This window comes from Ciconia boyciana, chromosome 7 (assembly GCF_034638445.1).
Source record: "Ciconia boyciana chromosome 7, ASM3463844v1, whole genome shotgun sequence".
Taxonomy (NCBI): domain Eukaryota; kingdom Metazoa; phylum Chordata; class Aves; order Ciconiiformes; family Ciconiidae; genus Ciconia; species Ciconia boyciana.
The window spans coordinates 51,203,910-51,348,088 of NC_132940.1; the positions used below are offsets into that span (position 1 = coordinate 51,203,910).

A 144,179-nucleotide genomic window follows, 5' to 3' on the forward strand; every position below is an offset into this window, starting at 1 on the left:
GAATTATTTTTAATATTTTTGTTCACCAAAAAACACCTGTGTTGCTAATTTATACTATTAGTTTAATCAAGGTTCATTAGAATCTGTCCTGCCTTAAGTTTAGACTCGAAAAACTTTTACGCATGCCTCCCTATAAGATTTCTTCTAAGACTGGCAAAATTAGACTCTTACCCATCTTGAGTCGTATGCATCTCAAGATCAGCTACACCCTGATAGCTGAAGGTGTATAAATACTGAGTTGATGAACCACCATTGATACAAGTTAATAAACCTGTAGGGTAAACCACACAGCAGTACTCACAGGACTGAATGCAGGGAACTGTGAGAGATTTTGCAGATTTCTTCTCGCCATGAGATCCTGAACCCCCCAGGGAGCTTCCCAGCTGCCTGGCTGTAAGTTGAGGGGAAAAAACTTCCATGGGTTTTCCTGAAGTAAAATTACACTGTTTTACTTCTGACAGGCTCTGTGGAAAACAAGACAGTAACAGTAATTTAAATAATTGCTTCAAAATAAGCATGCATGAGAAATATCTTTTTAGATTAGTTCTCCCAATAGGACAGCGGCTTCAGACTGAACTGTTAAATAGATCGATTCTAGATGGCACTTAGCACTACCAGTGCAAACTGTTTACACTTCAGTTACAGTCACTAGGTCCCAGTGGAAATGTTTACTCCTAACTACATCCCTCAAGCAGGGAAAAAAAAGGCAAAAATTTGGGTTTTTACTATTCAACTGCTTGATTATTTACCTTCCATTTTCTATTTCCATCATGAATTAAGCTGTGCAATAGATCCTAAGAATCATTGATCTGTTTAAATAAACAGTATGACGCACACCAGCCTGCAAGAGCCATCTGACACTAATTTCTTTCGTTTCCATTTGTGGAGCAGGCAAATTATACACTGTACAGTTTGAACAAACCTATGCATGTGATTTCATCAAAGATCTTAATTTGTGGTGGTAATTCCACCACACCACTTGACGGTCTGTTTTTCATAAATGGAAACATTTCTGGCTCTTGGAGGGTGAAGGAGATGACATTTCCGTAAGAGGATTCGCTACATGTACATTTGTGGTTCTCTCGTTGGCATAAAGCTAGTAAATGCCAAACTCACAGGCTTCAGGATTGTATGTATGTTAACCACAAACTTGTTTCTCCTCTGCAGGAATTGAAAAGGAGCTTGCTGGAAACATTTTTCCACCCATTTGTGATACGTTTTACAGATTAGGAAGGCTAACTTCATAGGTACCATTTACTGTCATTCAGCAAGATTGTTTCCATAAGAAAAGTGGCACTATTCTCTGGTCTAAATATACATTAAGTAAAAAGACTTCTTGCAGCCAGAGTTTAAAATTGCACAAGCATTGATTGAGCAATTGAACCAACGTTCAGCCTCGAGACTGGAGCACGCTGAGTTCTGGGAGGCACCACAGGAGAACAGATGTAGCCTCCTTTTCGGGAGCAGGTATCTCCCTCACAGGGTGAAGGATGCCTTGTAGCACAGGGCTCCTGTCTCTGCCTCAAGGAAGTGTCTCCTTAAGATGCCCCCTACAACCACACAGGGGACATAGAGGCCACCCAGGTCCAATAGGCTCAATGGAGTAAAGGCTGCACCGGCAACATTTGCTTCTTGGTCCTCAAGTTCAGATACTTGAGTCTCTGGATTTGACCTGTGTTGTCAAGCCCCCAGAAGCAGTGAAGCCAAGCCTCTACAAGCAAAGCCTCTGAGGAGCCCTGAGCGAGAACAGGTTAGAGGAAAATTAATTGCCCAGAAGAAAACATGTGAGGGAGCTCCAATGGCTCCCTAACACAGAGAGCAAAGAAACCTAATGCCAGGTGCCAGCTGGTTACACCATCTTCAGCAGCTCACCCAGTCCTCTTGCCATGCAATAGTGACACTGATTATGGGGAAAAAGTATTTGAAGCAGCAATGGCTTTTAAAAATTTTTCTTAGATGGTGCTCTTTATATGCCAGAGAACATTTTATCTTTATGTACAAGGCCTTACTGCCAGAAGTGTTGATATTCAACACAAGTATTTTGTCATTTATTATTATGAAATAAAGGATAACAGTTTTTCTACAGGTAGTTTATTTTGTTCCCTGAGTATTACTTTAGACTATTGGCAGTCTAACTGCCTACTATTTCTCAGAAAGCTAATTTGATCAATCCCGAAGCAGGCAGATCCATGGCCCTCCTCCAGATGATATTGGAAATGCTGGTTTAGCATCAAGGAGGTTATAAATCCACACTATGTGATCAAGCTGAAGGTTCAAGGAACAGCTATACTGAAAAATAAGTAGTTATGTTCTTGCTACAGCCTTGGGATAATTTCTAAGCTAGCTGGTCCCTCTAGAGTCTGACTTATGTGGCAGAACAGCATATAAACTCAAGCAGTATTGTAAAGCAATCCCATAGATTTCTAAATTTTCTAATGTTAATAGATAACCACATAGATTGACAGAGCACATAAAATAATATGTGAGATAAAATTAAATCTTCTGGGTCCTGGAGATGTAAAAAATATAACTTCCCCGTATTTAGACATCCCAGGAGAGTTTTCCATCCATGTGCTTCCTGCAGTTGGGAAGACCTCTGAGAAGACCAGTAAATGAGACATGTTAAAGATCACATGTTCTGGCAATATAACTTATTTTCCCATTAATGTCCTCAGGAATATTCCTTTGTCCCGGAGATTGATGTATGCATTTACTTCTGCTTGGCCTGGCAGAAGCTGTAGGAAGGAACTGCCCACATTTGGACAGAGTTGTTGGTAACTTGCTTGCCTGCATTGCATCTCGAGTAGCAGACTCTCTGCATGCCTATGACAGAGATGCTACCTTCTATGTGGAAGTGTTAATTAATAACAATACATAAGGTCACCTCTCTACAATTGAAATTCCTTCCCTGTGGAGAAGAACAGAGAGCAGCAGATATGCAAAAGAGCATGCTAAAGACACTGTAAATATAACCAACAGGCATGTCTATTCCCTGAGCTTCTCTTCTTACAAGAAAGGATGAAATATTTGGATGCTAGAATACAGCTTCTCACAGATTGCAAGCACACACAGATCTTCTGCTGCAGAACAGGCATCTCAGTTTACCTAATAAAGATTTACTGATTGGTAGGAAAAGGTTGTAGGCTGGTAACAAAGTGGAAAAGGAATGCAATAGAGCCATGTCATCTCTTTCTGTGAAAAAATATGTGAGACAACCTACAAGTCCTACAATTCCTGCCTAAGCACCTTCTCTGAGAAAAGTGCTTGCAGGACAGCAGAGCGAGGAAGATGGTAATTCTGTGGAATATGACAATCAAGATTTTCCTTAAGGACTCCCTAGGCTCTGGGGTCAGTTTTCACTTGTAGGAATTTGTCTTTGGATCTGTCTCCTCCAATGGCTTATCTCAGTCAAAAATTAAACCCAGGGAGGATGCTAAGAGGCTAGTTCAGAATGTAATAAAAACTATGCAAGAAAGGTACCTTCCCTGGTCTCTTCTGGGCAAGAGGGTACTAAATCAGGTAAAAGAGCAAGAAGAGACTTGGCTTTGTTGAAATATATGACAGAGAAAGAGAAAACCCTTTGTGTAAGCCATTTTCCTACATGGTGAGTCAGGGAATTTACATCCCATTACGTGCTCAGCAAGAAGTGTAAAAATACAACTCCTTCAAGCATGTGTGAATAGACACGCAGGATCAATCTACAGGATGAAGGCTTTGTTTTCAGTATCCTATGTGCTAGACCTTCACATAGACGATGAGCAAGGAACGTCATGGAATCACAGAATGATTAAGGTTGGAAAAGATCTCTAAGATCATCTAGTCCAACCTTCGACCCAACACCTCCATGCCTCTACACCATGTGCCTAAGTGCCACATCTACACATTTTTTGAACTCCTCCAGGGATGGTAACTCCACCACCTCTCTGGGCAGCCTGTTCTAATGCTTGATCACCTTTTCAGTAAATAAATTTTTCCTAATATCCAATCTAAAACTCTCCTGACACAACTTGAGGCCATTTCTTCTCGTCCTATCACTAGTTACTTGGGAGAAGAGACTGACACCCACCTCTCTACAACCTCCTTTTAGGTAGTTGTAGAGAGCGATAAGGTCTCCGCTCAGCTTCCGCTTCTCCAGACCAAACAATCCCAGTTCTCTCAGCTGCTCCTCATAAGACTTGTTCTCCGGACCCTTCACCAGTTGCCCTTCGTTGCCCTTCTCTGGACATGCTCCAGCAACTCAATGTCTCTCTTGTAGTGAGGGGCCCAAAACTGAACACAGTATTCGAGGTGCGGCCTCACCAATGCCAAGTACAGGGGCATGATCACTTCCCTAGTCCTACTGGCCACACTATTCCTGATACCAGCCAGGATGCTGTTGGCTTTCTTGGCCACCTGGGCACACTGCTGGCTCATGTTCAGGCGGCTGTCAACCAGCACCCCCAGGTCTTTTTCTTCCAGGCAGCTTTCCAGCCACTCTTCCCCAAGCCTGTAGCGTTGCATGGGGTTGTTGTGACCCAAGTGCAGGACTCGGCACTTGGCCTTGTTAAGCCTCATACAATTGGCCCCAGCCCATCGATCCAGCCTGTCCAGGTCCCTCTGTAGAGCCTTCCTACCCTTGAGCAGATCAACACTCCCACCCAATTTGGTCTCATCTGCAGACTTACTGAGGGCACATTCAATCCCCTCATCCAGATCATTGATAAAGATATTAAATGAGACTGGCCCCAAAACTGAGCCCTGGGGAACACTGCTTGTGACCAGCCGCCAACTGGATTTAACTCCGTTTTACAACTCTCTGGGCTCGGCCATCCAGCCATTTTTTTTACCCAGCGAAGAGTACATCCGCCTAAGCCATGAGCCGCCAGCTTCTCTAGGAGAATGCTGTGGGAGACAGTGTCAAAGGCTTTACTAAAGTCCAGGTAGATAACATCTACAGCCTTTCCCTCATCCACTAGGCAGGTCACCTGGTCATAGAAGGAGATCAGGCTGGTCAAGCAGCACCTGCCTTTCATGAACCCATGCTGGCTGGGCCTGATGCCCTGGTTGGCCTGCACATGCCTGTTGAGCGCACTCAAGATGAACCACTCCATAATTTTCCCCAGTACCGAGGTCAGGCTGACAGGCCCGTAGTTCCCGGATCCTCCTTCCAGCCCTTCTGGTAGATGGGCGTCACATTGGCAAGCCTCCAGTCGTCTGGGACCTCCCCTGTTAACCAGGACTGCTGGTAAATGATGGAGAGTGGCTTGGCAAGCTCCTCTGCCAGCTCCCTCAGTACTCTCGGGTGGGTCCCATCTGGCCCCATAGACTTGTGAGTGTCCAGGTGGTGTAGCAGGTGTTAACTGCTTCCTCCTGGATTATGGGGGGTTTATTCTGCTCTCCATCCCTGTCTTCCAGCTCAGGGGGCTGAATGCCCTGGGGATAACTGGTCTGACTGTTAAAGACTGAGGCAAAGAAGGCATTAAATACCTCAGCCTTTTCCTCATCCTTGGTGGCAATGTTCCCTCCCGCATCCAATAAAGGAGGGAGATTCTCCTTGGCTCTCTTTTTGTTGTTAATGTATTTGTAAAAACATTTTTTATTATCTCTTACAACAGTGGCCAGATTGAGTTCTAGCTGGGCTTTTGCCTTTCTAATTTTCTCTCTGCACGACTTGATGAGATCCCTGTACTCTTCTTGTGTTGCCTGCCCCTTCTTCCAAAAGTGGTAAACTCTCCTTTTTATCCTGAGTCCCAGCTAAAGCTCCCTGTTCAGCCAGGCAGGTCGTCTTCCCTGCCAGTTCCTCTTATGGCACATGGGGACAGCCTCCTCCTGCACCTTTAAGACTTCCTTCTTGAAGAATGCCCAGCCTTCCTGGACCCCTTTGCCCTTCAGGACTGTCTCCTAAGGGACTCCCTCAACCAGTGTCAACTACAAAAAAAAAAAAAAATCTATATTGTATGAATGGACATTTCATTACATCAGATCTATGAAGGCTGCATGAACTCAGACATGCAAATAATATGATGGGATTATCCTGTTACATATCTGCCACTCATTTTTGTTGCATGATTGAGACAAATATGGCCAGAAAAGCAGTGATGTTGCCAGCCAACATGGAGGTGATAGGTGAGGAAGCTCTGTGGTGTGGAGTTAGGCTATAGTCAAGTTATACAGTCATTTGGAGAGAGACATTAGCTATACTCTTTTGTGACAGCTGAGGTCCCTACGTCCAGAAATCTGCTTCTTTGAATTTTGCCTGGGAGAAAGGGACCAGGCATCCTTTCCCATGCGGGAGCAGCTGGGACAGTGCTTGGATGAGCCCTGCAGCCCGTACAGGACTGTGCCTGGTATGTCTCTGTTTACCAGAAACTCACAGGTTTTGCACTCAGGTTTGACTTATGCAACTCCTTCTGAGCAATGGAGTTGCAGCTTATTTATCCATCTGCCATGGTGTGTACTAGCTGTGCTGCTATAGATCTTTGTATTGAATTTAGCCCTAAAGCTATTAGAGTTTCACAGGTACTAAATTCTCCAACATAATTTTTGGAAATATAAAATAAGGCAGTAAAGTTGTTAACTCAGAACTCACTTGATATATTGGCAGCTCGAGGCCTTTCTAAGAAAACACGTGGCAGAAAAGCAAAACAAAACTAAACAGCAACATAAATTCTCAGTTCAGTGCAATTTGCAGCATTGATAGTTGTTACAGTCCTGCCTTATACTGCCAGGAAATATTTAAGCATACTTAAATATATATGCATGATCCACCCTGCCAGACAAAACTATGTGCTACATACAGATGGGAATGAGTTGTGTGTTCTGTACTTGACCGCTGGATTGTATTGTACTAAGACTGGTTGTAGTCATAAAGTTGGTTTATGCAACTATTCAAATTTACCTAGAAGTTCTCAAGCTAGTCATTGAAATGATAGTTCTTTTCTTACCCAAGAAAACAAATGCAGAGACATTGAAAGTATCCAAGCTCTTCTGGAAGATGCTATTAAGCAAAGCTTGCTTAATGTCGCCTTCTTTTCAATCGCACAAGGAGATGGGTGGAGTGTAGCAGTCACCAGACAGAAAATAAAACAAAGTACTTGGAGCTGGCAACCAGACCAATATAATGCAGCAAAGATTGGAGACAAAGCCTGTGAATCATTCCAGAAATAAAGTGGTAGGCATTTAAGCTTTCGACAAATATTACTCTGCAGTAAAAATACGTGAATCTTCATCAAGAAATAAATCTAAAACAGGATTATTTTTTTAAAGGACCTCAAAATTAAATACCTCTGTTGTCCAGTAACTCTGAAGTTTACAAGGGAAGTATAGACCATCTTTTCAAGAGACCAGTAACACAATCTGTGCAGCTAATCAGCACGATAGCAGTAGGAAATTATTTCATAGGGGCCTATCACGTCTGTTTTTAAAACTAGTAGTCTTTTAGACTTTTTTATTTTTAATACATTCTCTGCATCTCTCACAAAACCTCTTTTCTGTTAGGATTTATGCTTTAGGAGACAGCTTTTAAAATTTTTTATCAGTCTCTGAACAGGAATACATGTGAGTACATAAATACATATACAGTATGGTGCATGAGTGTTCCTGCTACTACCTGTGTGAATAGCAGTTAGGGTTATGTCAGCAATGGAGAACTTCACTATCATCATAAAAGACTAATATAAAACCCTATTACATGGACTCTCTTGATTAATTATGCAACAAAAAATCAGCAGTCCATTAACTGAACTCCCCGGTTATTTTTCATTTTCACTAGCTTATATAATTATTATCTCGGTATAATTTTTACTATTTTTAAACATTTTGTTAAATTCTGAATATGGAAATCAGGAACACTTTACTGAGTGCCTTTTGGATCAATTTATTTTTGCCAAGAATTGAGAAAATGTATAATTAAAAGTGCTACGGTGTTCAGAAATCTACTTACTATTTCTCCTAACAGTAGGAATACCTGATACAAAACAACTAAATGAACATAGCCTAAAGCTTAGGGGAAAACTTAGCTTAAAACTTAGGGGAAAAAAGTATTATCAGGTATTTCTGAGGATGGTGGGAGATGCAGTGGGTTTTTTTACAGCAACGTTACACAGGTCTGATACAAATATACTGCATATTGTACCAAAACATCTTTAATACTTCAGTGAACCTCACTAACATTTCCTTTTGCATTTACCTCTAGAAAGTCTGCCTGACTTTTTCCTTGGAAGGATGCCTGTGTGCATCGTGCTTTCTTTGCAGGGCACAAACAGAAGACTGTGACCTAAGAACTTTGAGAAACAAATGGAAATGGATGAAAAACCTGACCTTGAGACTCCGTTCCTGTTTGTCATTCACCAGTACAGGAGAAATTACATAGAAGGAGCCAAAATTTCGAACTCTGTAGGAGGAACAACAATACTACAACAGCAAAAGGAAAAGCCTCCTTGCGTGTACACCTCAGCAGCTCAGCTGCGATTCTCCTGCACTACGAGCGAGCAGGAAGTGACAGCAAGTCTCAGGTAGCACTAAAGCCCCAGAAAGCTCCAACCACCTCTGGCCAAGTAAGCATGGACCAAGTGGATCCATACCTTACCTTGCTAATGGTACAAAAGGGATTTTTTAGCTTGTGTCAAGAAAGGGCGTGGGTGGCATTGTGCATTGGAAGCTCTGAGTACTTGGTACCACCTTACTGTGAAGGAGTCAACTTATAAGTAGAGCAAATACAGTCTTTAGAGCTAGCTGGAAGTCAGGAAGGATGTGTATTTCTCTTTTTTATTTTTAAATCTGAAAACTACTTTGACATTTACCATGTCTGCATTTTCAAGTGCCATAAACACTGAAATAAAAATTGCCTCTTATTATAAACTGCTTCTATGTGCTTCTCTAAGACCTCTGGATCATAAGCACAAATAAGTTCAAACTGCCTGATAACCGTAATGACCCTAGATCTGGACATTCCACATTTGGAGACTGAATATTGTTTGCTTCATGACAATAATGCATTAAAAACAACTTTGGAGTCTACAAAACTGATGTAATTACTTCTTGGATGTAAGAATTTGGAAAAAAAAATCTGAGAAATAAATTGACAGAAAATAGACCTTTTGATTTCACACAAAAAGCAGTAGGAATGCTGTTGTTCATACCACTGTCTGTCAGCAACTTGGAAAGTCAGTATGACCAAACAAAAATATAGAAATGTGCTCTGCAGCTTTATTCCAGCAGAAATAATGGCTCTGAACACTATGTGCCTCTAGATGTGTAACTCTGGTGGTTTATGGGATTTTTCACCTAATTTCTCTAAGTCATTATCTCTCCAAATGGTTAAATCAAGTGGGAAAGTTAAAGAATACAAAATATCTAATCTTCTGTATGCAGCAACAATGGCAAAGTAGGAACAGTTACCTAGAATAAATAAATAAGAAAGAACTGGAAATATTTGAATGACCTCATTATTGAAAATATTGTTTATATATCTTGGTCATGCATTATTATTATATGCAGGATTTTTCCCTTTCACGCTCCTCATGAACTACTCCTTGTATTTTTTCTGGCAGCGTGAAGGAGTTAATAGTACTCAAACTGCTTGGAGCCATACTGTGGTCTAATAGAAGAAAGGAAATCTGTGCTAGGGAAAAAACTCATGGCCTTCCCTCCTGCACCCCTGTTGCTCAAGCCAGCAATTCCCCAGCAGCCTGGAATTTCCTTTTCTTGTGGCAGCTAGCCCAGAGGTCACTCCTCCAGCATTGGGACCCCAGGACATTCCTGTGTCATCTGCTGAAGTCTGGCTCTTACACAAAGGGTCAGTGTTGCAACCGTCTTCCCAAGAAGTCCTGTTTCTCTGGTAGCCTTATGAGCTTACGCCCTCCCTCTTTCTTCCACCAGAGGAAACGCCCTCCACCTCTTTCTTAAGACCAGAGGAGACTTCTGTTTAATCAGGTCTGCTCCTTTGCTGTTGCATCTTAGCGAGCTCCACCATGACAATTAGCCTCAATTCAGAGGTGATCAATCTAAGCAGTTAGTGTTTCTAATGGGGGTATTCAGAGTAGATGTTGAACTGGTTCAGGAAAATTAAAGATCCATTCCTATGGGATAGGGCTTACTCTAGGGTCTTACACTCCTGCCCAGAGAAGACTAAACACCGTCACTGATGGATTTGGAAGCAGGACTGCATTTACATATTCTGCTTATCTCAGTGTTAAAATTCTGGTCAGTTCTGCTGATAACAGGGATGCAGCTGAACCTGTGAGAAAATGAACTGGGCCCTGCTAACTTAGGAGCACAGTAACGGTGACGTATCAATCAGGATAGTTTGTGTTTTTCCTGAAAACAAATTTGACTTGTTTGTTATCCTCATCTGTTTGCAAATGGCATGTGCTGTCAATATATTGACTGCAGTTGTTCCAACATATGGCTTTAAGGGAAAGAAGTTTTCTGCACGTGAACTCCACTCAAAAGCAAGAGTGGGCAGAAAGAATCAATGTACATTTGCAATTTATGAGCAGTTTTCAATCAGCTTAATTTAGGTGGTCCTGGAAAATGTAGGTGAATATTTAAAGCTATCCTATTAAGAATAGGTTAATTAAATTAATTTTGAGCTGCAGATACTGGCTTTTAATAATAGACTATTGATGTGCAAGAAAGTAAAATAGACTATTTGGATTTAATTTTTATTCCAGATCTGATCTTTGCAAGATGGTGACTAAGCAGGGAACTCCCCAGATTCCCATCTATCTTCTGCTCCATCCCTACTCTTATCCTTATCATAACAAAAAATTCCAGCTGTGAACAGTTAGAGGACTGAGTTGCTTATCACCTCTGGTCTGTAACCAAGGCTTTAAAAAATGCTAATACAAACAACACAAAGCTCGCACAGAAAAATAGATCACTTAAAAATATAAAGTGGAACAGCAGGAAAATATAAGTGCAAGGCTCCTAAGTTATCTGCTAAGTGACAAGGAATTAAGTGTATTTGGCAAGCTATTATTGTTAGTCCCTTAAGTTCACTGGAGGTATGTAGTTATGCTTGCGGGCCAATGAACATAAACAGAGGACTTAATTCTCCTCCCAGTTTCCCTCCACCTGATTTACTGAAGTGATCTACCAGCTTCTGCAACACTAGCATGAGCTCCAACAATAATGATGGGGTTTAGTATGTATAATGACAAAATCTGTAATATATTCAGGCCCAAAACTCAGGTTTTCTTGCAGATTTCTAAAGGTCATCTTTCTTAAAAAAAGTACTTCATGAAACATTTTTTTGAGTTGAATGGTTAAAGGATGACTTGCAGTCAGGCACTTCCTGCTACGTTTGCAACTAAGAATTGCATTATCATGTAGGGGGCATAGAGTGTCTATAAAACTATGGGAAAATAAAAGGAAGGAGGCTGGTGGAGTCATCAGCAATGACCGCCTTGCTCTGTGCTTCCAGTCCCTTGCCTCAGACACCTCAGGAGGGCATAGATGAGAACAAGCTACAGTCGTCATCCCCGAATTCAAACTGCCACACTCACCTATTGCATCTGGAATGTTAAACATTTTAGATCTGCACCTAACTTCTTCAAGGCACAGAGAGAGCAGGGACATTTGGGCACCTGTAGCAGAATGCAACGCTCCTGCCTTCAGGGAGGAAGGACCACCCTCCGAAACAGGGAAGTGCTGATCGACAAGTTTTGCATTTGTTCATTTTTTTAGTCTCAGAGTCTTTTCCAATCTGTATTTTTCCATGCGGAAAACCAGGCAGCTCCTCAGGAAGAAAGGAGTAATGTTTCTATTTGAGAAAGAAATTGCTTCAGAGAATGATGTAGTTTGCTAGATGTTGTACACAAACCAGAGGGTCTTCTGTCAGGATTTTCAAAGCACCAGATTCCTCCTCGCCCCTGTGGATGCTTTACAGTGCCCAAGTGGCAGCATCTAAAAGAAAATGTGAGTTACTAGAGGACATTTTTCCATTGCTGTGCAAATATTACGCTGCAGTGACAGAGCTTTCTATAATCAGTGTAATAGTCTGTAATATCACCTAACGCAGAGTATATAGCCTGTCTGTGTAACTCACTGCTGCAGCAACAGAAAGTTTGGTTTCCACCAGTTCATTTAGAATATTGATTCCAAAATAAAAGGCTCGCGTTTTAGAGCCTCCTTACTGTAACCCATTCAAAACATTTCAATGAAGTTTTTATACCACTACATTTGATGTAATATGTCCCACATATTTAGCATGTTAATCAGGTAATGAAATTGCTAAATTAGGCAGTTTGAGGGCACTGTGCTGTGTATTTGGTACCTAAATGCTAATTTTTCACCTTGATAAAGAATCTGTGCCTTCACTCTACTTTGGCTTGCATTATTAAGCTATCAGTAATTCTGTCTGCCACAGAAGCCACCAAAACATTATGGGCTTTATGGCTGTACATGCTGCTAAATGAAAACCAGCAGACATCCACAAACAGACATTTTACTGATCCTTTTTACTGTCATGGAAACAGTGATGGTGCAATTTGCATAGCCACAGCATCACTGAACTTGTGTGTCAACACAAGCAATAAAAAGAATGGATTGGGCAGGGAGTGATGGGAATAAATGTATCTTTAATACTGCCACAACAGTTTCTATCCAGTCCAAAGCTTCCTGGAAAGCTTTGTGCAAGAGCGAGGATATCATTTTCAGTGCACAAGAGGTTATGTTACAGAAAAGTGTTTTCTGTTCAACGACAATAGAGATGCTTTTTGGGTAGCAAGAATTTTCTTCCACATTTAGGAAGGCAGTTCTGATACTGCAGTAATAAGAAGGTGGGAGATTGAGAAAACTAGATTATCATGGGATGGTAGCCAGGTTATGTTATGATAGCGGGGGATGCTGCCCACTGCAAGGTTGGTTACAAACACTTTGCACTAGCTAGCACTACCATTACAGCCACATCAGCAAAGCAGTGTTTTGCACTAGATGGACTTACTGCTCTTAAGCTAGCCTGAAAACAAAACAACCGTTGAAGATAAACAGAGCAACATGAGATATGATGCACACCTCTTGACACTTGAACCCTTCAAGACCTAGATATCTTTGTTTTGCCACTGAAGATCCCTCCAATGAGGCGCTAAACAGCAAACCATATGTGGAAGTCAGACACAAATCTCAGCAAAGTAATAATGTAAAATTGTCAAAGATCGTGGAGCAATTTCTAAAGATGAAACTACCTGAAATTTGCCTTTTCTTGCAGCCTCACCAGCTTCACTGGTACCCAGCAAGTGAAATTCAACTTTACAGCTCTAAGTAGATTTCTGCATGTTAACAGTGAAAGGGTTTTGCAGGCATCATCCCCTGCAGTTCTCTAGTCTACTCTTTCTGTATAGAACCTGAAGGTTAATAAGGTAAAAATTTTAATTACAAGGAATTTGTTTCCATCAAGAGATAAATTATAGACAACTTCTTTGTAACAAACAAGGAAAAAAATGATATGTGAGAGTAGTATGAAATATTAGCAGGTTAAATGATCTTTACATACATTTTTGAAAGTTATACTTGCAGATAGTTGCTCTAAAATAAGCATGGAGATATATATATATACACACACATAGATATAGATCTAGCTGACAACATTATAGTTATAAATAACAATGTCAGAAAATCTTGTGGTTCAAATGAGGAAAATTTGGAAAAGCAGCACTCAGGTTTTATTTTCATCTATAAAAGAGATGTTGAAAATCTGTTCCATTTTTTATTCTTCTTTTTCCAAAGCCAAGGTTATCCTGACTTTTCTGTTTTTTCATGTGTTTGTCCTTAGATAACCTTGAGGACAGTGAAGGAAGTCAGAATACCTGATGGTTTTTTTTGGACAACAGCTATTTTTTCACAGCTGTATCAAGAATGGTAATCTTTTAAGACTTCTAAATTTCCTTTGCCTGTAATACTAAAGACTTCATTCAGGAGAAAAACTAATTGGTAAAATTACCACAAGTTGCCCATCAAATACATATACGAAAGTCAAATAATACAAATAGTTTCTAGAAACTTTGTTCAAGAGAATGACTACTTAACAGCTTAGCAAAAAAAAAAACTTTATCAAATATGAGATACAAAACATGTCATCTAGGTAGCAAAGCAATGGATGGCAAAAAACATTGCAAAATGTTTGAAAACAAGTCTCAGCGGTGGCTTGTCAAAGGATGTACTTCACTTTTCATTCTGAAACAGAAATTAGGACCCTTTTACCCATCTACTCAGATTACATGTGACTGTAAGCAACATAATCAATCAGAGGAGTAGAGGAAATTTTCTTATTCCCTTGGCTAAGCTAAGAGTCCTAAACATGTAAAAGCAAGCTAGCCACTTAAAAATTTTGCTTTATAGCCTTAATGACTGTAAAGGACGACTGAAAAAAGATTATGTGGTTTCTTGCAGGATTTTTTGCTCTTTAAAGAGTTATAAAGAGAAGTATCAGTAATACCTACTTTTTAATTTTCAGCATCAAGGAATCAAGGATGACTACTACAACTCCAAATCCTGTACTCTGAATGCACAGACACATAAGAAATTATTCTATTCTTGATTTCTGATAGAAAAAGGTATTTAAAAAACAAGCCACCCTGAAATGTTTTTAATAATTTGATTAAAATTCTCATCTGTTTTTAATGACTAAAAGTTTGTTTCCTGGTATCTCTGATGTCAGTAATGCATTAGTTCTCTAATTAAAGCAAGCAGCAGAAAAAGAGGGGGCAGGGAAGAATCTCTAAGAAAAAGAACTAACAAAAACATCTTTCTTAAGCTTTAGAAACCATTAATATAGGAAGATTTATAGACCACCTTTAAATGAAGCCAATCTAGCTCTTACTGAAAATATAAACTGCATGTCTTCCTTTTCCAATGTAGACCTATCCTTCCTATTTTGTACCAAAATCCTTCTTAGGCTTCAGTATACATTAAAGTTAAACCAAGGCATCAAAAGCAAACAAGTCTGATAACCTCAAATTCTGTGCAGGTGTTTTTCCAGTAATGAATAATTAAGTATTTTGATTAATCCCTACTCTTGAAGCCAATGGGGTTTTATAATCAGTTTTAATTGTAATAAGCACACATCTGAAATTTGTAAACACATTAAATAAAGATGGTTTAATAAAAAGACTGGATATTTAAGAGCATTTTATATAGATTACTAAAATGGAATTTTTACACTTAGAATAAATGTTGGAAAAAGGCTGGTTACTCTCCCAGCTTTGCATACCTACCGATTCAAATTGCTTTCTAAGTATTTCAGCATTAAAATATCACAGACTCTGAATATAATGGCTTACATCTGTTTCTTTTGGGCTCTTACATCTCCAGCTCGGAGCTAGAGCACGAGGACACAAAGCGCAGGAGGAAGGGAAAGCCTCTGCCCATGGATCTCGCAGGACTGTGAGCAGTTCTCCTTACATACCACTCCTCCGTATAGTGCCAGACAATCCCCAAAGAGTGGGATAGGCTTATACGTGGGCTCAGCAGGTCCATGAGCACCACAAGGACAAGCTTGGTTTCTGGCGGTTTGGGTCTTGCCCTTGGGAAGAGAAGATGGCGCCTGGCAGCTGTGGCACAGCCTGGGGCTGGACTTGGCCTCCGTGCTGCAGTGCACGGCTTGGAGCCCCGGAAACATCCCTCTCCCTCTCACATCAGACAACGCACAAATAACGAGAAAGAATGGAGGCATCAGGTTAGAGGAGTGTTAAAAGAAGCATAAACCTTGTGTGCTTAGGAAGCCAGGCTAAAAGAAAAAAAATACATAAAATCTCTGGTGGATTAAATTCCCTGTCTATCCTCATGACATTTAGCTGAGATGTGTCAGCAGATATAAGTGATATCAGATTTTACCTTGGAGGACAACATTATCTGGCTATCACTTTCAGAAACATCTTTCTAAAAGATGAGCCTAGACTCAAAGACATTTTAACCTGGGAATTAAAGAAGTGAAAGGAATTATTTCTCAAAGGAAACCACCCATGTAGTTAATTAGCAATGAGCCCTACCATGACAGGGTGCTTTTTCATAATTTCACTTTCACTGAACTCAAATGAATTGTATATTAGCTTTTAAAAATGCTTTGAAATGAGGATTTTTGGACTTAATATAAGCAGGCATAAGAGAATGTAAAGGGGGTTAAAAGTTCAGAAAGATACTTGAGACAAATAATTGCATAAATGTGTCAGTACATTCTTGAGGAGGAGAAAAAGCAATGGTCGTTTATGAATGTTTAATGATTTTACTCTGAGATCAGTGAAGTCTTAATCAAAGTGGGATGCATGCTTAGCCTGATCAAATAACGCGTGAAGATTCAAATATTCTTTCTGAATACTAATGTAGCATTATACTTGGGACTTTTAAGCAATCAAGATTTGAAAAATGTCAGAAGACCTCCAGAGCACATGGAAGAAATACATGATTCAGTTAAACATTTTGAATTTAATGTCTTAAACATGGATATTGTCCTAATTACTGAAATTAAAGTGTCTACTAAACTTTTTTTCAAGCAGACTCAGGAATGCTGAATGTCATTTGGCAGAAAGGTCTCTGAATATTCTCTTTAGCATCTGAATCTCTTTATCTTCTCTTCACCAAAGAGTACAGCAGACAATAGTAACACATGCACAGAAATGTTGAAAGTTAGGAAACTCCACCCTCCGTGTTATGGCGATTGTTATATTTACCCTACATCCAGCTCTCATCCCCTCCAACTGTTCCTTCAGTGGGAGAGGTTTGTATTTTATTTTTATATGGAATCTGCAATACACATATGTACATACATATCTATAGAGCAAGTCACAAAACAGGCCCACCAAATCAAATATGTGCCTTTAGGTGTCCATAATATCACAAAACATATTCTTTTTTCTGTTGAAAAATCTTTCTATCATCTGAAATTTTGTAGGTTACATTCAGAATAATTGAAATCTGAATTGACATTCCAGGTTTGTCTCCTGATGCATTCTGTTCAACCAAAATAATATTTTCAGGAGGGTTTTTTTTGGAGGGGGGAGAAATTTTAATATTGAATTGAAAGTTTTTAAAGTTTTGGCTTAATCACTTCCTCCAAACGTACATGTGCACAGTATGCAAATCTGTGTGTCTGTTTTCCCTATTCATGCCACGAGGAATTTCACTGAGGGACACTGAGGCTCCCGTGAGTCTTACCTCTCTCCAACGCTATAAGCCTGTATGTAGACACAGACTAAATGCTAGTAGCTTGTGCTAGCACAAGGATCTTGTTTGCTCCAAAAAGATGTGAAATGGTTAAGTATTTCTGGGGAACAAAAGGAACTGGCAGGAGAAGTATGCTGCTGTTTTGGTTTTGTAAGACTTCTTTTTTTTTTTAAATACTTAGTTTACTTTGCTTTCTAATCAATGTAATTGCATCTAACTCCAAATATGACCTAACAGTTTATTAGGTTTTGTAGTGAATGAAGGCTCAGTTACAACAAACAATTTTTTGATTTATCTCTGCTAAACTGGCCATTCTCCAAAGAAACCCTGGTATGAATGCTTCTGCACTCCTGAGCTTTGCTTTTATTACTTTCATTGTTATTACATATGTATACGCACATTGTCTAAACCTGAAATAGTAATGATCATGAAATCACAGCTAGTAGTAACATCACTCACCCATGATTTGCAAAGCTCCCTGTAACAGCTCTTCATATCAGAAGGAGACTGCTTAATCAGTTGTATGGAAGTTCAGTGGTGGTCAATGATCACATCAAACTCTCTTACTGTCAAGACACAAGGTCTATACAGAGAAAGCCAAGGATATTTAATAGCAGGCAGCACAGACTAGCCAACATATGCATTTATTTTAATGAGAGAGAAGGGATTGATCTTAGGATGCCCAATGCAGAAATACTTTTACATAATGTGCATTTCCTACAAAAGCACGTTTAATATTTTAATATTTATTTAAATTATAAATACAGGAAAAAGCCTAGCATCCCATTGTAAAAGAAATAACAGATTGAGCTATGTAATTATTTTTAATAAGTCAGGTTTGTATAGTTAATTTTTAGGGGCTGAAGAGCTGGGTGGATAAATTACTTATGAAAGAGGGTAGTGCTCATATGATTTTACTATAGTGAGACTATCCAAAACCTATTCCTTGCTAAATATATGCCATATAAATCCATGGAAAAGATAGCAAGCAGGAAGAAAACTCAGTGAATGTATGAAGACCAACAAAATGCACAGGACAAAGAACCGTTACTTCTTAAACTTTGGGAAATGGATGTTTGTCCCTTGTTTACTAAAGTAAAGAGCCAGGATTAATAGTTCCTTCTTGTATATACACTGAAATAACTTGTCCTTTTAGGAAGAAGATTACTAGGTTCCTGCCACTAACTAAAACTAATATGCAGTACTTTTTGCTGTCTAGTACTACTGCAAATTAGGTTTTTTGCCTACATCCAAATATGTCATTAGAATCTTAAAATAAATTATTCTAATGTGCATTTAGAACTGCTAGTAATCCACTCACTTTTCTTGTCCTTTTCTAGGGTCTCTTAAAGTGTTTGCTGGAAATAATTCCACTGTTATGATAGTCAGAATACCTTGCTTTAACCATTATAGCTGTGGTGTAAAAAATGCAAACCAGCCATACCCAAGAAGAGCTGGATCCAAACAGAATATTCTGACATTTATGTAGGTGGTATTTCCTTCTATGGCTTGATGGAATAAGTCTTGAAAGTATGAAAACCATCAGCACTCACAGTAAACTCTGGAAAATATTGAGAGCTGTGTTGTTGAAATTGTTTTTTGCTCCTGGAGGTGGCCCTTTCAAAACACAGCTGAGCATCTTTGCCAATGCTCAGCGCCAGTGTTGGTATTGCTCATTTTGTGCATACACTGAGTTCATAGTTTCCACCACTGATGACATTTGGCAGAATTTCTTTTTAGAAAGAAATGAAAGAGAAATCCTTATTTCAATGGGCTGAAAGAGCAGCTTTTCAAACAACAAAAAATCTAGCACAGCTTTCTAAAGTCAGGTGCTTCTGTTTATAGAGTTCCGAAGGGAAAATGGTCCAGTCAGTTCAAATCAACAGCATCTTGCCCTTATCAGGTTTTCACAGATGCTGGGTTTGTGGGTTAGTGGTATTAGTTGTGTCTAGCCAAAAAGGATACTACGGCTTACGGTCTTATGGATCCCTTATTTGATAAAGGAGCTTGGCACCAAATATTTGATCCTGCAGTCAAGAACTGATTTCTGGTCACTGCTCCCAGTGATTAGAGGAATACCCAGGGAGACAGAAACACCAGCTCTGGGGCTCTGCTCTTCAAGATAGCATTGGAGTATTGCTGCATCTAATGGTTCCTGACTCCAGTTTGACAACTGAGAGCACAGATTTATCTAATACTTGCTGGGCAGAGAATTGCTTCTGGCGATTAACCAATCCTAAAAAAACTTAGATAATCTGAAACTATTAAAATAGTAGTTGCTTTACTTCCTTTCCTTTATGGTATTTATTATTGAAAAATCATTGTTTTCTCCCCTAGCGATGCAGATATTTTGAACTAATAAAGTAAAGCAAACATATAGGGCCATCTATACTGCTGTTCCCCAAAATGCGAACATCACATGCTCCTTTGTAGTCACAGTTTCCGGATAAATTGGCTTCTTGACTGTTCACTCTAAAATGTTTTCGTAAATATTTTCTCCAGAAGTGACATTTCTGCTCAAAATATCACTAGAAACAGCATAAGAAAAGGTTGTTTTATTATCTATGGCTCTCTATTGGAGGTTTTATTTTCTGTCACCGCACAAATGCTAAGTGTTTAGATCTTAGAATAGGTATCAATTATTAACAAAAATGGTGGAGAAAGAAAGCACAGTTTCTCATGACAAATGGCACTATAAGCAGAGTTCCATAATCCGGCATGCTGCATTTTCATTCTTCAGAGGACAAAGAGAAGAATGACTAATACATCAACTTCAGTGCTGTTCCCTTGCTTTTTTCAAAAAGCACCTTGCTATCTAAGACCACCCTTAATTTACCATCTTTTGAAGACAGAAAATGTAATGAAAACATCAGTCTCTGGTTTCTGCTAGCCTGTAATACTAAACATCAGAGTAATAGTTATTCTCCACCCACTCATTAATCATGTCCCTACTCCATGCATACTCCTCTGCTCTTCTGACACATTATATAAACTACCTAAAGCAGACAGCTCTTCCTCTGCTTAAAGAAATTTCCACTATTGCAGAAGGGAATGAAAACTCTGAACTCTATGAAGTTAGGATGTACAATACTTTCTTTACACTGATAATCCAGAGCTTTGGACTTTTAATTCCTTATTGCTGTTAAGGATTTTAGAATTCCTGGACTTCAACTCATCATGACTCTCCTGGTTTCAGCTGGGATAGAGTTAATTTTCTTCCTAGTAGCTGGTATAGTGCTGTGCTTTGGATTTTAGTATGAGAATAATATTGATAACACGCTGATGTTTTGGCTGTCGCTAAGCGGTATTTACATTGGTCAAGGACTTTTTTTTTTCCTTCAGCTCCCCATGCTCTGCCAGGTGCCCAAGAAATGGGAAGGGGCACAGCCAGGATAGTTGATCCAAACTGACCAAAGGGCTATTCCATACCATATGATGTCATGCCCAGTATATAAACTGGGGGAGTTGGCCGGGGGGTAGCGATCGCTGCTTGGGGACTGGCTGGGCGTCGGTCGGTGGGTGGTGAGCGGTTGTATAATTTTTTTTTTCCTTTTTTTCCCTCCCTTGGGTTTTGTTCCTCTCTCTCTCTCTCTCTCATTGTTTTCCTTCTCATTATAATTCATTATTATTATTATTATTTTGTTCCAATTATTAAACTGTTCTTATCTCAACCCACGAGTTTTCTTACTTTTGCTCTTCCGATTCTCTCCCCCATCCCACCAGGGGGGAAGTGAGCGAGCGGCTGCGTGGTGCTTCGCTGCCAGCTGGGGCTAAACCACGACAATGACATGCCAAGTGCCAAAATCCCACAGCAAGAGGTTTGTAGGAGCTTCGTAGACAGCCACTTCAGGAGAATTAGGGTATTTATACCCGCCTGAGAGCTTCCCATCCTTTTCTCAGTTAGATAAACAAATTGTCTTTTACCTACGTATGATACTTGGAGCCAACTCAGGTTCACTGTGCCTGTGCCCCAGAGTGGCAGGACACAAGCCAGCCCTGATCTAAAAGCCATCTGACAGCATGAGCGTGGCACAGAGCCCACACTAGTATACTTGTTTCTCTGCAGGATTTACTAACTCAGAAGTAGTGCCATGCTAATAGGGTGATGTAGCTCTCAGCTGGCTCAGAGGACCACCGGGGTGGGCTCATTTCTGCCACATACCATTGTTGCCATACCCATCCCAGGAGCAGGCTCACTGGTCGGTGAAGCACAGCTGGGTCATGGAAAGATTTACGAGACATAGCTGAACAACACCAGTCTCTATGTTGTCAAAAACTAATGGCAATTTCCTTTTCCTTTCAGTAGTAGGGTGCTTTTTAGCGGCACAAACTGCTGGTTAACCTCACTGCTGCCACAAGGTTCTCTGTGGTCACGATGTGCAGCCTCCTACTAACTTATCTGTCATCCCAGGACTCCTGCAGCCCTGCTTTACAAAGCTCTCTTCATTTTCCCAGCCCTTCAAAGGTACATCTGAGGGTTTTGCCTGCAGTCACTCTGTACTGGTCCCAGAACATTTTGTAGAGTCCCTGACTCCTCCTCCACAGTAAGAAGTCACTGCTGGGGAATAAATTTCAGATCATTTATGAATGTTCAAGGGCTAGGAATTTGGGTGTCTAAGGGATTACATATGAAGGGTGCAGTGCATGCTGCTGAGCCCTTCATTTTTATAGAGGACAATTTGTGTGTGTGTGAGTGCCAGTGTGTCTTTAACAAATTTTTCAGTGAAAGAATTTGGAAACATCAGTGAATTTTTCTCATCCTTTCATCTACTTCATTGTCCTAGGCATAGACTCTGCATATCCTGAATAAGACAATCACTACAGCTGTATGGATTTCTGCCACATCCTTAGTTACTCCTGAAGGTCTCAACAGCAGTGAATCATAGCTTAGTCCTGGCATACATACCAAGGGCCCAGAGGCCAAGGGACTAATTGAAATCAGTGAGTTTATACACAAACACACATACATGCATACAAAAACACATGCTTCACTTAGAAATGCATTATTTTTCAACTGAAAAAAATCAAACCAAGCCAGAAAGTACTCACGAGTACTTGCTAGCTGCAAACTACTGGACTGGATACCATCCTAACTGGTAAGTTTGATGTGTGCAGCTTTATCCAAGAGGTTGTCATCATTGTTTAATGTTTAAAAAGATGTTATCTGAAGCTTTTGATTTATCAAGGCTATGGAGTAAGGAACAGAAGTCCTTCATATTTATGTTGAAACAATACTAACCCCTGTAATAACGCTCTAGCCAGTCTCCTCCCAGTTTCATATTTTCTTCTAGGTTTTGCCATTTGACACTTGTTTCATGTAGAAACTTGGGCTATAGCTGGATCTAGTCCAAATGCTTCATGGTCTTTGGAGGCAGAGGGGGAGAAAAGGGGTTTTGTTTTGATGGACCGTGTTTTCATGAATATCTGATTTCCATAGTACATCATCCCACTTGCTATAAATCAACTGTCAATGAGAACTTAACACTCCAGCTTCACAGGCATTTCTCACAGCAGCAGTGATGCCTTTGAGATGTTCCTCATCCCATCCCACACATAGTTTGTGCAACTCTTCAGCAGCAAAGGCTCATCTGGTGCTGACACAGCAATGCAGCAGTGCAGGGGGATGGGGGGGATGTGCTGACACCAGAAATAGCTTGTGAAAATACACATTGTCAGAAGGAGTTTGTAGAGTGTTCCAGGAGGAGAAAAAGAGGGTTGGAGAACAGGGATTAGAGGTAGCAAGAGAAGGGAATTTCTAGATGGAGAGAGAAATTCGTTGAACCTCAGTTTGAGTCAAGTCAGGGCAGATTGTGCTCATCTGAAATAATGTCTTACCTACTCTTGTTATGCTAACCTAGGGTTTCTAGCTGTAAACCAAGGAGTGAAAGGGAGGACTTTGGCAGGCCTGGGATTGCTTCACCCGTTGTGTGAGCACTTCGCTGCGATAGCAGACGTGGCTAGCTGAGCACTAGTGGCTTCCTCTGCTGCAGGGACTCCTATGGCCAGAGAAGTTGCTGTGTTGGGAACAAACCTGAGCAGTTACTTTTAACAAACTTTCTCTGCTAACTAGCTGGGTTTGTTCAGTTTTTTCTTTTGTTATTTTATTAGTATAATTGAACTTTACATAAAAGCACTAAGTGTTTTTATTACTCACCTTGAAACAGACCATTCTGATTAATCTCTTGGTATCTGTACTTACCCTTTGTTGATAATGAGTTGAGTAAATGCATCTGAAGACCTACACTCCTTACTGGCAAGGCCAGGACAGCACAGAAACAAAACTGTTATTATAGAGTCCAACAACACAAGGCCACCAAGTAGGTTTGAAGGCCAGATCATTTCCAGACTGTTTTTTTTTTTTTTCCCCCCTTCATGAAAGCATAATGCTTTGGAACCGTTTTCAAATGCAAGTCTGGCTCCCAAGGACCTGAAAAGGGCATTTGCTGATAAAGAGCGAAATGGACATGGGCCTGTTCTTCTACTTGAGCTTTTTTGAGTCTTTGCAAGATTGCTAGTTTCCCAAAACATCAATCCACAGAGAGTTAATCTTACTGGCTATATGAAACTATATATCTGCCTCTGGCTAAACTAGAAGTGATACACATCCAAACAATTACTTTTCTAATAAAATACTAGAAGGTATCCTTTACGCAACAATCCATCATCTATAATGTCCTGTCAAAGCTGTTTTAGTATATGCCAATACACTTCAGGAGCCATGGAAAAAAAAAGGAAAAAGGGGGGGGCGGGGGGGGGGAGGAGGCCTAGCTCATTCTGCCCTGCTTTGAACATTAAAAAGGGACTTCAAGTATTCTCCACTTGCAGAACTTGGCACAAAATCCATGCCTTGTTACAGACTCCTGGTTTTCACTTTCAAAAATGCTTTTAGCTTATATGGCTGGTGGGGACAAAAGCTTCCACACTGTAACTTTTGTTTGAATTGGCAATATGTTGTCTCTATGAGACCACAAATTCTGAATGAAGATCTGTTAACCATACCATTAACATCCATGGAGGATGGGCATAAACCCTGAAAGCTCCCTCAACCTGGCTGTGGATCAGTTAGTCTAATAAAAGACATTTATATAACTTTGCCTTGTTTATCCCTCCAGATCATTTTGGTTAGTAACACCAGTGTTATTTGTGCCTGGTACATCACAACCTCCACCTGGGTCTCCACCCCCTTTGCAGAAAAGGGCCTGAAAGTTCAGGCACCCTGATAATTCCCCTGGCAAAAACAGCTTTGCCAGCCAAAGGGATACAGCAAAGGTGAGGTTTGAAGAAAGGTTTGTGATGTCCTTGTTGCAGTCACTGGCCCTCTCTCCCTTCCTTATCTCTCACCACCAGCTCAGCCATCACCCGGGGCTCAGCATCCTCCAGTGGAAATGGGTACCAGACCGTAGAGTAAGCCCCTACATATTGCACCACCTTAGGCATCTCCTTACTAAGTATTTAGCTGTTTATTCTTTACTACTTTTCCCCATTTCATCTACACAAAGGGCTTGTGGCAATAACGATAAAGAGGTCTCTATATGCCCATAATAAAAAAAGCAAAAGAAGCTCAGTCCTGCCCTTGTCGTCCAGCCTGAGGCCACAGCTCACAGGTTCTGTGCTTAGAGCAGCCTCTTCATCTTGGCCCTCCTGAAGGTCTCCACAGCCTTTCATGTATCAGCATGACACTCAGTGCTCTCATCCCATTTGGTTGCCCAGAGCTTCGAGGTAGGTAGGGTTCTGCACGTACTTCTTGGACTGCTCTGCCATGCTCCAGCTCTGAGCCTGCTCACCCCTGCGCAGTAACAAAGGCAAAGGTACCAAACACCCGCTCCCATTCCTGCCCTGACGTGCCTTTGCACCTGCTTACTATTTCTAGCATGTTCCACTACCTGTACAGAGGAAGAAATGCTTTATTTTAGTAACTGACTGCAACCTGGAAACATCATATGTCCAGAGCCTCAGAAAGCATGAGTGCCAAACTCCCTCTGATCTGGCTTCTCAGCCTCGTAGGGTCTGGCATATCTACTTCATTTCTCAGCTCCTCCAGAGCCAGGCTTCTCAGCCTTCCAACGCCTCTAGCTCCAGACTGTGATCAGAACTTATGGAGACTACACATTATTGCAAAACAGGAACCCTTTGTGCTGCTACATTTGCTATACTACTATGACTACTGAAAACTGCCTGTGTTAAACACTATAGCTGATATGTTGCCCAAATAACTGAACTTCAAATCATCAGTATCATGCAATTCTCAGCCTGCAATCCTTGTAACACAGTCCTTAACATACATGTACTCTTCAATAACTCCACAATTCAAAATCATAATCCTAACAGCCCCTTTTCCTCAACACAACACTTAACTATGCAATGTAGTTTGGGAAAAGAAGCATGACCAAAAAAAAATAGAGCTACCATCTAACAAACAACTTTGCCTTATTTTTCACAACACATTCTTGTTGGCCACAGATGACAAAAGCAATTTAAGACAATTACAGATTAACCACAAATACAACCAAACACAAAGTCAGAGTGGATGCAGACCGACACACCACTAAATAGCCATAGTCTATAATATCTCTAAATTAGCTATTTTATTTCAATTCATTAATTCTTAAATTAGTAAACTGTACACCTGCTTTGGCAAAGCCTGTTAGTTTCAGCTGCAGCTCGATGTTGCCCTCCTGTGGGCCAAAAAAAGGGAGAGCTGTTGTGTTTCTTCACACCTTTGCCATATCAAGAGAAATCTGGGCATGGCCTGCTCCTTTCCAGCTGAGACAGAGTAAGCACAGATGAGCTGAGTCCCTGTGAATCATGTAAATGTAACATTGTTCTCCAGATTTAATCACTTCTGGACTACTTTTTGTACAAGTCTGCTCCAGATCAGCCATAGGAATAAACATCTGCATCTTGCCAAATTAGCCACAGCTTACAATATGATATTTATGCTGACTTTCTTCCAGCTGAGGGAAAAGAGGTGATACATCAAGTTTGCTGGAACAAAACACTACTCTTCAATTTTTTCAGCAGGTTTGAATGGCAGAGTGAATTTTTTCTCATCCTTTACCTCCTGACAGTACAGCTGCCCGACAATGGGGTCTTCAGTCTTGAGAACTCCCAGGCATAAAGGCATTTTTGCTTCCAATCTGATGAAGGCCTCTCCCTTGCCTAGGCTGGGGTGGATTTGTCTGCAACAGCCTCCTTATAGCAGAGTTAAGTGTGTGTCACTCATGTGACACTTCCCATGTTTTTGTCACCTGGGGACTGTAGATCCCCATTTCTGTAACAGACTGAATTTAGGACCCATCTGAATTCTGAACTATGGCCAAATTGATTTGGGGATGGCACATAGTTAGGTTGGTCTCCAGTTGGTCTTCCACTTCCTAAGGATGGGATAAAGGGGCAAATCCCCCACCAGTAAGATGTAGGAAATGCTCCAAAACCAGTGACTTTTGAAACACAAACAGCACTTAAGGACTGGGAAGCTAATAATTGATCTCTTCATGCCTGAAGCAACAGCCAGGAGACAGGATGGGAGTACCTGGGCTATGTGAGAAAAGAACATACTCCTTTTCTTGTGCATGATGCATGAGTAAGCGGGAGCCATGAGGAACACTACCAGTGAGGATAGTAGGGCTTGTTTTGTTATTTAAATTGGTAATTAATAATTCTTCCTGCATCAAAGCCCCTAGGGAATTATTTATAATGCTGTCATGGCTGTCACTCCAGCGAGGTTGACTCCCCCGAGACTCCTCCAGGACCTGCAGAGTGCTAAGGGAAGGAAAAGGTGTTTGAGGCAGCTGCAGGCAGAAACTGAACTTCAATTCCTCTTATCAGAGCAGCACAGCTCAGGTCTGTGCCAGGGTCACTGCAAACCTCAGGGAAAGATAATTTCACTTCCAGCCTACGAACTGAGACTGTCCTCCTTCCTGAGATGATATTTATGGCACTCTGGAGCAAAATCACATTGAGCTCAGATTTCTGGGTTGTTTATTTTCACTGATGATGCAAGTTGCCCATAGCATTGTTCCAAACAAAAAAGGGGGTTAAATCTTTAGCAATAGAGTTTGACTCTACACGTAATCAACATGAAGCAATAAGTTGTGTAGTCTTGGATCATCAGTAAAATCCACCTCCAAATTCAGAAATTAACTTTGTAGCTGGGTTTGACTGTTGCTATAGGCCAAACCAACATCTCAAATCCAAACATAACCTCAAACTGTGGAAGCTGAGGTCAGACAATTGTGGCTTGGGTTCATGTCTAGTTGCTACCAAGTCAAAGGCTTCCCTCTCGAAAACAGAGTGCTAATGATCAAGTGACAATCCAAATGCAAATAAGAAAGAAGCACCAAGAAAACATCTGGAAGCAATACTGGTAGGAAGAGAACATGGAGACGTGGCCAAATGCTTCACTGCCAAAGAGGGGAGGAAAAAAAAAAAATTAATGACAAGGGGCTTTTCCCTGCCTGCGTTCAAAGATCATCAACAGAGCATCTGTGTAGAATAATAGACTAGGAGAAAAAGTACATACGTGGCTAGGGAATAAGGAAAGAAGAAACTGCTAGAAAAGCAACTCCAGAGTAGCTAAGGAAAAGGCAGCTGATTAGCATGTAGTCAGTTGAGATCTACACAATAATAGCATAATCAACGTTCATATACGTCTGTCCAATAAAGCCTGTAAGAGCTGCCATTTTTCTTTAACAATCACCAAGTTTGTATCAGAAATTCAGAAATAAAATCAGAACATCAGAAATATCAGGCAAAGTCAAATTTCTGAAATCTTTCTTGCCACGATTGATCTGTTGATTAAACATCAGGATGATGCAAGGAGTCAAATTAATGAAAGCCACTGGAAACTTTTACATTAATGCTAAGGCTACAGTGGCTGCTGACACAATGAATTTAAATTAATTCCAGAGACTGGCTGGCAAAGAAAATACGTTGAAGCAGAGGGAAATTTTTAAAGCAAATCTGTGCTTTTCCTGAAAAGGTAATTTTGCTGGGGCTTGTTTTGGGGGGGTGGGGTGGGCAAAGCTACTTTTCACTCTCCTGCAGCAGCTTTAACTTCAACAGAAATATTGCTCCTTATCCCCCAGCCAGTTCTTACACACGCACCCCTTCAGGGCAGACTTCCAAATATTAGGAGATGGACAGAGATGCAGCACAAATATTTACTGTGTTCTGTGAGGTAGAAAGTGAGGGGTAGTAAAACACAGGTTTTATAAAAAGAGAGAGAGATGCACATTGCCAAGAGCACCCATCGCTTGGTTTCCATTTCTCAGCTCCCAATGCCTCTCTGCAGGAGGCTGAGGCTCCCATCGGGGTGGGAAGAGCCCACTGCCTGGCTGCAGGCAGGGCTCGTGGTCTGTGTCCTCAAGGATAAGCTTTGGCACATGCCTTCGAGCCGAGCTTCTTCCTCATGGGCTGCAAACACAGGAGCCAACACCCCTCCAAAAAGCCAGGACACAGGAAAATCTGTTGTCAGTACGAACAGCTTTTAGAAGAGCTGGTTCTGCAGCCGAAAGCACTTGTAACCTACTGTTCAAATTAGATAATGGAGCAAAGGACAAATTACTGCCTCTTTCCAGCCCTGCTCAAAGCAAGTTTCACAGGCTTTATTCTTCCTCTGAATCACTTCAGCTCTAGCAGAGTCTTCCAGTTAAAAAGCCACTTCTGAAAGTGCCTTCATCCAAATGACAATTCAAATAAAATATAATACATGCAGACATTTATTTGTCCTTAATAGCTCCTTCCTTGATGGATATATACTTTCTATACATCTAGGAAGTGAAACCTGAGCAGAGATGTGAAGAATTTGCAAGGAGGAAAGATCCCATGAGTAAGCAGCTGCTTTATTAGCAGCCATACAGCTCTTGATTTAGAGGCTTCATTCACTCAGAGCTGAGGAACATCTTCTGTGCCTGATGCTATAAATGTCGGTGGGGACTAAAAATGGCAACAGGACAATTTTTGTTGTTGCTTCCCAGCCGTGTCACCCGAGTCCAACGAAGCTGAATGGGTGATATAGGAAGCGGATCCTCTGGCAGCAGCATAGCAGCCCCGTCCCTTGCATCCACGCCTCCTTTCACTCCCGCAGTGGGGACGGCTGTCGAGGGAAAGCAGAGCCATGAAAACAAACAGGTCTCCCAGAGACTGCCTGGCAGCCCCACGCGTGCACCGAGCCCGCTCTGCATCTCTCAACTTTCCACCGATGTGATGAAACCCTGGTCTCTCCAGAACTGTTTCATACTTTCAAAACTATCTGGATTGTCAGACCTGTATTCATTCCTGGCCAAGAATGACCTCTTAAGATAAACGCAGCATTATTTACCCGGCTGACAGCCCAGCTGTGGTCAAAGAGTGCTGTAGCATAACCAGAGTGTCCAGGCGCTGGAGAAGACCAGCACTGTGATATTTGTGAAATACTGCTGACACGTGGCACAAGAACAACCCAATGTACTTTAATATTTCCAGCAACCTGATTTCTTTTTAAAGAAATCTGTTTTTTCCCCCTTTCGCCCCAAGTCTGCTTTAACCTGACTCAGTACAAGCAACCACAGAAGTCCCTGAGTAATTAAATAGATACTTGCTACATTTTCCATTCTTATAGGAAAGAAGGTTCTTAACCCTTCATGGTCCTTTGGTTTTTAGTGCATTTAGAAGGAGCAGAACCTTAAGTAACCACCAAAGCAAGATAAAGACTAATCCAGCAAAAAATCCTTAAGGCTAGTTTAGGAATTTCTTTATTTTCAAGTTAGAATTTTAAAGATGCTATTCCCACTCACCACATCTAAAAAAGGAAATCCTGAAGCATAAAACAGCTCCACATGGTTCAAAACTGTAACTTCTCAGCTCACATAGATGAGGGAGTTAATCTCCAATAAGAAAGCAATTCTGCAGTTGTATTCTCTGATCTGTTGCACCCATAAATTCAAACGCCAATCCAAAAAACTCAAACTTGGCTTTACTCACTAAGAAACTGCCTCTTCTCCTGATAATGACTTCCTTTGACAACAAAATTACATCGAAACCATTGAACTTTGCCAACAGAGAATTTATGAGATAGAAAGTGAAACCTTTGTGCTATCAGAGTCAGTGGCTCAATATCTAGTCCAGAGCAGTTAAGGGAAATAGAATTATTATTAACAGTGAATATTTATAAAACATAATAGACCAAGCATTTTACAGTTTTAAGGTGTAAAATGTCAATCATTTTTGCATTTTGGTTTTTTCCTCTTTAACCTACAAACCACATAACCAGTTAATATACTCACAGAAGTACAGAGAGTTTCCATTTAACTTTTTCCTACTTGAGTAAAATGAGTATGCAAAACCATCAAATTAGAGCTGATAAAATGGCTCTATCCATCTAAAACTCTTGTTGTTAAAAGACTTCAAGAAATGGCTCTGTGCAAATATTTTTTAATGTACTTTTAAGTTCTATATTCTTTTTTTGACCTGGCTTTGATGAGGTACAAGCAACCATATATCAGTGGTCACTTAAAATATTTGATGGTGTTTTGATAAGGACTGGAGATATCAAAACAAACAAACAAAATAAAATAAAATCAGAGTTTCAGCCTTTGGAACAGTAAGTGATTTCAAAGAAACAAGATGCAATTTTACTTTTAATTCTGGGAGGTAACAGTTATTTTCTCATGTCCAAATAATTAGCAGAAAGGCTTGGAAAAGGGGACCCCAACTCTCCAGGTACTTCATACTTAACACATGCACCATATTGAAAAAGCAAATCCAACCAACATCTAGGAAAACAACAAACAAGTTACTTGCTCCATCATGTATTAACAAGGCCCCAATACATTAATATTCAAACAACAGCATAAGAGTCAGAAATAACATTTCCTTAGAATGTCAAACAAGTGCATAAGTGCCAGGTGCAGGAGAGATTGTGTGTAACGTAGGGAGGTGGAGGGCTCCCCGCAGACAAGATGAGGGAAGGGAAGAGAAGAGAAGAGATGCTCCCACAGCATTGCATTGGCTGGCAGTTGCTCTTGGCTCCTACAGTCCAGGAGATTTTGGTTTCATACCAGGAGACATTTTTAGAAAAGCACAGAATAGGACCAGGGAAGGGATCCCACACTAGACATCAGCTTGTTGGGAAAGTTTTGTCTTACTTTTTGCTCTGCAGATCGAGCTGGCAGGGTGCTCTGTCTGGTATTTGAAGCACGTCCCTCCTCGCAGCCCCCTCCCATCCCACCACCCCCAGATTTGAGTGGGGCTGCCAGGAAGGTGGTCGGATCAATCGTGGATGCTTGCCTGGCTACTGAGTCACTCAGCTGGAGGTCAAAGCCAAGACTGCAAACTGAGACTCTGCAGTCTCTTCCCAGATCTGCTGCCAAACAGTATGAACAAATCATTTTTTCTGATCTTCAATTTTCCCATCTACTTAGAAAATACTTTGACGCATTTAGATGAAAGGCTATACAAGTACTGCTCTATTACCAGACACTATTTCATCCTCTGTCAGGTTATAAATTGCAACTATTACCTAAAAATGTGGGTATGCAAGTATTTTTCATGGGTTTTTTAGGTATATATGTACAAATGCACACTGCCCAAATGTTCATTATTACTAGACTTGAATTCTAAAACTGTATCTTAAGTATTATGTTTAAGTATTTTTGCAGCTATTATATCTATCCTAATTTCTATTATCCAGACTCCATCCTGTCTTTAATAAGCATATGTAAAATTTTATTTTTGCCACAGGATGGCAGAGAGAGTATAAAGGCACTATTTTACCTTGAACTCACCAGGGAAAAAGTATATACATAAGGCAAAGCATTTTTTCTTTCCACTCTCTCTGTTTGCTCATACTTTTATTAACTAGGTTAAATACTTTGACCTCCCCAGCAAATTACAGAAGATAGTTTATAGAACAGACATATCATGAAATTAAATTGAGAAAGGTCATTTCCAAGAAGAAGCTTAAGTCAGATGTGCAGAAATTCAGCAATCTGCAGGCAAATTGGCCCCAAAACAGATCTCGCTATTCTATTGTTCATACATAGTGTTATTTTAATTGTGTTAAAGTTAAAATTACTGTCATTTCCTTTTTACTTAACAGAGCTTTTAAGATTATTCTTGCAAGCAGCCTTGAGTTACCACCAAAAGAATTAAATTATGTTGTTGTGGTATATTTACTCAATACACACCCAAGATAGCAGAATAAATGACCAGCTTAGCACACAGAATGTTATTGTGGGACTACCCAAAACTCACCTCTAAATTATAAGCATTTCTTCTTGCTGTTATTCTTGGTTCAAGTTTAGTGAATTTGAGATTTTTTAATAGCCTTCTGCCCCAACTTCTAAAGAAAACGAGCACACAAAGCACCATTAAATATTGCAGAGGGCTTTCTTTGAGCTGCATGTGTTATGATTTAACCAAAGCATAATGCACTCCAACTTGCAAAGGGCAGCAGTTCAGTTCAGAGTTATAATGCTTTTTCAAATAACTTCCTGAGCGATAAATAAGTACAAGGTTGACACTGTGCAAAGCTGTTAGTCCAATATCTATGCAAGTCTTTACACAGTCCTGAATCTATTGCTGTTCTAAAAAGGAATGGAATTTTTTTCTTTGGCATTTGGTTTGAATACATTTATTTCTGAACCAAAGAAGGGATGGAGACAGAGAGAGGAACTGGAGCCTGGAGAAGCATACCATGAAGAAACCATGCTTCACATTTAAGTAGCATTTATATTGCCAATGGTATTGGCTGTGTCCTTGGAGTGTTTTCTCCTTTCCCACAACACTCTACTACAAAGAAAAACATTCATAATTCAAAACTTAGGAGGTTGGAAAGCTAGCTGAAAAGGATGAATATTCTCTTTATCAAGGTTCATTTTATATAGAGGGCTACCAACATGCTGAACTAAAGCCAGGTGGGAATGCAGAAAGAAGCTCTGTATCTACAACCAATTTCCAGGAATCTGAGAGAAGTGAAATGTTTAATAAAGTGGTAAGGAAGGACTGCAGGCATCTCTGTAATCACTTTACCAGTGGACCACAGGCATTTAGGAAAATACTGGATTCAAGAAAGAAGTTGGCATGAAGTATGGAGAAATGCCGTGTCTTAGTACTCCACTTGTACCATGAGTCATTCCACCAAGCAACACACACTGAGGGCAGCCCAGCAAAGTTAAAAAATAATGAACCAAAGTCACCTAAAAGCTGATGAAAAGGAAACATAAACAGTAAACTTGGGGGGAGGGGGGCGGAGGGGGAACCTAGGCGTTCCTATTAGTTGCCTTATGAATAATCCTCAGCGTTTCAGCTGACCAAATGTGACAAATGACAGCTGAGATATTTGTTGGGGATTCAGCCCCTTAGAGCAGAAAATAAAAGACAGCAGAGGATCTATTAACTTCTGACATTATCAATATATTTCACTGTCCATTATAGCATGGCAACTGGATTGAAGAAAGACATTACACTTAATGCAATTTTTCTCATGAATGGTAGAGCATGATAGGCAATGTTGTTGCTAGCCTACTCAATCCCACTGCCTTGCACTTGTTCTAAACTCATTTCCTATGCATGAAGATCTATAACTTTACTTCGTATACAATCACTTGGCTCCATTAGGAAAAAAAGAAGGTTTATTTCTTTCCTCATGAAAAGCAAAACTGAATCCCAAACCAGTTTTCTTCAGTAGTTTTTTTGGATCGGCAAGCTTCGTTAGTGGAAGGAAAACATTCTTATGATTAGCAATAAACACTCTTATCTCTTCTAAGATATTTAAAAGAGAAAAGGTAAAAATCCAGTAAACTTCACTGTAAGTTTTTATCAGGAGCAAATATTCTGTGGAAGACATTCAGTCCAAACGAGCTTCCTTGGCTTGTCTGTGAAGTAAAGAAGTAGCACTACAATACAGCATACTGCACATAAAATCTTCAGCTTGAAGATAAACACACCAAAAACGAAAGAGGAGAAGCAGTATTTTTACATATGGGAAAGATAAAAACAAACCTACATTTATAAAATAAAAGTAACTATACAGTAGCAGTATTTAGGTATGAACTACTTACAATAAATGCAAGGGTATCCTTCTTTAAAGTTTCTTTGTGAAGTAAGGAAATATTTGTCAGCCATATGAGACCAATTCCTTTTGCATTAGCAAAGAGCTGCAGTTTTACTTTGCACATATTTAACTCCATTATCTAAAAAAATCAAATAATTCTGTAAGGGCATTTCCAGCAAAAAGAATAAGCTTTGCTTACTACAGACCTCCTATACTTTGTCAACAGGAATTTCTTTATATTTGAACACTCAGATTATGTATTTTATCTATTTCCCTGAAAGAAAGCATTCACTTCTCATATGTTAACACATTTCTTTAGTTCTAGTGATTTACATTGCTCAAGAACTGTATTAGCTTCCTTCATTCCCCAAGTTAAAAAAAACCAAAACAACAACCACAAAACACAACAACAAAAAAACCCAGCGTAGTAAAACACCCCAGATCAATGCCATGAAAAGCCACACAGAGTACACTACCAGCCTCCTATCTTCCAGGGGCTTTGCTCTATCTCAATGCCTCTTCTTGAATGTCTATCAAACCTTGGTGCTACTCTACCATTGCCAGCCTGCAATTTCTTGTGAACCTCCTACAGGTTCACAAGAAATGAAACAGAAACAGAGAGCTCTAGCTGGATTTCTAAAATACCAAGACAAGAAAAGCTTTAGTCACCCTTGTACGCAAGGAAGGTGTCTTGAATTCCAAACTGTAAGAGCCAGGTGAGATTTCACCATCCTTTGAAGTAAGTCTTCCATTCAACAACTATCTTATTTATCCTAAAGGTGGCGCTTGCCCAGGAAAACCAAGAGAACAGAATGGTGGCCATATGTCCTCTCAACCCTTTGCCCCAGTGGTCTCTATAAAATAGCACCACCTGCTTTGCAGGAAGTAAATAAATTAGCACTTCAGGTGTAAGTATTTTGCAAACTTGTTATCAGCTCTTAGGTACTTGCAAGCAAAGGACACTTTGAAGCTGTACGCACACACTCCTTCTAGCAAAAATTAGTACTTATATCAGTGACCTGCGTTCACAAATGCAGTTAGTTTCAATTCCTGCATGAAATCTGTCAAAAAAACACCTGTTTCTACACTTGTCGATTTTTTTCCTGTTAACTTTGAATAACTTATTTGCCATAGAGTTTTAATGCCAGGCATGAGACCTGGTAGGCATTAGTGCTACATGCAGTATTGCATGCTGGGGGCTTCTCAGCTAAGGAATGATGACTAGGTTAGAAGTTTGGCCTTATTTTTGAATATATATGCTTTAATGATAGATCTCATTTTTGGTTGTTTCAGGAAGAAAGTCTGCAGCTAGGAGCTCTTCCTATTAATTTTCTTGGAATTATTTTTAAAGAATGTTAAATTTGTATAAAAATAAAAATAGGTCTTCAGGCTGCAGTATTTTGACGACATTCCTCAAGTGTCTCCTCAGGGTTCTGGTCATAAAATACTCCATGCAGGGAGTAGTTTTGTTGTCTTAATGGCTGCAAAGTTTTCCTCTCCTCTGCAATATAATCTCAATTTATTTTTATTTTTTTATAAGCTTCTGATTCCCAGCATTTGAATGGTGCTATAGCTTTATAATGTGCTTTTGTTCCCTTCAGACTAAAAGTAAATAAGAATGGGAACAGCTTGCCAAGAACAGATCCATTTATTTGCTCAAACAACATTTCAAGAACACCTGCACAGCTGTTTTGGAAACATACTGGTATCTCCATTTAGCCTTTCACATCTGTGTTATCCAACTTCAGGGAGATTATGTCTACCTAATGATGAAAAACGCACAGCATTTCCCATACCTCTGTGTTCAGCTAAATAACATCTCATTTTTCTACTTTTGCCATTTGAACAACTAATATGGATCAATTAATTCATGGAAAGTTCACATTCCCTTTATGTCAGTGATATTTAGAGAAAAAAAATCAAGCCTTGCCTGTGTACTCTTCTGAACAACATTATTTTCAGAATAAGGGAAACACTTTTTTCCAGTCTGAGCAGCACAATGAAAAAAATCCTCTTTGTAGAACCAGGCCAAGATACAGCCAGGCTATGAAACAGATCAAGCACAGGTTTGTGTTCATACACACACATGCTGATGGATAATGAGATGAAGACTAAAAAGCCCTCACCAGACACACATCATAACAGTGACACACCGCAGCAGTCACCTGCCCCAACAGCCACCAGCGATGCTGCAGGTTGGGATGAAAGGCTCGCCTGTGGGATCCGAGAAACTGCACTTGCCACTGGCCCTCTGGATCCATCTCATCCCACCGGCTGTATAAACTACAAGAAAAAAGTTTAATCGGGAAATATCTTCTATGCTTTTCTACAGAGCATATCTCAGTTATACCCTTGATATATAACAGCTCACTCATTCTGACCCTAAGACATCTTTCATTACCACAGAAAGAACAGTTTAAAATTTACACTTCAAGAATACTTTAAAATAAAGATCCCTTGTCTCTACCTTCCTTGCTCCTGTCTGCGTTTATGCAAAAGCCATCGGCCACCCATGCTTTTTTGTTTTTGTCCCTGTTAGAAAGCTGACATCTGGCAAACACATGAGATACAAAGGGGGCACAGTTTGGATGGAAAGTGACATATGCACGTATGCCTGAGTGATGGGGGCATGGGCAAGGAGTCTAAGAGAACAAAAAGTTCATGCCTCATATGGCCAAAAAGCTCTCATACAGATTAATGCATGTGATTGCAGTACACGAACTGAGAACTTCCTCTTTTTGCAAGTAACACTATCAAGATCTTCACTCTACAATTCATGATGGCACGGTGAAGACAAGTCTGAGACAGTCAGATCTGGAAATTTTAAGGCCAAACACTATTTTATATACCATGACTTGTCCTGCTTTACATGGTACATGTTTTAAAGAATGATCAAATGCTTGAAATAGCTGGCTGGTCAATCACAGTTTGCAGAAGTGATTCAGAGATTACAAGTCTCTAAATTTGGCTGTGCCAGAAGTTCATTGTTGCATTGTGCACCCGCCCACCTCTTACATTCACCCAGTACTTCCAAAGATAAAAACTAGCTTTTAGTAACCTATACTTAATACTTTCTGCCTCAACTTCTCAATTTAAAAATGAAAATTACTACTCTAAAAACAAAGTGGAAGACAATAAGGTTGCAAACCTCCTTTTCACGCACCACCAGTGGATGAGTGTACATTGTGAGAGATTAGCAACTCAAGTCTGAGAAAGCTTAAAGCCTGAAGTATTAGTCAAGCCCACTTTGAAGAGTAGGTCCTGATGTCTTAAGGTATTAAATATTGTAAACCATCTCATGCGCTTAAAGTATTGCTCGCATTAACTGCCATTCCAACTGAAGCTGTGAAAATGCAGTGTTTTCATGCCCCATCTGTACTACAGACATTGTAGTAAGGAAGTAGCTTATACTAAATTTGCTCTGCTACCTTCCTCCTCTCTCTGCTCCCCAGTCCCAGAAGATGGAGGCAACAAAATGGTGCTAAGTCATTAGTAGCTGAGCAACTCCTTTCACAACTAAGCAAAATTCTTGGAAAGAGAAGAATGCCAGTTTCAAGACAAAAGACTAGTTCCGGAATAAATTTGTTACTATGAGACTATGTATCTCCCTTGCCAACTTCAGGCACTCTGAGACATTCAACAACCATAAACCAGTAGCAAGTTGAGAAGGCAGGTGCAGAGGGAACAATATTCGGCACCCTAAACACAAGCGAGCTTTTTCAAGAAAATACAGTTTTCTCAGCTACCTAGGTGGCATGGCATCGCCCCAAAGCACTGCCTGCGATATGGCCAATATCCTCCACGCTGGCCAGGCTCTCAGCTTTGCTACTTCTGAAATGGCACTGATGCCAATAAAGGCTGTAACCATGCTGACTGAAATCCTACTTTTGAACTGTTGCCTTACTCTATTAAATACCTTAAGATGAATATGCTTTTATCAGATAGCTGATCTCGCATTTGATTTCTGTGCAAAATAATCCTGAGGGGCACTGCCTTACATGCATCCAAAAAAGCTTTTCTGAAGTGAAGCTCAATCCAGAAAACTAACTTTCCAAAAGCAATAAATTACCAAGAGAAAAAGAAAATTGTGATCATCTCTCTACATTTAGCAGCCTTAGCAACATGTCAGGATATTAACTGCTTCTCAGATCTCCTCCTGTTAGTTTAGGATCGAGGCTGCACAGCTCTGTGCCAATAGCTGCAGAAGGAAGCAATTCCATGGGGTGAATTTTGAACTTTCTTGAGCTTTGACCCATCCCCTCCACATTTTGCCCTCCCCCCAGCCCCGAAATGCACTAAAAGACAGCTGCCATCCTGTAAGTGGCATGCTTTAAAAGCTATGTCAAATGGGAAGATAATTACAGAAAGGAAAAAAAAAAAAGTAATGTAACTAGCAAATAAAATGTTTCACTGAAGATAAAAGCATCTCTTTCCAATTGTGTTTAATGTTTGATTTGTACACAAGAACAAGGTTCTTCAGTACTTTTGAGCAAGACTATCTGCTTCATTAGATCCAGAATAACTTTTTATATAAGATCCAGAAAGTATTTGGGAAACCATGTTGGAAAACCATTTGAAGTGACACTTCCACCTTTTGGGTACAACAAAATCCCGCACCATCAATTCTCATTTCAGCTTTACTGTTGGCTGGAAACTAACTTTCTGTCAGAGACCATCCTTCTTGGCAGCAGCTAGAGGGAAGAAGCAAAACAACTGGGACTTCCTGGCAGTCATAAATTAATTACTTATTCCTGTGACTCTACAGTTAACTCTACTAGTGCAAATCTCAGCTCTAAGAACTGCCAGTATCAATTCTACAAATGCATTTTATAAAGGCTCTGCCCTCTAATTCATGTTCTGCTATGGAATCAAAAAATCCCATAATTAAAAAAAACAACAGTCAAGTAATTTATCTGACACCTCAGTCACAGGGGGCTGCTGAGACAGGTATTGTGTTCCCTTTCACTCACAAAAATAGCAAAGCAGTCTACTCTGCCATGCAAGAAAGTGAGGATTCAGGGAAATGAAGATCCAAAAAATACTTACTTCTTTCAGAACTGAATCCACTGAAGACCATATCAGAATTAAATCAAAGGAAACTGAAACAGATATTCTTTAAAAAGCTCATTGCAGTAGCTGAAGAGAAAAATCTGAACAAATTCTTTCAAGCAGAAAAACAAAAGCAAAACCAGTACTAGCACATGGGAGGAAGGAATGATAAGGGTCCTTTCTAGACTTTTCCATCTCCTTAAATGTCTTTGCCTCCTTACTTCTTACATGCTGCAGAAGGGAAGCTGCTGTGGAAGCCCCGCACTGAATTAACATTTATTCCATGAATACTGTAGATGTGGGGGAAAAGCCATTACAAAAGAAAAAGGCACAATCAAATTGATTTCATTATTATTCCCTCACTGAAAATCTATCTTCTTTTTGGGCTTGCCATAGTCTTATTCCTATCAGCTCACAGTAAGACTGAAACAGTAATCCTTTGGGGAAAAAAAATGATGTGAGAAATACATATTGGAATTACTTGTTGCACAGTGATGTTAAAGAAGACTAAATGTGCAAAATACTACTGAATGCCCTGAATATTTTTTAGGAGTATCAGAGTCAGAATAGTTCATGAATATGAAATAAAACCAAGTTATACTCAGTCTCCTTTTGGTTGAAAATATTAAGAAATTCTCTTGCCCATATACTGCTCTCCCACCTCTTACCCACACCAGTCTCTTCAAGTACTTAACAGTGAAAAATAGAGCTAGATGACAGCAGAACAAATCAAATACTTTACAAATGTCTCATCTGTTGCAGAGCACCTTTATGTCCCTGTACTCCCAAGGTTTCTCATACACTGCTGGAATTAAGGTTGCTGCTTTCCTCCTGACACATGTATCTTCTATGCCCCAAAACAAACTTCGTTATGAGACACAAGAGTCTTTTAAGTGCTTTTAAAAGTAATGAAACTTAAAAATAATTTCCTAATAATGGCAATTCTGGTTAGCCTGTGTGAGTTCCGAGTACTCACATGCTAACAGTACAGCAAAGCTTTCAGAACCAATTCAGGTGAACTGTTAAGAACAAACTCTATTCTGGTATCTGTCAGTTCCTAAGAAATTAATGAGGACACTTCCATACATGTTGCCATCCGCCTGAAAGGTAGTTGTTAGCCTTTGCAAATACTTCATCAAAATAAAAAATGAGAGAATTTTAGCAATGTGAGCATGGTAAACACATTTCTCCCTTCCAACAAATGTGCAGCGCAGTAAACATAGCATTACGTGTCACTATGTGACAGAGTAAATTAATTGTTGCAAACATAGAAATTTAACAGTAAGCAAAGCCCTCATGTATTTGTTGAGGGAAAAATACACATTTAAAAAAATCAAATGCGACTGAGAACTAAAAAAATACATAATTAAAATACAAGTCATGCAAAAAAAATTCTGCAAAAGAACTTCCCCTGTGTGTTACAGGATTGTATTTTTGTGGTTTTTTCCAAGAAAGCTCCTCATAACAGTAAACTGTCTGTAGCTGATCCAGTGGTAAAAATATTATTCTGTTCTTAGTTATCCTAAGAGAACACAGGCAAATGCTAAGAAAAAAGTGATTAACAAAGCCTGCTTTCATTCTGAAGGCCTGAAGATCTTCTGATCTGTAAAGTTTGCCTAAGCACAGGCACATATATAGACGCTCGCTAAGGCAGAGGTGTTCCATGTCTGGAAACAAAGTCAGGGGATATCAACCTCCAAATATTAGCCTGAAATGGAGAAAAGTTCACAGTGTAAAGAGAAATGAAAAGAAAGCAAAGAACTTCCTGTGGAAAGCCATTCCTTGTCAAGCCAGCCCACTTTAGTACAGTATTGAATTGACCACATTTTGACGTATTTGCTTCAGCGTAACTTTAAGTACGGTTACAACCCACTCCTCAAAACAGCAGAACAGGGAAATAAGCAGACACACTTATTTTCAGTAACAGAATAATCTTTTGAACTCCTCTCCCAATCCTTTCAGCTCCAAATAAAGCTTCTGTTTAGGAAATATGATAGCAAGTTTCCTCAAATATGAGCAGGTAAAAAGTGAACTACTGTTTAGATCATCAAAAAGCCTCTATATAAAAAAGGAAGGTTGGTATAGAAAACAAGAAACATCCATCCTGATGGGGTCATTCTGAAAGTATAATGCACTTTCTGTAACGTACACAGGCACCAACTCACATGAGAAATGATTTCAATAGTAACAGAGTAAATAAGCCAAAACACAACACTTAGAGAAAACTCCAATCTAAATATATCTACAATTCATTTCAAAAATATTCATCAATAAATAGAATTTCTGTAAGAACAATGGCAACATGCAAAGAAACTACCTAATACAGTCAAGTAAAAGCTGCTACATTAATTTAAAATTACCCTTTATTTTTCACAAGTTTTTCCAACACGTTGTGCATTTTGGCACGGTAGACTTTGAGATAGTTTGCTTCAAGTTTCTTTAAATTACAAACAGTAGATACAGTAGGAATATTTTGAACCAATTTCTTTAAAATAAACGGCAAGTTAAGACCCTTAGCTTTAAAAGGGAGACTGCCACAATTTCATTTTCCTGATACAAAATTCAAGTAATTTTAAGAGTAGAAAATGGTTTTTATAAAACACCCTATTATTAAAATTTACCAGCTTTCTGAAAATAAACATCAAATTTCCAGTATCAATTGGGTGCGACTACACATTTAGAAAAATAACTCATTTTAAATGAAGGTCACTTGGTGAAGAAAAGTAAATTTTCAACAGGATGAGTTTTTAAAACAAATTATAAACCATTTTTTCTTAGCTAAATTATTTAATCCTTGCTCCATCTCTGCAATTAATTTATTTTTTCTTCTAAAGGCGTACATTTCAGTATTGAAAATGAATTACAAAAACAGGCTACTTCTCCCTTCAGTACTGAGATGTTTTCCCTTCAGTATATATCAGCATATGGAATTATTGCTTATCCCCAACAACTCTATACAAGATTCGCTTGATTTTGGTTTTATGCTGTGGTTTTTAATTGGTTGGTACCAAATATACATACTACAAAAACTTTAGCTATGTCACTTTACTGAATGAAAACCACAATAAATTTTTCAGATAATTTTCTATCTAGGGTTGTTTGGGGTTTTTTTCAACAAAGAAGTGGATTCATTATAAAATGCTTTTCCATTTTCCCTCCTTACCTACTCTTTAAGACAGCAGAATGGAAAAACAAGCAGGACATCTTTACTTTGTGACTCAAGGCTCAGAGCAGATATTGAGAAATCTTCAACAATTTTAGAACATTTTCTTTTTTTCATTCTTTTAGCTCAAAGTAACTTTGCTGTCTAGGAACAGTAACTTAAAGTTTCTTTTATCACCATCTTCCAGAAGAATTCTATAAATAAATGTTTATGTAAAGAACCAAACGCTGCTGAAGAGGGCAAAAAATAAAAAAAAAATTAAGGATCAATAAATGATACTGCAATGTATCTTGTGCCATTCAAGATAGGAAGTCCTTCATGTAAATGAGTAAGTCTTCCTGGGTGCATGAAACTCCATCCTTTCCTGGGAGACTCAATGGAGCAGTTGTACCTAAGAAATTTACATCCACCTCCCTGCAGCAAAAACAGAAACAAAACAAAACCTCAAATGTTTACCTTGTGTTTTAATTGAGTAAGTTCCTTTTTATTTATCCACAACTTAAAATATTTTGCTATTATTAATAGTCTGTTAAGAATATATATTTTTTTTTTTACTACCCCTACTAACAAGGTTGTTTAAATGACACCATCTTCAAAGCAATCCATAACAGACATGCATTTGCAATCAAAGATTTCCCCTTGCTTTGCTTTAGCATTCCCTGGATAACAACTCATTCAAGCAGCAACTCTGACAAACAGATCTTCAATAACTTTACTGTAGATGATACCAGGGAGAAGCAAATCACGTTCACAGGCCCTGTTCCAGGACTGCATCCCTATCCAGGACAGCATTTAAACAAATTTTAAATTAATTAATCTAGCTGTTGCTTTCAAACTGAAGGTGTGTTTTCTAAAGTAATAAGTTTGAGAAACACACTTATGGGTGTTAAGTAGGACTGTGAATAATACAGGTTTACAAACAAAACAGGTTAAGTTTCTCTACTAGTCAAAGCTGGATATTACTGCCACTGCCCTGCCTATCTCCATACTCTGGGGACTGTTTAGTTAATTTATTTTCTCCTCTGATATTGATTCATCTCAAAAAAAAACCCAAAAAACCAACAGTTGAAAATTTTCATTCTGTGGCTGATTGAAAGAAGAATCATTAGAAAAGCTGTAAAGAAAAGAAGCCATTCGAGTCAACTTGAGACTATTTAAAGTATTTTGAAAAATTGGTTTTCACTGTACAGGAAATAAACATTTCAGAAATGTTAAAAATGAAATGGCTAACATCCCCAAAGAGTTTTTCTTTAAACCCCTTCTCCCCCACCATCTGAAACCATTTTGACCAATTCAACCTGACTGCATCAACAGTTCTGCAATCAAGCAAATTTAGTACTTGTCAAAAAACACCAAGGAATAATATATCTCAATATGTGACATGCACCTTTTCCTTTTCAACATGGTCTTTAAGTATATCCATTTGGGCTCTAGTTTGAGAACAATATTAGACACTCAAAGGAGATTTTTTAAGTCAGTAAGCTGTCAACTTACTTGAAAGTCCTCTCCTACTTTGTTGAGAGCAATGTTGATCGTGAATGTAGAGGAGTCATGATGAGGTCTGAGTGACCGTTGTCTGTCAGGGCTATATTTTACAACAAAATTCAATAAAGCATACCCCTGAAACAAAATATACAGTCAGACTTCAACTTGTGAACTTCCAAGTCACAAACAGGATTCTTGGGGTTTTTTTTGTTTAAAGTTGAGTTAACAACAACATTCACCTATAACTACTGCTACATCATGTATAAACTTCCCAACCAAACCAAATAGGGTATATTCAATAAAATACTTAGAATTACTCATGCCATGCAGTAATCGTCTGCAAAAATTTTAAACACATACCTTGGTATAATAGCCAGCAAACACTTTTAGTGTTACTGGTGCAATGAACTCTCTTATGAAATGCAGCCATTCATTATCCAGTCCGATTTGCTTCATATGAATATCATCAGTTGGGACATTTTCATAACCTCCAGAAATACGACTGTCCTAATGAAAACACCATAAATAGCCTTGAAATAGGGACATGGAACCCTTCTGGCACTTCTACAAATATTTATTTGAAATCTGCAGAATCACAGAACTGCAACAAAGCAATGCTTTAGTGGGCCTACGTGAGCTTGCTGTACAGTAATTTCACAGCTAACTGCTGTGGAAAAAAAATGCTGAGCTACCAATGAGCAAAGATGGACATTTTTTTAAACAGTAAGTCAATATTTGGGTGTGTCGCCTGTAAATAAGGGCTTCCTGGGGTAATGGTTTTATTGAGATGTAGATGCAACTGAAGTTAGATCAAGAGAGTACAGACCACAACTTCACATGGTAATAAATGTTGAAATAATTTGAAGATAAAAATATGTTAAAATCCTTTCTGGAGGCTTCTCCCTGCAGTAAAATAATGATTGTAATTTATCTCATTTCCAAGGTACCACATTTGTGAGTATGACAAACATTCCTTCGATTTTAGCAGTAGTTAATGAATATCTTGAACTTTCTGCAAACAAAAACACAACAGCTCATAACATTTGTGAGTAATTGCTTAGGGGGACACGTCTGACAAATTAGTACTGAAGAGGTAAACAAGTAAAACTTCTCTGAAGACTTATCAACATATCAACAGCTAACCAAGATCAGTCTTGGATAACTGTCAGGTAACTACTACAGCAACTGCACCACTGTTAGTGTCTGAACTTGCTCGTTCAAGGTTAACTGAGGAATGTGTCTAACTCTACTGAACAACAAGCTACATGGTAGAATAAACTAAGCATTTTATACCACAAAGTGGATGTCTCGGGTCATTGGCAGTTGTTGGAATGTTTATTTGTTGCAGTACCCTGTAACTTATTATCATAAAAGTACTCACTCATTAAGGTCATGTTTATATAGGCTGACACTTACTTGGTGTTTTCCACCAGACCATTGTCCAAAATGTTCCATTTCTTCTACCAATTCATCACAGGCAGTGTCAGAAAATATGGGAAACCAAAACACATCTGGACATGGCTACAAAAGAAAAAAAAAAAAATTTTTAACTACATTCTTCTCTTTCAGTGGAGTTAAGCTTTAACAGCGATCTTTTATTTCCAACTGCTAAAAAAGGACATCTTCCCTTTTCTTGGTTACTAAAGAATATCAGCTGTTCTCATTGGAGCCAAAATTCAGATACATTTCAATAATTAAGTTTTGTATTGATCCACAAGTACATTCTCACAGAACGAAGCAAAAAACTATGAGCTACCTTATAAGCCATGACCCAGCAATAACAGCTGCATCAGTGTAACCACATATTCTGTGCCTTGGTTGCTCCAAACAACAACCCTGATCTTCTACATTACAAGCTATTAAGAAAAACAGTTTAAAACTTAACATCATTTTCAACACAAAAACAATTTATCCCAGCTTCTTGAGGAAGCAAAGTTCATTAAATCACTGTCCCTAATTGTCACAGAACTGATCATCCAACACTAATACAACAATTATCATCTTAGAAGTGCTCTGTCCAGGTCAGGTGCATGAAAGCAAGCAGCCAGGCAGACAAAAAAAAAAAAAAACACAAAAACCAAAAAACCTCTTCATATCCAGCAAAAGGCCTTACCTTGGATTCATGGTTGTCAGACCTTAGGAATCCATAGGGCAAGGCACACCCCAGGGAAAGTGTCTAGATGAGCTTGCCTTTACTAGATACCAGAAAACACAGCAATCTGCTACAGGAATTTTATTAGGCCTTCTGCTAGCGGTACTAGCTAGTTCAAATAAATAAGCTAAATACATCTGTATTTTGGAGAAGGCAATTACTTGGACAACTACATTATTCTGAGCAATCTAGCAATTATTTTTTGGACTCCTCTCATCTAGTTTTCAAAATGGCAAAGATTCAGTTCTGATCCAAAACATCAAAAAGCTGTTCAGCCACAGACCAAAACAGCATTTGCGTGGAAATAGTTACTGTATGCTGATTTATTATCAGTCAGTCCCACAAATTTTTACTTATACCCACCTGTTCTACTATATTATCGGTGAAGATCTTTGAGTAGTTGGGATTTATGTAGGTTTCCTTCCAGTCCTAAAAAACATGATTTTAAAACATTAAAACAGAACAAATGAATTTATAAGTGACAAAAAATAATATATATTCTATTCATTTGCTCTACGGAATGCATTGGAAACAATTAAACAATTTCTTATACCCATAAAAGAACTGGTTCTCATCATATCAAAAATCATGAAATCTGTTACATCAGGGTCATATCTCCAACTCCTTACTCTGGTCATCAGTTGGCTTATTGATATGATATATTGTAATTCTCTTAAATGGGTGGTAGAGAACACCTTTTAGTACACAACCAATATTTAGTGCATAATAAACAAATGTTCTCCATGTTATAATACATAAACTTTACAATTTTTTCAAATAAAATAACTGTTTCATCAATAATTAGATGCATACCACAGGATTTTCAAATATCTGCCAGAGGTCATTGTTGTAGTGGGAGGTATTGTAATTGGCTGTAGAAATAAGTCTTCCAAATTCATGTCTGTTGGTAATGTACATGAAAACACCCTATACCAAGTAGAGAAAATGTCATTAGCAAAACTGACCATCTTAGCAAAAATAATTTTTTTTAAAAAGGCTGTTTATGCCTGCACTTTCATAAAATATATCACACGCTTGTACATACCTATTATACACGTGCTGTTCATTTAGCATCTTTAATTTTCAAATGGTTGATTCTAATCACCAACTAGCATTCATAATTTTTTTGTTTACAAGCATTTGAATTTATTTTCTAATCACATTAAACCAAAACATATATTGTTCATAATGTAAACCCATATACAGTTATAGAAAGGAAAAAACAGAGAAGTGGTTGGTTGATTTGTTTTCCAGAAAACCTAAGCAGATACACTGGACGCACCTCTTCTCAAACTGAAAATACTCACACAAGAAAACCAACATCTAGGGTTTAGTTTCTGATTAAAAACTGAAAGAATAAGCTAACAATAAAAGGTCTAATGGAAGTCAGAACAAGAAACTTATTTCAGAGTATTCACTACATGATCCTTCTGGTGAATTGGCCTGAAATAAAAAGATATTGGCAAATACAGTGTATAAGAATATTCAGATCAGGGTACAAAACAGCTGAGCACGGTGAAGTATGTTCACCTAAGCAAACATTGCAAAATATGTACAAGATATCAGGTGTGGTAAGATACAGCTTTATTATCAAGCTATTAACAGAAGATGTTAACAAAACTCTCTTGATTAGAAACAGTAGCAGAAAATAGTCTTTCTTAAAAGAAATTTAGGTTCCATGGGGTTTTTTTAGTTTAATGTTTTTCAGACTAAAACTTCACTTCCAAAGTGTTTGTGACTTTTGGATTTGCAGCAGATGAAGACATTATCATTTGGATACTTTGGTATTTCTATGTTTTTGTCTGAAAAAGAGTTAAACTGTTAGAAAGATAATCATTATGTTAAACACGTGCCCAGTTTTGGGCACTTACCAAATCATAAAATAGCTGCAGCAGGGAGAATAAGGAGGGTCTGGGTCAAGAAAAACAGCTTAAAGTGACACGGATTTCACAACTGCCCTGTGTGGTCACCGAGGGGACCTGGCTGACCTACTAGTGATTTGAGCTTTAGTCCTTCCTAGACTGCTGAATCAGTTTTAGCTACAGAAGCACAGCTTCAGCTCACTTTGACCTCAGAAGCACTGAGAAACCTCCCTGAGGAAACAACAAGCCTCTCTAAGACACTCTGAGCTGGTCATGAAGAACCTGTCCCTGGCAAAAACTTGAACCTTTAGACGACTGAAGAGAAAGCTAGAGCAGTATTTCATTAGAGTAAGTGGACAGAGGAGAAGTATCTTCCTGTGGTAGAATAATACTGCACATAATAATAACTAATTAATAAAAAAAATAAAGCAACACCTTTGGGGGTCTGAGCATATGGAATGTTTCCGAAGAAGGGGAGTCTTTTTCCCTTTGTAAAGTCTAAAATGAAGGAGAATCATCACATCAGTTTTCTGATACATAATCTCTTTCTCTTTTTCCGACTACTATTAGGTTTCCACAGTTACATTAGGGAAATAGCAGCCTTTGATCAAAAGCTGATATGCCTTTACAGACAACATGCATCTCCAAGCAAAGCTCATAATACATGTCAAAGCTGTTTCCACCAGCCCCTTCTTATCTGCTGCAATACAAAAACAAGCACGTACCAGACCATCTTACAGCACAGACTGAGAAAGAGGAAAAGAGAAAGCAATTTTCTGATGAGCCAGTCAGATTAGTTTAATGAGCGCATGGGAAGCACAGGTTTGCAATAACTGATGCTGAGAAGGTTGAATACAACAGAATTGGATGGGGATGTTCTGAAGAATCAGTACAAACAAAGGAGATCATGCCTTGTTATGAGGGAATAAAAAAATTAATACTTGCCAACTTTTCTTGTTCAATTCAGCAAAATTATTTTTCAATGCTATAGTGTCTGGAAATAGGTCTGGTTTAGGTCTTATTTGTTTCTGTGCTGAAACTAGTGTAAATATCAGTAGAAATGTGGATTTACATATTCATAATTTTACAGTACAAATACGTTTTCTCTCATTACTTACAGCTTAATGCAAGTAACAAATTTCTGATACAGTTTTAATCTATCTGGAAAAATTAATGAGTAATTCATGCTCTCTAAGAAGATTCATACAATTTCGTAAATCACTTAAGCTTTTTATATCAACACTGCCCATCATTAGTTCAAATATGTATCTACTTAAACATAAAATTGCAAAATATTCCAACTTAGTCTGCTAGAAGTTTCACACTGTACAAAAACGTGCATAATAGAGATGCTCTAAATGCATTGATAAGTTTAAAGTCGTACACAGCGGAGAAGTTGAGCCCTCTTTCATCCTGTTGAGGTTGCGTCAATGAGGAAGGTATTTTAACCTCAACAGGAATTTTCAGCGCATTTAAACAAAAGCCATCATGCAGTCAGTGCACTAGTGCACTAGCTTGGCAAAAACCTCTGTTCTCAACAATTTAAAGAAATACACCTAAAATGTTCTATGTCACAAAAATTGGCCAGTACTTTGAATTAGAAGTAAAAATATAATATCCAAGATCAATCAAGTGAAGCAGTCAAGTGTAGCAGGACACGAAGAAGTCTGTGTGTATTTAAAAGTAAGCTGTTATAGATACACCTTACCATTTCCCTGGCATTCCTGCAGAGCGCCATATCGGGATCCAACTTATCACGCATAAAGTAGTTCTTTTCTTTCATCTCCGATCTGAGAGTTTGTCCCTTAATTAAGTATATATTAGCCATATAAGGAATATTCCATACTCCTCTGTAAAAAAAAACAAACAAACAAACAAACAAACAAAACAAATGCAAATAGTTTAAAGCCATGAAAACTAATTTGTTGCCTATTCTATCAAATCAGCATCTCTGTATTTGCTGACAAGACTAAGCAAGTTTCAAGGAAATGAAGCTGAAAGGTTCTCAAGACATTTGAAAAACTACAGCTGGACATCATGGACATCTCAAACGTAGGCGTAGGCAGTAATTCAACTTTTATGAAGTATTGTAATAAAAAATAGAAAGGTCAAATTCTCTAAAGAGTTTTAACTACAAATGTACTTCATGTTTCCATAGTTAAGGCAATCAGTCAAACTCTTTTATAATATTATTCTACACTACCAGATGGAGAAAGTAATTCTAAGACAGATTTTTAAGCGAGTTTAAAGACTTCACTGAAGCTTCACACAGCTGGTCTGACCTCCTCACACAAATAACCATGGAACACAGCAGGCCACGTATTTATGTCAGCTGGGCCAATATCAACAAAAAAGCATTGCTGTCACAAAGCTCACTCTGCAGATTTCCTCCCTCCCAGTGCCACGAGCACATCTTTCAGTGCGATTGGAAATGAGCCAGTCCTATTCAAGCAGTCAATCTATTTCAGACCTTTTTGTTCTTCCAGGGCAATGAAAAGGCATCACCGCATGGGAAAGTCAAGCTTAGAACAACTTACATCACATTGCTTTAGGGGAAGGACAGACCCAAAAGGCTATGTGACAAAAGTATTTCTCAAGAGCTCCTTAGGATATATCTGACCTAATATACAGGAAGAAACACATGAAGAAATTATAGTTGTTCAGCTGATTAAGCATTTACCCCAAATAGATGAAGAAGTCATTTGATGAATGCAACAATCATTTCTCTTGAAAGAGGTTCCTGGGATACAGAGTTTTGGGTTTGCTATTTGTTTGTCTTGACATTTTCCGTATTATGCACTGCTAGAGCAACCAGACACAATCAGACAGGTACTAGTAATGACTATGTCCATTACTAATACCAGCTCATTGTATTAAACACTTTGCTTTTTTATTCTAGCTGTGAACAGGAAAAAATAAATGGGAAGAAAAACTTCATTCCTATGAAATAGAAAAAGCTAAACAATAAAATTAACCTAAGCTTTTCAGGAATACCAGATTGCATGAAAATGTAAGAATATGTTGCTGATAACCGTAATGGGTGCCTTGACTTTAAAAATTAGCTTACAATTACTTACACTCTGTTCCCTTGGACAATTGCAACATAATCTTCTGAGCGAGCATAATAGCCATCTGGGCTCAAAGCACCCCAAAAATTGGACCAAAGCTTCCCATGACGAGTTACAAGCGGAGCAATTATCTTTCTGTGAAGTGACATATTAAATAAGAAAATATGAACTGTTATATGTAGACCGTATGTCAAAATATACCAGCTTTCCTCAGTTTTGAGTATAGTGTAGTTAAAACACCAATGACTGTCAAATCTCAGAACAGCTATTCTGAACTTAAGCTGGAAGAAACAGCATCCAAGTACCCACTGCCCAGAAACAACATCAGTGTAGCAGAAGCAAAGATTCCCATAAATCAGAGGTGGCTTCATTTTCAGTCAAGCAAAAAAAAATACTGCCCATAGCATAATGGCAAAAAGCATCACAAAGTCAAAGACATGGAAAAAAACAAAACAAAACTTAAAACACAGTGACACTTAGCTTACCCAAAATTTAATAGACTCAAAAGGGGAAATCTAAGTTGACCAGAATAAAAATAATAAAACAGTACTTTGTTTCAGAGGGCGCCTACTGCTAGATGTATTTTGCAAAGCTTCTGTTTCTTCCACCTAGTGTACCTGGCTTTTAGCCTCTTTATACAACAGTAAATATTGCAAGGAATATACTGCAAAGGACCGACAGACACATCTTTACTTAAGCTCCATCCCTTCTCACTAGTAGGTCAAAACAGACATTAGTAATTTGTCTTTCTGTGATACACCTGAGATTCCCAGATTTGTAACTGAAGAGGCAAACACCACCTACCTACCTAACATGGGAAGTTATAAATTGGCAGGACTGAAGTGCACAGCATTCACGGCGGGCCCAGTCTGCTGAAAGCTGCTGCTGATAAAGTCACACCTTTGTATAACTTAAGAGATCATACTAATACAAGGAGAAACTGGTCATTACAGCTGCTTCATCTCCAATACCTTTCCACTATTTTACTGTGTCTATGATTTTAAAAGAAAGTAATAATACTGCAATACTAGAGTAATAAACTCTAGGGAGTTTTTGTTTGGTTTTGTTGGGGGTCTTTTTTGTTGTTGTTTGGGGTTGGTTGTTTTTTTGGTTTTTTTTAACATTTTGTGTGTGACCAACTTTGAAATCATTAGTCAGTGAAATCTTAATTCATTTCATAAAACCTGCTTACACCACACCATTCCCTTCAGAGGAACTTTGAAGCATTTGAAATTCACACCAGGAATTGTTGCTTGACAGGAACAAAATGCTGTGTGAATTGTTGTCCTCCGAGCCCTTTATGAACTATGGCAATCAAATACCACAGGTAGACAAGGAAGATCTAACTCTGCAAGAACAGACAGGATCTTATTTTCTCTGGATGGGCCCCAGAGAATCCCTTCAAGTTGGAGGAAATTCTGAAAGATCAAGAGATATACTACACCTGTTCTGTTCTATCAGTATTCTTAAAGTTTTCGGGTTTGTCAGCACGACATCTGCATCTATGCTGAAGTAATATTCACATGCTTTATCCTGGCGACAAAGGTCCCTAAAAAGACAAAAAGGAATGGTTAACTCGCACACGTCCAGAAAAGATTCACAAACAACAAAACAAAACAAAACGCAAAAAAACCCAAACCACAACCAAGTGCTCTACTCATACATTGCATTAAAAGCCCTCTGCAGTATAGTAAAAGAAAGCTGTCTTTAGATTACAGTAGTGTGATAAACTAAAAGAAGATTTTAAAACATGGATCAGATACCTTATATTTTTCTTTTAATAAACTAAGTGATCTCTAACCTTTACCAAGTTCAGTAAGAGCTACTACGTGGTGTCCTCATGGAAAACTGGGGGGCGGGGGTGGAAAAGCAAGCCACTAATTTATATAGATGGATATCAGTACAGTCACTTACTAGTGAAGTATAAGCTTATTAAGTAAGCTTCTCTAGTCAGTAACTGCACTGGCGGTAACACTGTCTTTGGGAAAAGATGCTACACATGTCATCTGCTGATCTGAATAGTAATTGAAACTTTATGGAGAGTGCAATACAAAAAGTATAAAGAAATATATATTTAAAGACCTTTTGTTAGTCTTTTTGTGACCTACAAGAATAACACAGTTGATAAAAAGAAACATAAAAAAATTGCACAGCCAATGAATGGAAATTAGAAGAAGGAACTGATTTTGTCCCTCTATCAGAATAAATTATTTGCATAGATTCCCACACCTTCAAGAGAAAGCTTCAACCAAGCAGAAGACACATTCTACTATAAATATAAAAGTAAGACACACAGACTACATTTGTATGTTTCTGACAGGGTACACTTGCTAGGCTACGATCCGGTATAGTGAATTCAGCTTTCCCCTGCCAAGAGAATAGTAGGAGATTATAGTAAATCAAATATACTTTTAGAGGAAGTGGAACAAGGAGTAGCTTTCTATCATGCAGGTGGTATTATTGATTTTGTCCATTTTCCCCACTGTTATCGACAGAACTTGCATTAATTCCATCGTAACAGTTTGAAACATTAAAATTATTTTACTTTCTTGCTTTAAAATGTCTATAAACACTGTTTTAGTTTAAGTTCCATATGATTTCATTGTTTGTGACTGTTTTCTGCAAAGGAAAATATCTCTGTCACTTCAGAAGATCTGATAAACAGTGGATGTGACAGGCTACATACAAGTCAAGGCAACCGCTGGCATGGCTTCCTGCCTGCTCCTCCTCCGTTCCCCTCCACTACCTAACACAGCACTTCACTCAGTGTTTAGTCTGTCTCCAGTAAGGACTACTACTTATCAACACCTTTTGGGTCTTTTTCTTCAAACTGTCTTCTGCTCAGAGGACTTCAGAGGTATGACTTTGTTGGAATCACAGTAGAAGGCAGAGCTTTTTTATTCCATAAATTTAAGCAATCATTCCTCTTCAAACTTGACCACTAAAGATGTAGTAATGATTTGAGACAAATTTTTAAAATACCAAAATAACAGAAATGGTCTCCCCACTACTGCTGAAGTCACCGTGTTTGGACACACACCCAGAGTTTAAACCTTTGGTCAGTCTCTGGCTTTGCTTTAACTGACATCTCTTTCACTGACAGTTTTCTATGTTATGTATACATGTTTTTATGACAGCAATTCCTTAATCAGCACTTGCTCGCATAATTGCCCCAGTTGAAATCAGCAGGTTTTATTTTGGCCATAACACAGCCCAGCAATTAAGTCTCGATGGCATTTTCCATTACTAGCCTATTCTGTTCAAAGCTTTACAACTACTGAACACAATTCACATATAGCTTTATCATTAGCATAATTACAATTATTAATAGTAGTCTGACTTTTATATTGCACTTGACATTAGATGTTAAATTTCTTCCAAAAATATTCAGCTCCTTTATCCTCATTCTACTAATGAGGAAACTAAACCTGAGAGACCAACAGACTCGATGCCAGTCCAGGGTTCCAGCCACAACACTGGCCAGCACCTCCCCAAAAGCAGCTAAACCTTTTGCTGCTAACAAAAATATGAATGGAATTAATGTTTTTAATTATGAAAATGTGAAAAAACAAATGGAACAGATTTAGATTTAGTTGTAGGCAAACATGACTGGAAAATTGATTACATAATTTCAAAATGTATGGTCTTTCAACTTTTGCCTTCACCCACCCCCCTTAAATCCAGAGCCAGAGAATTCTATTAAAACTGGTCCAGTGTGTTTAGTCTTGAAAATCCTTCTGTTCTTCATTCACATAGTAATCCAAAACACAAAATAATAAATTACAAGTTTTGGTCTAAAGTCACATTCACTCATTCAATAATCTATTGAGAACTCTTTGAAAGCGTTACTGCCTTAAATAGTCTGGAAATTCAGCTGCAGCACAAATCACCTACAATGTGAAACCTTTAACTTCAACCTCTGTAACCAAGAATATTAAATATATGTATTTATATTTTTATATATATATATATATGTGTGTGTACATACATATAAAAAGGCCAAAAATCAAGGCTACTATTCTGACTGTACTCTGACTTATTTTTTCCCCCCTATTTCCTTCTATATAGCACTGAAAACAGGATCACCAAATGGCAAAACGTCATGTTTAAAGCATAATTCTCCTTGCATTTCCAGATACAAGTCACCATGTCAAATGTGAAGTATAAGTTTTGCCTTTGCACTTTTAAGGTCGCTAACAAAAATCTCCACAAAACAATTCCCGTTTCGGATATACAAAAAAAGAGTTGTAAAAGTTTCTGTCAAAATCAAGAAAGCAAGCCTACTCTTAAGAAATTCATGCATCTTCTCTTCAGGCTTTCAATGTTGCCAAGTAGCTTTCCCAAGGAAATAAAAGTAAACCTGGATATTCTTCTGTTTTAAAGTATTACCTTCTTACAGTACATGCTAACCTCTCCAGATGTAGAAATCCCAGATTATATGAGGAACTACTTATTATGTATATCCAGGTCGCAGCAAGGAACAAGTGGAAAGTGCTTTCTAGCAATACTCACATGTATAGTAATATACTTCCTAATCTAAATTCAATGGCTAAAACCTTTAATGTACTTGCTTTACACTCCACATGCTTATAAACTAAGACCAAATATTGAAAAGAAAGACATATTTTTGTACCTAACTTAAAGCCATTTCAGTGTAACAATTAACAAAAAATTAGTAGAAAGCCAAGATTTTTTTCTTGGAAGTGTGAAGTGAAGCTCAGCAGATCACTTTACAGTATTTTGCAATCAGAGCGATGTTTAACTTTGCTTACAAACCGCAAACCCATCTGCAACAGTGACCTCATCTGAAAAGGCAAAGTGTCACTGCTCTTCTCTTCATCAAACTTTCCACTGAGATATTCCAAGGGGCTAGTTGTTCACAGCGGTAAGACATACAGTCTACTCAATTTCTTTACCATTGAGTAACGTACACTTTTTTGTAGACATAGTTCGAATTTGTAATTAACCAATGTATCATTTTTATACCCCTCACAGTTTGGAAATATAATTCCAAATGTCGACTGTGAGCCCAAAGAGAGAGCACTTACACCATTTGACAGACCTCTGAAAGAAAAGGTGCCCCAGACACAAGTCTGCAACACTCATGGAAAGACTGGGTGACATTGCCTGCCATTTAGGATTACATTTTGCATTTCTCCAGATAGCCACAACAGTATAAAGCAACTCTTACCCCCATCACTAAAAAAAAGAAAGGTAGCCACAAAACAGATAAAGCACTAATGTTTAGTTTTGCACCTCAGGCTTAAGTATTGTTGCCACAGTTACCACACCTGGAAGCTACTTAAATCAGATATGGGTGGGAAAGTTGTTTTTCTTCTGCAACACTCAAAGTTCAAAATGTTCCTCCTCCATCTGAGGCTGAAACCCAAAACTGCTGAAGTGTTCAGGAGAAGCAGTTCCAGAAAATCCAAGTCTCCAACAGAAATCATTTGACATCTGGGAGACACAGATTTAACCCCTGCTCTTCCTTTAACCACAGCCAAGATACTTGCCCTACTCACAGGACTAAAAGGGAGTCCTCCTGCATCCATGCCACCATTTATCAATACCAATGGGAGCTCAGAGACATTGACTTAGTATCTTCTGACTTTCAAGAAGCACATAGGAGACCCCAAATTCAGCTCAAAATTCAACAGTGAGGTCAATGAACTCTCTAACTAATACTGATCTCTCTACTGTTCTTCCTGAAACTTTTGCAAGCCTTCAATGTGGACTTTCATTAAAATGTGCACATTCCCACTAAAAGTTTAGGTAAATCACATTTTTTAAAAAGTTCAGGAAAAATGCTACCTATTTCTATTAGCAATATTTTTGAGGGAGGAAAAAAACAACCCCCCAAAAAAGAAACCCTGAAGTCTGTAAGTACTGGGAGAAAAAAAGATTATGGAAAATAAGCTTTTTATAAATAAAACCTCAGAGAAGCAAATGAGATAAATTCCTGTATTTCCCCACTTTCTCTTACTGCTTGAACATATTTCATAGTTATTTTACATTTTCTGTCATAACAAATTCTGTAACAGCTGGATGAAATCTCATCTCCAAACAAGGCAAAACCACAAACGAGTTTTTTCTTAAAGAAAAAGGGAACCAACTGTAAGAACGCTAATATGTTTCTTGTAGACAAAGGCTAAAAAAAAGGAGACATGGAAATGCTATTTTGGGCTTTCAAGGGATGTACATGCAGAGAAAATACTCAGACAACATGCAGCTAAACTTTCCTTCTCTTTATTCTACTTTATTTTCCTCCCTTTTTATTCTGCTTCAGCCCATGGTAAAGCAAGCTCTGCACTCCTGTTTGCCAATATGGTTGAACTGTAACAAGTCTTTGCTGACTGCACAATTTTGAGTCCTTTCCAACACCTATGCAACTTTCACAAGTGCAAGAGAGGGTTTTCCATGTCAAGAAGAAGCAAGAAAGTAAATGCTTCAATTATTTTTTATTATGTGAATGAGAAAAGTAGACATAGGTTGGCTGCATGGCTATGGGTGAAATTTTAAAAAATGTTATTTTCTCACATTTATATTGACATAAGAGAGTCTCATTTACTGAGAACCTTACTGTGATTTATTGCCACCTTCTACTGAGCCAAAAAGGGAAAAAAGAGGTAAGGAGAAAACTGACTGAACCGCATTATATACTCAAAACTATTCTGCTGAAAACAAACCAGACCTTCAATGCTTAAGTTCACTCTTTTTTTCTTTTAATTCTGTCACTAGGGACTGAACTGTATTAATTGAAGCCTGTTCTGCTGCTTCAGATAAATAGACGTTTTGTGTGAAATGTGCAAGTGAGGAGACCAAATTAATTCTAAATCTACTGGAAATTAACAGAGAGATACTAAAATCAGCTAATTTGGAAAAAAGAGAGAAAGCAAGTGTTTGAGGCAGATGAAATAAAAACTATCAGTCAATAATGCACATAGAGGCAGGAGAAAATTAATCAGAAGACTGAGTATATCAATCTCTGTAAATCAAGCCATTAAACAGGTTTGAAGAATCACTCTTTTCAAGTTATTCCCATTACAGTATTAGTGAGAAACAAATGAGGTTATTATGTTGTAAGCCAGCTGAAGGGTTGAAAGCAAATAATTTTTTCTAGTATCTGCCTTTGCCATGAACATCCTGTACTTCCGAGATAGATTTTTTGAGGAAAAGTAAAATGCAGTTGTTCCAGAGAAGCTGGTCATGTTCACAAGGGCAGCCAAGCAGACCAGGAGTGCAGAGAAAGCAGCAGATGAACTGAACGTGCTTCAGTCAAATTGAAAGGGGCCATCAAATTATATCTACATTTTTCACATGAAATATCCTACTATTAACACTCATACTTTCTGGATGATTCAATATTTTGGCATAGTCTCATTCCGCATGCATTATACTTCATGTTTTTTCTACATGCTATGTATCTCTTTAGAACAGAATCTTTAATAAAGAGGCCTTTCAAAGCAGGAGCAACATGGGTCAAATTATATCCAGACAATGGATAACACATCACAGCGTAGTGTATCCAGTGGTACGCATCACAAGTATGATTATCTCCCTGCCTTACGTAACAGAATTTGAAATAATCTTGTGCAAATATACATTTAAATTATTATTTTTAATCCACAGATCAAGCAAAGACCATATATCATATTAAAACCTCTGTCACATTATAAGTCAGTAGGTTCTATAGAAAGATGACAGGTTTGAAGATCTTCAGGTGAGATTTAGTAACAGTAAAGAAATTGTTTACACTAAAGATTCTGCCTTATGGTGTCTACATAACACCAAAGAGGAAAAGGCAACTCCAGAAATTCCACCTCAGTTACACATAACATATACTACTTCAAAAAGTTTGCAAACAGTACATTTGCTTTAGAGACTATTGGAAATAAAGGAAGAATGATTTATAAGCATGTGAATGCCTGCTTACACTACCACTGCACATCTGTAGTGTATCCTAGAAAGGCTATGGGAGAGGCTTAGACCTCAGCCAAATATCAGTTTCCCAGTGGCTTCAGCACAACAAAACCCCATTCAAACAAATTTCGAAGAACACCACAGAGACTCAGGACTAGTCCTTCACTCTTTCAGTTGATGCCATGAACAGCCTATGCTATGCTCTTAACCTCTGAATATAAAAGAAAAGGGCCTTTTGAAAATAATTTCTCTGCTCTGACACTCATGGAAGATTTGGGAGAAAAGAGTGTGGAAGAATTATGCGAGAATGAAGCCTGCTCAAGGGCCACAGCAAGGTCTTGGTGGGATCCTGGTCTGTAAAACTCCATAATCTGACTGATGGACGTACTAGGAGAGCCACGAGCAACTACTACTGTGGTAGTAGCCAGTGCTGCAGCCACTAAAGAGACCCCTTGACAGGCAGGTCTCACATGGGATACAAGGTTTGGATTTAGGCCTGGCAAGTGCCAAGTTTAAAAGCTAAAGAGTTGGATTCCCTAGTAAGAATGAAAGGAAAAAAACAAAAACATCAAAAAAACCTAAGAAAAAGCCAAACAAAAAAAAAAAAGCAAGACCAAGGATAAGACAAAGTCAGTTGCCTTTGCAAGTTCTTTTCTTTTTTTTCCCCTGAAAGCAGAAACTTCTGCTAGAGCACTTCTAAAGGATATTGCTGTCTCTCTGAACCATAGGAAGAAATATAATTCTGTCACCTGTATGCCTGCCCAGGTCGAGCTTTACTTAAATATAATGTCATAAAAAAAAAAAAAAAAAAAGAGGAGGGACTAGGACAACAAAAGTGCAATTGTTAAATGCATATCCAATGCAAGAGGTACTTCCATTCTGTGAAATCACTCTGTGATAAGTTAGCTTGAAAAGGTTTTGGATAAAAAATAACACCAAATCCATTTTTAGAAGATACACTGCAATTAGAATTTCTATTTACATTTGCACCTGCTTCCACCATCTCTTTTTATTTAAATTACTGCTACATATTTTCTGCACAAACTTTTTATTAAAGTTTGTTGTATTGTACCATCTATTTTATTTCAATAGCATTCTTTTTTAAAAAAGTTAAACTTTACAGTTTATGCTCATGACAGTTTATGCTCAAGTTTATACCCATGTTTGAGATAACTATAACGTAAAAATATGACACCTCTTATTTCTTCATAGTCTACTATTGTCTATGCCTTCATTAGAAGATGACAGACTATCGAAGTAGTCCAAACCAGAGAGATGTTTTCACAATGACCAACAGCTTTTTATATTAGACAGAAACCATAAAATACTCAACAGTTCATATCTTATCTAGATCTTGTTCTACCACAAAAGCTGCCGCTTTTGTATCTTAAGATGTAAAGTTGTTAGTGTTTAAGATGCAAAATAATACACATAAAAGATGAAAAAATGTTAGCATATGCATCACTATAACAGATTTATAAATTAGAATTTACATTCCCATGTTCCGGGCTTCTGCTTGACTCAGATTTTCTTCAGGTCCAACAATTTTTATATTTCTGATAATGTTCTTGGCTTTTTCCCAGAATTTCTTGATGTGCTTTTCATGGTAAACCTCCTGTAATCATGTTAACATTGTTTATAGTAAATGAAAAGTACAAGTTGCTGTGAAATCATAAACATAGTGTCCAAGAACACATTGTATTCTATCCTAAACAAACAGATGGCAAACAGTACTTGAAGATATTCCAGTATAGCTGTCATTAAAATGAAGCTCTTCTGTCCCAAATTTTAGCAAAAGAATCCAACACATCAGCAATATAAATCAAAGCCGTACTTCCAGACCAATGATGCAAGATTGACAGACTGTTTATGCAGTATTTTTTCAGGATATTTATTTTACGATCTTCAAAATCCATCCTACAACCTCAGTGGCACACAGGAGTTTTTTACACTACTCCAGAATGGCCTTAGAGAGGGAGCTGCCACCTGTACCCAGGTGGACAGTCACAGTCATTGTTTCTTTAAAATGTAGTCACAGTGATTGTTTCTATAATTTCTAATTACCCTAATGCTAATTTAAGAGATCTCAGCTGCATGCAATGCTTCCAATCCAGTGCCCTCATTTGTAGCTTTTGCATATTATGGCTGACATTAGAATAATTAAAATATCAGGTAGGGTTTTCCCCCCCTCTATGATAAGAAAGATATTCAGTCTTTTATATTCATTTCAAATACCATATGACTTCTGGCTGAAGCAACAAAACCTAGCATAGCCTACGATTCCTATGTGCATATCACATTTATACCTTTAACATCCCCTTAGAAAAGCACACTGAAGACTTTCAAGATCAGCTCTACTTCTATTACTCAGGCCTTTTGTGCTATGATATCTACAGTAATGCACACCAAGTGAAAAAGGGCAGAATTATATTTTCCTCCCATTTCTCTTCCAGCCCAGTTTTTTCCAAAAGACTTAAATACATCTGTCACCTCACTCATGAAAATAGCAATACTGAAGTCACTGGTGAAGTATCAGCAACACCAGATATTTAGGTAATTAGCAAAAACCATTAAAAAAATATTCCAAAGAGCAACTTATCTGTACTGCCATTCAAAATATACCTGGACACACCAGTCTTTCCCATGGCACCCAGCAGGAGCACCAAGAGAAACATAAATGCACTGGGGCATCAACAAGATGAAAAGCAAATCCAATGTCAACTATGGGATAATAGTTATTAATAACATGCTATAACTTTTGGTGAGTCCTGAAGTGGTCAGGCAGTTGGCCTAGATAATCGTCCTAGGTCCCTTCCAACTGGAACTATTCTATTCTTACTCTATTGTTTTACGCCAATCAGTACTTCCCCCAAAAGCATACACTTTAAAATACAATCTTTTTCATTACTAAAAGAGAAATAATCTAAGCAGTTTCTATAAATAGCCTTCAGTAAGGACTGACAAAATTTCATTTAATTTGTGTATTTTTTCCACTTCTGCATACTAAATTCTGAAAGATATCTCTTCCTATGCAGTTTAACTATGTACTTATATAGAATCCATATACTCCCTCACACACTTTCATTCATACCATAATTTCCAAAATTGAAGCTTTGCACAATAGTAACATCATACTTACATTATTATGAATGAAGATACCGAGTGCCTCCTTTGGGTAGTCCAGAGTCAACAGTCTGTCTAAAAATTTAGGTAGGAAAGGAGTGGGTTGTTCAATGAAAACACCAATTTTTACTCTTGGATATTCCTAAAAAAAATGATATTTTGACACAACCAATAAGACTTGCCTCCTTTCTAAGATTAGTTACATTAAAAAGCAGCTAATGTCATGTTGTAGTAACTTAGGCCACCCAGCTTTCAAACAATCAAAACCAACCAGCTCAAAAGTGCTATGCCCCCTGTTTATTTTCACTGACTTCACTAAATAAGCAAAGATAATGGATTTAATATTGCTAGAAAACTCTTTGAATTCCAATAACAGAAACTGGAAGTAGAAAATAATGTATTATATTTTTAAAAACTCTTACTTAAAAAAAAATTAAAACAGCAAAAAAAAGTATTTAAGGAAATACACCTAGAACTGCACAGCAAATTCATTTTATGAAAGTAACATACACATGTATGTTAAATTTACAAGAAAATATAGGGAAGACCAGTTTTTTAAAAGTAGTTAAAGAATAAATACCACGAAGTATTTTACTCATCTGTACGGTAAGCCAAAGACTGCCATACCCTTCCACACACTTATATGCACTATTTCCCCCTGACCATTATAAGTGGGCTCTGCATTATTTCCCTTGTCACTGATTTTATCAAGACCTTTGATGAACTACCTAGAGCTTCTCCCCTTGCATCCAAGGATACTGAAGTTTTATCCACCTTATTTTAATGTGAATTCACATCTTTTGAACAGTGTTATTAATTCCTGGTTTGTATGTGCTTGATATAGAGATCATGACCACTAAAACAAACCTAGACAGCACTTTTGTGTATTCCTAAAATATATTATTACATTATGCAAGACAAAGAAATTTAACCTTCAAAGGCCTCGACTCCTTCACAAAGAAATGCACTGATTAAACAAAAAATTTTCCACCTATAAAACAGACAGTTAGTATAAATGTCTAACCCACTACAAGGCTTGGAGAGAAACCTTATACGAGTATAAAAGACTGCAAGTTAGCTTTCCTTAAGCAAGCCAACACCCATTTGAAAAGTGTCTGGATAAACCATCAGCACATGTTGAGATTTCACAGCGTCACTGTTTACATCGGAAATCCAGAAACATACTGGCAAGTGCACCAGATCGGAAACATTAGGCACCAATGTTTACCCTGACTACCTCCTATTCACAACTTCATCTGCAAACCTAATATGTACTCATGCAGACATCCTAATAACTTCAAAACAGCTGATGGAGACAAGTATGCTGACCTGTCTTGAAAAAAGCAACTGTGATATTCTCTGGCAACCACTCCATTGAGGCTGGGATCAGGGTAACTGGTACCGCTGATTGCAAGTGATGAGGAAAGCAGCGTGTGCCATCAGGCTTGCTAAGCTGAACATGCACATGTGCTACCAATAATAGAACTGCTGCAATAATTTATTTTGCATATTTCTCTAATTCTAAGGCATTTTCCCCTTATTCTCCAGAACAAAGAGAAGCAGGTTCAGGCTGGACCTGCAAAGGTTATAGGCACAATCAGGAATTACTAATACTTCTTCAATACACCGAATGACCCAATGTCTACACTAAAATCTCAGGAGTGTGACCAAAGCAAAAAAGCGTTTAAAAAATTAAGAATAAAAATTCCTGCAAACTGCATGTCCTCAAAGCAGAGAGTTCATTGATCTAGACCCTAGTTTACCACATTATAAAAAGTTGTCACTGCATAATCTGAATCTAGGTCCGAATGAACAATTTTAATACCCAGCATTTTGAGTATATCAAGTCTGAAGTTTTGGTTCTTCCCAATTATGCCTCTGCAAAAACACTTTGGGAATATCCAGTCTGCACTGGGATGTTACATTTTCTCTGACAGATTTTCTCATTTTCACTAAGGTCATACATTTGCCTTTTAAAGTTTACTTTTTCACAACCAGTAGGTGAGTGTATGACAATTTTTGGAAGAAATTCAGGACAACGCTCTGTGTAGTCATACTGAGACAAAGTCCAGGAACCCTTGCCACAAGGGGCACCAGTGGAGCGAGACGATGAGCACGGTCATCCTTTCCAACTGCACCGGGAAGTCTCCACACCAGGACAAACTTTAGTATTTAAGAAGTAGCTCTAGGGTGATGAAGTTTGTTGTCCAATTTAATTTAGGTTTTAGCAAAAAAACCCTTAAGAAAAGTGGCAAAAATTTACACTCATTGAGCCAAGGTGCGTTCTTCAACTTATTTATCGTTACCCTGTTTCGACCTGGGCAGGAAGCTAATTTGGGGGTGGCATGGGCTGCTGGCATTAGCAGAAATGAAGGCAGTTACTGAGTGTTTCCACACCTCAGCTGTGGTCAGAGCACAGGAGGTCTTGCTCCTGCGAACAGGACAAGGACCGAGCAAAGGACTCGTGTTTGTGGCTCTCAGCTCCTTCACAGTTAACCTCGAAGCTCAGCTTTTCACAGGCCATGCTCCCAGCAGGTGCTCACACTGACTCTGGTAGTACCTAGGGCTCTTCTGCTCACCCATCGCAGAACCACCTGCACAGCCCATGGCAAGGCTTCCACTCACCTCTGCCTTGCAATACACCTACCCCTGACCTTCACAGAAGGAATTATATCCTTGTGCCCATGATGGAAAGCAGTACTATTTCAGCTCCTTGTTCTATGCTGGAGCTTATCTGTTTTGTACTGCTAAGTCAAGGTCTGCAGGTAAGACCAGCCCAAAACATTGAAAACACAACTCCTAAGCATATAGAGTCAAGCACTCATTCATGCCAGAATTCACCTAAAGGAACCCAAAACCCAGAACATAGCTGGTATCAAAAAATCTGATTCTCTCCTTGCTTATGAGAAGAACATGCAAAATCCTCAGAAGGTATGAGTGCATCAATGCAGAAAGTTAAATAAAACAATATGGGAATAATGATTAGAGGCACAGAGTTGGTATTGCTCTTTTCACCGAAGATTTCTTGTTAAGTAGCAACCAGCCAGGCCAGAACAGAAAGCACTTTCAGAAAATGAAATATTGCTTGTACTCAGAAATGCCTGAAGTAAACACTTCCACTGAGGCCAAGGAAAAGTCTTGTTATTTCTCCTGGCAGAGTCAGTGAGGTATGAAATCCAAAGAATGAATTACAGTAAGGAAGACACATTCCAAGTGGATGTACATAAACTATAGGAAGCTATCCAGTAAATCATTGCAAGTTACTCCCCATTACTGGCTTTAAGATTTAACTGCTCCCCAACCATGTTTTAATTGCCAACATCATTAGGAAAAACTTAGACAACTTCTTTTCCTCAGGTAAACTTTATGTTGAGAATGCATACACTATTTCAGTAGAACACCATTCGAATGTTGTATTTGCAAAGCAAAATTAAAATTAAAAAAAGATATAAAAAGAATCTGAAAGTTATTACAATTCCAGCAATAACATTTTTAATTTATATTCTAGTCCATAAGCAGCTTATTGTCCAGAAATTCTTTCACTTTGTCCTTTCATTACAAAGATAACAAGCCACTACTACTTTTATGCTATCCTCAACATGACCCTCTAAGACTTGTTCTCATTCAAATCTTCAGTGCAGAACAGAAATGAAACAGCTGCTGGAAACAGCCTGTTAAGAATAATCAGAATGTTCTTTTAAGTATAAGCCTTACATTCCCACATGGTAGATCTTAGTATTTACTCTGCCTAAAATTTACTGAGTACAAGCCGAAATATTCATAAAGACACTAAAACATCATGCTTGGAGCCAAAGAGACAAAATAAGTTCCCAAATATTTGATATACACACACAGGCATGTGTACGTGTATGTTTGTCCTATGAGACTTCTGAAGACTGAACTGATATCCAATCTCAGTTACATCACATTTATTCTACAGAAACACATTTGCACATACAATACAGATATCTGTATCATCCTTTACAAGGTGAAGCAGTTTTGACTATATGTCTCAGAAAATAGTAACTGTAACCATGTTACAGTTAACTGTTAACATCTATTTGTAGCAGAAATTATTAAACTGATGCATATTCAAGCTTTTTGTAGGTCTGCAGTTAAAAATCTGAAATATCTAAAGTTTTTCTACCTCTCAAAAATTCTAATTATTCACTTGAATCTTGCATTATTCAAAAATGATTCATTCACCCTCAGTGAACAGAGATAAGGATCTGGAGGGCTTTTGGGGATGCGATCATCTGCAGTAATATTGGGGAAACGTATACTAAAATGAATGCATAAAAACATTTCTAAAAGTATTGATATTTCCAGTAAATTAAAATTCCATCTTTACAGTTTCATATACCAGAAAAAATATCCTGAGATGTCTACAGAACATAATATTACATACTGAAACCACTTTGCCTCAGAAATCACTATACACCTATTAAATGCATTCAAAAAGGTTTTGTTCTTGTGAAAAGTATTCTTACCGTTACTGTTGACAGGTCTAATAAGTCCAAATCACAAATACTGCAACCAGTTTCCCGTGTCCAAGCATTGGGGATATAGTTTCCCAAATAATTCAAGTGAATCTGGTAAATAAATGAACAATTCAGATTAATGAAACATGCATGCAAATGGTGATTTGTACCTTTTAAAAGAATTCAGGCTTACTCATTGAATCCCTTATACCTAAAGGCAATTGGCTGTCTTTTTTTTTTTACTATTAAAAAAAACCACAAACCCAAACATACAAAAATAGCTGGTAAAAGCTTTTTCTTTCTTCTTTTCATTTACAAACCAGAGATGATATTCTCCTAGCATCTATATTTATTGCTTCAGTTAAACCAAAAGGTTGTTGCAAGCATAACTACCAACTAAATGCTTGTATGACTTCCAAGACACAGACTATAGATCATTCAGCTCTCAAAAGCTGCTAGGCATGATTTCAAGAAAAAAAAAAAAAAATTATCGTTTAATTCTTTTCCCAAATCTGAGAATCACCAACCCTTTACACAAAACACAAAGAGTGACCATATGAAAGAACACATAGAAAATGTACAAGATAGGTGCCCAGACGATGTATTTTTGACAATCTATGCCAAGATTCAGAAGCCAGCCAGTGGGATACATTTTAAAGCAGCATCTAGCTTCTTAACGCATTTTGAATCAGCACTGAACGAAATATGTACTTTTTCTGTCGATGGGCTGCTGGGACTGCCCTGTCCTCCTGGATTCCACAGGAGTTCGTGCAGAACTTCACTCTCCTCTCTTGTCACTTCCAATGGTTAAGGGATCTCTCATGCCAGGGAAAGTCTGCCTGAATGAAGGCTGCTATTCATTCCTGCTCTACTGCCCTCATCAAAAACTGGAAGGACAGAATATAATTTTGCATAGAAAACACACTCCAGCCCAATATTCGATCTGCATTTTATCATACTTTGGGCATTTGTTTATGCATATTGAAAAATCATTCTAGACAGATTACAAATAGAATTGCTTGAACTTAATTTGAGAGATGTACAATAAAGTCTACAAAAATATTTCACAAAAGTCATTGCACTTGAGAAAAAAAAAATTACATGTTAGGATGTCAGGATAATTTAGTATCCATTTCAAAGAAGTGTCTCTGACCGATGCTATTTACTAATCTCCAAATTGAAGAGATTAAATACAAAACAGAATGTTCTTACAAACAAAACTTCTACAATTTGGAGTTAATTCTGGGAATTACTTTCACGGCAGTTTATTTACTAACTAGTGAAAACTTTTTCCAATCCCATTATATTATTGTCCTCTTCTATGTTTAAAACAAAAGAATCTAATCACATTGCCAAAGTGACATACAGCAAGTTTCCTCTTTGTTTTTAAAACTGCATCACTACACGCAGAGACTGAGTTTTGTTTAGTGTAGCATAACTTGTGGATTAACATAAGGAGTTCCAACCTTAAAACTGCTTGCCCAACTGTAAAATACAGTACCTTTCTTTTCATTGGCAAAGTGCCAGCAAAGCCAGTGATGATAGATAAGTTGACGATTTAACTGAGGCAAAAGTAACTGTAGCAACATGGAAGAAATTGGTCATATATTTCACCACTACTGAGTAGTTACAAGCCAAACAGATAAAGGCATCATTACATTCACTAATTCCAAAGATGAAATACAGTGCAAAAACTAAGCAGTCATTGGATATTAATGAGTTTCAAGCTTTATTTCATTCTCCTGGGAGGCATTTTTCTGAAAATAAGGAGCTACAGTAAGGAACATGTATTCAGAAGAACTTAGAAAGCAGCCATGCCCAATCCTTCAGCCAACAGAGGCTTAGAAATGATACAACTGCCTGCTTCTTTGCCACGTAACAAAAATATGCAACTACCATATGACCAAAATGTAGCCATTTCTCCCAGAGAAACTGTGCCAGGTCCCCTGGACCACTGAATCCTTACACATGGACAGAAGCTGCCAAAACAGCTGTTTCACAGGGCAGGCAGTGCTCTACCATGAACCCAAAGCTAATGAGCCATGGCTACATTGCAGTGACACCGCACATATCAATGACACTGAAGATGCAACAACAAAAGCCAGCTGTGTGCGTGTATATACACATACATATATATTTTTTTGCCTATATACAATATATTTTTTTTATATACATGTATATGAACACAGACCAAGGTCTGTGGTAGGATCAGATGTGTTACTGTTTTGCACCCCAGCCTGTGACTCTTGGTTAGATTTTTCTCCCCCTGAAAACCTATTCTTCTGATTACCATTTAATAACCAGACAGACATTCTTCACTAGCTTCAAGAATTGTTTTATGATAGTGAACAAATTAACATAAGCTTACTTGCTTCTAATATTCCATGCTACAATGAATTTGGGAGCAGAATGAGTTTTTTCAGCAGCAATATCAAGTTACAGTGATAGCAGAATAACATGATGGAGAGCGCTATTAGAATGGTTTTTTTTATCCTTGCAATTCTTATTAACCTTAATTGGAAATTAAGTGGTGTGTGCTATGACTGTTTCAGACTCTTCCACCATTGTTTTTGCCTCTATTAAAATTGCTGTCTTTGCACAAAAATAAAAACAAACTGCCACTCACTTTAGTTGGACCATTTCCATGAATGGTGATCGGTAATGTGTCGTACACTGAATTCCTTGCTCTCACTTTTCCTTCTTCAAATTTCAAAAGGACTTCATCTGAAAACCAACAAAGATCATACAGTAATAACAGTTTATAAATAAAAGCTAAAATTTTGGAGTTCTTTAAGTTCTGGCTAATACAACCTACCCTACTGTTGCTATCATTGTGAATGTTACTTATTTGGAAGTTTTTGTTCATTTTTTTAACTAATCTTGAATTCTAAGCTCTTTATGCTAAATAAGGTTACATAAAACTTCAGAGTTTGCCATCAGCAGCCTTCAGTATTTGAATAAAATCTGCTTTAAAAATAAGTAATTTTGTGCAAATGCTATTTATAGAGAAATCATAGTTATTTCAGATATGATCTGACTATAAAAAGTTGTTCCGAAATTGGAGGTTAAAGGTAAGAAAGGAAGTTTGCCCAGATGCCATTTTTCAATTTAAATTCATGACAATTGAATAAAAGAAATTCCACATTATTCCATATTCCATTTCATTATGTATAGCTATTTGCTTAAGAAAATCTAAAATGCAATTTTAATTACCAATCTTACTCCTGTAACTAAGTTTGTGAAAGGCAGATAGAAAAATGGTTCTTAACTTTGTATTTATTGCTAACTTCATTTATTGAAAACTATTTTTTCTATTTTAAATAAAATATTTTACCAATTGAAGAAATCAATTAATATTAAACCCAAAAGACCTGTAACTAATCTGGTAATCAGGTTTACCCATCCAAATATTTCTTTAAAACAACCATGTGTTTAGGGAATGATATTCATGGTCAAGCAAAGAAAGTATTAATGACAGTTAATAAAACACACAACGTGGAAATCATACACTTACCAACAGCTCCATTTAGGGTCTGGAAAATTGTACATTTGTGGTCCAAAGTAATGTTAATGCGTTCCTGAAATAAAAGTAGCAAAGATGTTGAGGCATTCTAAAGGCCAATGTTTTTACGGTAATGTTACAGTTATACTGCAGTGGCAGCAAATAATCAGGCAAAACTACTCTACGTATTCAGCTCTTAGATATAATTCTTAATGTTATACTGTTAAGTTTTTCTGTATTCCTGAGTTGTGCAGCTGTATAGCAATCAGTTTTATGTATGCAAAAACTTTATCTAAACTTGAAGGATAAAGGTCATAACTCTCCAAAGAAACTTCAATTTGGCAATATAGGCCAAAGAAAATTTGTGTCTTATCTTAGAAATATAAGTCTTGGCCAAGCAACAAAACATACTGTGTTTTGCAGTCTCAAAAATACGAGCACCAAATTTAAGTATCATGTCAGAATAGAAAACACCACTGGTCTTAAAACATGTTCCTAATATTGTACTAATAATCCTACTTAGATTCTTATTTAAAGTAACTTGTTTTGAAATTTTAACATGTTGATCAAAGTATGTAACTTTTAAAACACACTTAAAAACCCTTATACAGATAATATACTGTGTTGTGGTCTTCCAAGACTCTGTTACATATTTTACAGCATTGGACATTACCATACAGAAAATTAGTGCTAATGCATAGTACACTATCCCAAGCTAAGTGCCATGGAGGCATTTTGAACCACAGTGCAGTAGTGCACTGTGCAGAGGTACACATTTTTTGTCTAGAAGACAAACTGTTTAGACAGCTAATTATATTACTTCTGACTTTGCTGCACAGTCAGCTTTAATGCCTCTAGACCCTGTCCTTTCAATTGCATATCTAGCATCTGACTTAACTTGCATAAAATCAATTCAAACATGAAGGGCTGGAAGGAACGTCCAATGAGGAGCAGCTAAGGACTTTGGGCTTGTCTACTTTGCAGAGCAGGAGGCTGAGGGGTCACCTCACTGCTCTCTACACCTTCCTCAGGAGGGGAAGTGGAGAGGGAGGTGCTGAGCTCTTCCCCCTGGGATCCAGTGATAGGATGCATGGGAATGGTTCAGAGCTGCACTGGACAGATTTAGACTGGACATTAGGAAGCATTTCTTTACTGGGAGGTGGTCAAACACTGGAACAGGCTTCCTAGAGAGGTGGTCAATGCCCCGAGCCTGTCAAGTGTTTAAGAGACATTTGGACAATGCCCATAATATCATGCTTTAACTTTTAGTCAGCTCCGTATTGGTCAGGCAGTTGGACTAGATGATCATTGTAGGTCCTTTCCAACTGAAATATTCTATTCTATTTCTGTACCTGTATCTAAACATGCCCGATGTTTCAGGCATAACTTAATAAAAAAACATGTATGTATTTCAGAAACTTTACATCTGCCTTAAGCATACAAATGCTCAAAATCAACCTAAATATTCTGCAATATCAGCTTCTAAAACTCTTTTTGCATCAATACATTATTAACTTTCCTTAGCCCTCTTTTTCCAACATCAGGGCCACGCCCCTGATATCTATCATGCTTTAATGCTGCTACTCAGCAGAGGACTTTGTTAAGCTAGGGCACAGAGAGGTCTTCACCAAAAATTTACAATGCAGCTTTATTGAACGTATCTGCACAAAAAGCTGAAGAGTGAGACGCAGCTGCAGGCAGATCTGAAATGGCAGCAAGCCAAAATATAAAACACTGGATCAGCAAGTCGTTCAGTGACACCCTGGAAAAATGCCACATTCTCTAGCCGTCAAACTGCCAAATACATGGGACCCTCATTGAGATAAACGTGTCCAATCACATTTTCAAACGTGTCCAGTCACAATACACCTCAGAGCTATTATTTCTAACAACGAAGCACAACCTGCCTGAAATAATATATCAAGTCATGACCCTTTGGAAGCCTGTTTATCACTCCGACAGTAAGAACCTCCAGAGAACAAACACAACCGTCAACACGGCACTCAGGAATAGAGACAGCATTCCTTTTATTTTTATCTCCTGATGTTTTATGAGGAGCAGCATGTTATTTCAAGCAGAAAGAAATGAGAAAGCCAGTCACTACCTACCCGTGCCAATGGGTCAACATAGATTTTGGTGTAAAACAGCTGGTCATCATCATTATCCTGCAGATTCCATTGCTGCACAATACGATTTATATATGGAGCATAACCAATAAATCCTGCAACATCACACACACATAAGTTATTTCCATAAAAAGCACTACTCTGCCAATGCTGTTCACCAGTCAGGGACTTCATTCTGACTGTTTGGTGCCAGCAAAGGAAAAGCATGAAATTCATACAACTTGGCTCAAAATCCAGTTTTCTTCCTGTGATATGTACCAGTTCTGTTTTTAAGAGTTCTTAATTAAGGGTTATTTTTATACTAATGCTATTTTAAGGGAAAAAATAGGAAACAGAGATCTGTTTAGGATGGTCCTGAGAACTCCAAAGCTGAGGATTAGACTATTACTGTTCCCAAGAAGCCCATCTGCGGAAGAAGTTTCATTTTCATCAATCCCTTCTTGCTGGCAGAGAAGCCTGAACCTAATACTGCCAGAACTACAAAGAGAATTCAACTCAAAACCAATATACATTATGTTTAAGACAAAATAAAAAAAAGATAGGGCAGATAGGTGAGGTAAAGCAGGGAGGGAAAGGAACAGGGACACTCCCAGTTCTACACACTGCCCAGCACCATGTACCTAGGAGAAGTGACATACCGTGCTCTGTAGCAGTTAAACAGTATCAGTGCCAGCACATGTATTAACTGCAAAATTATCACCAAAGCTGGCATTTAAAGGAGGACTCCACAATTAACACACCATTGAGATTAACAGGAGTAACTCACACTTCTCTTGGAACGAACTGCCTAAGCCATGCTGACAGGCCAGGCAGAACTACCAGCACATCTACACTGTACGCAGAGATCCCCAGGAACAAGGTAGCCAAGTCAGGAAATCCTGTGACCCAGCTAAACCGTGCCTATAAACAGCACGTGCTGCTTTGACTGGGTTTGTACACTAGATTGTTTCTGAAGTAGATTCAATCTGTGGCAACTGGGTCATCCCTGCATTTCATTGCAAGGCACAGTTGCTTGCTAGGCTGTTACTTTATTTACCTGCTTTTTACAAGTTATTGCCAACAAATACTGTGTAAGTTTGAACGAAAACTGTTCTTGAGCACAGAAGAGGAGCTATTCAAGTGGGGAGGAAGAAGGGAAGAGGAGGACAGCAAATCCAGTCCTTGATTTTATACTTGGGGAATTCAGGAACAGTTCCACATACAAATACATAAAACAGATAACACAAGTGAGTCATGTTCAAGTTCAAGAGTTTACTGTGTTCAAGAATCACACTTGCCTCCTGAGTTCAGGAATCGTTTTCCACTCCGGACAACAGGATACTTGTCAGCTAGCCTTTTATCTGGCCAAATTAGTCCATCTGCTGCAAACACCACTTTATGATTAGTTTCCTGAAATTTCTTTAGCAGTTCTTCAGGGCCCCCGGCAAAGATAACATCATAGCTGAAAATAAAGAAAAGATATCCATTAGATTAGTTTAATTTTAATGCTTCTGTGTTCAAAACAACAAGTGGTTGGACTATTCAAGTTTTAAAAATCATACAGACAGTCTTTTTATTCTGAAAAATGACTCATTAAATCATGTTTTACCACCATGTAAAAATCCGGTACCTTTCTAGGAGAAAAACTTCAATCAATACTATTTATCCAGTACAGTTTCCCCTTCTGTGTACATTCATTTTTTTTTTTAACCTTCCACATTTTGGAACTTCTTTTTCCTTCAGATTTTGTCTACCTGAAATTGATTTTCACATTTCATGTATTTTGAGTAAAAAACATATTTTCCCCTTTAGAAAACTGTTTATGTGTTTAAGAACAACAACAAAAAAACGCAACACTTAGCAGATTAAATAGAGTAGGACTTAAAGATGATTTAGGTGAGTCTCACTGGGAAACTCTAGATGAACTTGTTCCAAAACACAACAGCACTGACTTTCTTCTGAAAAGTCTTACCAAGAATGTACTTAGATATTTCTTAATATAAGTCTAGTTGCCCATAAACTTAAACTGTGTTGCATCCTGACAATATACATATTTCTCCTTCAACCTCTTTATCGTGCTGAAGACTTCAGAAGGCTCTAAACTTCACAATATTTATTTATGAAAAACTTCACCTGCCTTTATGTGTTCATCAGATTTGACTCCCAACTCCTATCGAGGACAAAGACCTAAAGGTGGAGGGCTCATCTCTAAAAACAGCAGTTACTCACAGTTGAAGGTCAGCACTAGCCCAAAACAGAAAGAAACATGTACAGGTTTGGCAAAGGTCATGTAAGAATGTAGTATCACAAGCCTAGTGGTTTCTTGTTGTTGAACCATATCTAAATCAATGCCTCGGGGGGGGGGGGGGGAACGGGGACACGGACCACAACCCAAAACCTCAAAATATGTATAAATGATTAAATTATTCAGACTACGAGGTTCCTTTGTTTGTACTCGAGATCTACATATAAAAGCATTAACGTGCAAACCACTTCAAGGTTCATTTTACACAGCATGAAACCATGACACAGTAATATCAGAATCATGTCATAGATTAGTCTCTGGCTGAAGAAGCAGAATATCTGGACTTAATGGTAGCACCTCAGCGTCACAGCTTCTTCACCTGAAGTAGGTATATTCTTATTCCACACATCTACCTTAGTAACTGAAAATCATCAGCTCTGATATAGGGCAAAGGAATAAAAATCAAAACGTCTAACCTTGACCAGGATTTTGTTCTTGCAAAGTCTTTCACCTGGCCTAAGAAGGACAGCAGTACCCCCACCTGCAGTACACAGAACTTTTTGCATTGCAGTGCATTACTCAGCAATAGAGCCAACAGATCAACCACTACTGACTTCTGGTACTTCTTTATTACAGTTCTGAAATTATTTTAAACGTCCTTTCTTCAAAGGGGATTTCATGCAATTGGCCTAAGAACTGAACAACAGCTGGCTTACAAATGCAAAAGAGAAGATTTTCACCACAGAGCAAAGTATGAACCCTGGAGAGGAACTGTGTTATGCAGTCTATATAAAGTAAGCGGGTTTCCGAAAACTCTCACTGTTTTGTTTTTCTGTAACTTTGGCAGAAGAATGTATAAAAAAATATTGTACATTTTGGAGCTTCCCCAGTTTTGCAAAAACTGCCTGCTTCTGCCCAAAGATACAGGAATACACTTCCCTCCCTTTTCCATTCAATTGGTTAGCCCGATTCAAAGCCAGAAGGAGCCCGAAGAACAAGCAAGAAACAGGAGACAAGTTGAAGACAGACAAAAACAGAGATTTGTCTGAGGCTTTAACTTAATAGCTTGTGGCAGGCTGTGCTTCTCCTCTTTGATCAGGTTAGTGCTGCTGCTGCAATGACTTACAGCTGCAGGAAGGAACCAAACACCCCTGGAACATTGCTTCCAAGGACTGTCATTCTGGAAAAGAAAGCCGAAGTTGCGCAACATGCTGGGCTAGCCACATGTGAAAGGGATATGCTACTTAATACAGCACAGTTTATAATACAAAGCACAGTACAGAGCTGCTAAACTGCATTACCAATTACTGTAAACTTTACACACTAATGGATATTATGCAGGAATATGAATCCAGCATCAACCTACATTTTCCACTGATTTTCACGGCCCTCTGTTTTGTCAAGAGGTGACTTACTGCCACCACACCTCCTCCCAGGCAGGACCTCCACCAGCCTTCCGCCCCTCACTGCCAGTCTCCCCATCACCTGCTTTATGAGGCCTTTCTCTCCAGGCAACAGGAAAACTTCTAGAGTCAAACTAAAACCTATAAATCCATAATTTGCCTTGCTCACCTGCTATGTCAGGTTATGTTCAGCCTATCTAGCACTCAACTCCTCCTGTAAGGGAAGATTCACCTCAGGTCTACACCACTAAGACCATCACAAAACGGGTCCCAGGACTATCCTTGACAGTTTATACTGTTATTATGGGTGATGCACATGACTGACTTTAAACAGGGCTTCAAAATTTGACAGGGCAGAAAAAGTGTGGACATATCCAGGAAAAAGCAGGCTGCCTTGGCAAGCTGGAAAAGCTCAAGTACTCTTTTATTTATTCTTCATAATCCTTCCAATTAAATAGAAAGCAAGAAGAAAGAAAGGGAAAAAAAAAAAAAAAAAAAAAAAACACCAAAAAACCCAGAAAGTTTCCACAACTCCAATCCCATTTCCTGAAGCTCCCAGATGGCAGACGCTTGGGGCTGGAATCCACCCATCCCTCCTCCTCTTCTGCAGCAGCAATGCACCCTGGCTACGCATCCAGTGCTCCCAGCAACACAGGAAAATGGCGACAGTGGCTCGGGTCCTCTAGAATTGAACATGCAACTTTTGCATCCACAACTTTTATAACAATAAGGACATGTTACTATTGGAGCTGCAGGTTAAGAGCTCAAAATACAAACAAGAGAGGGCTTACTAGTAACCAGCAATTCAGGTCCCATATTTCATCCTATTTAACTGGACTGTTCAGCCACACAGCCATTTTGTCATTTACAATGTATCCCCACCAAGATCACACTTTAACCATTTTGAGAGATGTAGAAAATGTAATTATCCCTCACTTTCTGATAAATGTTTAAAAAAAGCCAACCAAACAAAAAAAAAAAAAACCTGAGAGGTTTCAAAAGTCTTCCACGATACAAATAGATGGCTGTGGGAGTTCTGGATGAACAATCACAGCATCAACCATTTTATCCAGTCTACACTGGCCATTAGCCAGTTCAATCTGAAATGGTCCAAAGTAAACCAGAGGTTAGCTCTCGCAACAACAAGCCTAATTTAAATAGCGTTACATCTGCAGGCAAAGCATTTTGCTATCTGCACCTAGACACAAGCTGTCCACAGAAGAAGTTCAAACTATTTCCAGACTGTGAGCCATAAAAAAAAAACTGCTCAAAAAAAAAGCAAGAAGCTAAGTTTAAGTAAACAGTTCACTAGAAATGGTTTGCCTAGTTACCGTAAGTAAACCAGACATTTCCTTGCCCCCCCCCAAGATTAATATTCCAAATGTTTCACAATGAATATAACAAAAAACACTTGAAAAAGAAAGGAAGTTCACTATATTTATCTTTTCCAAACTTACTGCTACATTGATTAACATTTAAATTGCAAACCAGGATTCGTGGAAATGAGAAAGCTCATTAGAATTAAAACATTATGCTAGAATCAGCAAACTATTTTTTTCTCCTATTTGGAATCAGTTCCACTGGCTTTAAATCAATATGTACTTGGGATTATGGACCTCAAGAACTTGGGAAGCCTTAAATCCTGTGATTTTTCATGGCAAGAAAGATTATGGCATATCCACTTCAACACACATGGTCCTCTGTACTCTCTCATCCATGCCAGCAGACAGCCCGCCCCTCGAGAGAATAAATTATGTTGGAGAAGAATTTGAGCTATACCCAAATCTGATAACAGATTTGCATATTTTACCGTATAGGGAGCAAGTAGTGATGAATCAGGATAATAAATCTGAAAACAAAGAAATTCAATGCAGAGTAGCAAATATTTGGGAAACATTTGATTCATCTGAGCATTTAGTAAAGAACAAAATAATCTCCCAAATTAATCTTTAAAAGTTTCATTTATTGCATGATCAGTAGAACAACACTATGAACATGTAATACATTTACTTTTAGAAAGATACTTTTTCCACTTACCGAATGCAAAACTAATCAAATCAATAAGAAAAACATTCAAAAACTGAATGTGTACCTCCAAACTCTGTTAGTTTTGCTATCAACTAAGTGTACAAAGAAAATATTCAATGTAGTAAGTTTCCCTTATAAAGCTTGTTCATAAATTGGTTAAGATGATTTAGACATTGGCCTTCTAACTCTATCTTCTACTTATCACAAGAGGTAAAATTAAAAAAGAAAACAGAGTAGCATCTTTAAATTTGCTACCAGTTTAGCAGGCTACTCCAACTTTCCTAAACTCTTAAGTTATGCAAAACAACCAAGGAACTTTCCAGCAAACACCACTGTGAGACCACTTTCTCTCTTGTGATGTCTGCTGTATAAATCCTGCTGAATCTCTAACTTGCAAAAGGGTCCCTAAAATTCTTCATCTATCAAATTTTTAAAAATAAATAAATTTAAAAAGCAGGTTGAAAGATGAAAGAAAATCCTGGAGCCATCATTCCAACATGACTCGGTAACAGCAGCGTGAACCCACGCACAAACCTCTCCAAGCTCGCACTCAGCTACCTCTCCGAGGCTGCCTGTCTGCAACTGGGGCTTCATGTCCCCAATTTGGGACTTGGTCCTGTACCTTCCTTGCAGGGATTCTTTTAGTCCTGTGACCCTGCTCTGGTTAACACTAGCATGGAGGAGCTTGGCAGCTGCTGTGAGATGGATTCTTAGCTGCTCTTATCATGCTCTTGTCACAGGAGCAAAAGAACAGGAGAAGGGGGGAAAAAAGCAGAAGGAAGCAATGGAAAAAGTGGGATTTGAAAATGTTTGAGCTCCCTGTTCTCTGTGACAGGGGGAAACCTATCTGGCCTCCAGTGAGGACGTTCAAGCATAGTTGTGCTATGAGCTATAATCTGGCACCTGCAGCAGCACTGCCTCTCCATCCTTCCATCACACAGACAGCACAGGCACCAGAGGTGTATCTGGCACCAAGCCTCTTGTTTCAGTTCTCTAAGACGTAAAAGAAGTTCTCCTGTTAAGTGCTTTCCTCAGAGGCCCATTTTCTTCTTCCATATCACTGTTACTTCATGGAACAAGATGAACGCTCTGGTCCCTACTGGCCACTTTATTTCTGGAGCTGCTTTCGCTCCCCCCCCATTCCACCCTCCCAGCCCGCAGTCACGTCCTGCCCTCACCACCACCAAACAGGGAGAGGACAAACACTTGCTTAAAAGCCTGTCAGCTCCCAATAACATTTTTTTACCCCCTTGAGGCAGCAGAACTATGAACAACTCTTACATCTGTAAATCCGTTAAAAAAGTAACAATTGCTCCAAGAGCGATCTACTATTTTTATGAATGGAGACAAATGGAAGCTAACTCTCAAATAAACAGCAAGGGGGAAAAGCAGCATGCAACTTTCAGCATGTCTCAGCAGCAACTTTTGCATGCCTACCCAGACTAAAATGTAAAGGCAACAAGCCAGGTTTGCTCACCATTCAACAAACATGACAACCAAGTCCTCTTGATCAGCATAGCTTTCTATGCCTTCTTTCAGCAGTCGAACTTTCTGCCCTCCGCCAATAGAGTTAGGCAGCTCACCACCTTTCCACTCTTCACCTTTTCCAAGTACCTGGAATAAGAAAAAAAGCACTTTTTGCTAGTACTCAAAAACAAGAGGGTTTTTAAAGCAGACCCTTATTGAAAACAGATGTTAAAGCAGAAGCAACACATTAAAGCATAGCAAGCCAGCATTTCCAGCATCATAAGTTTTCCATGTCTGAAGCAGCATTCAGCACAATGACATCACTGCAAAAACATGAGACAGACATTTCTTAACCAAATAAGAATCGAGCAATTGCCTGCTACCACCGTTTACACAAATGTGTCTCCTTCAGGAAAAAAAAAAAAAAAAAAGAAAAAAGCTAATAATCTTTTCAAAATTTGTATTAGAAAAACATTCTGAATGAGACCTTTAAAAGTCAATATAATCACTTTAGGAACAGGAAGCATAAGAGACCTTGGTGGATCAGGGTATTACTAATACTAATTGCAAGCTCTAGTCTTTCTGAGATCCCTCCAGAACACTTTTGTACAAGGAAAGGATAGGTTCCCCAATATACAGCTGGCTGCTAAAATCAGCTAAACAAAATTGCTCCTGAGCCAAGTGCTATAGCAAATCACATCTCAAAAACAGAAAAAAACCTTAAACTTTTTGTGGGTTTTGAGCATAATATTTTTGGAACTTATAAAACCTGGAAGAATTACATTGCATGATGTTTTGGACAAATAGGAGAATCTGGATACATAATAGGTGTACCCAGAGCTCATGCTTCTCCAGTGCTTTAGTACAGCATAATCATATTAGGAAAGATTCTCTCAGTCTTTCAAGTTCAGTGGCATCAGAGACCCAAATAATTTCCTACTTATAGTGTAGATACTGTGGTAAGTAAGCACAAAAGTTTAACACCATCTGAAATCTTGGATTCGCTCTTGCAGAACCAATTTGTGGGGAAAGTTTAGAAGAAGTTTAGTGCCTTCCCTTTTTCCCAAGGTCACACAGAGGCCAACCTCAGTACATGACATACAGAGACATGGAGCAAGGCAGAAAAGGCTGGCAAGAATGATAGAAATGTTTTGTCCTCTCAAAGAACTACAGGTTCTTGAGAAACACAGTGAAACTTTCAGTTGTGACCCTCCCTCCTTCCCCGCAGCAGGGATCCAGCCTTGTTTAAGGAGGAAGGAGACATCCAAAGCCCTCCGAGTGCAGTGCAGCTTCCAGAAGTATTCATGCAAACAAAATTAGCCACACTGAAAAGCAAGGCTATATGATAAACCATGACAGAGCCAGTAAGTGACTGAGGACGCTGATCACAATAGCTACTAATCTGTAAAACAGTTCCTAAGGCAGTGGAAGCAGCACCCTCCCTTGGTCGTTCAGAGGGGGACCAGCAGGTAAGCAACAGGGACAGCAACAGGGCCATGTGCAAGTGCCCTACCGGACCCCAAGCTCTGTAATTGTTTTACTTTGCCCCAGCATGCAAGGAAACTAATGCAAACCCCAGTTACTATTGCACTGTTTCTGTCTTAAAGGCTGTATAGTATGAATATTTGATATGAAAACATACAATACCTTTACTGTGTAGTTGAAGTGCTTTGCAGTTTGCATGAAACGGTGAAAGCCATCGGTTTCTTTAGTTGCTACAGTAAAAACTAGTAGTTTATCTGAGGAAGAAAAAGAAGGAACATGTATTAATATGCTTTCAGACCACAGTTCATAAAAAAATACACTGAACAGCACTGGATCTTGCCTGCATCTCATTCAAAGAGAGGAGGCAAAAACACTGTGGTATTATAGGCATGATACATTATCAAACAAGAACTGCTATGGACAAGGGTGCTGTATGTAAAATTATCCTCAGGAAGAGGAAGCAAAGAAATCTATCTACTCTGTAAACAACTAGCTCAATACATGAAAACAAAGCTAGTATGACTACTGGACAGGAAGGAATCTTCAAAACAAAGATAACTTATTACTTTTCAGTCTAAGCTAATCCTGTGACCTCTTACCACAGGACTCAATGGTACCAGAGAACTTCACCTAACCTCAGTAACTCCCCTGAAAGCAAGTGGTTCATATTCTTCATGAAAACAGGGCGGGGAAAAAAAACCAACCATGGAAACCAGTCCCCCAAGGGGCAGCATTTAGTGTTTTTAAGTCCCTGGGCAAAGACAAAAGAGTAAGGTTGCGGTTGGGGGGGGGGGGGGGGGGGGGGTGTTGGGTTTTTTTTGTTCAGAACCTCTGTGAATTGTAGCAGTGCTAATTTTGCCCTCTTACTGCATGCAGGCAAATGACCGTGCAAGCAATTTCCTTTTCATATCCCAGGGCTTTTGACATAGTTCAAATGAGGCCATGAATTCCCACCAAACAGCTTCCCAATTAAACTACTGGACAACATGCAGCACCCTATGCAATATGCAATCACTGCTTGCCATTTTGTTTTATTTGACACCAGCAAAATTAACACACAAGATTATGATCCACTTCCCACTTTGTAGAAGAAATGCACCTTGCTAGTTACTCATGCAATACTCTGCAGCCAAGTACCAGGGTACTTCAAGTGTACCTCTGCTCTGTCAAGCAAAAATACCTGTGGGAGCACAGACATAGTTTGCAGAGCAACATAAAAAACAGATGTTCTAATGAAATTCAAGTCTAAGATAGTCACAGCAGGCAAACTATGGAGACTAGTCTCAGGAGCCACTGATAGGTTTTCCACTGAAATAAGGCTTAGATTCAGCACTAGTCAACAGGTCACTTCCAAGAATGTTCCTAGTAAGTCAGACAGTGCTCTGGCTAGTGCATCCTCAACAGCAGCTATAACAGCATATATGAGGAAGAGCAAGGATAAGACAAGCATATATGATGCTTTCTCTGCTTTTGCTACCAGTCTCAGTTCATGGGTTTTCCTGACCTGTATGGGGTTTCTGTATATTCCAAAACACTCGGTCCACTTTGTGACCTTGCTCTTACCTAGTCACTCCTTGAACTGATGTAACCTTTAAGCAATGACAGCACCATGCGCCCAGTACCTACTCAAAAAAAACCAACAAAACCCAACGAACCAACCACCAAAAAAAAACAAAACAAAAAACAAACCACCACCAAAAAAACTAATCTGTGCTGTGCCTTGTACAGGGCTCCTACAGTTTTCATCTGACACAGCCCAAGCTCTTCAACTACAGACAACATCTCTACCTGCCCTCCCCACCACGCACAATTTTGCAGATTTCTCTCGCATCCTGCCCCAGCTTTTTTTTTTTTTTTTTTGGCTCCTTTTGCTCAACAGTCCTAGTAAAGATTTTAACTGCTGGCTCTACTGAACCAGACTGACACTCCTGCAATACAATACACAGCAAACAAGAAACTGAAAATACTTGAAATGCTTCAATCAACTCAACTTAAACACCCAAAAATTGTGGGAAGACGGTTTTAGAAGATTAATTGCTCCATCTTTTTCTCACTTAAGTGCTAGCAGTCTTTTGTAGGCAAGAATAAGAAGAAAATCCCATGAGTACATCTCAGAAGGGCAGGAGGACCTCCACAGAGGATTCCAGTGCAATGTATTCACAGATGCACTGACTCACCGATAGACATAAATACAGCAATAACAGTCCAATACCTTCAAAATAATTTATTCTAAAGGCCATGCAATCTAAAGTAATTCTACAGGAGTCACCACAGAATGAATAAAGAACATGATATCTTAGACTATAACTAAAACAGAACTGAAGACAGAGGATAGGATTTTTCTCTATGGAACAGATTAAGTTATGATTTACTTTTTGTTCAAGCACTGCATTTTCAAATTAGAGGGAACTGGAAAAATCTGATCATACCAGACTGCATTACCAAAGCCAAGTGAATCCATTATTGAAAGTTTCCTAGGTGACCAGTCAAGCACTGACTATAACCATGGAATTTGGTTTGGGGTAGACATATTTCACACCTACCCCTTCCTGAGGAATGCTAACAGCAAGGATTTCAAAAATCTGTACTTGACAACGTGATGTAAATGACAAAATGTGGGCTGCATCAGATTCCTCCCATAGTCACTAAGTCAAATAAAGTATTAAATCAACATACAAGTACAGTTTGGCAAGCAAAAAATAGTCTACCATCCTTTATGGGATATTGCTACTCTCTTTTAATGGAACCCACAGTAACTCCAACTACACATTGCTCATGTATTTCAAGATTCGCTATGGAGCCTGGTATGTTACTTGAGTTTTGTGGAACAGGAGGAAAGAGAATGATGTGCCAAATAATAAGGGATTTCAACCTGAGCTATATAAAATGGAGAAAGCTGAGCAGACAAATAACGCAGTTTATATTGACACGAAACTGCAAGAGAACCTGCATTACATTCACAGCCAATGTAGCAATCTAGCGTAGGCTGCTTGAGTCAGGTTTGCAAACAGTCAGAGAACAAACAGGAAGCTATTTTAATAAAGGTATTATTCACATTGGAAAAGTTTTCTTTTTAGCACACTTGCCAATGGTCAATTTTTTAAAATTACAGATGAAGAGGTTTAAAAGGCTTTATTTCCATGTCTCTGCTGCACCGTAGAATTTTAGGTGCATGTAGTACTTAAATAATTTTTAAGTGCGGCAGAAGTGCAATTATAGCATTTAGAGTCCATTTAGAATTAGAGTTTCTTTATAGACTATTTAGCCTTTGTTGGAGGTTTTGGGGGGGGGTGGGGGTGTGGTAGGTTTTTTGTTTGGGTTTGTTTTCTGGGTTTTTTTTAAAGTAATCTGTGTCTGACCAAAGAGCAGAGAAACATGCTTTTATTCTGTCTATAGCGTGTACAGAGAGACAATGCAAAGTGCATTAAATGATAGCTACCTTGGCACATTACAGAGGGTATTATTAACCAAATGAGGAAAGCAGCACTGTCCTCTTCTAGCTAGTAAGACATTACAAAAATATTAATGTAATTCCTGTAGGCTCCTGTGACTTTATTTAGATGTAAATGACAACTTGCACAAGTTTTACTGGCAGAGTTCCACTAAGCATAGCATGGGAGATATTTGTTTCTTCCTGTGGAAGTGAGAGAAGAGAATGCTTCTGACCACCAAATACTTCTGCTATTTTTAACCTTTTAACTTCATTCACTTTGAAAAATCTATTCCTGGTTTGCTACATTTAGGTACAACAACCCCTTAGAACACCTGCCCCTTTTGTGTCTAGTAACACAAATCCAAAGTGACTTTCATGAACTCACAAGAGTGTAAATGTGCAAGTACAACACAGAACCCAGGGGAGTAAGTTTATCCAAGTACTATTTCCATTTCAGGATGTGCTCGGCTACACCTATTTTAGCTGCAGCCACCCACAATGTCCCTGCTGTGCGGAGCAGGTTTGGTCCCACGAAGAGCCCTGCCAGTGAAGAGGTTTAGTGCATCACCAGAGCCCCTACCGCAGGCCGAGTCGCACACAAATGTTGCACTGAGAGGGTGAGTGACTGGCCCAGAGTCCCCAGCAGCATCGCTGTGCCAGCTCCAGGGCTCCAGCTGTGCAATGAAGACCTAGGCGTAGCAGCAGAAAGCTGTCTGCAATTACACAGACCCCAAGCTACCACTATGGCCCAGTACTCCCCAGTGAGCAAGCCGCAAAATTCTCAGTCTTGCAAAAACCCCACAATGAATTCTAGCTGCAGCAACACTGTTCCTGTTTCACCATCCACTTTGGCACAAGCCCCTGCCCTGCCCTCCACCCAGGTGTCTACCGTAAGGAGCTCTGCTGCATGGTCTTACATATAGACTTGACCTATCCAGTTTCTTAAGTCTGACTATTCCACTCACACGAGAGGACGAATACACGCTCTCAGTAATACTTCCCAACAAACAGTAACAACATCCTCAAAATGCAAACATATATGAAACCAAGAACACAGCAGGCGGTCACAGCCCTCCACACTTGCAGGGTACTGGGACACCGCAGAGGGTATGGGCTGCCCGGCAGGGCTGGGCTCCCCCGGCAAGCAGCCTGCCAGAGGCATCTTGGCAGTCACTAGAGGGGATTACCAAGCTTGGCATTTATTTCCACAAGTAAAGTCAGTTTGCATAAAAAGGAAATGCAAACCCTATACTGAAGTTCAACAGGAAAGCATGAAAAAAAAAAGGCTCTGAAGAACTTCATGCCAGGTACGAGTGCAATTATTCCAGACAGCTTTCCGATAGTTACATTCACAAAACAGCTGTTCTGTTTTGAAAACAAGCCTGATAGAGCACGCATTTGGCCAAGAAAAGTATATCCAGTGACAAAGAGAATTCATTTTTACATGCAAATTAGGAAACCCTTTAGCACTCAAGTTGTGAAAGACAACACTGCATGTAGAGCACACGCAACATATGAGGAAATCCAATGAAGGTTTATCAAAACATCTCACTCTTTTACTCAATCTTTTGTGCCGCTACCATCTGGAATCTGACTGCATCACAAATATTTATTTCCAGAAATAAGAACTATGAACCAGAGCCTTTATCTTCACTGAATTGCCTGGCAAGGTCTCAGCCAGGAATTACCATGGCAGGACTGCTTTAAGTAGCAGTGACCTCTCTCCTTGTACCTTGGCAAAGAAGTACGCAAAGAACCGCAGTCATTCCTCGCACACCCACATGGTTCTTATTTATCTTGAATGAACACTGACAAAGATTACTACATAATTTCTACCAGGGGTTGCGGGCACTAGTACAGTAGCTTCAGAGCAGCCAAAACTGAGGATATTGTTCACAGCCACACGGGAGCTGACATTTAGACCTTGGATTCAAGTACCGTGGACTTCTCTGGAGTAGGAGTGAGCTGCAAGATCAAAGGACATCTGTGCATGGTACCACATTATGCCATTAAAATCTATCTCTTACCTTTAAAACTAGTGGCTTATAATGGTAAACAAATGATGCTTGGTTCTTGGAATACAGTTTTATCCATGTTCTAGTGTCTACATAAAACACAGTCTACTTTCCCATTTGCGGATTATGTCCCACCCAGAACTGCTCAATGGAGTAACAACTGCGCATCAACCTCTCCATTAAATGAGCAAAGAGATATATAATTGCAAAATAATTCACCAAAGGTTTCCAGCAAGAAAATAAACAAGTTGCTAGAGATCACAGAAAAAGCTTGGGAACTGGAAGCTTACTAGGAATACCTCTGTGGATTTACAAAAAAACCCACCAAAACAAACATACACACTGTCAAAGAAAGGTCAGGTAGTAACCTTGGCAGTGATCTGCATGACCTTAATCTAAGGCACAGGCTGGGGAGATACCTGGAAGATAAGATGGATGAGATGGATACCTGGAAGAGGCACATGGATGCATCCGAGCCCATTAATTAAGCTATGTAATTGTGCCTATTTTTTGTCTCCCGCATCTCTGGAGATGTGGGAGACCATCAGGGTACAGTTTCCCACAAACGCACGCACACAAAAAAAAACCCCACGACCACACCAACAAACAAAACTAAACAAAAAAACCCAAGCAACCCACAGACTGGATTTAGCTTGCCCTTACACCACATAGGAGCATGCTTCTCCATCACTGGAGAGACTCACTAAAGCACAACACAACTGAAAAAGTGTTTTCAGCCTAGATTCCTCCTGTCACATTCAACAGCACAGTAATGAGGAATGTTCAAAAGTAAGCTGAACTGAGAAGTAGCTGTCAGAGTGACAGTAAACAGCCCCAACTAACTGCAGACTTCTGACTGCATTTCCGCTATTATTTATTGTTTCCACAGATTAACTGTTAAAAAAGGAAAGAAAATAAAAGGGGAAAAAAGCTTGTTTGTTTTTGGATTTAAGTTTTCAATATGCCTGTTTATTTCCAAGGCAGGCAACCTACCCCATGTATAATCATCTCAAATTTATGGGTCCTGACTTGGCAATGCCACTTTCCCTTCCAACTTCCATACTCTGCCAGTAACAAGAAGGTGAACTAGAGGAATTGTCCTCAACAAGTTCTATTTTCCTTCCTTACGCACCTCACCTAAAGCACATACTCCATCAAAAAAAATCCATGTTCTGAGATTTTTACAGTAGCCTGAGTTAAAAACAAAATGTAATTAGCAGTTTCCTTGACCTTGCTATCCACTCTGCTCCTGTGAAAGGAGAATATTTCTGTGCCTGGAGGAGAAATCACAGTCCTCGGCTCTGCCCTCCACATAGCTGCTTGCACACCAGAAGCTCCTGGTGGGTGCTTTCCAGCATGTCACCAGCCCTGTTTGGAGAACATGCCATTTTAGTATAATTGCCCTGATAAGCATATTGAGTACAACGCGTTTGAGTTAGCAAATAAAAGGATAATAGTGCAGGTTGAGTTGTGTGCGGGTCAGCTTACAGTATGTGAAAGCATGATCCATAACTGGGATTCAAGATTCAGAGTTTCTCATAATTTCATTATAAAACTGGTAAATTTCAGAAGAATAAAACTTTAAACACTATTTAGGAATACAGTGTCGCCATACGACTAACCTCCCTGTAATTTCTCTAACAGATGAGTTATATTGCTGGAAGGTATACTGGAAAATGTAAAATACTCTACAATATCTTCTGAACAAGACTAAACTTACTGACGTCCAAAAAAGTGACTGATATAAAGCCTGTTGGAAAATATTTATAGGCTCAAGTGCTGTTTCCTCTATAAAACTGAATAAAATAACAGTCTGAGTTCCCAATTAATTGCAAAACTGTGAAAGAGCTTTTAAACCTTGTGCTGCATTCTCTTGAAGCCCACAATAGTAAAGAAAGCATTCAAAAAACTGAAATGAATCATTGGGCTACACAATACTCTATCGAGTTAATATAGTCATGATAACCAAATCTCTTCCCACACAGTTTTGATGACTTTACTAAAACCAATTCTTCCATATGCTTCCGAGCCATGTTGAAGTTCTGCAGATAGCTAGAGGGTCACCGATGGTGTCAACAGCAAGTCCCCTTCCCTATTTATATGGACTCAGACCATATGTTCAAAACCCAAAGAACTGTTAAGCCAACTAAAAAGTTGAAATATCAAACAGCATTTTCAAAATCCAGATTTTTAGCACAACACGGTCTTCCACGTATCACTCAAGAAGGTAATATTAGACTTCTCAAAAGGAAAATTGATTTTTTTTCCCTATAAATAGGAGTTACAGCCTAACTTTAAGATTCTACATCAAATAAAACTTTCGAAAATCCGCATACTCTGAAAAGATGTCAAACAGCTAGACACAAGAGAAACCCATCATATGCAACGTAACCATGATTATAAGTTATACCTACATACATATACTTGGTTAATGTAATCCAGCAGCAAACAAAGATCTTAAGCACATGACGTGAAAAACACAAACTTTAAACATATATATCTACCCAGTGTCAGTTTATATGACGTACATGTGGTCAAAGAAAGTAGTAAGCCAACAGAAGAATTTCTGGTCAAATAAAACTTTTGGCATAAAGAGGGAAAAGACAGAGCCAACTGACAGCTGTTTATTTCCCCCCAGGATTCTTTAGAAACACGACAATGTGCTGGAATAGCAAGCATGGTCATCTTTTCTCAGGAAAGAAATATGCATTACACTCCAGATCTACTGCTGCCTTTAAACTGTTGCAAATAGTTTATGACCACAGCTGGCATTTATGGTTATTAGGGATCACTCAATGCATGGGCTGTCTGTGGATAATCCTTCCTGTGCTCCTCCAGGTTACTTGTAGACCTTGCTGAAGTTACAGACCAATAGCTATCGGTATCAAAACTCCCAACACTGTCCCGAGCCAGGGAACGGAAATAGTAAAGGCAGGAAGTTTTCAGAAGCTGTCTAGGGAAAGAAATATAGAATGTATAGTTTCCCAGTTTCAGTTACTTTTGAATAGCTGGTACTGTTGCAACTTCCTCAGCCACAGTAAATGTTGCCTGTTACAGGGTTCTCCCTCTTCTCATGTGTTTTAAAGGAATAAAGAAGCTGGGTTAGCAGAAATGCGTGCTTATATTAAGCAAGAGCTGCTCTGAGCTTTCTCATAATACAGAATTTATGCTAGATTAGCACTTGCTACCACACAGCCCCTGGACAGGACACTAAATTTTTTTTTTCTTTTTTACTAACTGAATCCAAACTGAAGTTTTCCAAGACTTAGAAAGAGATTTATCATTCAAGAGTCCCATTATTGTTAAATGCCATCTGCAATCTAAATCCATTTATGAAGAGGTGAACAGTGCTGTAACAACTGTGCATTTCAGAATCTAAAGTCTGTTATGAAAATACTGAAGATTTCTCATGCAAAGAAATTCTCTCGTGCTTTAATTCACAGCCCACAGGGCTGTGAACAGGCATTTCCCCCTCCCATGCATACTGACTAAAACAGCAAGCCTGCCGAGCTGCTGCATACTGCCTGTCTTTTATCACATCATTTCTGATGTCACATAGATACAGCGTCTAAAATGTTTACATGGAAATGATCAACTGTTGAATAGAGGCAGTTCTAAAAAAATAAATAAAAAACCACCACCCACAGACTATATCTCTGTAACTATTTTTCTGTATATGCATATATACATACACACACTTTCAGACAAACATTAGCAGTTACTCCCAATATTAATACACAACTGATTTCAGAAAACATTTGAAAGCTGATTCTGTCTCAGCTCTTAATTTACTTTCTTTGAATTTAGTAGTATTGAATATACGGTCAACAAGAGCTCATTAAGACCGGTATGTGCACTCGTCAATCACCCGCATCAGTCCCGCGGGCAGCACTGGCCGGTGCTCAGGCCCGCACTCATTCTAACACAAGATTTCCTTGTTTTGATAGCTGAACAAAACCAGATACAAGCAGTAGTAAAGAGTTTTTCCATGAGCTTCAGTGGACTTGGATGACACCCTGTTTACTGAATCAGTTATTCTGTAGTAAAGCAAAGATAAGACACATTCCTTAGTTCCCAGATAAGAAAAAAATTAAAATCAACTGTTTGTAAATGACATCATTGCCATGCACGAAGCAACTCCTCCGACAAGAGCTGCCTAACTTCCTGACAAGCGGGAAACAGATCAGGTTACAGCTGTTTATTAGTGCCCAGATAGCAATCAAACCACAAAAATCTTCTTGAGAGTGGGACTGGATGGAGTCATGGCACAGGCTGGGTCTTGCTTGAACGCGCCGATTGGATGGCCCTGCTATAAACTGTCATCGGGGCTGTGCAGCCGAGAGCAGGACACAATTAACATCAGCTGTCTAAGTGAGAAAGTTTACTCAGCTTCTGCCTTTTGGTAGTCTTGCCCTCTCTGTCTCTCTCATAAAATATGTATCTAGACAAGAGCATGCTTCTTAAGCTGTTGTTTAGCAAATCCAGCTGTTTAAACAGAAGCAGTCCCACACAGCACCAGGCATTATTAAAGTCTGTTTTCTGACAGTTAGTCAATCCATCAATGAAACTCAGCAGTTAACATTTGCAATAATGGTTTCTCCTTAGACTAGTCTTCGCTTAAAAAAGGAGAAATTGGAGCTGGAACTGGAGCCATCCTGAAGACGCGTAACTGTCCTTCATGCCTGCACCGTGGTTCATGTTGTCAGCGGATGCTACCACCCCGATTAGTCAGTTCTTTTGAAAAAGCTGCCCTACAGCTTCACATCTGGCCCTATGTCCAGATACTGGACACGTGAAATTCTCCAAACAGAAACACAGGCCACGCAACCCTGGAAGGAGGAAAAAAACGTACTTTTCAAGGATCCTTTTTCTGTGTGAACAAGCAACTTAAACTCCATACTTGTGAGATACAGGTAGTACCCTGCCTCGAACAACTCAGTCCTTCAAATCATGAAATAGCATCAAAAACTTCTGTCCCACTTCTGACACAAGACATCATGACATGTCATGTATGATGCATATTTCAAGGTGCTTTCAACATCAAACACCTGGGCCAGCAACTTCAGTTATTAAGTTTATGGACCTGGTTCTGATCTCACACCAACACGTGTATAATTGTTTTACAGTGATGTAAAACAGAATTAGTAAACTGCTTACGAGGATAGCCTAAGGAAACACTTCGCTGTATTAAAGTTTCATGTGAACTACAAAACTAAAGGTAAACAATTCATTTTCACTCTTTTGCAAAAAAAAAGTTAAAAAAATTACAAATGCAATTCTATCAGATACTGATTATTTTCTGCACAGCTGATTTCAGTGAGAACCCCTAATGGGCTTATTCAGTACATTAACACTTAGACCCACAGGTACGGAATTAACTCTCAGGGGAACAGCACTTAAATGCCAAACCTACTTTTGTTTAACATTTTTGTCTTTTTCCTTACAGTTTGTTTGCATTCATTACAAATACTGCATGTCAGCTTTAAAAACATACCTGCAGTTACATTGCAAGAATCACTACTACCATCAAAAAGGACTCCCCACCCCACCCTGCCTTTTTTCCCCATGTCTATTTTCTAAGAAAATCCACAGTGGATCAATGAATTTGCAACTTGTCCAAGAAGGAACCCTGGCATACTTTCAAAGGGCAGACCATAACAGCTGGTGAGCCAACCACTAAAATAAAGGGGTTTTCTTCAGAATCGTCCTATAAATTTGAATGTAATGTTTTAAGCCAAGGCAGAGTTCTACTGTTTAGCCTTAAACTATTAAGAAAATTGGTCTGTAATTACTTTTTACTCCATTACAAAAATATTCATGTGTTTTAAAAGAAATTATACAGTAATCCACAGTATCTTTAATTTTGGTTCAAGCAGAAACAGAATGAAATGATCAAATATGTCAACTATATAATTTCTCAATAATCTAAATATTTCAACAATTAGTAGGTACCTAAGTTTCTGCAGTCTCAGTGCTCAGCTGGAACCAATATAATTAAAGTATTGCATAAAGAAAGGCACATAGGCACACAGGCATGCACACACACCAAGAACATGAAGAAGCAAGATTACTCTGATCGTCAGATAAAAGATTTACTGTTTCTTTAGTGGACTTGTCATTTGTTTGTTTTTCATTTGTTTGTTTTTCCTTCTGCTACAAATTGTAAAAGGAATTCTAGCTCCTGGAAAAAAAGATACCTGGGATGAAACAGTGACTTTACATACTTAGTCTCCTCGTGACCAATATAATCTATATTTTGAAAACTGAATTCACCTTAAGGAAATATTCCAGAAGCAGTTCTATTAAACCACCTAAAGCCACTTGGGGTGTCGGGCTGTGCTTGCAAGCACGTATTCCTTGATGATTAAGTGTCATTTATTCTCTAGAGCTACAACATTCCCACACATACAGACACATTCCTGCTACTGATCTGTTTGGTCAAGTTGTGTTCTGTGCTAGAGGCAACCATGCTCTATGTTTAAATTAAGAGGGAACAAAAATATTCTTCACTTTCAAACTTGTTCGCCTTGCGACTGGTCCCTCAAAAACTATTAAAAACTGACATTATAAATGAAAACAAAAATGTCTTTATTCTGACCATACTTACTCTTCACGACAAGGGAATTCACTTGAGCAGCATGTCAGGTAATTTATATTTCAGACTAGCAGCTCTACACAAATGGAAAGATACTGCTTTTGATTACACAATGTAATAGTACTAGTTCAATAGACTAAGTTCAATAAACTAAACACTTCCCCATGAAGAGAGCAAGTCACTTTTGCTTAAGTAAGCAGCAGTGAGGGGGAAAAAAAGCAAGAACTCGGACACAAATCATGACTCTCCAGAATATGCCACCAACGTAAAGAAAACTTTGTGAAATAATGTTAGTTTAGATCCTCGCCAGGAACACATTTCACGCAAAACCCTCCTAGCTCAGATAACCATAGTGGTCATTCCGCTGTACCTTTACATTGCAATTTACAGCAGCAAATATTGAATGTAAATATCACAACTGTTTTATTTTTTCCTGTTTTAATTAGAAATGCGTTTTATGGTCAAAGCTGCAGTGATCCTATCCAACCCCACTGCGTATCACAGAGAGAAGCAACGTCACATCTACTACTGTGGTATACCTCTACAGCCTAATTATTCCCTCCACCTAAGGAAAGAAAGAAAACCTGGCCAAAAAACCTCTAATTTTTTTTTTTTATTTTGCAACAGAGACTGACATTGTGCAGCCTCTAAATAAGGTGCTACGAAGAACTCAGACTGCCAACTTCAGGTGTCTTCAAGGGTGAGTATTTTCAAGGGAAAAATATGTGACAGAAGAACAGCTTTGCTGCTTTGCACCTCCACGGCCACGTTCACTTACTTTTAACTAATTTCCAAACACACACACCCCTACTACACACTGGTTCATTTGTTATTCACCATTTATTTCAAAGCTGGAGCCTAAAGGTATCTATGCGAGCGATCATGACCCATCTGACATGGTGCACACGGGTGCTAGACGCGTTCCTAAATACTCCCCGGGGAGTCGGGATGATGGTGGCCCGGGGCAGGGGTAACTCAAACGCTGTTTCCTGCTGGGTCGGGTCCTGGGTACGTCACTCCGTGCCTTTACCCTTCACCTGTAAGAGGTGGGTGGCAGCTTTTTCGTACAGTCCTCACAAAAAGGGCACAAAACTCCCAAGAGACCTAGAGGAGGTTTTTCCCCAACACAGGTTTATGTAGCAAATTTAGATACTGTGGTGACAAGATGGGACAAAAGTAGCATCAGTAGAGAAGCAAGAAACAGAAAATCGGGCAGAGACACGGAAGCAGGCGTAGAGTGCTGTACTTACAGCCTCTCCTCCACCAAGCAGGCCAACTCTTTCAGTACTTCTAATAAGTATATCAAGATGATTGAATGACCAAATTCCCTTGTTTGACCACCACGGGTGCCTCAGAGGGAAAGGCCTATTGATCGTTCACTGTCACTCACAAGCGACCATTTCGGCTGAGCCCAAAAAAGTCAACAGAAATGGCAGCAGTACACGCCATATCTCCAAGAGAGTCCTTGCATGGCTAGACCAGTCAGCAATTACTGCTTGAAGCATTTGTGACCAGCATTTGACGGACGCCAGGGTGGAGGAAAGCCTGCTGGCTCACAGCGCTCCCACAGCCTGCCGGGCTGCCCGCACCTCCCAGCCAGGCTGGCTCTGGAAAGCCACCCACGCTTGCCGGGGCCCTCTCTGTGACAAACCCCCTCCTGACCCACCTTCCCACCCCTCACATTTTGCGAGCACCTACAGACAGCCACAAACCACGGGGCCCACCTCAAAACCTACCCGTTTGCTGCCGTTACAACCTGCGGCCCCAACAGCTCGGCACAGCCATGCTCCAGCCAGCCAAGTCCCCACAGCCGCTCTGGAGAACAGACTCAAAGGCGGTAAAGCCATTTCCCGTGCAAACAGCTGATTAATACAACATTTTAGGTGGGAACATCATTTATGTCTGCTGCCAAGAGCAGTGCCTGCTTCTAGCGCAATGACAAATGTCTTTTCCACTCGCTCTTCGCACGACCTGGACTGCATTACATGATAAGCAACATGCATGCAGCAAGTACGGTGCAACAGAAATATTTTAACGCTGCTGTTTTAACACAGAAACTTTTGTATCTTCACCATACAGGAGTCAGTGTTTCAGAGCTCAACAGTGCTCTTCTCTGTGATTGCTTGAAACACAAAGCTGAGGGAAAGGAGCACAGGAGGGATTTCTGCAAACATGGTTTGCCACAGGACTGCCTGACTGCTCATTGCTCAAGTAACCACTGCTGTGCAACAGGCAGTTCTCTTGCTATAACTTTTCCAAGCCTTTCCGAGTAAAGCAGTAAAGCCTTATTAAGAAATAAAGATGCAGCTTGGCAGTCAGTTTTAGACACTCTCGTTACAGCTGATTTTTGAAGCAAGAAACATTAATGGACCACTTTAAAATCTGACAGGGTGTCTTTGTGTGCTGATTTACACCAAGTTGTACAAAGTATCAACAGACTAGAAATTAAAATCCAGATTTCTGGAAGTGGAGCCACACTAAGATCTGCCCCTCTTCAAGCAATACAGCACAGACTCAGGGAAAACATTTAAGGGTTAAAACTGGAATAAAAACAAGTAACACAGCAGGCAGTGTCTGGGATCACGAAACTACTCAAGAAGTGGTTTCAACTCAGCAGAACCTGTGACAATTCAGGCTACTAATGTTCAAATTAAAAAGAATTAAGATTATCCTGTGTGAACACCTATGTATATAAACGTATCAGTGCTTTCTAGCACTGTAATTTATGTAGCATCATTTTTATTATTTATATAGATGCAGCAGTCTATTTTTGGTTTGCTGAATCATACAATGCTGTCTGGACTACGCACTCTTTGCTTTTCACACCTTTGATCACCAGCAGGATTAAAGAAAAATCCCTACCATGTCAGCTATTAGCTTGTATCAGCCTGAGATGCCACAACTCAAGTATGTAGTTGAAAAAAAGCGTTATTTGAATAGATTTTTTTGAGAAAATATACCTGTGATTGCAATAACTGGTTTCCAAAGGAGCTTGACTTACAATCTCACTGCCCTGACTACAGACACAGGAGCTCCACATTTTACTCAAAACATGTCCCCGTAGGCTGCACCTCCGCGGGCCAGGGAAGGCTGAACGGTAATGCTCACACACCCCTGACAGACTGCGAACTACAGTGCACACCACAACCTTCAGAGAAATCCTCTGAACGACTAAAAGCAGCAAAGCAGTAAGAAAACTGGAAATGAGAAGCTCATTGAGTCTGGTATTCATCAACACTTTTTTTTTTTTTTTTAACACTAGTTATCAACCAAGTCAGAAGTTTTCCTATCAAAATTAGAACTTGCTGCCAAAACTTGCTTCTCAAAAAAAGGAGCTTCCTTCTGCACCCCAGAAGAAAACTAAGCTAGTTATTAAAAATAACTTGATTACACTCTTGAGCGAACAAGCCAAGAAATGAAACTATTTTGGATTTCATGTGGTAATAATCTAGTGGGATGAAATACCTTTGTATGCCTAGAATAGAAATCAGAAGTACAGATTCTAAAACAGTATTAGAGGAAGAAATATGTTTTGGCATATAGTTGGACATACATGTGCTTGGACACCTCTCTCTGAGGGAATTTCCTGTATACATTCTTTTATTTTACATGCTGAAGATAAAATTTATTTCTATTTTCTGGCTCCTTAAAACTAAAGTGACTACAAAACGCAACGAGCAAAAAGCAAGCAAGCCTCAGAGGGACGGGAAGGGGCACTGAAGTCTCCAGCTGACTTTTGCATTGAGGTAGGAAACTTCAGAGGTTGCTACAGTTTAGGGAAGAAGCGAATGACGCTATGCTTTTCCCAGCCTTGGAAAAACATGTTCATCAACACCTTGTCTCAGGGAAAGGGAAGAAAGGGAGGGAAGGAGAAAGTCAGGGAGCCTTACTTCCCATTAAGGGATCTTTTTCAAGGGGGCTTATGTATCTATTTCCGTATGACTGACTCACTCCGGCGGGTTAAAGCACTTTCAGCCGAGCGGTTCCCCTCGAGAACAACCTGGGGAGCCCTGCCCCGGCCGGCGCCGCAGCCCCCTCCCGCACCGCCGAGCCCGCTCCGGCGCCCAGAGCGGCACGGAGAAGGGGGATGGGAAAAAAAAAACATTAATAAATCGGGAAAGCGGCGGTTCCCAGCCTCCACACAGGAGACGGGAGGGCTTTCCCTTCCTGGCGGATGTTACCGAGCCGGGAGGCACAAAGGCGCCCGCGCCGCCCGGCCGGCAGCGCATCGCCGCCGCGGACACCCTCGCCGCGCCCAAACACACCTCCCACAGGCGGCGGGACGGCGGGGGACCGCGCCGCGGGGCTCCGCCGCCGCACCCCCAGCCCCCGCACCGCCCCGCGCCGCGCCTCACCTGCAGGGCCGGGGCCGGGGCGCCGCTCCGCCGCCGCCGGCAGCGCCAGGGCCAGCAGCAGCGGCAGGAGGAGGCGCGGCGGCCGGGCGCCGCTCCACGCCATCTTCCCCCTCCGCACCCGCCGGCCTGCCGCCGCTCCCCGCGCCGCCAGCCCCCGGGGGCGGGGGTGGAAAACGAGGGGAAAAGCCGGTGCCTGGGGAGCCGCCGCGCTCGGGGTGCCGCTTCTCCTCTGCAGCGGGCAGGAGCGAAAGGCGCTGCCGCCCGCCCCAGGCTTTATACGGCGATGGGAGGACCCGGGCAGCGAGGGCGCCCGGCGGCGCACCAGGAGCCGCTAGTGGCTGCCGTGCCCGGGTGCACGCCGCCGCTGTTGCTGCCGCCGCCGCTGCTGCTGCTGCTGCCGCCGCCGCTGCTGCTGCCGCCGCCCCCGGGGGAGGGGCGGGCGGCCAAGCCCTGCCTCGGCCTCCGCCGCCCGGGCCGCCGCCGTAGGTGCGCGGCGCTGCACACGCCCGTCCGCCGCAGCGGGGATGGAGCGGGATGGAGCGGGCTGGGCCGGGCAGGGCCGGGCGGCGCGCTCGGGAGCGTGGACCCAGCAGCTGCCCAGGGCCGAGTCTGGCTCGGCCCAGGGCCGTCCCTGCGCTCTCGGTACCTGCCCGGGTGTGGGGCCGAGTTGGCGCTGGCGACCCACTGCTGGAAACGTTCTCGGCGGTGCTGGCCGCGTGGGGAACTGTACTCACCTCCCCCTCAAAACGCTTTGGCAGTGGTTTCGTTCGCCGCCATTCCGTCCCGATAAACGTATTCTTGAAAATTTAATGTTGTTCGGGAGATTGTGAGCAACTGAAACCGTTCCTCCACGAGCCGACAAAAAACAATCCAACGCTTTCGCGTATGGGCATAGCACTGTTGGCATCAGGACCGCACTGCGCGTCCAGTCTGCTTGTGAACGACCCACCTCTCAATCACTCTATCATTTTATCATTCAGATTTCCATAAAGGAACACAGTTCGTTTGCCTAATCTTAACACATAAAACTATTACACTTTCATCATTAAAGAAACATCCAACAAATCACCAAATTACTGAAGGCAAGCATGGTGATGATGAAGGAGATGTACTGGCCCACCTCCACTCTTTTTCCTATTGCGATACAAAGTATATTTGAAAAAATACTGTAAACAATAGCTTAAATGTTTAAAAGTCATGTAAAATTATAAAAGCAGATGGCAGCCTATTGGAATCAGGATGGATTTACACCTTGGAAATACTATTTGAGGACCAAAGGCATAATCCAAAACAAAAATTAGTGCTGAAAGCAGGATTCATGTGTTTGAGATCCACCTATATAATCGTCAAATAGACACCTCATTTTTTATCCTAAATGTCTCTATGGGCCTAACAGATGTGCTTTTTTGAAGCCACATTGGAAAGAAAAAAGGGGGAAAGAAGGGAAAACTTTACCTTGGCTACTGCAACTGTAAGAACTGCGTGCTTTTGTTTGGGATCCAGAGCAGAAGTCAGAGCCTGCATTACATGCCCAGATGCTTTTATGGCTAACTGGGAGAGCTCCTTCATTCTGGACCAGGCAGCACACACAGCAGGGAAGCAGGTAGAGCAAACCAAGGGAAAGGACTGGGCCCTCGGTCCCAAGGAGCTTCTAGAAGAGAGAAGGCCCAGGGAAGCAGCAATTGGGAAATACTGAAAATGCCTTCACACAATGATGAAGCTGCAGTTGCCAACTACAGGAGAAACAGAAAAGACCCTCCAGTTCTTGGGCAATTACTCATGCCCTACTTTCTCCTGCCACCTCTGTCAGGCATGCAGAGATTCACCAGAGAACAAATATCTTTTGAATGCAGACAGTGTGACCACATTTATGCACACACCCATGAATGGCCTCTGCTCATTCTTCCAAGAACCAGCACTACTGCTGCTGATCAGCTTACCTAGGTACATAGACTGCGTGAGCTGAAAGCTAGCAATGCCATCACTGGGATGATACTGCAAGTACTTCTGCCTTCATTTTTTTTTTAAACAAGTTCAAAATTTCAAATAAGAAATTAGACCTATGAAAAATGAAGATGGAAAAAATAGTTACTATATTACAGCTATAGTTTTAAGGTAGAAAACGGGTAAACAAGCATTTCAAAAGAGGTCCTCAACAGATCGAACCTCACCTCAGATCCAGAACAGCTTAACAGTAACACTTGTACTTAGAGATACAAAGAAAGTGTTACTACAAAGCTGAAAAAACAAGAACTCATCAAGAAGGAATTAAATCACAAGAGGCATGTAGAACACACTTAATACCATCAACCATGAAAGAAATGATAGATTACTTCAATAAAATGTGAGGGGGAAAAGACAGGACTGTTGCACATAATTTCAGAATACCATGGAGATGATGTCATGGCTCCCACGGACGGAACAGGAAGCAGCCGAAGCTTCAGCCCTGAAAATTGAGAGTAAAATCAGCAGCTGAGTGTCATGTACATACACAGTGCTCTGAGAAATGGCAGCCCGGCACCTCACCTCTCTTAGAAGCAGCAGCTAGTTTCACCAGAGACTAATACACACGTCGCAAAACAGCACTGTTAGGTGAAAACCAACAGGCGTAAAGAGGAGGGAGCATCCGAGAGAAATCCTAAGAGGTATTTTGTTATCAAAAAGTACATGTAAAGAGTAGCAGGGAAGAATGAAAAGAATTAGTGAAAGAAGTCTATAAATATGCAATAATGAACAAAAAGGAAATAGCTGGCAAAGACACATTTCTAATGTATGAGGAAAATGGGTTGAGAGAACTGTGATACAAACACAGCTCATACCTATAAGTGCAAGCCCAGACTTTGACTAGAAACTTTTACATTTTCTTGTCGATTTCCTTTGTCTCTTGAAAGCTAATTTCATTTTTGACTGTTCTTAGAAAATGCAAGCTTTGCCCCCATAGAGAAAACAGAGCTGAAAGCTACCCAAAACACTGCTTTCAAAGTGACAGATGTGGCCAAGACATCTCCTGTCCCCAGAGGCTTCACTCGGACACTGGCCGATGGAAGGGAAAATGGTTGTGAAACTTCGGAACTGAGGTCCGCCAGCTGTGCAGTGCCCAAGGGCTCTGTCTCGCCCTGCCTCCACAGACACTTGGGTTAGAAATGCTGCTTTTGTCCAGAAATACCAACTTCAAGGCCTGAACTGGCAGCTGGTGGTTAGCAGGGTCTTCAGCTCTCCTGGTGCTGTTGCAAGCTGCTTCAGTACTGTATTACCGTTATAGTGTACTCAACACTTAAATCTCTGAACTGCTAAGTAGGAACATACCCTCAAATCAAAATAATTTCAAATAATAACATAGACAGTGTGTAATATAATGTATGCACATGTATGCACGTTATACTACAGAGGTTAACTCCAGAAACAATTCCTACAAATGTCCCAAGAAAAAGTCTCACATTCTTGCTATTGTCACTATTTACTCCTTTGACTTTTGACTTTATCAAGCTTTTTTCATAAAGAATAAAACCTTCCTTTTCCTCTGCAACAAGGCCATTTCTTCATGAGAAATGCCTCAGTTTGGTTAAATAGGCATGGAGGAGGGGAGAGAGTTCATTACTGTTAGTTGTGGGGCTCTGAACATGGGAGCCCAGGAGTTTTCTTGTCCTACAACTCCAGCAATAGTGAGCAAAACCAGAAAGGGAGCAACTGCAAGCAGTCCTTGCTTCAGAAAGTCACTATGAAAAGTGATTTTCTGTAACCTCACAATCAGTTGCTAAACTTTTTTTTTTTTTCCCAGACCCAGTGCCTTTGCAACAGATGAGCATAGAATTCAGCTGGCCAATATTTGGGCAAAATTCTACAGGACCTCTGCAGGAGACAACAGCTTCCTTAATTGTTAGTAATCTCCATTCCTTCAGTGCCTTTTCCTCAGATGTCTAGATAGTTCTTTTGCAGTCTCAGTAACTCCCTGTCTGTATCTGCCTATCCAGTAACTCCCTGTCTGTATCTGCCTATCCCTACCTCCTTTTCCCTGTCTCTTTCCTAGTTGTCTGTAAGAAATCATCATTGGGTTGGCAACTTCCATCTTCCCCAAACCACCAGCAATTTTATATTTCAAAATGCGTATAGCTAGTGCCACGTGGAACAGAAACAGACATAGTTCATTGCATCACCAGCCCGTCACTGCAGCCAGACGGAGCTAGGTCCTGTCATAGGAATCTGCCTTCTAAACTACAGAAGCTTCTTAGAAGAGACCTTTTTCACATCCTCTAACTACTCTTCATTTCACTGCCTTTAAGAAGAACACAGTCTGTGCTCCTGCTGTGCTTTGCCTGTCCCTGAACTCACGTCACCTTGCATCTAGGCCTCAAAATCTCTACTTTTATTCTGGAGCCTGACTAGAATAGATGCTATAGAGGTTGGGATAGATGCATGAAATGAATAGATGCATTCTCCACAGATGCTAAAATGGAGCAGTATTGGTCACATGAACTTCCTTCCTAATCTTGCAACACTGAAATTTTTCATTATAGAGTAGTTAAATCAAAAGAAAAGGAAAATAACAAGATTGGTCTGTGGAAAGCCATGGGACAGAAGGAATTGTCAACAATTCACCAGAAGTAGTATTCCAAGAATCAAAAAAAAATCATCATGCAAGGATGCTAAGTCACTTACCTCAACAAAGATCATAAAGAGTTTTCTAACAGATAATGAATTTGACATATAACAGCCAAAAGTCTGTTTTGTCTGGACAAAAGTCAGACAAAAAAGTCAGACAAAAGTCATTCCCCATGTACTTTCAATAGCAGCAGTCATTAGTTAGTCATTGTTATGAAGAACAAATTAATTCCTCTCCCATTCTATCCTAGCTTGTCCCCTCAAATATCTTTCTAGTTTCATGAAATTTGTCCTCTCTTTGTGTTACAGAGGTAATTCCATAGCCCTGTGATTTCACTGCCTGGGTCAAGCGCATACAAACTACAGAATTAAACAGAAGGTCTTGGCTTCGTGTGGTTATATCACTGATCTAATTTATTATATCTAAATATCTGCTTAGATATAATATATAACTAGTAACCCTGAGTTTAGCTTTGAGAATAGATTAGTAAAACACCTTTGAGTTAGTAAGTCATACTTATTTTGTCCAGTTAAATGATTTACCTTGTGTAATTCCTAAAAAGAAAATACTGGTTTTGAATTATAAATTCAACACATATCAGTATTTTACATGAATCAGAGGTAGCTGAAAATAGAATTTTGTTATTATAGAATAATACTATGTCGTGGTTTAACCCTAGACAGCAATTAAGTACTACGCAGCCATGTGCTCACTCCCTTCTGGTGGGATGGGGGAAGAGAAGCGGGAGGGTAAAAGTGAGAAAACTCAGGGGTTGAGATACAGACAGTTTAATAGGGAAAGCAAAAGCCATGCACACAAGAAAAGCAAAACAAGGAATTCATTCACTCCTTCCCATGGGCGGGCAGGTGTTCAGCCATCTCCAGGAAAGCAGGGCTCCAGCACGCGTAACGGTTACTTGGGAAGACAAACGCCATCACTCCAAATGTCCCCCCCTTCCTTCTTCTTCCCCCAGCTTGATATGCTGAGCATGACATCATATGGTATGGAGTAGCCCTTTGGCCAGTTTGGATCAACTATCTTGGCTGTGTCCCCGCCTCTTGTCCCAACCTCTTGTGCACCCCCAGCCTACTCGCTGGTGGGGTGGGGTGAGAAGCAGAAAAGGCCTTGACTCTGTGTAAGCACTGCTCAGCAATAACAAAAACATCCCTGTGTTACCAACGCTGTTTTCAGCACAAATCCAAAACATAGCCCCATACGAGCTACTATGAGGAAAATTAACTCTATCCCAGACAAAACCAGCACATGCTAATAGAAATTAACATTCCAAAGTAATAGAAAGCTTCAAAATCCCTTTCCAATCATAGGAAAAAATGTTCTTCAGATATATTTTGTTTAGATGCTCGTGGCTGTTTTAATTTGACCTCAAGCCAATGAAACACTAGAACTGAACTAGAATTAAAAAGAGAAGTATGTATATTTTTTGCAAAAATACATCAATATGAATGTAAAGGCCCATCTGGCAATAATATGGCATTAAAACATGCATCACCGTGCCTGACTTAGTATGTGTATGGGAGCCTTTAATAAGGGCTTCTTAAGTACTTCAACCCTAATAAGAAATCTTTCATAGACATTTTATTTCCAATGAATCAGGCTAAATGTTACTGAAATTCTACTCTTGCTGTCTGAAAATAGTTTCTCTTTGGTTGCCTCCCTTTAATTTACGCTCAACTTCAATAAGAACATTTATTTGAGTTGCCACCCCAGTCTTGTTATTATGGGTGCGATCCAGCCCATTGCCGAGACATACTGAGCACTCCTCAGGCGTGCTGAGACCCCACGGATTTCAGCAGATGCTCAGCACCTTTTGCTATTGAGCGCTGAGTGAATCCTTTGGGCTGTAGTCATGGTTTCTTTCCCAAGCCGCCCAATCAGAAATTACTTTGCTTCATTCACTCATTTATAATTATAACTATAAACAGCCCATACAAGCAAAAGATTAATAGTGTTAGCAAGCATTTCCAGGGTATAATCAGCTGTCATCCCATAATTACTCAAAAGATTGAATGAGTGGCTTTGAAATTACAAGGAGAGTTACATTCCTTTACTGAGACTGAGCAGCAAGACATGAGTGCCCATGAAAAGCCGTGTTAAGTTTTTGTCTGTGGTCCATCCTTTGGCATTTATGACATGATTGGTCCAGCCTCAAGGTCCTATCCTGCACTACAGAAGTCAGTGAGCATCATAAGAAAATCAATCCTGCTGACCTGGCCTTAAACCAGATGCTTTAGACCTCCATCACTGCTTCTGGTGGACACAAAGGTCTGATCCCCATTTTTTGCTTTCATTGCATTCATTTTTATGTAATTTATATAGGCACAAGAAACTGAGAATTAAATCCTGCAGAGCGTATCTTGTAAACCCTGCTGATCAGGGTTGATCTTGTAAAGATTTCAGTCCCATCACCCAATAAACTATAAAATGCTTCCCAGAGCCTCAAATGAGAGGTGTTGAAACAGACAATTAATCATAATGACTAATTTAAAGTCTTGCTTTTTTTATAGTTTAGGGATTCAAAAAGAATATAATGGAAAGGGAACTGATATTCAAGAAAACTGGCTGAAAGGAAAATAATTTTAAACATTTACTTTGGGATTAATAGGGACTAGTGGAAAAATGTGTTTATGAAATTGTCTGAAGCTGGGAGTCTATGTGAGTGTTTGTATCTATGTCAACAAACCATCATAATGTAAAGAATGTTCCTCTGAAGTAAGCCTGTGGTATTAGACTGAAGTGTGTCATGTGTATGACCAATAGGGGAGGGGAGGTCAGTATTTGTTTTACAATAGTTACCCTAAAGCCTACTTTTTGTGATTTCAGAAGCCTAGTGGAGACTCCTAGAGTGGCAATTTGGGAAAACCGCTGGAGCAGAGAAGTATGTCCCACAAGTATTCCCCTACGGGAAGACATCAGATTTCTTATTCTCTGTTACTGGAATGGTTTTGGTCAAAGTTTCTTTTCCTGCCCCTGCTCTGGGAGTTTTATGACTGTTCTGCCTGTCCACAATGATCTCATTCTCTCCAGCTGACTTGTATAAAGTAAATAGAAACTGCTGTCTGACAAAACCTAATTTTGACAGGTAGGTCTTTTTAGTAATTTAGTTTGATTTATAAGAAAATTGCTATTAAATTAGTCTTATTTCCTACTTCCTGTATGACCTAAATGAAGGATCCCAGATGGCCCCAGAACAACTTCTGGCAGCATTTCTGGAGCACTGGATTCGAGAGAGAAAGAAGGGAGATGGGCTGGCCATTATTTTGCTGCTGCTAAAGTCCCCTTATACAGAGCCCTCCAGCTTCCACTTTTCAGCAGGCACTGTGTGAAACAGCAACCACAGGAAAGGTGAGGAAAAGCTAAGAGCCACAGATCTTACTTAATTTAGTGCCTCTCTGGTTGGTCAAAATATCATATGGCTTTGCAATACCTAACTATTTTGCCTCTTGACAAGAAAACCTTTTACAGGCAAAAAGAGGTGGCAGCCAATAAAAACAAGGCGTGGAAAGTAAAAATACCATCTTTAAATGAACAGTTAAATACAGTTACCAGGAAAGTTGAGGTTGTGAGCAGTGTCCCTGACACGAGTGAGAAAGCAAGAAAATCTCATGACTGAATCAGTAGGAGAATGTGCTTTCAAGCTTAGAAATATTTAGGAGCTAAACACTGCCTTTGAGGTTTTTTTCTCATCCTCTTCTCCATCTTGCATTGCATGTGCACATAGTTTTATTTGGTAAAAAGGGATATGAAGGGAGGTTATGTTGAGATCACTACTAGAAAACTTTCTCTGCAGAGCAGGGGTCACAACTGTTAACCCATACTAGTGTAGTTAATCACTTAACTAAGTGACTGGTAGGGTAAGTGTGAGAGTGGAACAGATTCAGACCTTTAACACTAAAATGGCCAGGAGTTACTGAAGTAATGAAAAAGTTTTAGGTTTTGGGCTGTGTACTGTGAAAGTGAAATGCATTCAGTCTGGATGATGCTTCTCATTGTACTTCTTAGGCCAGTGAGCAAAAGCACACATGCCTTTTTTTAAGGCTAGGAGCTTGACTGTTCTCAGCTTACACGGGAAGGGGCACAGGGGAGGCAGGCTTTGAATAGCAGCACAGTTTTGATAAATGTGATCCACTCTGCATTCAAGACAACTCGCCTGTCTGCTGTTCAGGGAATGACTAGTCTAAATTGAGAACTTCCAATAGATCCTCAAGAGGGCTCTTTTCAAAAGATTTGGAAATCTAATTATTTTTTAGCACATCACTCAACAGAAGCCGGAAGGATGGCTACTTTGAATCTTTGAAATAATTTCTCAGAGACTGCAGTTTGTGCTTCTTTAGTTTGGATGCTCAGGAAGATGAAGTCTCTAGCTAAGATAATTCTGATGACTTGTCAAGGTTGGTAAAACCTGACATTGGCAGTACATCTTGCTCCTGTAGTCTGGGCTTTAGGAGGGTAGTTTCAGAGGTGATCTGGCTGCTTCACTTCCAGATAATCCGAAGCCTGTACTGTTCCAGGCAACATACAGATTGATTCTACATTAGGGAATGTGATGGAATGAAATTCCTTCCTGTTTAAAGAAAACTTAACAAACTTACTTTATCTATCGGAAGAAGGCAGCAACCTCTTCCAGAATGGGGAGGAACATTGTGATAAATAAATAGCAGGAGTCACAGGTAGCCCAGCAGTGCTTCAGCACTGTGAATGGCTGTTCATAAAATCCCAAGCAGAATTAAGAAAGTGGCTAAAATTGTACATAGCCTAAGCATCACATGCTGACGAGCCTGGGTCACTGGCTTCTTCTGCTCTTCCCTCTTCCTCAGTCTCTCTTCACTCCATCAAGAGGATATGCGCAGCACATAAGGCTCTAGCCAAAATCACTTTCATAGGGTTTAGAAGAGTAGAAATCACAATATGCAACCTAATAGTGTCCTCAGATAAACTGTGCAGGCAGCCTCTACTCCAGGGTACCTAAAGGAGGAGGGAAACTTGGTAGGCACAGAGCACACATCCCCAGGATGCTCCTAGTAAATGGCCAGGTAAAAGCCATCCTGTTGTCAGAGCAGAGAAAAGGGGTAGACACAAGTCCCTGTTCCTTGTATCCCTGTACCAATGTAAGGATATTCTTGTCTTTGAGATATTTACACATTAACAACATTCTTTGATGTAGCCAGAAGGAAATAAGGAAAACCTTATAGCCTCTATATCTGACTCTGGCAGGCAGCTACCTAGCAAATTATCACCTCTGCAAAACCCTTACTTACAGGAAAGTCTTATTAATGTGGCTGTCTCATTGTGCTTACATTCTGCCTGCTAGAATTCAGAATGCTGCTGAAATAAGGCCTGCAGAATTCACTGTGGCTCAGCTGTAATGCTCCCCACATGTAGTGGGGAATATCAATTTTACTTATTCTTGCATTCGGCTTCCCAGAGTGGGATTTGTACACCTGATTCAGGAAAAAAAAATCAGTAATACTACTCTTGTTACTCTGCTTGGAAAGGCTGTGTAAACATTTGTGCTAAGTTGCTGCTAAGTTGTTTCTAACCAGATAGATTGGATACAAATTGTAAAAAAAAATATCCTTTATGACAGTCATTTTCATATTATTTCCCTTTCATGTATCTTCATTTTCGAGATGCTGCTGCTTCACTTTTTCTACCAAAATATGCTCATGCAATGTAGCCAGAGCTGTATTAGTGCTGTATTAGCCTAGTCTCAGTATAAAAGCTCTGCAGGTCCATACATATTTCATTCTCTGTGTTTCATGACAGGGACATGTGACTATCTTTAGCTCAGTCCCCTTTTTTGTGTATAATCTTTTGTTCTGCCAGCTCTGCATGGAGATGACTCAACCGTCTCTAAGCCCGCCAGTCTGCTCCAAACTGGAACAGTGCTCAGAAATATTGACATGCCTTTCCAGCCCTTTGGTAAATGCACTCAGCCATGAATACAGCATTTCCAGTCATGTGGCCTTCATCTTTTTTTCAAGATCCTTTTGAAGTTATTGGTTCATGAGATGCAAGAATCAGATCGCAAGACTGCGGATCACTTAATCCTCTCACTTTGCATATATTTTTACACTAGCCAGTTGGAGGGTTTGTACCTAAACTGAACGCAGATCGAGGGAGTTGTTGGGTCAGGCCCCTGGACATTAATGCCATCTGAAAGATTTCAAGCTGCCACATAATGTAAAAGCCATGGCTTCCAGTTCTCAAAGAAGTGTCCACGAAAGTAATTTTGAAATTGTACTGTGTGCAAGAAACTAGGAACTACTACAAACGTTATTAGTTTTTCATCCAAAAGCAAGGCAATTTTTTTTTTTCAACCTTGCCTTCCTAAATAGCACATCTATATTATAAACACCTTTGGAAGTTTTTTAAGATAAAAAGTGTTTAGTGAACATCTTTCCTCAGACAGAAACATTAAGTAATCCCAGTAGATTAGTATCAATTTGATTTTATTATTGCTATCAGTTTGATAAATTTGGTATTGTTTGACTTCAGAGGAGTGTCAGACACACTGTGCACAGCATTGTAGTGACAGTCTGCAAAAGCCTACCAAGCACCAACTGGGCTAACAGGGGACTAGCAATCTGAATGATGATGTTGAGACTATTATTATATATTTACTGAGCCATCAGGACTCCTCAAATCACTATATAAAGCTGTTGTGAGGTATTAGTATTGCCACAGGCTATTCATGTTACCCAGTTTTAAGGTTCACCCCCCCAGACATAATAGCGATAACCTCGCCAGCTTTCCAATCCAAAGAATAGAAATCACTTGCTCTCAAAACAAAATATAATCTTTAAATTGGACCATGCTTGAAGTAGCTACCAAAGCCAGAGAGAGTACTATGATGCCATTTCCAAAGGAAAACAACGACAAGATAAAGGCAGAAAAAATTCCCCTCTAAATCACAGAAATTCAGGAAAACATACATCGCTAAAGCCAGGCTTCTGCAAAATCTCAATTGCAGCATCTTTCTCGTCTTGGTACATTGTGTGTCTTTTACCAAATCAGTGTCAGAGAGGATAAAGATTCTTATTGTTTCAGTAAGAGTACACCATTTAATCCTGCTCTTCGCATCTTCCTTCTGCTGTTCATGAGCAGCCCAGCTTGCTGGATATCAATACGCATTTGTTCCGTTGAATTATTACAAATAATTCTCTAGTTCTCAAACATAATTCTAGCGTTTTATTCCCCTTATGGTCTAGGACTATAATTGAGACAGCTGATGGTGCAGCTGAATATAAGTTTCCATAAACAAACGCTGTGCATTTGAACTCAACTGCACGTAGGCCATCCACACACTTTTTCCACTCTGGCTGTTTCTCCCTGCAGCCAATTAGGGAAGATGTTTTGGCCATGACTCCGCTGTAGATTACTCCCCATCAGACCGCCATCTGATTGGAGTAAGGAAAAAGCTACTGGTTAAATATCCATGATTTTCAGCCAGCATGCCAAGAGCCTCAGACGAGATGCACTCCCTCTCTCTTTTGAAAAGGATCAGCGCTCTCAGGCTGACCTTCAAAGCCGAGCTCTGTTTGTGGGAGTGTGTACTCTTCACCTCTCAAAGACAGGGAACTTAATGCAGCACTTGAAATTTTACTGGCTCTGTTTGCTTTTCATATAGTGCAGACAGGGGATATTAGGCAAGGATTTGCTTTACAGTCACCATTTATATCATTTACTCTTTTTCTTTTCATCCCGGAGAAAGCCTAACCTTTTTCCCATGGAATTTCTCTTAAGTGAGTCACAGAAGTCAACTGTTGCCCAGGCACTTACAGGAAAGATGGATTTACATTTTATGTGCATTTTTAGGAACACTCTTCTGTCACACCATACATCTCAATGACTAAATTAGGTCATTCCTTTGCTTTTTCCCTCTTTGCATTGTAGAGGAAAACAGACGTGATTTATCAGTCTGTCATTATGGAGGAGGCTTGATTCTGAGTTTGTCCATCCACTTCTAACTCCACACAAACCTCAATCTGTGATTCCCATCATTTTGGGGCTCCATAGCCGGAGAGCATGACTAGGCAGAGAAAGGCTTTGATACTTTGGTGATTAAACATTCAAAAAACACCTAATTTAGAAGATGGATGGATGACAGCAAGGAAGCAGCATCTCTCTGTGATGTGGTCTCCCCCTAACGCAAGTGGGGGAGAATTATATTTGGCAGTCAGCAAAGATTCAGAAAACAGGTACTCGCAAATATGCTTTGTTTCTCCATGTATGCTGTGCCTGAGATGGCTGTTCATGACAAGTCACTGGGGGACAGCTTATGTCACTGGCAACAGGACCTACAGCCACTCTGCACAACACCTTGGTCCTCCCCAGCTGCTGCAAGATTGCGCCCTATAGCAGCGCTATAGGGAACCCTGTGCCTTTTCAGTGGTGATAGAGGAAGCGAATACTACTTTTAAGGAGATGATTCATGTGAATGCTTTTCAACCTTCTACAGATTTTAAACTTATGGAATAAATTCTTAATCTTGCACTAAAACGCATTCAGGAGTTGCATATGTAAACTTTTAAACCAAAGTAACCTTTTGCCCTAGTCATGTGCTCCATTATTAGTAAGGAACTGATGGGACTTAAACTTAGTTACTGCTCCACAGGCACAGAAATCTCCAATAAACAGGGCATTGTCTAACTAAATCTAATACAACTGTTAATTAAAGTATCATTATTTAGAGAATTCCATCATACATGAATATATAAAAACCTTAAGCACAAAATTGCTAGATTAACAGGAGCATCTTCATAATTCTACCTGGCTGCTTTTTTTCCTTTCTTTTGGGAGAAAAAAATTATAGTTCTTATATTTTAACGTGAGAAGAGACATTTGATCAGCTGTTCTGACCGGAATGTCACACTCATTGCATTCCTCTTATGTACCCTCATATTGCAGCCAAGAACATGAGTTAGATTAAAACATTTTGGTCCTCAGCAGAGCAAACTGTTGACACCATGCTGACAGCCTGTTAACAGCAACCAGCTATTAGTGGAATTGCTGTGGGAGTTTGTAGGGAGGCATTTGCAAATGCTTTATCAATACAGATTTACCTCAGCAGCAAAAAGGACAGACAGCATCAGTTGTTGTGGCCTGGGTGGATATGCCATATTCTTCCTCCTAGCCAAAGAAAAAACACTTGAATCAATATGAATTGCAGGTAGCTCGGGTGGAGCGGAAGGCAACGGTCTCAGGGAAGCAATGAAGTTCCAAGAATTGCAACACTTTTCCATGTACCTGTAATCAGGCAGCACCAAAGCACATCTCCAAGGCAGGCACTGATCACACTCTCTTATCCAGTCACTCCAGGCCGCAGCTTGATTATGCTGAGATTTCAAGCCCCGATATTTTTAGCACCCTTCTCTTGCTTTTTTTCCATTGTCAGAAGGTATATTTGTATTTTTAAATAGTCAAATTCTAATCTTAAATGTACATTAATGGAAAATCACCTAATCTGTACCTGGATAGAAATAGTGGTGTGGCTGGATCTGAGCTGAGACGCAGAGATTTATCAGTGGTGCTAGGTGCCCTCTGGACCAGGCAGCTAATTGCCTTTGACTTTGCCGAGCTTTGACTCAATAGGATTTTGAAGTCAAACATATTTCATAGATGTTTATACCCTATTACATCCTTTTGAAAAGATAAAAACTTGACTAGTGCATATTTCTGTTTGCAAAGTTGGCTTGAGTTTACCTGATAGTAAAGCTTTTGCTAAATTTCACCACATAAATACTGAAGTGCAAATCCCCAGGAAAACAATTTGCTGTAAAGATTTCGTATTTGCAGCTTAAGAGGCATTGATTAGTTGATGTCTTGCTCTGGCACCGCATTGTAGTAGCTCTCTTAAAGCATACATAACCACTGACATTTTTATAATTTATTTTTCATTACTTTTCTTAAATAAGCACTTTTCCACAAATATTTCCTTCAACTAAACTTATTGCTTAGAAAGTTGAACACTGTAAATGGAGCACAAACAATGTATATAAATTTAGTTGATTTATTCAACAGAGATTTTTACCTTCCTCTCTCTTGCTCTCTTCTCTACCACTGAAACATTAACTATTTGCTCTTTTCCTCTTTTTTCCTTTTTTTTCTGTGGAAAAATGTGTGCTGCAACGCACGGGTAAGTTCTTGTTCATTTCAATGGCTGGCTTTAATTCTTGGTGCATTTTAATATTAGCTCACTACCTCTCATGGCCTTTCCAAAGTTTGTTCAGTGGAAAAAAGAGGACAGGGCACAGTGAGCCCTTGTCTGTGTTGAACAACTTTGCTTGTATTTCTTTTCTATCCTAATCTGGCAACAAGCAGAATACGGACATAAACAGAGTGCTGGCAAGCTCAGCCTCAGTCCACTCAAAGATGTATATTTTCCAGGAGCCACAAGTTCTGCTCCCTCAAAAATGAGAAATTTGCTGACACAATAAAGCAGTGTGCCTTGATTCCATTGTACAGCCATACTCAGTGGGATAAAAAACACTTTTATACCAGTTAAAAAGCAGGACTGGCTGCAGGAGTAAAAGAAGACGAGATTTAGCTGCTGAAGTGTAGGTCTCTGGCAAATGTACAAAACCCTTGCAGTATTAGGAATCATTTTGTTCAAATTCCCCAGGGCAAGTGTTGCTCCATGTCATACTGCGTGGCTGGAGAGAGCCACAGTACAATCAGGAGACAGAGCCTGAGCTGAAATGTCAGCTGGGGGGACTGGGAAAGATCATAAAGAGCTGAAGGAACAACCTACAGAATGTAAAGACTGTTGGAAGGAGCTCATCTTTGATGTACATGACAGCTCAGTTGTATAGCGAGGTATGACTAAATAGAAAGTGGACCAGCACGAAGTGCTGCTTGTGCAAGTTCAGATACTTTGGGAGGTTGTGCTGTTCAAATTGTGCCAAAAAAAAATCCCAGTGCTCAGGAGGAACTGTACACTTACACAAGAGGGACTATACTTCAGAGCAGGAACATGCAACCAGGATCTCAAGTACAGAACGCTGTTGCACTGACGTGCTGGTTATACATAATACCAGCAGAACATTGCTGTAAGCCACAAAATCAAGGCAGCCCCAAGGTCTTTAGTGTCTTCAGGGTCGAAACCTATGACTGGGTCATTTAAATTAGCAGGTTACCTTTTGTTTATATTTTTCTTATGAATATCTTTAATTATAGCCTTCACCATAAACCCTAGCTTCCCCAGTTTGCATAGGAGTTGCCATGCAGAATTTGCCACCCACCGCTCACTGTTGGGGCTCAGTGCCAGCTCACAGCATCACCACAGTGCCATCTCCACAGTGCCAGCACCGTCTCCCAGCTTCGTATGCAGTGCTATGGCAGTGTTGCAGCATTTGACCACTTACCTATGAAATACGCCTTTGTCCGTGCTCCTCGCAGTCGTGACATAGGGTTGCATGGGAATTTTCCTGTTGCTGATTGTCTCCGCATCACTCCCTCTCTGTAGTGCACGCAACAAGGAACAGGAGGCTCCTGGCCAGAAGGCCAGGCCAGCAGTCCCTGCATTGCACTAGCCCACTCCCCAGGTTTTTTTGGCATGCATTTGTAATCAAGGACTGAAGCTGGTTGTGCAGCAGGGCTGGGGACACCAGGAACTGCTGAGGTCCTGGTGTGTGCAGCACCAGTGCAGGCTCCCCTCTGCACATGTTGCCCAGCCTTGTACCAGTTTCTGTTTGCTCCTCAGTAAATGGCAACCAACAAAGGAAAAATATTGACTTCCTCAGCTGCTACCAGCTGCCCTGGTTCAATAAGTGGGTCAGCTAAAGGTTAAACCAGCCAAGACATGAGCAGCAAGTTTAAATTAAAAAAAAAAAAAGAAAAGAAAAACACAACCACAGCCAGGGGGGAAGCCTGGAGCAGATGGCCAGGCCCGCCTGGCCGTAGCTCTCATGTCCCTCACCCTCTCCTCTGTCCCTCGCTCTCTCCTCTGTCCCTCGCCTTCTCCTCCACTGCCCCGCAGCGCTTGCAGTCCACGTCACAGCCATGCACGCTGAAGCCATCTCATGTCTAGGGGTCTAAATGCACCTCAGATGTAAATCAGTGACATTAAACCAGCAATGAAATTAGCCTGTTTGCTTTGACATACCCTGTTGTGATATATTAACTTTTTGCATTATTGTAGTAAATTGTCAGAAATCACAGTCCAGTTCCAATTTCTACCATTTACCAAGCCTAATGCAACTTTAAGGATATTATACAGTATTTGTCTGGGGTTTTTTAAATCAATCATGGTTTAACATACTTTCACACACATTTTTTAATTTTGCTAGTGGCACGTAACTGCATTTGAAGCTTATGATTTTGCAGCTTTGGTGGGAAAGACACATCTAGCTTTCTGCACTCATGTAGAGAATGCATACTTGCGAGATAGTGTAATCTGAAATTCTACTGAGAAAATCAGAATGACAACTAACGAAACTGCCTGTGAATCTCAGTGAGGTTTTAAGCAGTGAAAAAATAATTCCTGTGCTAACACTGCCACCTATTGCCACCCATTGAAAAATAGGAGACACAGTAATCGTAAATCCCTGTTCTCATCTCTTCTCCCTCTTTGGTATTTCTTGCAATGCTTTCATGTATATTTTCTCATCACTGCTGTCTTTAATAACATAGTGTTATCAGGGAAAAAATGCAAATAAACCAAGTGATATGTCAAATATATCTGTAGAACAGAGAATAAAAATCAGAACAAAATCAGCAACGTATGGAAGTCTCCCTGGGTGGTGTCAGGGAGCTACTAGAGTCCTAGAGCAATCTGATCCAGTACATAAGCATAGCATGTATAAGTATATATATCATGAAAGCACACATAGAGCAGAATTCTTCACTAGCTGGGCTCTTCCCTCCACCCTGGGAGAGCTGCACCTTTTTCTTTGTTATTCTCTCCCTCTGACCTCTTGCTATTTTCTGTGGGGTTTTTATACCTTTTTTACCTCCTATCTCACTAATTTTAACTAATTTTAAGATCAAACCTTACCACGTGATTACTTTTTGCTTGACATGGCTTCTTCATCTTGTGGGGTAGTGGTGGTTTCCCCTCCATGCAACCTGTGTCTGTTTCCTTGCCCTGGTCATGAGAGATTCCCTTATCTGCCAGTTCCTCCGATTCCACAACTTCCTCCCCTGCATCATCCTTTTACCTTTACTATTTATCAATTTCATAAGTATTTCTGTCACAAATTATTAGCATTCATATCATACAATGCCCATTAGTAGTCAAACACTTAAGCCATGCAATTTTACAACACATTCCCTTGAACAAAAGATTTTATTTTCTTTATTACCCCTAGCATTTCCAATGAGTTACCCCTGCACCTACAGTAAATGAGCTAAATTCAGTTCAGGAAAACCAGTTGCTTTCTCCTTCCCTAACTCACCTTTTATTGTGCAGTCCCTGCTCCTGCTGTCAGCTTTTGGTCAAAGTTATTCTCATTAGTAAAACCAAGATGAGGTACATGAGGGATGTAAGGGCTGTCCTTGGGTCTACAAAAAGCCCCAAGGAGGCCTTTTTATGAACTTTGCTAATATGCATTAAAATGTTTTTAGGAAACCAACTGTAATATAATATACTTTAAAACAATGCTCCTCCTCTTGTCTGATTAGCAAAATTATTCTCTCTCCTCAATTAGCAAAAATGCAATCTTGCTTAAGAATAAAGAAGGAGTAAATTACTTTTTTTTCTTTCTTTTTTTTTTTTGTTACACTTATAATTTTGGTTTCTGGAAACTGGAATTAATTATGCTTTTCTACTGAGAAACATCATATAAATTATGCCTTTCTGTGCTGTATAAACCCTAGGGTTTCATTAAGTGACTGCATCTCCTGTACAGCTGGAGATGAAAAACTTAACAGGGATGATACAGATGGAAAGGTCATTAACAGAACTAGAGAAATCCATCTGCAAATCTCACTCTGTAAAGGTTTTATGTAACAGCTCTATCTAACTGAGATGGTATTGAATAACAGGCAGCGTGCTGAAAGTCTTCTAATGCTTTCCAAAGCCTGGATTTATGGATAGGGGGATAAATAATCATATTGCTTATAGTCTGATGGAGGAAGAGTGGCGAGTTCTAGAGTCTGGTGATTTATTAAATATGGATGCTGTTATGGGTTCTTTCAAAATGAAGAAAGACAGCTCAAAGAATGATTTATTCTGCATTTAGCACAATCAGTTTCAGAAATGAGCAAGTGAATACAGCTGTCTCCAGAAGTCCTTGAAAAATTTAAGGAAGAAGCATTTTTCAATTAAATATCATTAGGAAACAGTGAAAAAGATTACAAAGGTGATAAGATATTGTTTGGTTAACTAAAGAGTTACCCCTTGACAGCTTTAGTTGGGACTTCTCATGCAATATTTTTACCTTCATGAGAGACTTGTGAACCATTTCACAAGACAAAAGCCTATGAGCTGTGTAACAAGTATCAGAGCTACCCAGTTACCCAACTGATGGAAAATTCCCCTAGTCCAATGCTCTTTCTGTCCTTTTATGATCTGAGGTTGTGGAACTTCTTTCCTGTTCTTACCACAATTCTGGCAAATATAAGAGGCTTAGCTTAAACTTCTTACACCTTACTATGTAGCTGGATTCACATACTGATTCCCTTGGGCTATCTAATTCTTCACCTTATTTATTACTTTTGCTAAATACATGGTAAAGGAATAAGCTATAGCAATTTGACCACTAGACTCAAGCAGCACAAAATCAAAAAATCTACATGAAAACAGCAGAACTTACAAAACTTCATTGTTGGGTTTCACTGTATTTGAGAAACCTGTTTGTAAGCAAAGATATCTTTGCTTTCATTGTCCTTTACAGAATTGTTACTTCTTGCAACTGCAATTCTGCTTAAGATACAAGAGTTGCAACATTTTTTTCCTACACATCTTGATGTGAAGCCGATCATTCTTGACTGTTTCCAGTCTCACATTTTTCCCTTACTGCTCTACAGACATGTGCAAGAATTTTTCTACATAATTTTCAGTGCAAGGTTCTTGGGACAATGGTGCTTCCAGGACTATGGTAAATACCTAAGCACAACATCTGAAGATAAAAATTTGAATTACTTGGAGGAATTAAAATAAAGTCTCCTTCTAATGTCCCATTAGCCCAAGGTCCTAATACCTTACTTAAATTTGAACACACTCCCCAGTTTCTTGTCAAAAGATGAATTTATGATGCAAGATGCTTTTCAGCATAGGCAATGGTATAACTGTTTTGGCTACTTACAAAATATTATTCCATCAATTCTTCAAACAGCCACAAACAGACCTCACCCTAATGCAAAAGGAAAATTTCAGTTCTATGCAGGACCTGCCATGGAATTCAACAGGTATTTTACAATATCTCCAAAAAAATGTTTAAGGAATATTTAAGTAAATCTGCTCTCTGTTGAAAGTGCACTGTCGTGGTTTAACCCCAGCAACTAAGCCCCACACAGCTGCTCACTCACTCCTCCCCGGTGAGAAGCAGAAGGGTAAAAGTGAGAAAACTCGTCGTCTGAGATAAAGACAGTTTAATAGGGAAAGCAAAAGCCTCGCGCGCAAGCAAACCAAAACAGGGAATTCATTCACTCCTTCCCATGGGCAGGCAGGTGTTCAGCCATCTCCAGGAAAGCAGGGCTCCAGCACGCGTAACGGTTACTTGGGAAGACAAACACCATCACTCATTCCTTGTTCTTCCCCCAGCTTGATATGCTGAGCATGATGCCATATGGTATGGAATAGCCCTTTGCTCAGTTGGGGTCAGCTGTCCCAGCTGTGTCCCCTCCCAACCTCTTGTGCACCCCCAGCCTCCTCGCTGGTGGGGTGGGGTGAGGAGCAGAAAAGGCCTTGACTCTGTGTAAGCACTGCTCAGCAATAACAAAAACATCCCTGTGTTATCAACACTGTTTCCAGCACAAATCCAAAACATAGCCCCATACGAGCTACTGTGAAGAAAATTAACTCTATCCCAGCTGAAATCAGCACATTCTCCACCCCTTATTCCATACCATTTATATCATGCTCAGGTCCCACACTATCCAATACATTCTCGTTACCCACCATCACCCTTCCCATCCTTTGATATAATACACAGATACCATTCCCTTAGTCTGTGGACCACCCCTGTGAAATGTCTGTACAATGTCCATAAATGTCCACAGAATGTCCACTGAGTTCATTTAGTCCATGACTTTGGGCTCCATCTGTTATGGTGGTCACTCAGGACAGGAGAGGTGGTGAGTTGCATGGAATTATGGGCACCAAAGCCAGCTCAGGTCGGGTCACTGCTGCACTTGCACTGCTTCTTGTAAGGCTTGTTCTCCATTGGTTCAGGTAGTTCCTGCTATAGTAATTCCTATAACATGCAATTCAGATCCTGGGTTACAATAATTTAAAAGTATATCCATTACAGTCTCCATCCCTGGTTCCTTCGGGCCAGGTTACAGGGTTTAGCATTGCAATGAACTCTTCCCCTTGCTCCTTGCCTAGCTAGTGACGAAGGGTTCCTGCTATAGTAATTCCCATAACATGCAACTCAAATCCTGGGTTACAACAATTTAAAGGTATTTTACAGTCTCCACTCCTGGTCCCTGTGGACCAGACCATAGGGTTTAACATTGCGATAAACTCCTCCCCCTGCCCCTGCTCCATCCACAGACTGCAGTCCCTTAGGGGTCTACCTGCTCCAAGTGGAGCCTTATCTATGAGCCACAGTCTCTCCAGGGGTATACCTGCTGCGGCATAGACTTATCCACAGCCATAGTCGCTTTGAGGTGCACCTGTTCCAGCGTGGCCTTCTCCATGGGCCACAATCCCTTCAGAGGTATACCTGCTTTGGCACGGGCATAACCACGGCCACAGATGCTTTGAGATGTACCTGCTCTGCTGTGGACTTATTCACGGCCACAAACCCTTCAGGGTGTCCTGCTCCTGTGTGGACTCATCCCCAGGTCACAGTCCCTTCGACTCAAGTTCACGCTCGCGTTCCAGCCTCTCCAGTACAGCAGCACAGAAACAGCAGCCATGACCTGGCCATCTGCCAGCCCAGGGGCATCGCCGTTGCTGTTATCAAAATGTTCCCAGGCACAGCAGAGTAAGATGATCAGCAGTACAGCAGTACAGCAAGCAGCGAAAGCAAAAAGCAGCCACTAACAAGCACTGGACTCTAATACAGAGTAAGGCAAGCAAGCCCCATGGCAAGCACAGAAGCCTGCTGATTAATAGCTAAACAGCTATAACAGCTACAAATTCAATCTACCACATTCCAATCAAACCTGTCGTTATCTCGAACCCTTCAAGCCCCATCTTGGGCACCAAAAAGGACTGTTGTGGTTTAACCCCAGCCAGCAACTAAGCCCCACACAGCCGCTCACTCACTCCCCTGGTGGGATGGGGGAGAGAATTGGAAGAGTAAAAGTGAGAAAACTCGTAAGCTGAGATAAAGACAGTTTAATAGGGAAAGCAAAAGCCTCGCGCGCAAGCAAACCAAAACAGGGAATTCATTCACTCCTTCCCATGGGCAGGCAGGAGTTCAGCCATCTCCAGGAAAGCAGGGCTCCAGCACGCGTAACGGTTACTTGGGAAGACAAACACCATCACTCATTCCTTGTTCTTCCCCCAGCTTGATATGCTGAGCATGATGCCATATGGTATGGAATAGCCCTTTGGTCAGTTGGGGTCAGCTGTCCCGGCCGTGTCCCCTCCCAACCTCTTGTGCACCCCCAGCCTCCTCGCTGGTGGGGTGGGGTGAGAAGCAGAAAAGGCCTTGGCTCTGTGTAAGCACTGCTCAGCAATAACAAAAACATTCCTGTGTTATCAACACTGTTTTCAGTGCAAATCCAAAACAGAGCCCCATACTAGGTAGTATGAAGAAAATTAACTCTATCCTGGCCAAAACCAGCACATTCAGCTATTGAACGTGCTTGAGTCTAGGAATTCAGAGCTACAGGCAGAACTGAAGCTGTGTTCACCCCTTGCAGGAAAAATAATACTGATGGGCTTAGCCACATGAATCCCTACAGGACAGGTCTGCTCCTGGGTGTGTTACTTTGGTTTCTATACATGTAGCTTCTATTCCTAACTGAAGCAATCAGAAACTTTTAGCAGATTTTAGCAAGACTGAATTTCCGGTATCTCATTAATAGCTGGTCAATAAAGCACAAAATATTTTCAAAATAACAGTAATTTAATTCTCAAAGAATAGTGCTGATGAATCAAAAATGCACCTCCAGCAATTCCTATTATTAAAGACACCATATTCAAGGAATTTTGTCTTTAGCAGCAGAAGCTGTCTTTAACAAGGTATAATACACAATTTTAAAGACTTTCAGAACAGTTCTGATTGTTCTGAACATAGATTGTTCTCATGAGTTTGTACAATTCTTATCAAACAGAGTCCAAGTACATAGTAGCAATAGCACTCCTCTTTTCCTCTGCTTTTTGACTGGCCAGGAGCAATCAATAAATTGAAAATACAAAAGGAATCTTTAGCGGAATGAGAATACAACTGAAAATATTGGCAAGGACCTTTCCCCATAGCTGGATCCCAATAACTGCTATATGCCCATGCTTGTGTGAAGCTGGGGTAAGAATCTGCAACTTTACCCATTGCTTGCACATTTAAATAAGGCATAAATGCTGAGAAATAGACCTGCCATTTCATCCATCTGCTTTTGACGTGGAATTGTTCTGTTTATTATTCCTGCGCCCTCGCACCTACAGACAGACTTACCATCTGTGAAAACCATAGAGTAAATGAAGAGGAAAGAGGACTGGAGAAACTGAAAAGTAAGTAACTAGTTTTTCCTTGCCTTAGGAAAAAACACACTCATGCAGAAAGCAATTACTAAAGGATTATTAAACAGAAGCAACCACAGGCATTTGTATTTCCTGTCTCCTCTCAACTTCTGTTGGTGAAAATCAAAGCCTTAAGTTTCAAAACAACCCAAATTATGAAACTAAGTTATACTAAAGGAGTCATATTTGACAGCAGATTTATCACTAGATTAATACAATTATACAGTGGTTTCTGATAGTTCTGTTTACTTAGATTAGTTTGTTTTGAACATACATATTTGATAAGAAGTTGGAAACAACAGAATGTGAACACCAAGGCAAAACTACCAAAGAAGGACACACAGGAAAAGATCAGGACCTTCTTATTTGGCTCACTGGTTATATGAATATTGAATACAGAAGTACTCCTCATTTTTAGGAATTAAAGTAACTATAAGTAGTTATTTTAGAATTACAAATTTCTTGGGAAAAAAGGTTACTATATATTTCTATAAATTACAGTATTGATACAGACAAAGGGGTCTTATTTGAATGCTACAAATTATTTCATCAGATTACCAAAAAAAAAAAGACCATAAAGATTTTAGTTTATAGAAATATAACTACAAGCACAAGATGTAAATTTCTCACATTCTTACTGGAGCTCTGCAAGCTCCACTGGGAAGCTGGGAGATTTATGTTCTTCTTCCTTCTTCTATATAAAAGTTCTAGATTTCATTGCCAAACTCCTGTTCGCTGCTGGTTATCACCAGCATGCTCAAAAAACATGAAGTCCTAAGAAGGAAACAAAAAGCAAACAAAACAAACACTTCTTAAATGTGGTCCTTAGTTCAGAGATCTCCTGGTCGCTTTGCAAGGTATGCAAAGCACCTTCCTCTCGGAAACCTCAAATGATGAGAAGAAGGTGGGGGCACCTCTCTCCATCCCCCCATCACCTGGATCTCTCAGAATAGGACACCCACAGAGAGAGAAAGAGGTGGTGAAAGACCTACATGGAAACTTTAAATTATCACTAGCCAAAGCTATGCTTCCTTTACTCAGGATTCCTCGCCTGGCTTTGTTTGACCTGACTTAGTCCCTTCAATTTTACCTCAAACTGGAGTCCCTCATAATGGTGACTCTTTAGTTTATATCTGGGGCCCCCATTTTCTGTGTCTGGAGTCCTGGGTTGCTCGTACTCACTAATGCTGTACTTCACGCACATGGTAGCACACAAACACACACAGCTAAGGAAAACCTGGTTCGTGCACAGGGCTGTTAGAGGCTGGTGAGAACTTTCCAAACTCAAGGTGCTTCACGTGCCCCCTTCCTCCCCCTCTGCAGCCCTGCCAGCGCAGAAGCAATGCACTTTTTGACATGGTACCTGATGCTGAATTGCACAGGTAAGTGAAAACATGAGTGTGTCGCACACCGTTTTCAAAGAGCAAAGTGAACTACACTGCAGTATTTGACATGGTAGAGTCAGAGTGCAGCTGAAAAGCACTCAAGTGCACTCATCTATCAAGTTAGATGTGCTTTGCCTCCACAGAAGTCCCTCCCATTGGAGATTACTCCTCTGAGAGCATTTAATTCTGCTCAGCTCAGTGCTTCACATACTTCCAAGGAGAGTTGGGAGGAACTGGCTGCAGCATTCAGCTGTCCAGTTCACCAGCTCAAGCAGGCTGCTCTGGCTTTGGACGGGTCTCTTGGCTATTGCTGATTTGCACTTTTCTGGTTTCACCATCCACATAAACGTGCTTGCCTCTACTAATGTGTCAGGTTTCTCAGTCCCATCACGTATGAAGCTCTCCCTAAATACAGTTAGCACTTCATGTAGTCTAGAATAAGCTTATTATCTGAAAGAATTCTTTGTTGCCCTCTGTGGCTGCTTTTACACACAGGAAGTTCACAACAAGCTCTTGCCCACTTCAAGGAGCTCAGAGTCAAATCCTTTACCAGCACAATTTGAACGTGGAGAAGAAAAAGTCAGTTCATATTCAAGTATTAGTGAATGACAGACTTACGATAAGGAAGCAAGCACCGATCATGACAGCTTTCATTTTTACATCAAGGTCCATTGGGAATGTGATTCCAAAGTTATCTGCATCTGTAAAGGCTTCTTTTAAAATCCCAGACCACTGCTTAGAAATCCTCCCAACAGTACAAGTCTCATCCACAGACTTCACCTAGTTTAATATAAAATTAAAAAAACAACATCAAATCTGTCATTCATAATATTCCCAAATCCTTTTCATGATAGATCCATTTGAAAACTTCAGATTGTGTTATTTGAATTAATGCAGTCATGAATGGAACTGTTTGTACCAAAAGGCAACCTTGACTATCAGAAAGTCAGTCTTAAGTAGTGCAGACGTGAACTTAATTCTGTCTGCAAAGTTCAATGCTTTAATGGTGCTGTAAGACAGCTACCACACGCACGCACACACGCTCTGCTGGAAGTGTTGTCTTTTAGCCAAGAGAGTGAATTAGTTTCTCTTGCCATGTATCAGGAACTGCTCAAGTGAAAATTAAACAAATTACATTCTTCTGTTCCAAAGCAGAGATGAGCCCTTTGTCAACATTATGTTTCCTAAAGTTAGATCCAGTCTTCAGGGTCATGTGAAAGACTAGTCCCCAAAATAAAGTGATACTAAATTTGCTTTAGCAACTATTTGCAACATCGTTTTAAATATTCAATGGTAGACTAGTGTATCTACTACTTAATGTGTATGAAAATAATGATGCATTAATCACTATTATTTTTAAGTGAAAGTTGTAACTCCAGTCATTCAAACCTATATTTTAGGCCTAAATTATCTTGTTTTACTTGGTCATTGAATGATTATTAAATGATTAAATGAGTGGTTGTAGGAAGTCATTTTAATAAATACCTGTTACATCTGAGAATAACATTTTTTGTTAGGGCCTAACGTAATAGATTCACAAAGATTTTGCTGCTGAATATTTCAATTCAGAGATTTGTGTACAACCACAGGGAATGAGTCTCTCTGATCACTGATGAGTGGCTTTAAGACGTCATTCCTGGAAGTTTGTCTGGCTTATCTAGAGTAATCTAGATATCTAGAGAAGTGAGTTGATTATACTAGTATTAAAAGATTATGTACTAATTACTTAATGTATACTACAGTTCAGTTGACAGGTAGTAAGTTGAGCGACAAATTACTATCAAACTACTATCTGAAAGAAGATACATACGAACACTTTTTAGCACTGCATACCTCAAAATGAATGTCCTCACAACAGCTGCAGACAACGCATGGGCCAATAATTTTCAGTATATCCATTCTTTTCTCATCTTGAATGGTAAACTTTGGCAGGCAGGCATGCCAGTTCTGGACAACGTAACCAACTGGTGTTCCTGGAGGTGCCTGAACTTCCAGCTTCACAGGAAAAAGAAAATTACATGAATGTTCGTGCTTTGATATGCTTGTTAGACAAAACCCACACTAGCACACAAACCAAACAGAACTTATTTTTCCACAACAATCTGGCTTTCCAATGCATGAAGCTGCATGGGGTTTTCTGTGAATGTTTTCAGAAAACTGCACACAAATTGCAGATCTCATATGTAACTTTTGCCTTCACTGAAAACAGTAAGATACTCCTAAGGCTGTGGAGCACACAAGCTATGCATCTACAAGTATAAAGATCAAAGTCTAGTGGAAGAAAGGCTGTGAGCATCCTGAAAGCATTCAGTGAAGATGTTACAGGATGCAGCTACCACAAATCCCTCAGTAAGAGCTCTGAGTAGGCTCAGATTTGAGGTTTCAGAAGTTGCATCACCCCATAATTATTTTAATATTTAAAAAGCTCATCATCTCATGTGTTGAATTTCACTATAGCTTTCACAGCAGTAAAGTGAAAACTCTAGCTGTTATTTTACGAAAGCCATTGCCTAACTCTTACATTGCAAGTCCATCTCCAGCGCAGATTTCGGCACCAGCCACAAGTTCCCTGGCATGCTGTTGAATCAAATTCTTCATTACTGTCATCAGAAGTGGCCAGAGTGAATCTAAGTGTTGTAGCACACACTTGCTTCTTCCCAGACCAAGAACCCCATGCACAAATCCCACAGATCTCTCTCCCCACAACTTCCAGGCAAAACCTGACTTTTTTCACCTCGCCTCCTGATTCAAGACAACCCCATCTTAAAACTGCACAGGTGGACCATGTCCCACATGAAGGAAGACGGTGAGAGGGAGCAACTCACCTCCTGTAAGCAGCAGGGAAAGCAGCACGAAGAACACCGGAGAGGTCTCTGCAGTGTTATCACCTCGTGGCCCAGGTTGTCTATAATCCGGAGGGTGAAGGGTCGTGATGGCCCACAGCAATTCCTGGTACAGCATTCAGTGTCCTCTGCTGCAAAGTACACCCTTTGCCCCAGTGTATTCTTGATTTCATATTTGTTGTTTGTTTCAAAGCCAGTCAAAACTGAAAAAAAGGAAAAGAACTGTTAAATTTCTGAGGTGCGTCTGGTCAGAAAAGTCACCGTGCTAACTCTAAAGCTACCCTTTGGGAAGGCAGGCCTCGCTCAAAGTCTGTCAGACTTTGGTGAAGCTACTGGTGAAGGGAAGTAGTGGGGAAGGACCCTCGAGCAGAGCAGCCTGACGGAGAAGTTCAGAGAGGAGAAACCAACATGAACATGGCAACACGGAAAGAGCATGGAGATGTCCATCAGTCCGCTCCCACCAGACACGGACACCTACTGCCAGGGCAAGCACCACAATTATAAATAGCATAGCATGGAAAATTCCCAGGGAGGAGGTGAAGGGATGAGAGTTAAAGAAACTTGTGAATTTGGGGGTGAAGCAAGAAAAGGGCTCTAGAGGGCACAAATACGTTCAGAATGAGAAGGCCACAAAAAAACCCTCGCAGTCAGGATTCACAGCAGCACAAATAGAAAACAACAAGAGCCAGGACAGAAGTTTTTATTAATTTCTCTAACAAATGGAAGTACTCTTCGAAGCATTATGGAAAGAAAATGCAGCAGCATTAGGTGTCAGCCAACATGGGTGGTCCATTTTATTTCTTCTGTTTGGAAGACACTGATAACATGACTTTGATATTCTTAAAGTGAACGGAATGCGGGGAGCAGAAGGAAAGCTGTTCAATTCGCTAAAACAGCAGGATTGCCTGGAAATGGGATCAGAGCCGCATGCCAGTCTATGGAATTAGATGGAGCAAGAGAGGACAGAAAAGAAGATTTTAAGTAGGGAAGAGAGCCAAATAGAAATCATGTGAATGAATAACATGGGAAATGTGTGACTTCAGCTATAACTAGCTACCAAGATTATTCAGTTGCATTGCTATGTATCTTTTAAGATATAGAACTTGCTTAAAATCCTCTGCCCTCCTATTTTCTCCTTCCTCTCCTCCGCAACTTCTGCAGGAACTGAGAGAGATAACAGAGGCAGGAAAGAGAAAGGTGGCAATCCATGTTAAATATGTAGTGTCAAAGAAAGTCTGAATTTTACCGTTCTTGGGATTATTAGATGTAAACATCTCTCTGCTATAAATACTTGGCACTTACTCTCAAGAAGTTCAATTTGCTGATGAATTAATATCTGGTCAATCTGTTCGTAGTTGAAAAATTAAACAGAATAAATAGTTAACAAGTTGTAACTAAGAGAAATCTAGTTTTAAGAAGCATTGCTGTTTCATTTCAGAATGCAGATTTATGGATCAATACATTGTCTAGAGGCAGATCATCTACCGGTAAAGCTGTGGAAGTAGCTCACACCCCCTGTCCTGTCCTCTGTCAACTTAGCAGAACAGTGTTTCAGAGCACTGGAGCAGATGGCAGAAGTTGTACCCAAGCTGGTCTGGTTACAAGCACACAGGGCTAACGTGCCTGTGCTCCTTTCAGGACTCAGGGCAGCTCAGCTACGGAGCCTGGCAGAGCCTCTGACACCACATATCCCAGATGCCTACATCAGGAGTCCGTACAGACAAAAACAAGAAACTGAGACATTTTAGAGCAGAAGCTCAGCTACTGCTCAGCTCCAAGTGCAACTCAGGAAAAATCAGCCTCTCCTCACTGGTGCTTTTTTTTTTTTTTGAGCAATTTGCAAAACTAGCAACAATACATCAGTGTTAAGCCTTGATATTTGCTCCCAGTGATGAGATGAACTCTACTTTTACAGTACAAGGACATATTCTGTAATGTGGAAACAACTCTTATTTTGCTATTAGCGTTCTCTACTCATTCACTTCTCATTGTGAAGTCTGACTAGCGCGTCTCCTAACAACATTACGAAGAGGTGTGAAGAAAGCATCATGTAGAAAATTAAGCACCTCTAATGTGCTACAGTTTATTTATTATCTACACCTTGCCAAATCACATTACGTCTCACAAACAGTAGCTTCAGAAATGGGAAGGATGTATGATATGATAGCCCTGTGCTGCCAGTCCTTTAGCATCTCACTTGGCAGGAGTGCTCCATGAGGTGCTGCAGCCGTAACAGGCAACTCCACACTCAAACATGCATCAATCAGATTACAAAAGGCTTCATTTAGGAGCCCAAAAGCCCCTGCATGTTGCAGCCCATGCAGCTGTAACAAAGCCAGATGCTTTTTTTAGCTTTTTCATGGATGCAGGCTGCTTCTCGGGTGAATACCTGTTCTCTGGGGAAGGACGAAGGGTGCAGGTACCTGTGTGAGGTATTCCAGTCCAGGAGGGCAGTTGGGAAGAGGAGGAGGGACTGGCATCCAGATTGTCCCCTCCTTCACGATGGGCTGGTTCTGAATGGGTGGAACAGCAAGTCCAGCTGGGACTCCCATGGCCTGTACCTGGAAGCCATAGCTCTCTGCACCTGCGACACCTGGTGTGGTAGAAGACATGCAGTTGTGAAACTTAGATGTTGGAAAAGAATTGCGCCATGGATCTTCAAAAGATTAATTTGTTCACTATTTTGAACTATGAAGATCCTTATACCTGCAATATATTTCAGTTATGAATACTACAAGTTTTGTGAAGGAATTTACATTGGATTGGGATGTTCTAATCCCTCCAGAAAAAAAACAAACAAAATAAATAAATGCATCATTCTTGAATATAGCAGAAATTTTATTCACAAAAAGATAGGCAATTCAAAAATTAGAAATAAACAAATGAAGGTTATTCCTAAGTAGAGAAGACAGAATACCTTAAAATACATTAAAAGTATTGGCATTTACAAGTTGTCAGTTGAGCAAATGAGGAATTTTAAGACAAAGTTTTCCTGGAATTATACCTTCTACTTATGGGATAGGAAACATCGTTTTAGCAAAGTTCATCTGCAGTTTTCAAACCAGCTGAGTGTGATCTAAAAACTGCACTTTCCCATTTGTTTAATGGATCATCTTTCAAAACTGAGGAAATCCACAACTCCTTCATGGAGGAGGTGCGTAACAAAGGAGGAAATAGTTCCACATTTTGTGAATGCCAAGTAAATCTTCTCCAGGTAGCACTCAATAGGAAACACAAGCTCTCATGAAGCACTTCAGGGTCTAAATGCTCAGCACTCCACCAGATGGCACATGCAGCACTGCCTTAGTGCTTGCAACCCATCCCACATCCCCGGGCTGTGCGTTGAGCCCTGCCTTGCCCAAGTACGGTCCTGCAGCGATGTGGTCTTTGCTACAGAGATGCTTTATAACCATGTAGCTGAAGCTGCTGAAGTTGCTATTGAAAGTTTCAGAACAAGAACTATATTTTTTCCCTCATTTAATACTTTCCTGGTAGGCAGACAGGCTTTCAATCTGATGCAGAGGAATTTTGTATTTTACTCAGAAGCAAGCACAACACAGAAGCCACAAAGAGTATTTTTGTAGAGCTGTACAAAGACAAATAATTGGAGATACTGACTTGTAGACTTATCTTTAGCCCAAATCAGTTCAGCACCAATGTTTCACATGACATTACAGTACGTGTACTGTTACATGTGAAAGCTCACGCTGTGGCCATAAGCAGGACGGTACCTCAGGTGATGTAAACAGCTGTGGCTTAAAATTCATAGGTGGCAGGATCACTCTCCCCACAGAAGGATCCACCCTTATGGAATACAAAATCACTTTTATGTCTGAGCACAGGCTCTGCACACAAACTGACTGTCTGCTGCTATCATGTGTAAGTGTGTGCACATACAATTATTCAAAACAAAAAATGCTTCCCTGACCTTCATCGCACAGGCAGCACGTGCTCATTCCCCGCTGAAGCTAACTGTACTTACAGACCTCAGATTGCCTTGCCAGAAGATGCACAAGCTTAAGCTTATGAACAGCACAGTAACTTAGGCCAAACTGTTTGCATTTTATTTATAATTTATGCTTTGAGCCTGATTGTTAGATATTGCTCATTGTGATTTGGTTCTTCAGAAAGCACTTAGTTGCCAGAACATGAGAAGCTATTTAGGAGTGCTGCATTTTGAATGGGGAGTAGAAAATGAGATAGAAGAGGAGAAAAGCAAATGAGTGAAAGTGTTAAGGTATAACCACGTGCAAAGTACAGCAACAGAGTAGGAAACACAAACAGAATACACAGACCAACAGAACTGCAAGAGGAAAACAATTCTTTCTTCAGTTCTGGATTTCTAGAGAAAAATAAAGTGAAATACTGAAATAACATGTTAATTAAAAAATCTGATGATCAGCAAGAAGCTGCCACACATTAATTGCTTTGTATCAGTAACAACTCCCTAACAAACTCCCCACAGTGACCACTGAAGAACATCTGACACTACCACTGTTGGTACTGCTCAGCACATACTAACGTGTAGCACCAAGAAGGAAAGAAGAGGACTTCTCAGCAAAACAGAAATTAACAGAAACTCTACAGAATTAACAGCAGAAAAGAGATGGTCACCCTTCTGAAACCTCCTATTTCCTGTGCTTATTTCCTAAAGGTATAGCAGATCTGTAGCCAAGCAACCGACCTTGGTAAGTCCCAGGTGCATGCTGAGGGTAGCCATAGGGGACTTGATTTCCTGGTGCATAGTTAGCGTTTGAAAATCCAGGTGCTGGTGCAGGTTTATGTGCTGGAAGAATGGAACATAGGCTCTGAGTATTGCTCGTTTCCTCCTACCCTAGGGTGAAAGATCCCCAACATTGCCTTCTTTTTCAGAGTAGACACATAACAAAATTAAGCAGCTGTTTTCTGTATAGCAAAAACTGTGTAAAAAGCTTGTATTTATGCACAATACATACATTAAACATCAGTATACCTTAAAGGAGTTCTGATCGTGCCCCTGTACTCGGCACTGGTGAGGCTGCACCTCAAATACTGTGTTCGGTTTTGGGCCCCTCACTACAAGAGAGACATTGAGGTGCTGGAGCGTGTCCAGAGAAGGGCAACGAAGCTGGTGAAGGGTCTAGAGCAGAAGTCTGATGAGGAGCGGCTGAGGGAACTGGGGTTGTTTAGCCTGGAGACAAGGAGGCTGAGGGGAGACCTTATTGCTCTCTACAACTACCTGAAAGGAGGTTGTAGAGAGGTGGGGGTCGGTCTCTTCTCCCAGGTAACAAGTGATAGGACGAGAGGAAATGGCCTCAAGTTGCGCCAGGGGAGGTTTAGACTGGATATAGGGAAATTTTACTTCACTGAAAGGGTTATCAAGCATTGGAACAGGCTGCCCAGGGAAGTGGTTGAGTCGCCATCCCTGGAAGTATTTAAAAGACGTTTGGATGAGGTGCTTAGGGACATGGTGTAGTGGTGGTCTTGGTAGTGTTAGGTTTATGGTTGGACTCGATGATCTTAAAGGTCTTTTCCAAACTATACGATTCTGTGATTCTGTGTGATTCTGTGATCCTTAAAGTGCAGAAAAAAAGGCAGGTATTGCACATGATGTCGTGAAGATGTCACAGAATCACAGAATCATTTAGCTCAGAAGGGACCTCTTGAGATCTCCTAGTCCAACCCCTGCTCAAGCACGGTCAGTTCACTCTCTGTCTGGACCAGAGGTGCCTTTGTTCATTTAAATTTAGAAGAAGGCTGTAATTCAAAGAATTGCCAGGGAACTGACAGGCTGCCCTCCTGTACAAAACAGACTAGTAATGAGCCATTCTCCACTATATAAAACATTTTCTCCCAATTTCTTCAAATTAGGACTATACTAATGCCTCACCAGGAGACTCAGAGCGTTATGGATTTAAAAACATTTACCAAGTTCAGTTTGTAAGCAGAAATAACTTGAATTTCATTATTTATTTATTTATTTTCTTTAACTTCAGAAATCAAGATATGAAAATGTAAGCTATACATTTTGTAAATTATTCAATTTTAAAATGTAAATAATTTCAGTTTTTAAAATTCACACATATTTCATAAAATTATAAGATAAACTAATAGCTAAGCTAATTTTGCTTGAACACCTCAGAAGGACCCATGTTATCTTTGATATTAACAAAAGTTTATATTTTGTTTATATTTTACTCACCTCGCATTGCCGTGGATCTGCTTATAATTGTTCTGCAAAACAACATTTTTATTTCACGGGTTTTTAAATACAAAATTTCACACAAGACTTATTCAGAGTTCTCTATTTATTATTGATAAAAGATACTTACCTGTCTAAACTGCATGGGAAAGCTGAATTACAAATACAAGGTAAAATAACTTTAAATATCTCAGCTCCCTTCTAGGCTATGTCTCCACCACAACATAAGTCTGAATTATCTTTGCCTGCATTCATGCTTTGAGTATCCTGAAATCATTCTCAACTCGGAGGAAAGCATCGGGATGTGCAGTTATTTCACTGCAGTGCAGGACTCCATTGTGCAGCCATTCAGAAACGTCATGCAATTCATATGAACAAATTACTGCAGTAATTTCAGAGCAACGGATTTAGTGTATTGATGTTGACTACAAAACCTGTTTGGGTAAATCCTGGAGCAGCCATGATGCCATGCTACCGCCTATTCAGTTCTTTACGCTATTCCACTTTTCAACTGGTACTACTAAATATCACGTATCCAATTTTTGTCTCCACATGATAACAAACGGTGGGCTTGCACAGGAGAGTGGGATTTCCCAGCAGCATATAATGAGTGAAAGGGCCAACTGCTTGTCCTTGTCTTTTACTCTTCCAGGGTTGCCAACAGGAGTTTAAAAAAAGCAAAAAGAACAGTTACTGATGCCAGCATCAACCTTGAGAGATACTCCTTTCAGTCTCTGGGGTAACGAGAGAAGCAAGACAATGGCAGCAACTTCTATTAAAGACAGAGGTCCAAAATAGCCAGGAGATCCATAAGTGGAAGTATAAAAAAGAACGGTGTAGGAGCTCCTTTTTATAGGATCAAAAGCTTTAAAATAAACAATAAACCCAGTTATTCTTTAAAAAGAATGCAGTTCAAGTTAAATTAGTAATATATTTTGTCTGTTATGCTTCTTCCAACTAGTTCAGTTCAATGAAGATGGTCATTCAAAGCTGGGAATGAAATCGTCCTGGTTTCAGCTGGGATAGAGTTAACTTTCTTCCTGGTATAGTAGCTGGTGTAGTGCTGTGTTTTGGATTTAGCATGAGAATAATGTGATAACCCACGGATGTTTTAGTCGTTGCTAAGCAGTGCTTACACTGGTCAAGGACTTTTCAGGTTCCCATACTCTGCCAGTGAGGAGGTGCACAAGAAGCTGGGAGGGGGCACAGCCAGGACAGCTGACCCCAACTGGCCAAAGGGCTACTCCATACCATATGACGTCATGCTCAGGGTAGAAACTGGGGGCAGTTGGCCGGGGGGCAGCGATTGCTGCTTGGGGACGGGCTGGGCATCAGTCGGTGGGTGGGGAGTGGTTGCATCACTTGTTTTTCCTGAGTTTTGTTCCTCTCTCTCTCATTGTTTTCCTTTTCATTACAATTTATTACTATTTGTATTTTATTTCAATTATTAAACCGTTCCTATCTCAACCCATGAGTTTTCTCACTTTTACCCTTCCAATTCTCTCCCCCATCCCACCACGGGAGGGAGGGGGGGCAAGCGGCTGTGTGGGGCTTAGTTTCCGACTGAGGCTAAGCCACGACAGAAATTGAAACTGAAAGCAGCTCCTTCCTGCTTCCTACTCCCAGAGTAAAAGCAGATGTCACAGGAGGATGTTTAATAGTTGTGGGATGACATGGCATCTAGCTCACTTCCCAACTCGTACACAACATCCTCTTTGTTTAATAAATTGGTCTTAAAGCATTCCTTTTTTAATATGTTTTTTCTTCAACTTTACTAACAAAACCACCATCCTGTTTTACATACTTTAATTGGATTCTTGTCCCGATATGAACACAGGTTAAGAAAAAGCAATAGGAAATAATTTAAAATTCTACATCTAATTTAAAAATCTGAAAGAACACATTCAAACGACATAACTTAAACCTTGTTCTTGCAGTTGATAGTGTAGAGTGACAAGTTTAATATATGACCATATTAAAATATGTTGACAAAACTACCAGCTTGTAGGAATAGCACAAATTAAAGATGAATTAAAAAAACGTTATTTAAACTAGCAAAAGATCAGTTTATCAGTTTATACTATGAGATGTTCCAGCTACCTGAACTTCAGTGCAATACTGAGAATTACAACTGAACCCTTTGGTAAAGGGAGAGTAAAGACAGAATCATATGATTTATTTAAAAGAAAGGCTTTATAGCAGCCCAGAATCTTTTTTCTCCCTACAACCACACATACGCACTGTGCAATCTAGGATTTAGAAAATGTTGATATGCTCTATAGCTAGAAAAGCAACGAAGATTTTACAAAGTTCAACTCCCATTTCATCAGACATGATGCTAAAGAGAATAGTTAAGATTATTTCTGTTATTAAAATTGTCTCTTTTCTTGTATTGCTTTTTATCTAGACTTCTTCTACCACCTCCAATTCAGTCGCCAAGATTAACATATTGTCAGTCATGCCCAGCTTTTCATCCGAATAATTTATAAAGATTGTGAAATAACATAAAATTCTGAAATAACAAAGGAACAAGGAACACAAACTCACTTTTGTGAGCCTTTATATTGCACAATATATTGTTCAGCCACATTGTTATGCACGGCGAAATTCCCACCTGGTGAAACCTCAGTCAAGAAACAGCAGTAATGGGAAGACTAGTCGCTTAGAAATGTGTTGGTTCCAGCTGCCTGGGTTGGTGCAGCACAAAGGAAGGACTTGAAGCCTACATTTTCATTTCAGTTTAATAAAATGAGGCTTTACATGCTGCTAGGTGTTACTAGTTCTCGTAACAGTTTTAAAATAAACATAGGGAACAATCATTGAAACGTTACTTACTTAGCAGGGAAAAGTAAAGGTATTTGCATTTAACTCCGTCTAATACAAAAGAGGGAGAATGCTATTTCTTTGTAATGGAGTTAAAATTCCACAGAATTAAAGAAAAAAAAGAAAGAAAGTGCTTCAGCCAGTAGAAGTCCATTACTGAATTAATTTTGGTTCAACAAAAACAGTAGCTGCATGAATCCCTTGTGCTACTCTGGCCACCTGCTGCAACCTGAATTCACGACATAAATCAAGAGTAAGTTGTGTTGGAGTGAATAAGCTGGCCATCGTGTTCCAGAAGAAGTAGCTGTATATCTTTGCATACATCTTATAAAAAGCTTTACAAGGCCCTGAGCAATCTGGTCTAAATTTGAACTTAGTCTGGCTTTAAGCAGAGGAATGGACCACATGACCTCCAAAGGTTATCCTTTCCAACCTAAATTATGCTAGGATTATAAGGGTCCTTCACATTTTATTACACCACCCGAGGTATTTTCTGACCAAACATTCCCCAAAATCCCCCAGGTGGAGTGCTGAAGGGCGAGAGGAGGGTGGGGACCAGGCGTCGGCTCCCAGCACCTCACCCCTCACTGGGGCTATTTTGCGTTAGGGCTATTTTGGGTTAGGGCTATGCGAGGGAACCTGTGCCGGGAAAAGCCACCGCGTTTTGCCCTTTCCTGACAGATTCCCATAGTAACTCATAGCTCTGGGTCCACTCTCCCAAAGGGAGTACCAATGAGATATAAATATCCTCTCCTCTGGAGGAGGGGACATACTGGGGTTCAGCTTTACACGAGGGAAAGCAGAAGCCATTTTGCTGGCAGAAAGGAAGCACCAGGAGAACTGGGAACACTTCATGCAAAGTGACTGGTAATGAACGACCCTCATGAAACACAGTCTCTGGATGGTCTGAGGTCCCCCCGCTGTGCCTGCACACTGGAGTGGGAAAGGCGGGGGCTGTCCGCTGCCCTTCCTGAAACACACAACTTGAACCCTGCAGCATGGCTTCCAACCTCAACACGGCAATGCAGAGGACATGAAAGCAAAAGAACCACCCTCCGCCACAAAACGGTCCTTCAACTGCCAAGAGCAGCCGTTCAGCTGCGGGTTAGCAAGCTGACAGCAGATGCCCACACTTCATTTGCTGTACTGCTCACAAGAGAAAGGAACTCATACCAAGAAGTCTCATTCTTCATACCCTGCCCCTACACGTTGTACTATCTAGAACCCATATTGCCAGCCTTCCTCCCCATCCGTAGGAGTTCCCAGACTTTTTCCCTTTGCTCTCAGAAGTTGCAGTCAGCTGCTGCGATAGCCTGAACCCTCTCACCCAGCACCAGCACACCCAACCGGTGCCTCAATTTCTCCTTACTTTCTTGAATCGTTACTCAAATGGGTAACATGGAAGCAACCCTCAGAGGCATCCGGGTGCCCAGGCACAGTGTTTTGGCTCCACTGGCTGACAGGACCACCATTGCCTGAACCGTGCCTGCTGCTGCCAGCTCTCTCGAGCAGGGCTCTCCAGGACAGCCGCGGCAGCAAGATCTTTCCTTAAACCAGTCTTCGCAAGCGAGTGACTTTGCCACCTCTAATAACTGACTCTTGCTGAAGAGAGACATTTTCTTACTTAATGCACAATCCCAAATTGGCAAATGTGGCCCTTCTAATCATCAGATCCTTTTCATGGCCCTTCTAATCATTAAGCACCCCTGCGATGAAAAAGAAAACAGGCACCTGAGCAGGCAAAGGAAAGCATATACGGTAAAGAAATCACATACGGCAAAGAATACCCGTTCCCAAAGCCGAGGCGGCGTCCCGCGCGGAGCCCCGCTTCCAGCCGCGCTGCACCCCGCCGCCGCCGAGCGCCGACCCGCTCCGCCGCGCTCCGCCCGGCGCCGTCCCGGCGCGCCCGGAACAGCCGGCGCTGCGGGGCGGGAGCTGCCCGGGGCCGCCCCGGGGCCGGCCGCGCTGGGGCCGGGCCGGGCCGCGCCTCCTGCCGGGGCAGCGCCGGGGCGGGGAGCGAGCGCCGTTCCTTGTTCCCGGTGAGGAACCGCGTTCGTGAGTGGTACCGAGCAACAGGGCTCGAACGTTCCCGCAGCCTTCCTCCGGCGGCTTTCCGCTGCAAAGGGCTCTGCCGCCCCTGGGCGCCGCACGTGGAAACTGCTGACTCGTTTAACCGCTTTCTTTTGCTATGGCAGTGGAGCAGAAGGTCAAATATTTTCGTAAAATTAAGTGATGCAGTATTTCTAGAAGGTTTTCTTGCAAAGCCAGAAATTTAAGGTAGTAATGCGTAACTTCTACAACTAAATTTCTGCAACTAAGTTCATATACTTCATATAACTTCTACAACTAACTTCAGAATAACGTCTACAACTAAAATAACCCTGGTGTTCTTTCATGAAGGAGGTATGGCGGTTCGAACTTGCCCATGTAACTACTGTCTTTTATATCTATATCAAATGACTATTCACAGTATAATCCTAAAAAAAATCTTAGGTTTCCTGTAATCTTTATATTCTCCTGTCTGAAAAAGTTTCCACTGTAAGAAACCTGCAAAGACAGCTGGGTTCTGTGAAATATCTGTCAATGCAAGAAAAAAAAAACCCAAAACCTAAAACTTTGATTGGTGCTTACCATGATGCACTAGTTCCGAAAGATTTCCTGAAAACACAGGTGATTTGAGGAAATTATTACCTTATCTTTGGTTCATTCTAATGTCTGCTACTACATTAATACTTATCAGCATGATACTATTTGAAGAAATTCAGACAGGGCAGTGCATTTGTATTGCTTGAGGAAACACTTTTTAAGTCTGAAAAGGTCCAAAGTTTCTAAAAGTTTCCTATAACTTTTAAAGTTTTTTTATTTGAAAACATTTGCCTCTAGATAGCTACCCCAAAAATGAGTCTTACAAAAAGGGAGAGTTTCATGATGCAGAATCCAGACATACGTGATTGTGAGAACTGAGGTAAGGGATGGGGGCACCTATTAATTTGTTTACTCTTTTGATAACAAATTTAACTGTACAAGGTGAAGCCCAAGAAGGACAGACAATACTTTAATTTCAAATCTGACTGTATACAAATACATTTTGTGGGTTTTCCCAAGTTTACTGTACTTTCCTGTAGGCTCTGTGCAGCCACTCACCGTCCTTAATCTGTTAGCAGCCCTTTATTGATGAAGAATGGGGAGGCCCAAAAAGAGAGCACCAGGAGAGCTGCTGAAGGTCTTTCATGTAAAAGCAGCTGGAGTTTTGGACCCAGATGATCACTTTAAAACAAAGGCTTATCAAGGTTTCTGTCAAATAAGGTTTACTGTAAATTTATTTTTAAAAAAAAGACATACTGCTATATCTCGAAGTGCCCCATTTGTTGCTGGATTTGTTGTTGGATCATGTAAAATTAAGACAGAGAAGTGTTACATCCCTCACTTTCAGCTCAGCTTTTAAAGAAAGAAGCTACTTTATTATAAAACGTGTTGTATATTCCAAATATTTTCGGATTAGAGATGATCAAAAGATACAGTTAACATGAATGTTACATAGGCAAGCCATGAATATATCTCATATGGTTTAACCCCAACCGGCAGCTAAGCAGCACATGGCTGCTTGCTCCCCTTTCCCCCCACAGTGGGATGGGGGAGAGAATCGGGGGAGCAAAAGTAAGAAAACTCGTGGGTTGAGATAAGGACAGTTTAATAATTGGAAAAAAAAAAAAAAAAAAAAGAAGAAGAAGAAGAAGAAGAAGAAGAAGAAGAAGAAGAAGAAGTTGTAATTAAAAGGAAAACAATGAGAGAGAGAGAGGAACAAAACCCAGGAAAAAAAACCCCAAATGATGCAACCGCTCTCCACCCACCAACCAACGCCCAGCCAGTCCCTGAGCAGCGATCGCTGCCCCCCGGCCAGCTCCCCCCAGTTTCTACACTGAGCGTGACGCCATATGGTATGGAATAGCCCTTTGGCCAGCTGGGGTCAGCTGTCCTGGCTGTGCCCCCTCCCAGCTTCTTGTGCACCTCTTCGCTGGCAGAGTAGGCAAAGGTGAAAAGTCCTTGACCAGTGTAAACATTACTTAGCAACAACGAAAACATCAGTGTGTTGTCACGTTATTCTCATAGTAAATCCAAAACACAGCACTATTCCAGCTACTAGAAAGAAAATTAACTATCCCAGCCGAAACCAGAACAATATATCTGGACAAACTGAAATGCCCAATTTTATAAGGGCCATTGTAGATTTAGACACTGCTTGTTAATGATCATCATAAAACATTCCAGGGTTACAGAGAAACTGGTATAACATACTGCAGAGGATTGGCTTGTGGAGACATTTCTTTAAATGTCACTGTTAAGATTGATGTGGAAGTTCTATTGTCTACAAACATGTAGTCTACATTTTTACTGTAATGGATTATCATTTACAAAGTAATGAATTTTTAATCTTTAGATTCTATAAAACCAATTACATGCTAGATTTTTTTCTAACACATTACAGTGAAAACCAAAATATTTTCCTAAGTTTTAAATCTAATACTTAATTCTCCTGCTAGTTTCTTCAATGTTTTTGGTTCCCAGACCTTTCAATCAACATGATAAACTGACCTTTAAAAAAAAAAAAAAAAAATTAGGGTCTTTTAAACTTCTGTTCATATTGTTGAAAGTCATGTCTTTCATTCTTCAGAAGCCTTTGGATATTATTACATGTACAATGTGTACAGGTGCACATAAAACCTAATGAGATGCAATACACAAGCCTTATTTTCAGGATAGCAGAATTATAAAACAAAGCAAAGAACAGTTCTGTTCTGTCAAAGGATCTAAATAATGGATCTATGGTAGCAAAATGCACTTTTGATATTTCCATCTCTAGGCTGCCACTATCCTTTTCTTTCATCATGCATTCCTACTCCTCAAGGCTTAGGACTACTTCCCAACAAGTGCTAGTTACCTATGCAGAAGGTAATCCTGTTTGATAGATGAGTAGAAACAAAAATGTGTGATGTTTTCACAAGAAGGGAAAAAGATAGTTTGCTCCTTCTGTGTTAGGGACTAGCTAGCTACTTCTTAAAATCAGTTGATCACAGTGTCCAGGGGGCTATAATAAGTAGCATCATTCTGAAATATAAGATATTTCAGATGGCATCAAATATAAGCCCATTGCTCAGACAGCACAACAGAGTTACCTCTTCGCCACATCCCACAGCTTTGAATACCTTTGCAGCAAGGTATTAACTGCTGTTCACGTTGGGTCGCATGTTATATATCTTGAAGTAACAGATGAAGAATTCGATGCTCAGAGGTTATAGAGCCTAAATTAGAGACTTACAGTAAGAAAGCCAGCATCAGTCCTCACAGCTTCTCCAGGAATACCAGGGCACAGGGAACTCCTGACGGATAACTCTGAAAGAGGAAATTACCTTGTCCTCAGGAAAGAATGGTTCTGAAAATTAAATACAAATTTCACCCCACTCCAAGATAGGATGCTAGAAAACAGTCTGAAATCCTGTCCCAACTGTCATCTCTTACAACCTACCAAATTAATAGCCCAGTTTTCATGACCTTTAGTCTGACCAGGATTGCACTCAGCTACACTGAGGGCTGAAAGTTTGACAAATTGCTTCCTGAGTATGGGGTTTTGAACTTCCACAGACATAGCTGAGAGCAGCCTCGGCAGGAAACAAAGTCAAATCGCTGAGGGGTTTGATGAGCTGCACAGCAGAGGTCCACTGCAATCCCAAATTAGTGTTGTATCACATGAAATCATCTAACTAACTGCATCGCTGACAGAGCTGCTTGGTGTGCTGCGTACATTGCAAAGACTCCCTGCTGTCATCAGGGAGCTGGCCCATGATGCCGATACTAGCTGTTTGAAAACTTGGATAGATCTGGAAAAGTTGCAACAACTTTTCTGGATTGCCCTGAGTTCAACCTTGTAATAAAATTCAGCAGCAAAGCCTAGTACCGATGCAGCCTGCAGCCTCCCCTTGCTGGCAGCCAGCCAGCCTGCTCTCCCAGCTCTGCCTCCCCGGGTTGGAGCCGAGCATTTGAATGGGTGCCAGGGCAGGAACAGTGCTCGGCTGGGCTTTAGCTCCTTCCTGTAGCGAAGTCAAGCCCTCAGAAGAACGACGGGATGATGTTGTTGATCCTGAAGTCTGTGCTGTTTACAGATCCACATGTTTAATATCCACTCAAAAAAAAAAAAACCCTACGCTCTATCAAAATGTATTACTCTGTTTCAGTGGAAAAAAAACAACCCAAAACTAACTAACACTATCTTTTTTAGGGCCTTTTTTATCTCTCGCAGAGTGGAAGGGCAGAAAGGACATTGTGTATCTGATTGGAAAATACAAAAAAATTCTAAAGATTACTTAGCTTTTCTCCTTATGATATTTACTTTTTCCATCTCCAAACTTAGAATAGAATATAATGTATATAATATATACCTTATAGAATATAATATAGAATGTAATAGAATGTATTTCCCTCCCCCATCCATCAAAAGATTTGGGCTACACAATTCAAGCAGTACAATAAGCGTTTAAATTGTGACATGAAGTATACTGGGCTTTTTCAGTAATTATGCTTCTAGCAAGACATTCATTTTTTATTTTTATCCACGGAATACCTGGTTACATACCTACATACAGGTGATAACTCCAAGCTGTATGTCCACCTTGAAAGGGAAATAGATGATATTTGAAACAATTTTACCTTGCTTATAAGGCACGACCTCAGGGAAAAAAAAATATTCGTGTGGACTACATGGTTACAGGAACAAGAACAAACAAATACTGAATTCTTTGGGAAAGAAAATACTTGGAGCAACTTGGCTCGTGTCCTGGTTGCAGTGTTGGTGAACTAACCTTCTGCATCCTTTTCTGTACATTCACCTAGTCCATACTGGAGCTGCTGCTGTCCTTGTATGTCTCTGCAAAGTAAGCTGTATTTAATCTAAACCAGACAAATCTGATCACGGTAATTTGTGCATGCATGAATCCCAAGACTGGGAATTAAATTTGAATCCTTAATAAAGAAAACATAAATGAGTAAGTGCAGGTTACTTTGTAGCTTTACATATTCTGTAGCCTTTCTCTTCTAACTCCCAAAATAAGGTCTCCATTTCAATATTCAACTTTCCACAAACAAAAAAATCTATTATTCTAGCTGTGCACTGAATTTCACCTAGACACCAGATATGACAAGGATTTGGGGATTTGATTTTGCTAGTTTCCTCAGGTACATAAGAATCTAATCTAAAGCTGACTAGCATTTTTCCACACATCTGCATCGAGTCCACTAAGAGGATTAATACCAGACACCAAGAAATAGGTTTTAAACATTTTTTTAAAAATAGGTATAGAATTATTTTGACACGGTTGGGAAATTAGAAATACATGGTTGTATTTGATACTACCTCTCTTTTTTAACAGGAATGAAACAGTTATATTTAGCTCAGTTCAGACTTCTTATACCCAGAAATTCTATTGCCTAGCAAACATGACTTTTTGACACAGAGATGAATGTTATTTCTTACATGAGGATATCTTCATCTTATCAAAGAGAACAGAGATAGCAGCATATCTCTTCCTCTTCCTTTCAGGCATTTATCAGGAGGAAAAAACCTATTCACCTGCGGTGGCAGAAAAAAAAGATGCCGTGATTCGCACAATACAAAGTAAATTATCAGTCTTTGCCATATCAAATAATGCTCTACTTCTTTTCTTATCCAACTAGGATCACTGGTGTTATGACTGGCAGTCAGTGCTTTTCTGTTAGATCAGTGGGTTGAAATGCTCAATACCTTTTTATTTTCCCCCAGTGAGCAGATTTGATCAGTGCCGCAGGGGAACCCCTTAAACATTTGGAAGAGAAGTTGGAATTGCTTCAAGAGAAGTGAGAAAGGGACCATGCTCCTAGTAATTTATTCTTTAGGTTTAGCATGTTTAACTGAAAAGAAACATTATTTGGAGATTCTTGACCCCATTTTCTAGGTATGTTGCTTATGGTCTGCATATTCAGAATATTACTTACTACCACTTCAGCTCCTGATCCCCTCAACTCCAGCGCCTCATCTGATCCCGTGGTACCCAACACCAGAAACAGGATCAGTTCCTCCACCAGCTTCTGACACAGAGAGCTCAGTAACCTGATGTGCTGGATGGAGTTGTGTTGACCAAGGGAGCTGTCGTCTTTCTTCCTGATATCACCTGAATAGCTCCGTTTCCTTTAGTGCTCAGCAGTACGGTGTTCGTGATGGAACATGGGAGGAAATTCACTCACGGCTGTACATGAGAAGCAAATAGCCTTTGTGCAGCTCAGACGGTGTATAATTGCATTTAACATCAAGAAAGGCATTGTTTGCATGCCATAGGAAATAACAGTGGTTACTGGCAGGTTTGCCTTTCGTGGCTGTGCACATAATCCTGCAGAAGATGCAAACTCCCTTCTCCAGCGTTTGTGGTCTGGAAAGCAAATCTGGAACAGCAAGCAGCCCTGGCAGATGCAGAGGAAGTAGTTGTTGTTGTCTTAAACACAGAAAAGACAGAAGATGTGAGGTTTGAGGAGCAATACCCCCCAGCCAAGGGGTACATTTTTTCTCCTGTCTCCCATCCCTTACTTGTGCACAGCTCTGAAAGGCTGGTGTCACTCAAACTGTATATGCAGAGGAATGGAAAAGGTACTGACCGAGTCCAGGTCCTTCAGTTTCTGACCTAAGATTTAGGGCCTGCCAAGCAGCACTTGGACATCTGCATTGTAAAATCCTTCCATCCCTCCGTGTGGAAACTGCGGCAGGGACAAGGCAGGATGGAGTAAATCGGAGTCGGTGTTATCATCTGGGGATGACGGGGCAAAAGTGAAGCTGAACAACATTTTGGTGAATACAGAAGGAATGGTAGATCCTGACTGTGCCAGAGGTCGCAATATTGGCTGCTCTGCACTCTACAGGTTTTGCTGGCAAAGACCACACAATTTACAGTCACACAAAATGCACTTTTAAATGATAGGATTTTCACAATACTTAGAACTTGCTGGGAGAGTTTGGGTTTTAAAAGGCTAACCCTAGTCCCCCACCCCCAATTATTCACATTTTAGGAATCTTATCCATAATCAGTAAGTTATCCTCCTTTTTGCATTTATAGTACTTGTTGTATCCCAACTAGTAGCGATTTTGAAAGCAGATAGGCAAATAATGAAATATTCCAATAGGCAAAAGCTACATTTTGATAAAACATAACGAGTCTAATATCAGACCACCACCAGTGTGTCAGGCATGATGTACATGTAGTAAAAGGCAGTTTAAATCCAAACATTTTTAAAAGTAGATGAATTACTATTATTGTTATTTCTTTGATGTGGAACTGGGACAAATGGATTCCATCGTGCTAACAGCTGACAGGCATATGACATCTCCCGAGTCCCAGTGTATCTCTTTTTGGTTCGGTAATTAGGCCTTCACTAAGATAATAAAAAATGTATTCATGAAACCAGAAGAGGAAGCTAACACATTATCTCTGTATTAAAGATTTGTAACTGTGGTAACAGGATTGTTAGCTTATTTGATTTCATTTAATAATGTCAAGTCAGTCATCAAGCCTGCAGTCTAACAAATGAGTTTCAGGTTCTCCTTTGAGAGGGAAACTGGGTGAAAATGGTTTTAGTCTCGTAATATCTTTGTTAATTCAGCAGATCCTGTTAATCCAAATAGCAGGATTGTACAGTTAAGAGTTCCAAACCCCATAAAGCAGCAGTCCTTATATTTTTACAAATACCGACCAACAACATCTCCTCAGGCTGTCACTAACAATTGTGATAATAATTTAAAGAGGAAAAGCAATTCCCACAGTGAACTGTCAGCCATCATCATCAGTCTTTCCTCAAGATATTTGAAAACAAGGGGAAAACAACAACTAAACAACAATAGAAACAATACAACATATTTGATTTTGCTCCTAAATGTTTTTGTGCCAAACCAATTTCTTTCTTAGACTGAGAGGGAGGCTAAATAAAGTTTTACTGCTGCCAGTCATACACGTTTTTGAATGTCAGCACTGCAGATGAACCAGCATAAGCCGCTTTAGAGTTGGAAACCAGGATATAGGGAGGAAAAGAACAACTTGACATAAAGAAATAGGCCATTACAGTTTACAGCATTTAGGATTAACTGTGATACCAAGAGTTTAAAATGCAGCTTGTGTAAATCCTGTTTTCTGCTAAAGGGATACTGATTCTGCAAATAGATATTTATAGGCTACATTTTCCTAGGCATGGTTTTTTTTCCTTAAAAAGCATAATTAATACCAGCTAAATTAATACAATACACCAGGAAAACCAGCTCAGGCCAATTACACACACCCTATCCTGCAGATGTGCAGCTCCGTGTGTCAAAGTTGGCACTCTGGATTTCTAGGCTGCTTAGTTATCTGTGTTT

The 144,179-nt window shown here is 39.9% G+C and overlaps 2 protein-coding genes and 2 long non-coding RNA genes across 12 annotated transcripts; 2 read left to right on the top strand and 2 right to left on the bottom strand.

Annotated features, from left to right (window-relative positions):
- The first annotated feature begins 11,477 nt into the window (after positions 1–11,477).
- Positions 11,478–16,367, top strand: LOC140654544 (uncharacterized). The gene is made up of 4 exons (XR_012043442.1): positions 11,478–11,898; positions 13,754–13,839; positions 14,435–14,534; positions 15,292–16,367. It is a non-coding gene; the product is annotated as an uncharacterized lncRNA (long non-coding RNA).
- A 14,169-nt stretch (positions 16,368–30,536) lies between these two features.
- Positions 30,537–97,520, bottom strand: PLOD2 (procollagen-lysine,2-oxoglutarate 5-dioxygenase 2). 4 transcript variants are annotated; one of them, XR_012043579.1, is made up of 21 exons: positions 97,111–97,519; positions 80,875–80,966; positions 79,238–79,374; positions 73,383–73,546; positions 72,088–72,200; positions 69,992–70,055; positions 69,104–69,201; positions 66,487–66,588; positions 62,013–62,138; positions 60,367–60,488; positions 52,398–52,502; positions 50,963–51,088; positions 49,594–49,735; positions 48,321–48,383; positions 46,837–46,950; positions 46,387–46,452; positions 45,288–45,392; positions 44,232–44,378; positions 43,881–44,006; positions 34,182–42,800; positions 30,537–32,461 (listed from the first exon to the last, which is right to left on the bottom strand). XR_012043579.1 is itself a non-coding variant. In XM_072868855.1 (20 exons), the coding sequence occupies exons 1-20, from the start codon at positions 97,211–97,213 to the stop codon at positions 42,645–42,647; spliced, it is 2,271 nt and encodes a 756-aa protein (XP_072724956.1). In that variant the 5' UTR covers positions 97,214–97,519; the 3' UTR covers positions 30,537–42,644. The 4 variants fall into 4 exon arrangements, 2 of the variants coding, with proteins under 2 accessions (XP_072724956.1, XP_072724957.1); XR_012043578.1 differs by having other exon boundaries at positions 30,537–33,995; XM_072868855.1 differs by having other exon boundaries at positions 30,537–42,800.
- A 7,419-nt stretch (positions 97,521–104,939) lies between these two features.
- LOC140654243 (uncharacterized) lies at positions 104,940–131,832 on the top strand. The gene is made up of 4 exons (XR_012043371.1): positions 104,940–105,073; positions 120,453–120,518; positions 129,221–129,443; positions 131,131–131,832. It is a non-coding gene; the product is annotated as an uncharacterized lncRNA (long non-coding RNA).
- Positions 117,246–135,876, bottom strand: PLSCR1 (phospholipid scramblase 1). 6 transcript variants are annotated; one of them, XR_012043370.1, is made up of 10 exons: positions 135,535–135,635; positions 130,937–130,968; positions 129,440–129,541; positions 127,179–127,348; positions 126,058–126,100; positions 124,738–124,958; positions 123,746–123,907; positions 122,531–122,692; positions 121,158–121,301; positions 117,246–118,086 (listed from the first exon to the last, which is right to left on the bottom strand). XR_012043370.1 is itself a non-coding variant. In XM_072867363.1 (9 exons), exons 2-9 carry the CDS (start codon positions 130,941–130,943, stop codon positions 121,242–121,244), a joined length of 927 nt encoding a protein of 308 aa, XP_072723464.1. In that variant the 5' UTR covers positions 130,944–130,968; positions 135,547–135,876; the 3' UTR covers positions 117,246–121,241. The 6 variants fall into 6 exon arrangements, 5 of the variants coding, with proteins under 5 accessions (XP_072723464.1, XP_072723462.1, XP_072723465.1 ...); XM_072867363.1 differs by having other exon boundaries at positions 117,246–121,301; positions 135,547–135,876; XM_072867361.1 differs by having other exon boundaries at positions 117,246–121,301; positions 135,535–135,876.
- Positions 135,877–144,179: the final 8,303 nt, after the last annotated feature.

Bases quoted from the DNA above. Each gene is read 5' to 3' on its own strand.
- PLOD2 (XM_072868855.1), bottom strand. From the start codon at position 97,213: ATGGCGTGGAGCGGCGCCCGGCCGCCGCGCCTCCTCCTGCCGCTGCTG. The intron at 46,951-48,320 runs GTGTTGCTTTAT...TACTTGGTATAG, and splicing joins ATATGCTCAGACCCCCAAAG to GGTGTTTTCATGTACATTAC. The intron at 44,379-45,287 runs GTAAGTGTCAGC...TGTTTTCATTAG, and splicing joins GGTCTGGTGGAAAACACCAA to GACAGTCGTATTTCTGGAGG.
- PLSCR1 (XM_072867363.1), bottom strand. The intron at 126,101-127,178 runs GTACCTGCACCC...AACTACGAACAG, and splicing joins GACTGGAATACCTCACACAG to ATTGACCAGATATTAATTCA. The intron at 124,959-126,057 runs GTAAGTGCCAAG...CCTTTTTTTCAG, and splicing joins GCAAATTGAACTTCTTGAGA to TTTTGACTGGCTTTGAAACA.